The 144,179-nt window shown below is 35.4% G+C and overlaps 2 protein-coding genes across 5 annotated transcripts in view; one reads left to right on the forward strand and one right to left on the reverse strand.

Annotated features, from left to right (window-relative positions):
- The first annotated feature begins 18,213 nt into the window (after positions 1–18,213).
- Positions 18,214–72,689, forward strand: LOC136032212 (protein phosphatase 1D-like). The gene is made up of 5 exons (XM_065712421.1): positions 18,214–18,593; positions 32,303–32,437; positions 39,271–39,486; positions 46,258–46,478; positions 71,815–72,689. The coding sequence occupies exons 1-5, from the start codon at positions 18,284–18,286 to the stop codon at positions 72,520–72,522; spliced, it is 1,590 nt and encodes a 529-aa protein (XP_065568493.1). The 5' UTR covers positions 18,214–18,283; the 3' UTR covers positions 72,523–72,689.
- Positions 72,690–136,956: 64,267 nt separating this feature from the next.
- Positions 136,957–144,179, reverse strand: part of LOC136032213 (rhodopsin, GQ-coupled-like) — a 146,946-nt gene continuing 139,723 nt past the window's right edge. For all 4 annotated transcript variants that reach the window (XM_065712423.1, XM_065712425.1, XM_065712422.1 and 1 more), the window contains one exon: positions 136,957–137,407. In XM_065712423.1, the coding sequence (XP_065568495.1) occupies positions 137,177–137,407 (231 nt within the window). In that variant the 3' untranslated portion in view covers positions 136,957–137,176. The remainder of the gene's footprint in view (positions 137,408–144,179) is intronic.

Raw genomic sequence — 144,179 nt, forward strand, 5'->3', positions numbered from 1 at the left:
GTGGAAAAAGAATAAAAATTTATTATTTCCTTGAAATACTTATGATAACAACCTGAAAGAATATATATTATTACACCGAAAAAAGAATTTACATTAAGCGGAAAGCAAATATTCTATTAATCTGAGGACTGACAACAGCAACATCGGACAACTCCCTTATTAAACTAAGAATAATACGTTACTTTAGCTATTTTATTAGGGGAGAACAGAAGCAATATTGAACTAGGGGTTGTGTTTAATAGTCTGTAAACTTAAATTTTATTTCTTTTGAAGATAGGGAATCCTCAAAGCCCCTCAAATTTATTGGAGAGGGTCCCTGCTATTTTCTCCATCATTAAGCTGAAATAGTGTTATTTTAGCTGTTTCTTTTAGGAACAGGGGCCTCAATGGATTAACCATACCAAAGAAATATTTTTACCGCTAATAAACAATAATAAATACCAAAGAGTACAAATAATTTTACTCACGATAGGGCTGACAGTCTCGTCATGCTTGAAGGTATAGAGGGTCCAGGAACTACATCTTGCACGGTGTCCAAAGGGTTGGCAATTTCGCCATGTATGGAGGTTACAGTTCTCAAAGGGCTCACCGCCTGACTTCAAAGGGTAGAGGTATCCTCATTTACCCTCGACTTCTTTGCCAGAGGAGGGTCTTCGTCTTAATGTTCTTGTAATAGAAATTCAATTTTAGTTCTCCAAATAGCTCGAGTCTAGTTTTATCATGGTATCCCACTAAAATTTAACTCGAATACCTGCTCTAAATTCCCTTCAAAAATCTTAGTTTCCAAAATTTAAGTTTATAAGCATTCTTTGGATGGACGAACAAGGAAATTATGAGAAAATTTTCGAAGTAAAGTAAAGTAAAGTCACAAGTGCTGTTTAAAAAATGCGTCATCATTACCCTGCCAGAAAATTTTAGTAAGACCAAATGTATCTCAATTCCGAGCCAAGAATTCGAAATCTGTGTCACAATGCTGCAATCAATTGAGAATACACAATTTTGTTTAGACGTAAGTACACAAGATTTTACTTATTTTCTAAAAGGGTGATAAAATAGGCCTAGCTTGGTACATGCATAAGGATACCTTCCTAAGACATGGTGTAGTCTGTAGACCTATCTCTGAAAGTCTCATTATCTCAACCTACCTTCTTTTCAAGGTAGTAAAAAAGCCTTTAAACTAGGTTTTTATCAATTTCTGCTGATTTTTGGGGAATTTAGGTTACTTTGTTTGGCATTGCTATATGGGAGCTAACTTTTCATGAGAGATAAGCATAATAAATATGCTGGACTAGCCTAGAGACAAATCCACACAATCAGCAGACTTTTAGTCTATAGCCTAGGGTTATTCTAACCTTATTAAGGGGAGGAGGGTTCTCACACAATAATTCTTTGTTGCAGTTAAAATGTACCTTGTCTACCTATTTTATTTACTATAAGGAAAAAGTATTATCTGCGCCGTCATTTAATGCGTAAATAAACATTTATGCAGCCATTTTACTCTAGAATTCACCTGGCTAAAGCCATCAATTTTTTGGAAAAATAGCCATATCAGTCAATGCATAATGAATCATTTCTGCTCAATTGCAGAGGGGGGGGGGCAATGCCCTTTCTGCAATTATTTGACAGTATGTATGTTTGATACCTGTTCACGATAATCAAGGTCTAACCTGTATAGGTGACATATGGTTATCTTGTAGCGAGCTATCAGAATAAGCAACGAGTAGCGTAAAAGTGCTTTAAAGAGGACATGTATTTTTACAGTAAAGTATATCTTTTGACGTGATAAAATGAGATTAATTTATTAGCACTGTTCGCTTTTTTATGAGGGAGGGTCAAGGTGTTACTTGCTTGTCCATGTAGAAAATCATACTAGCTCTTATTTGAGCATATAATATCACCCCTTTTTTTGGGTTGGCAAGGTGGTATCCTTAATAACACCTTTGAGACTTGCCTTTATATATGCAGGGGTCCATTCCACTTTAAAAAATTTCTGCACTTACCATCTCTAATGTAAGACTGATAACGTTTCCTCTCTGGTACCTGGTTTTACACTCCACGAGGATAAGTAAAATAACCCAATCCTGCTATGTGAGTAAACAAATTCTTGTTTAACGATCCGTTTGTTCTTGAAAAATCAAAACAGGACCACGTAACGCTTTGCACTTGGAAATAACGGGAAATTCCATTGTCTGCTATCAACAATACAAACTAAAAGGCATGTGTATAAAGCAGATAAAACCTATGAGAGTATAAGGCTATGACCATTTTGGACTATGTCCTTACTTGGGGGGCCCTGAAGGTTTTTATTACGTACTTAGGTTTTTAAGTAATTCAGAGAAAAGCCATGCCGTAGCACCTAGGTTTGCATCTTGATTGGCAGGCCTTGAGGGTATTTTCCTGGCCCTCGTAGGTTTCCAAACAATTAACATAACAACCAAAGACATCTCGAGGAAAACATTTGCATAAGTAAACAAACAATTCCTACTATATAAGAAACAGATGTATTATAGCAATACTTAACAATCAGATATACTTTAGTTTTGCGCAAGACCCAAGTGTGCGTAATAACGTCTTTGAGGGCTAATAGATCCTATAGTTTACCCCCTATGATTGTACTCGGATCTATTATGGCGTCACTACTGACTGACTGCTTGGCATAATATGTTGATATTCATTCCCGGGAGTTTCAGTAATTTTTCTATTTATTAACTTTATAAAATAAAAAAAAAATAAACATGACTTGTTTTCAGGAAAGCATAGATGACGATAATTAACAATTCGAATAGGGATAAATCCTTTTTTAGACAGTGAAAAAACAAATCGAAAAATATACTGCATATTTTGATGTCATGTACAGTAATCGTCGTCCTTAAAACATCGAAATAATCGGTATATTTTTTTAACAGTCTAACAAAAGGATTAATCCCCATTCAAACATTCATTTATCGTCATGGAAAGCCAGTGTGGTCTACGAAATTGCCTAAGCATAGATGACGCTCATGCTTTATAAGGCTAGCCTTTAGAGTTTAACCTCACTCTTGATTGTGGTAATTTCAGTTCGTTTTTATTTTAAATCATCATTTTACTTAATTTCTACTCGTGTTTGGTCTAATGAAGCTTTTATTTTTCTTTGAAACGCTTCTTTTGCGGAAAAATTTACTAGTTTAATTTTTACTCGTTTTTGATTAGAATAATTTTTTATTTGTTAATAAAGGAGTATTATTTAAGTTTTTTCTAGGTTTCTCTAAATAATAATAAAAATTTGGGCTTGCTAACTATATTTCGGACAATATTTTACAAGTAACCTTTAGTAATAGTTGTACTATAGTTTTTTGGAATGATTGGTAGGGGGAATGTTACTAAAATAAATTGATTTGAAATCTGTAGTGATTTTGGTGTTTTTTAAAGCTGAAGGCAAAGTGACCTGCTTCTTATTGTATTATAGTTTTTTTCAACTGCTTGTTTTTTAAATAAATGTAATTTGAAATCAAACATTAAAAATGATTTTTGACTTTTTTCAAAAAATTAAACTAGGACGTTAAGAATCAATGCAACCAGATTTGTTTCTAGTTGAGGAAACAAATATCCAGTTTCAACTGGATACCTTTAGTCACTAGTTCGATATTGTAAACACGTTTAGGCAACCTGGATGCACATTATCCCTTCTGATTTAGTTCAACATATCCCTCAACATTTGTCATTTTCAACTCGATACCCTCAGCTGTTATTGAAATATATCAAACAGGTCTTTTCACTGCCTGAATCTGCAGGGTGTCTCTTGATTTAATTTAATATTAGTTGACTAATAATTTAATATTTCTTGATTAAATTTATTTTAATATTGATTTAATATTTCTTGACTGTTTCAACTTGATACGCTCAGAAATTCCTGAGACATTGCAAACAGGTAATTTTGACAGCCGGGATAGTCATTATTTAGTCCAACATCCCTTCTAACATTCGCTATAAGTCTGAACTTAATATCCCCAGACGTTCTTGGGACATTGTAGATACGGCATTCTAACAACGTGATGCACATAGTGCCTTTTGTTTAGCTCAACATTTTTGTCTCAATATTCTGTAGAAATTTCAATTTAGTACCCTTGACCATTCCTGAGATATCACCGATTTTGACAACCTGTATGTACACATTGTCTTTTGATTAAGCTAAACATCTACCTGAAAATTCCTTAGAAGTTTCAACTTAATATCCTTAGTTATTCCTGAATATTGTAGATACGCCATTTGCGAACATTGATATACGAAGTATCTTTAAAGCTGATTTAAAATCCCCCTCAGTATACCTTGAAATTTTCAACGTAGTATCCTTAGACATTCTTTAGGTATTGCTTATGCATCCTTTTAAAAACCTGTATGCAGAAGATCTCTTTTGATTTAGTTCAACATTCCCCTCAATACAGGCTGAAAGCTTTAACTTCATACCCTCTGGCATTCCTGAGGTATCACAGATACGTTCTTTTTACAACTATGACACAAATAGCCTCTTTTCACTAAACCCAAAATCCCCTTCAACCTTCTCCGACAGTTCCAGCTTGATACCTGGGCCGTTATCGAGACAATTCAAGGACGCCCCTTTGACAACCTGGATACATTTACCTTTTGATTTATTTCAACCTCCCCCTCAACATTCCCTGAAACTTTTAGCTTAATACGCTTATCTGTTACTTACATATTGCAGATACATCCGTTTGAAAACAGGGTGTACATAGTTTTTTGAGTTAATTCAACATCCCCCTAAGGATACCCTGTAAGTTTAAACTTAATACCCTTATCCATTCCTGCGGCATTACAGATACGCCATTTCAACAACCTGGATGCAACCAGTATAATCAGAATTAATTCGGCGTCTCCTGGATTTTTCACCTTGATACCCTTAGCCGTTCCTGATATTATTGCAGTTATGCCATTTTGCCAATCTGGATGCACAAAGTGCCTTTGATTTAGTTCAACATCCTCCTTGATATTAATTGACAGTTTCACCTTAATACCCTTAGCCCTTATTGGAGTCCTAGGACCGAAGATGCCCCCCTTTCCCATTGCTAAGACATATTTATATAAACACTTGGAAACTTGAATAATTTACAACCCTTGCCTCAAGGGATTTCAGGGTTTATGTCGTCGTTTTACGTTCAGTTATTTGATCTTTCGACTATTTTAAATGGGATGACTGTCTCGAATTTTGATCGAATCCCATTTGCGATTGATTGGAGGAGGAATCCTAAGACGGGTGTGGGAGCGGATTTGGGAGTCCTTTAATCTCTTTTGGCTTTTAGAAAGGGTACTAGAGTTTCCAATTTTCACTTGAATGAATCTCTTCTGGTTTTTGTACTCTTTCAATTTGAAGGGAACTGGGGGGCGGAAATAACTAAGACATGGAAGCGATTTCGCTCTTGACTTAGGCAGTGTTGCTATGCTGCCTATTATTCAGGTAGCTATATCTTAGAATCGGTCTTAGATAATTAATTTGTATTTTCTTCGTTTTAAAAATGGCATTCTCTGTTACGCGCTTCGACGCTCAAATTCTTGCTCTATAGTCTTCTGAAATCATTTTTTTCATTTTTTTTATTTTAAATTTGAAAATTTACTTTGAAAAATTGAAAATTGTGATAATCTTCCATCAGTACCATATAGTAGTGCATTCGGAGAACAAGAAATTGTCTACTTTTGAGTTCTTAGTTTTCACTATTCATTGGCGAAAGGTTGCAACATCATAGTCTAGTTTCTTCGGCTAACTATCTTCTGAGTTAACTTTTACCCCTCCCCCTTAACTGTGAAAAAATGGAATGTTTGGCTATAAAAAGACCAATTCTATAGATCAGTCCCTCACCATCCTGAATGAGTTATACAACCTTCAAATGGGGTCTTATTTTCATGAGGCTATTATAGCTATTAATCTTAGTGGACAATATCTGACTGCACCCCTCCCATATTAACTGCAAACACATTTAATATTTTTCTAGATTGCTATATGGTTATAAAGACCAGTTATTTAAATAAACCCCTCGCCCTCACAAAAGAGACTAACCACCCACAATTATGGTCTTGTTTTTATTCTTATCCTCCGGTACCACTTGTATAAGCTTGGTAAATTAACATTTTGCCCACTAGCAAAAATTGTGCGTTTTTGATTGCACAAATCGTATACCAGGCATCTTTAAGACTGGTGTTAACTCCCACTCACCGACCTTGACTCTAGAAACCTATTTTTTTTTATTGTGGTAATGGAGAAATACTATACTGTTTTGCTCCTCGATGCATAAATTTTGCTAAAAGGGAAGTGAAAACAGGTTTCTTTTCTTTTTTATGGACTTGTGAGTTATTATTTTTCTTTGTTTCGGATAACTATACGCATGAGACCATGTCACACCTGGCCCCACGACTTTGAAATAGCACAGTGCAGAGAAATTTATGAGATAAAATACTGCTTTGCCAGTAAATTAAAAGAAAAACAACTAAATCTACTATATCAAATGGTTCACCATTTCAAAGCTAGGAAGTATGAGAATAAACAGGAATTCATGCTTACAGACCCTTCATATCTCTGTATAGGGGTTTATTAAGGGTTATAGGGGTTTATAGGGGTAAAACAACTAAATCTACTATATCAAATGATTCACCATTTCAAAGCTAGGAAGTATGAGAGTAAACAGGAATTCATGTTTACAGACCCTTCTTATCTCTGTATAGAGGTTTATTAGGGAAAGTATATATTTTTGAAATAGGTCTAGATTCGTTAAAGTAGAAAAAATGTTTTTACAAAATTTGTATGAAAATATGAGAATATTGTACAAATCATGATATTTAGGGGGTACGGGATCTTAGGCAATGTTTCAACTTGTTCTTCTAAGAAAATCTAAGAGAAGACTGAAGAAAAATGTGAATTTGTGTTTAGTTGAGATTTTAATTAACTTACAGGTGGCTAATAATAAAAGCTGTTTGCGTAGAACTGCAAAATCTTCACCTATGTAAAATATCAGAAAAGTGTACACCTTCAGAAAAATCATAGAATGTGAAACACTACTCTAGCCCTCCTCCCTTTAAAAGCGTCAGAAGAAGGCATTTTCTTCTGAATAGATTTGTTTCATATAAGCCATAGCATAAAGACACAGGCTTAATACGTCATAGCTTTCATCAATTTTTTCCTTCGAAAGAAAAGTTTCAACAGAACTGACAGTTCTGTTGTTGTCCTGGTCAATTCCTTCTTTAAAAAATCATTAGTTAATTAATTAAAGAAATTAACACAACAAAACAAAAAAATTCGAATCAAATATTTTCCAAATTCGAAGTAAAGAATTATTAACAATTGTTTAAACGAATAAATAGATTAATTAATTAATTTCTAAATTTAAATAAAAATTCATTAAATCAAAAGTATACCCTCATCCCTTAGACAATGGGTGTATTTTACCTTCTTTGTGAGTTCAAATGCTATTTATTTTTCTTTTTTTCTTTCTTTTATGAATTGTTGTTTATACAAACAGGTATTATGTTGTATACTTTATTATGAAAATCGTAACCAAACCTAACCTTTCAATTTCAAACATGGCCTATTGTTACACTTCCAAAAATGTTCCTTCTCATAAGAGTATAAAGTCATGTTGTGTCCATTGACGCACTGTTTTGTTGTGGGCAACAACCCCTTATCCTGAAAAATATATTTGCCTCTTTTTCAGTCTTTGGCAAATAGCAAATCTTCATTTCCAAATCCCTGTTCAGACACTATCTTCTATCACTAGGCCTAGCAAACTAAATTCAGTTTTGTCTTTTTGGCTAGGAAACCAGATTTCCTCATAAAATGTGCCTGCATCGTAGTTTGTTTCACGAAAGAGCCTTACTTAACTTATTGAGTGTGTTCTGAATAATACGAAAGTACCTTCAAACATCTAAAAGAAAAATACTCTCTTCAAATTACTGTATTTTTGAATATCGTGGCTTTACTTTGGCATATAGTGTCATGCATAGTCTTTGCTGAAACGTGTTGAAACATCCTCTGTAGCAACTATAGCCTGACTTTGTGCCTTCAATAAAGCAAACATGCCCCTGTTAATGTGAATTTGTGTTAGTGAGCTAATTGCTCAGTAAGGAATTTCTGTTAGTGAGCTAATACTCAGTAAGGAATTTCTGTTAGTGAGCTAATGCTCAGTAAGGAATTTCTGTTAGTGAGCTAATGCTCAGTAAGGAATTTCTGTTAGTGAGCTAATGCTCAGTAAGGAATTTCTGTTAGTGAGCGAATGCTCAGTAAGGAATTTCTGTTAGTGAGCTAATGCTCAGTAAGGAATTTCTGTTAGTTAGCTAATGCTCAGTAAGGAATTTCTGTTAGTGAGCTAATGCTCAGTAAGGAATTTCTGTTAGTGAACTAATGCTCAGTAAGGAAATCCTTTAGAGTTTCTAGATCTTGTTAAAGATTTAATCCCATTCCAACCTAATCTGAACTTCCCTACTGCAAACAATCACAAACAATCTCCTGCTTCAAAGAATCACTGAGAAAATTCTGGAACCCTATAATGTTGGAAATTGTAATTATTTTTAATTTTATTGATCAAATTTTCGCCCAGCGATTCCTTAAAAATTCTTGCACGGATATTTTTCAGTGAGGTAGAATATTAATTTAAGTTTTTTTAAAAGCTTTTACCGTTAGAAAAATATTTGTTGAAGCTATCTGGAGTTTGAGATTATGCAGATTTTCGTTATGTTGACATCATATTATCCTATTACTGAATTTAGGTGCCCAAGGAGAGATAAATTCATCCAAAAGCTTAATAGCATCGTTATTTTATACTCGCCAAAAGTATTGAATGTGGTATTTATATTATTTTACAGTGATAAGTTTCAAAATACCTTCAATGTTAGTGAGTTTTCAATCTTTTGAGCCGCTTTCAAGGTCAGTTGATCAAGTATATGATGGTATTTTATATTGTAGAATCGAGAATCCAAAGTTTAATGAAATAGACCTCCATATATGTAATTTTGGTAGTTGCAGGCACCAAGTTAGAAAAAGAAACATGTCTAAAAATAAGTAAAAATAATCTTAAATTGATAAATTAAAAAAAAATCAAAAATTATAAAAAAACTAAATTAAAAGATTGATTAAAAAGATTAAACAGATTAAAAATAAATGAAAAAATAAGATTAAAAAATAGATGAAAAAATAATTAAAAAAATCAATAGATTAAAGAAACAAGTTTCAATAAATATGGGACCAAACAGCGTAAGGAATACCATAAAGTCGATAAAGATTCAGAATTCGTCGCCCAGTTTACCCAATTTATGGAGAAGTTACGCTTCGAACACTTATTGAAAACAAACACCATGAACGTATTTCCTAGTTTCTATGTAGCAGTTGCTATGGAGGATTTCTCAACACCCTAAGTAATAGCAATTTGAATTTAGGACTATTTTGAACAAAATACTTATTTCAAAATTTTTATAAGATGCATTTGGGGAAAAGGGCACAGGGGAGGGGGATTGTTACTTGTTGATCATTTTCGATTCTTAAAAAGGGTATATTCAATTTCGATTTCCGATCGAATGAATTTCCTCCAAAGTTTATACGACCGCGTTTCATAAAAGCTTTATATGTTAATGATGGGCTGCTAGTATAACTTACAGCCCTTTCTAACAGGGCTGTGGGAGGGGGTCAGACCCATAACCATGGATTTTTGAAATTTTAAGGATTTTGGACAAAAATGGCTAACTCCAAATTATGATCGAAAACATTTAGAAAAAAAGGCCTGTGGGGGAAGGGGGTTGCCTATCGTCTGATTGCTCTTGACTCTTCAAAATGGAGCTAGAACTTTCAATGAAAGTTGAATGAGGCTTTTCAGAAATCTATAAGATTATCCCTTCGATAGGAACCTTATATATGAACAATGAACACCTTGCATAACTTACATCCCTTGCGCTGGGGACAGTGGGAGGTTTTGTCAACCCCCAAGGAATAATCATTTGAATTACTGCGCCTCTTGACAATTTCGAACATAATGGCCATCTCAAAGTTTTGATTGGATACATTTGGGGGAAAGAGGGTGTGGAAAGGGGAGCTAGATACCCTCCAATTATGTTTGACTCTTAAAAAGGCCACTAGAAATTATTATTTGTAATTGAATGAGCCCCTTCCGAAGTTCATAACACCAGAATTTGCATATGAAGTGTCTGTGGAGAAAAATAAACCTTGAGGTTGGTGAGGGGAGGCTAGTTGCCATCAAACGGATCACTTTTGACTCATAAAGAGGGAACTAGAATTTACAATTTTTATCATTTGAGTCCCCTTCCAATTTTATACGATCACCTTTTTGGTAAAAACTTTATATATCCCCGGGGCATAAGTTACAACCCTTCCCAAGGCTTTTTTTAGAGGGTGGGGATAGGTGGACCCCAAAGTCTTTTCATCTGATCGTTGGTATATTTCAAACAAAATGGCTATCTCAAAATTTTTATCGGTTGCATTTGGAGGAAAGAGGGTGGGGGAGGGGGCGGTATATGCCCGCCAATCACTTTTGAGGACTCTTAAAAAGGCAAATAGAAATTTTAGTTTCCAACCAAATGAGTCACTTCTGATGTTTATATGACCACCCCTTACAAAATACCTTAAATGCCCCCGGGGCATAACTTATAACACTTCCTCCTGGCTCTTGATGGCTGTGTTGACCCCAGAGTTTTTGTTATTTGATCTTTAAACTATTTTGAACCAAATGGCTGTCTCACAATTTTTTGCAGATGCATTTTGGGAAAAAGGGGCCTTGGGGGATGGGCTATTTGCCCTCCGGTCACATTTGACGCTTAAAAAGGGCACTAGAAAATCCAATTTACAATCGGATGAGCCCCCCTGAAGTTTATACTACCATCCCTTCCATTAAAATGTTATGTGCCCCCGGGGCACAATTTACAGCACTCGCTCTCAGGATTTTGGTGGGCTGTGTTATCCCTGGAGTCTTTGTTATATGATATTTGGTCTATTTTAAACAAAATTGCTATATAAAAAATTCAATTGGACGCATTTGGGGAAGACGGTTGGCAAGGGGGGGGGGGATAGTTGCAATCGGATCACTTTTGACTCTTCAGAAAAAGTTCTAAAGGGAATTAAAACTCTCATTTTCAAATCATTTGAGTCCCCTCCGGGGTTTATACGACAGCTTCTTACATAAAAATTTTACATGCCCCAGGGCATAAGTTACAACCCTTCCATGGGCTCTAGGGGGGTATGTTGATCGAAAGTTTTTCTGTCTGATCATTGGACTATTTCCAACAAACTAGCAATCTCGAAATATTGATCGGATTCAGTTGCGGAAAAGAGAGTCTGTGTGTGTGAGGGAGGAGGGGAGGCGTAGACAACCTCAGATCCCTTTTGACTCATAGAAAGGTAATTAAAACTTTCAATTTCCAATCAAATGAGCAACCTCTAAAGTTTATACGACCTCCCCTTACATAAAAACCTTATATGTCCTTGGGGTATAAATTAAAACACTTGTCCCCGGGCAGTGGGTATAAAATTTTTATCAAACGGATTTGGGGAAAAAGGGCATGGGTGCCTAGTTGCCCTTTGGTATCTTTTGACTCTTTAAAGGTGTACTAGAAATTTCAATTTCCAATCAAATAAGCCCTCTCTAATGTTTTTACAAGCGTACCTTCTATCAGAACCATATACCCCAAGGGCATAACTTAAAACACCTGCCCCTGGGTCCTGAGGGGTTTTGTCGACCCCAATGTTTTATTATCTTATGTTTAAATTATTTGTAACAAAATTGCTATCTAAAAACTTCTACCTGCCTCTGATCTCTTTTGACTCTTAAAAAGAGAACTAGAACTTTCAATTTCCAATCAAATGAGCCCTCTCTGAGGCTAATACGAGCATCTCGTCTATAAAATCCCTTATACCCCCAGGACATAACTTACAGTGCCTACCTCTGGTCCTGGGGGATTTTTCGATCCTGGAGTTTTTACCATCTGATGTTTGAACTATTTTTAACAGAATGGCCATGTCAAAATTTTATCGGATGGGTTTGGTGAAAAAAGGGCATGGAAGGGGCTAGTTGTCCTCTGATCTCTTTTGACTCTTAAAAAGTGATCTAGAACTTCTAATCTCCAACAAATGAGCCATCTCTGAAGTTTATACAAGCATCCTTTCTATAAGAACCATATTTGCCCCCAGGACATAACTTAAAAAGCCTTCCCACAGGCCCATAGAGGTCTTTGTTGACCCAGGAATTTTTATTTTCTAATGTTTGAACTATTTTTAACAAAATGGCTATCTCAAATTTTCATCGAATGAGTATTGGGGAAAAATGCCCTCTGATCTCTTTTGACACTTGATAATGAACTAGAACTTTCTATTTCCAATCAAATGAGCCCTCTCTGAAGTTTATACGAGCATCCCTTCTTAAAGAACCATATATGCCCCCAGGGCATAACTTAAAAAGCCGGCCCCCGAGTCTTTGGGGTTTTGTTGACCGCGGAGTTTCGTCTTATGAACTATGAAATTTTTTTTAACAAAATTGCTATCTCAAAATTTTTATCGAATGTATTTGGGGAAAAAGGGCGCTGAAGCTAGTTGCCCTCTGATTTCTATTGACTCTTGAAAAGTCAACTAGAACTTTCAATTCCCCATCAAATAATCCCTGTCAGAAGTTTATACCAGCATCCCTTCAATAGAACCCCTTATATCCCCAGGGTATAACTTACAACACCTGTCCCGGGCACTGGGGGATTTTGTCGACCCTGGAGTTTTTACTATCTGATGTTTGAACTATTTTTATCAAAATTGGCTATTTCAAAATTTTATCGGATGGGTTTGGGGGGAAAAGGTCAAGGGGGGCTAGTTGCCCTCTGATCTCGTTTGACTCCTAAAAAGTGAACTAGAACTTTCAATTTCCAGTCAAGTGAGCCCTCCCTGATGTTTATAGGAGCATCCTGTCTATAAATACAATATATGCCCTAAGGACATAGCTTACAACACCTGCCCCGGGGCCTGGGGATTTTGTTGACCCTCGAATTTTTACTATCTGATAAATAAACTGTTCTTAACAAAATGGTTATCTTAAAATTTTATTGGACGGGTTTTGGGAGCCTGGGGATGCTTGTTGCCCTCTGATTTCTTCTAATTCTTAAAAAGTGAACTAGAACTTTCAATTTCCAATGGAATGAGCCCTATCTGAAGTTTATACGAGCATCCCTTCTATAAGAACCATACATGCCCCCAGGGCATAACTTACAATGACTGTCCTGGGCCTTGGGGGATTTTTTTACCCTTGAATGTTTAATATCTGATAATTGAACTGTTTTTAACAAAATGGCTATCTCAAAATTTTTATCGGATGCATTTGGGGAAAGGGGCTTGGGACTAATTTCCTTCTAATCTCTTTTGACTCTTCAAAAGTGAACTGAAACTTTCAATTTTCAATCAAATGAGCCGTCTCTAACGTTTATTAGAGCTTTCTTTCTATAAGCACCATATATACGCCCAGGGCATAACTTAAAACGCCTGCCCCCAGGCCCTGGGGAGTTCTGTTGACCCCAGAGTTTGTGTTATATGATCTTTGAAGTATACTATTTTTAACAAAATTACTATCTCAAAATTTTTATCCGGTGTATTTGGAGAAAAAATGGCGTGAATAGGGGGGGGGGGTAACTGCCCTTCCAAATCTTTTGACTCTTATAAAGAGCACTAGAACTTCCAATTTCCGATCGAATGAGCCCCCTCTGAAGTTTATGCGATGATCCCTTCCATATAAAGTGCCTCTGGGAAAATAAAATAAATGAAACATTGGAGCCGTATGGCCTTTACGAGTTGAGTAGTTGAGAGTTGAGTTGAGAGAGAGAGTTGAGAGTTGAGTAGCGTTGCCTATCACTAGCCCTATTCTAGGTAATGGTGTGCATTAAGTCCCTTGTTTTGGTGATTGTTTCTATATTGGAATGGCCCACCAACAATTAGTCGAGAAGCAATCGGAACACAAATCATCAATCGACAACGCCATGAAGCTACACTAAAGGCCTAAAATTTTAATTTCGCCTTGGCTCAGCACTTTTATGGTAACCCTCACTGTTTCATTACTCATGCAAGCTTTTAGGAAAGAGGTTGATACCAAGAAGCATCTGCACCAAATAGCCCTTAAAGCAGATCAAACCAATACATATATCCCTTCTTGTTCAAGCAAGGGGACGGTAAGTTTTCTATATAGGGGGTTTGGCCATGGCGGTTCTAATAGTGTACTTTGTTTTTTATCTGATTCTGTTTTTAGGAGTTATAGACTATTTTATTTTTTACTATGGGGCGGGATCGTCTCTTACTAGGATGCTAGCTACCGCTGCAAATACCGTTGACATTTATCTAATTTCTTCAGTATTTTGTTCCAGTATTAGTTCATTATGAATGAAGAACAAGTTTATTTATTGTGGACTTATTCTTCGTATATTTTTTAAACCTACATTTCACAACTAATATGTAATAATACCTTACTTGGTAAGACATTACTGTTTCAATTAGCCTTACATAAAATAATTTCCTGGGGTTAATAGGCATTAAATGTCTGACGTTTTACTTAGCTGCCCTTTCACCATTGCCTATAGAGGGATCTTTATGTAGTATTTGTTTTGGTTTTATTTTGTCATGAAGGTTTCTATCTGTTTTTTACTCATTATTTCTATTTTTTCCACTGAGAACCGGTCGAGCGGAGCTTTCAACCGAAATATTTATATTCAATTATTTACTGACTGGGATTATTCGATCCTTAGTCGCATTTTTTTATCTATTCATGCTTAGCCAATTTAGTTTCAGATTTTTTTTTTGCCCAAAAGAAGAAACTTACCTATTATTTCAACCAGTTAGTCACATGTTTGCTTAGCACTTTGGGTGGCTTACCCTACTTTCAAATACTTAGTGTCTTGTTTTTTTTTCCTTTTTTACATTTATCTCAAGATCAAGCTTTGCAAATGAATTTTAAGGATCATTGGTATGGTTGTAGGCTACTTCTCAACATTGCTGGCAAGTAATTTTGTCTTTGTGTATTTTTCTCAAAACTTTTCAGAAAATTTTAAATAGAACATGCTGTGTAAGCTCCCACTTTTTTTTGTAATGAAATATTTTTGAAATATATTCTAATAAAAAAAATATAGGTTAAAATATTCCAAATAAGCAAAATAATAGCAAAAGTCTCATGTTTATTATGCATTACACCAGAGATTGCTTCGATTTAATATATTTTAGGTTCTTCTTTTTCGTTTAGCCTCAGCACAAGGGCTTATACTACTTTGACCTTTAACGAAATCTCTCAGCAGCAGTGCTTCAGATCTATCAGAAAATTCGATTCGAGCACAAATTCTCAGCTAGAAGCTCACGCACAAAAAACAATAGTGCAATGCTTTCTTTTTTATTCCTCATAAATTCACTTTAAAAATGTAAATGAAAAACGGATGTAAAAAACTCATGGCTGTTTGTATTATCTCAGTCAAATGCCATATTAAATTTATAATTTCAGTTTCAGAGCAATGAACGTCTTGAACATTCACGAATTGGAAGAGCTGCAACTTTCAATCATCATAATTTTGAGATAACCATTTTGTTCAAAATAGTTGAAGAATCCAATAATTATGCCTCCAGGAATAAAGTGACCCCCAGCCAAAGCCCTTGGGGTCAAGTCTTTAAGGTGTGCAAGTCGACCATTATTTGCTTACAGGTTTCATTACTTGGAAAGGGGACAGGTTTGATCCTGGGTCTCCCAAAAGGCTGAGGGTGTTCAGGTGAAACTTTCAGAAGATGTTCAACTAAATCAAAACACACTAACTTCCAACTATGACAATTTGAAACTTCAACTGCAACTATTTGCGAGCGTGACTGCAACTACTTCTGACTTTGACTGTGACTAATTGGGAATGCGATGGTGAAGACTGCAATGACTTGCCAATGTGACTGTTTGTAAACGCAACTTTTCGACTGCAACTGCTTGCAACTGCGATTATATACGACTGCAACTATCATTTTAATTAGACTACCTGCGATTGATATTGCGACTAATTTTAACTTTAACTGTGACTAGTTGCGACTGCAACCTCAACTGCGTGCGACAACAACTACTTGAAACTGTGATTACAAGTTGTCGGAATAGTATAGAATTATTAATGTAGGAACACGAGCATTTGCATGCAAACACGATTGTTTTGCCGGATATGCAAATATCGCAGATGTTTGTGAATTTTGGTTAAAATCTATCCGATTTTCCAAAATATTGTACAAGTTCATGAACCTCAACTCATCCAATAATCTTGAAGAATAAATCGAATCAAATTAATAGGCTGGGCAAGATCAAAATAGACACTGAAAAATTGTTTTTGTCAGTTAGATGAAAGTAAGATTAGTAGACTAGCTTAGATGGCTAAGCCTAATTTGAAAAAATACAGGCCATTTTGTTTCGTTTTGTGCAGCATAGCCTGGGTTCTCTACAAAAAACTCTTTATTGGGCATAGCAGTTAAATACCTAGACCAGTTGTGGGTAGGTTGATTCTAGCAATTGTACTTTTTAGTAGCTAGCTTGTTTCTAAGTTAGAAAAAAGGCCAAAAGAAGTATAAATGGAATATGCTATTTGTTTTCTCACTAATGGCTATTTTTAAATGTCATCATTAGTGACATGTTTGATGCGTCCCAAGCCCTAACCATAACAAGACAGCCCTAGGCTATTTAAAACAATTGAATTGATATGCTATTTTTTTAAATTGTCTTAATTGATGTTATAATAATCTAATTATTGATAATAAATCAGCCTAAAAAGATAATGTTAAACCCATAAAATCAGTCAATTTTTGTATGATGCCTAGACTATGTCCAGCTAAGTAGGGGGTTGATTGTAATGTGTATTACATAGGATATAAGGAAAATTCAGGCTGTTTGTACAAATAATTCATATTATTTCTAATAATATGACTGATTCACTAATTCATATTAGTGATTCATAAATTCATATTAACTAAATTCATATTAACGTTTAATTCATATTAACGTTTATTTTTGCCACTTAAAATCGCACACAAATAGATTGTTAATGTGACCACTTATCATAGTTATCGTGTTAAAATGCGAATTTTGTGTCTAATTTATTGATATTATATTTTGTCCCTCAAAAAATCTACGTGTGGGAAACCAGGGCATGATAAATAAAGCTCGCAGCTCAAAATAAAATTGTTTTTAGAAAAGTATAAATAACGTTCTGGTCTTTTAGACGCTTACTCATATTTTTGCTTCGTTTTAAGTGTAACTTTCACGATTTAGTGTGTTTTCTCTTCGTTGGGGTTTCATTTACTTATTAATAGTAATTTAAGTTTATTTAAAGCTTTAATTACTCTTTTTTTATTGCTGCTTGTCTTAGGTTTAATGTGGCTTATTACTTTTCTTTAAACTTCGTTTTTGGAAAACTTTAAGAATCAATCACTTATGAGGCAATACGCTCACTCTGATCACACTGAGGCAATACGCCTCAGAACGGTTATACGAGCCCTCCTGTTGCTTTATAGGATCATTCCAGCTTTTAGGTAAGACATAACAAAACATTCTAATGATCCTTAGTAAAAACTTTAATCTTTACATATTTTTAACATCGTTGCGCTAATTAAGAAAGTTAAAAAATAGTCAAATATTCATATTACTAGGATTTATAAAAAGGAAATAGATTTCATTTGCTTTAAGAGGTTGAAGCATCAAAGATACTTGAAGAGTTTTTTTTTATTTTTTAAGAAACCAAGGAAATGTTTAAAGAAAAAGAGATTTTACCAGAATAAAATTTACCTTTCCTTTCATTTTTGCAGGAAAAATCCTTGCTACTCCTTTGGCTAGTTTCTCTGAAAGTTGGTCTTAATTTAGCTATAAAATTTGATCATAAATTTGTTCATAGACCCATATTAGAATAATTTAAATAGAGTGAAATCTTAAAATACTAATTTATTAGAAAAAAATGAAGTGAAATTTTATTTCTTTATGTTTGGTATTTTCAAAACCCCAAGTATAATCTTATGCTTCGCCTCGTACATGCGTCGCTATCGTAATCAGCACCATAGGGTAAATTTGATAAAAAGTGACATAAACCTATTAATCAAGAAGAGTGAAGAATAAAAGTTTCGACTACGAGATTTCTATTTCTTTCTTTCCATGTTTCGACGAATTCCAAGAATGCATACTATGGCTCTAATTCCTTCTTCCCAAAATTGATGTTTCATTATGATCGTCACTAAATCTTAAAAATTCAAAATAGCATAATACTTGTGTGGGAAATTTAGTGAACTATGAGTTCAAAACCCAATATTGGGGTTAATTTAAGGGTTACAGGTCACTGTAACCAGGGATCAAGGAAGTATATGGAAGATACTTTTTCTGTTGCCTATCAGCAGACTAAAGATGGGAAAGACTTAGAATATGCCTACTTTGGTATATTTGATGGTCATGGTGGCAAAGAGGCTGCTCAGTATGTGAAAGAAAACTTGATGGATGTTATTGTGGCACAAACTGAATTTTGGTCAGACAATGATGAGGATGTTATTAAATCTATAAGGGAAGGTTTTATTCAGACCCACAGAATGATGTTTAAAGAACATTGTAAGTATATCATTGGCCCATGCAAGCAATAGACTAGGCTATATCAAGCATATATTGCGCTTTTGATGTGCTTGGCTTCAAGTACTTTATTTTCTATTTATTTAGCCTATTTAGGTCTAAACAACACTATGGTAGGATAATGCCCTTAATAGCCAACTCAGACAATGCTTAAGGCAGGATAGGCTAATTAGATTGATGAGATAATAAACCTAGCATATCCCTGTTTGGTAAAATTCTAGTTAATTGACTTCTTGCTAACTTGGAAAGGGTTTAGGTTAGGTAAATGAAACTTTCAGGGATGGGTCTACAGGCTACAGTATGTCCTGGGAAGGTATTTTGAAGTACCCACCTCCACTCCTCCCTTTAGAGGGCCCTGAAATTTGCCAACATGACAGATCTATACCTATTGAAATTTTGACAAAACAACATTTTACCTTAATTTTCAGTTACTAGTTGCCTTTTCTCTGCCTTTAGTTCTGAAAATGCAATTCATGTTATTTGAGTAGAATTTTGAGCCATATCAATGGTTTTTTTTTCAAAATTTAGGAAATGTATTTGCATATCTTTAAAATGTCATAAAATGGAATAAATAAAGTTATGAAGCTGAAAACAATTTCGTTGTACTTCAATTAAGCAGAAAATCTATTTTGCAAAGTTTCATTTATTTTATTATTTAAGAATTAACGACGCTTCTTGACTACTAAGGTCCCTGCGTCGGCCCTGCAGCATGATTCGATCTCTGGGTCCCGTATTACCAAGCTAAGGTCAAATCCACTGCACCACCACAGGACAAAAAAAAAATAAAAATTCAGGCTGGAATCGAACACATGATGATCAAATTTGAAGTCCAGCGCTAACTGCAAAGTTTCACTTTTATAACACACATATTTTTAAAGGTCATCAAAAGTCAGGGCCCTCTAGAGGGGAGAAGGAGTAGAGGTAGTTGCTTCAATATACCTTCCCAGGACATACTTTAGTCTGTAGATTCATCCCTGAAAGTTTCATTTTCCTAACCTAAACTCTTTCTGAGATAGCAAGAAGTCAATTAACTAGAATTTTACCCCCTTTTCTTTTTTGGAAGAAAAGATTCAGGCTGGCCTACAGAAAATTTAGTAGAAATTAGCCTATCCAATCAACTCACTAATGAATTACATAGTTAAGGTTTAGGCTAAGCTAGGTATATTTTTAGAATCATAATTTCATCACAGATAAAAATGTAACAGTTATTTCTCTCAGAAATGAATTGTCAACAACAGTTCACCCTTGTATTGTTGTTCACCCCCTTGCTTGTATTGTTCACCCCATGCTTTTTTTCCTGAGCCATTAAATACCACTGTTACTTTTCAATGACTGTTTTGAAATGTTACATCTGCCCTCATCCTGCTGTCATGATATGGGTTGCCACCTTTAGTACTATAAAAATTATTTGAATACACCCCAAAAACCCAGGTCAACTAGAATAGAAAAGTGACTTAGAATATTACATCCTTCCTCTTTTCTAAACTAGATACCTGGTACAAAGCTTTCATAGAATTTGACTATTTACATTAAACTAACTAAGCAAAGGTTTTTCTGTCTGAGTTTCAATTTTTGCAGTAAAATAACTAAACAAAGGTTCTTCCATATGGCACTACACTTCTAAGTTCACAACATATTTGTCACTTAATACACATAGTTTAGAGAATATCTTACATGTCAAGTCTCTGTATTGGCTTCACAGGCCAGCCACTACAGGTTATTTATATGGAGTTTTGGGGTTCTTCTTGGGTTGAGTGAATGGTGCTTTGGTGCTGGAAGGAGTTTGTAAAGCACTGAGCTACACTCAAGATTTTTAGCTTGGGGAAGGGTCTCTATTGGTGTTACAGGTGAGAAGGGGGCTGTTGATGATAGACTTATAGGTGCTGATGAAGTTTTGGCTTTGGGGCTGTCCTCCTCATGGTCAGTGAGGTCTGGTGATTGAAAATGCTGGTTTAGTGCTTTTATGTGTTGCCTGTTGTGTTGGTAAGTTCCTCCCTCAGTTGTTTCAATTGTGTATAATCTTGGGTTTGCATCTACTCTTTTAATGATTCCAGCTTGCCAAAGTTTCCTATGTATTTGAGCTTGGACTGGTTGACCAATTTGCAGAAGTTTTAGTTCCTTTGACTGTCTATCATGATATTTGCTTTGGCATGACTGTTGTTTCATCTGGTTCTGTTGAAATTCTTAATGGCAAATGGTTTTTGGTGTGAGAAGCTCTTTAGTTCAGGGAACAACTGACCTCAGGTTTCTGCTTGTCAACAGTTGTGATGGGGATGCTAGACCATCAACCAGGGTGTTCCTGTACTCCAGCAACACTAAGTTGAAGTCATGTCCTGCAATATCTGTTTTGATAAGAATATCTTTGGCTGTTTACACTGATCTTTCTGCTAGTCCATTTGACTAATGGAAGTTTGGGGACAATGTGGTTTGAGAGATATTCCAATTATCAATGAACTTCTGGAATAGTGTTGATGTGAACTGGGGGCTGTGGGTGATTATGAGGGTTATGAAATGCTTCTTAAGAGAGAATATTATGTGATGTGCATTTTCTCCCAATTTATCAACTTCAAAGAAGCAACTGTAAAAGTCAACAGTAATGAGGTAGTATTTTCTGTTTTGTTGAATAAATTGCACCCAAACCTTCTCCATGGTAGATTAGGTATGCTGTGTGGCATTAAGGGCTCTTATTGGTTGGAATTTTAGATAATGGAGCATGCATGGCAGTGTTTGATGTATTCTTCAATATCTTTTGTCATTCTAGACTAAAAAATATGGCTTGTTGCTTGGCTTTTTTGATACTCAAATGTGACAAATAGATACAACTAAGAGTGTCTTTCTGCAAACTTCTTGGAATGACTAAGCAGTCTCCTTTCATTATGATCTTGTCTACAACTGTTAGTTCATGTCTGATATTCCAGAATGGGGTGAGTATTGCAGAGAGGTTTCTTCTAGCTCAGCTAATTGGGGGTCAGATTTTGTCTCCTGTTTCAGTCTCTTGAGTCTGGCATTACTGATTGGTAGAAGAGACATGATAGAGCAAACATAATATTCTGTTTCTTTTTCTATTTTCTTATCTTCTTTGGAGAGGTTTAGCTGTGGCAGGGCATCAGCAATGAGAATTTCCTTGCTAAGGCAAAATGCTATTATGAGATTGTACAGTTGAATCCTTAGAAGCATCCTCTGCAGTCTTGGTGATGACTTTGATATTGAATGATTTAGGACTAATTGCAGAGGTTTGTGGTCAGAGATGACCATGAATTTCTGACAGTAGAGATACTGATGGAAATGTATACAGCCAAAACAGATAGCATAAAGTTCTTTCTCTATTTGCAAGTAGTTCTGCTCAGTGGAGTTTAGTGAATGTGATGCAAAGGAGATTGGCTGAGGGTGGCACCAAGACCAAATTTTGAAGCATCAACTTGTAGCTCTACATTGCCTGCTGTTAGATCAAAGAATGCTAATGAGCTGCAAATGGACTCTTTGTTACTAGTGAATGATATATTGTACTGTTGTTCCTGCTCAAATAGTCACTGTTTTGCTAGGTCACAGAGTGGCTGATTTAGTGATGATAGATTGGGGATATACCTTGCAAGGTAGTTCATCATTCCTAATAATGCCTGGAGTTCATCTTTTGTAGAAGGGGTTTGCATATCATGTAGTGCTTGGACCTTTTGTTGGTCTGAGTAGATTCTGTTTTTTATATCACAAGCCCAAAATACAGCATGCTATTGCACTTGAATACACATTTTTGAGGTTTAGTTTGACTCCTTTTTCACAGGCTCTTATGAGAGCAGTGTGACCATTCATATCATGTTCCTTGATGGTTTTTCCTGAGATGATAATGTTGTCAATAATAAAAGAGAAGCCTTGGATGCCTTTGAATGCTTCTTCTATGCGGTGTTGGAATTTGTCCTGAGCTCAAATCAATCCAAATGGCATTCTTTTGAACTTATAAGGGCCATATGGTGTGTTGAAGGTCATCAGCAGAAATGATTCTTGACGAATAACCATGATGAGTGTCTAGTTTTGTGAAAAACTTTGCCCCAGCATGTCTAAGTATTGCTTCATTTAATGTTGGCATGGGGCAGTGTGGCCTTTTGATAGCCTTGTTTAGGTCACATGGATCAATGCACACTCAGAGGCTTTTTAATTACAACCATGGCATTTATCCAATCTGGGTCTGGACTACCTTTTCAATTACTCCAAGCTCTACCATCCTATTCATTTCTTTTTTGAATTTATTTTGTGAGGGAAATGGGGATTCATCTAGCTGGTACACCTTTGGGTTCAGCTTCTTCTTTAAGTGTGATGTGGCATTCTCCTTTGAGCTGTCTGATACCATGAAATATGTCTTGGAATTTTTCTGTGAATAGATCTGGTTTCAGGACTTTTAGGTTTTCTACTATCAGGATCAGCTTGATGAGTTTAAGCTTTGCGACTGGATTCAAAGCCTAGGATTGATATGGGGGCATCTCTTACTATGAAGAAGTGCTGTGTTTTGTTGCATCTGTTTGTGTATGTGCATTTAAGGTTACATATTCCAAGTATGGGGATTTTCTGACCTCCAAAGCTGGTAAGTATCTGTAGTGTCTTATTAATTCTAAGGTGATGTTGCTTTGTTTGTTGATCAATAGCTCATTGCTAGTCATTTTGCTGTTGTTGGTTTATGAAGTTTACAGATTTTTTTGTGCTTTTGCAAACCTTTGCTAAATGATTTGGCACAGTTGCTGCATATCTTCCCTTTAGGTGGGCATTTGTGGGAGGCTGAATAATCTCCACCACAGTAATAGCATTGTCTGCTTGACTTGGAATAATTTATTTTCTTTGTGAGTTAGAAGGTTACAGTACAAAAGTGCTGTTTTAGCACTATTTCATTGTGTGTAGCACTATATCATCTGCTCAGAGTTACCATCTGCTGTACTGGAGTGGTATTTTAGCACTGTTGCAGTCAGTCTTTTTACTTTAGCACCAAAAAATGCTGTTTTAACTCACAAATTTGGGTAATTGTAGCACTTCAGCAACTGACTATTATGGCAACACCAGTCATGATCTCTGACTAGAGTTCAGTCTAAAACTAGGCATCAGCTTGTCAGTTTATCTTTTTGTTGTTGTGAATCAATAATTAAACAATAAGAAAAAAAATACAACAAGTTTTAGATTTTTGTTGTGAAAATCTGGAAGAAAAATGAAGCAACTTCAGTTCAAGATGCTGATAATAATGTCAGTGCTCAAAGTGTTTGGTACTAGAGATGATATCCCCTACCTGTAACAATCTTTCAGAAACAAGCAGAACAATAAGTAACCCAGGTAATCATGAAAGAGTGGTCTGCATTCCTGAATTTGTTGAGGTTCCATTTGAAGTCAAGAATCTCTTTCAGGTTTTCAAAAGTTGAAAGGATAATGTGTCATTATAGAGGGATTCTTGATGTTGATGATTTTGCCCTAGAATCCCAGCTTTCTTTTGCAAAGTTGCATCTTTCAAAATGTGATACTTTTAAAATGGAACTAGTTCAAGCTATCAAAGTTTTATCCAACCTCCCAATTGCCTATTTTGCAGTGCCAAAACTGGTGAAGCTAGTTGCTACTTTACCTGTGTGTGTGGGGGGGGGGTCACAAAATGATCTTTTTTGGGTTGGGCGGGGGGTTACCGAAAAAACGCATAAAAAATATGTTTTTATTGATTTTTGCGAGTTGGACTGACATTTCATGGGGAGGGAGCTTCACCCCCCCTGTCTCCTGATGGATAAGGCATAACCCTTTTAATGAAAATTTGGAATTATTCAGGGGGAAAATGGGAGGATTTTCTATGGTTGATGGGCAATTCTCTGCAGGGACTATTTCCAGGGGGATGGGACTAGGTTTCTCTGAGATAATGAAGTTGAAAATAAAATGAGGACATTGACTTTTACTTTAGCCCTGACATAATTGGAAATCCAGATTATTTAGTTCTTTTTGCAGAGGCAACTGAAGCAGATCTGTGGCTTCCCACATCTGAAGCAAATGACTTCCCTAATTCTTTTAGGAAGGTAATGGAAATTAAAAAAAATCCATAAATAAAGACCTTGCTTTAAATAGAGATAATAGAGATATTCCTATAAACTCAATTTACAATAATTGAAAATTAAAGGATTCAAACAACAATTTCCTCCAGTCTAAATTACAGTCATCTGACTACATTTTTATTGAAAATTAGGTCAGTAGACTAGCTAAGTCAATCACTAAGCAGAGAATTTTTGCCCAAACTAATTGGTGAATGGTCTTTCATTTATTCTGGCTTGGTTTGTTTGATTCAGTCTTTCTTCTGCTCTGTTATGAGTTATTTCAAAAGATTAATTTTCCTTTTTTTTAGCACTGGAGACAACTGGGTGGTTTCTGACAAAATATCTGCTCCTGCAATTTTGCTTATTTTCTGTTCACTGGCTGATATTACCCTCATTTTTGATTTTATAATTTTTTTATTGTTGTTATGTGTCAATCCTGCTTGTAGCCATTTCTGCTTTTAACAGCTATCAGAAAATAATATAATTTTATTTCAGCTAATGTTTCTCTATTTTAAAATTATAATTACCTGTACTATAATACACTTTATAGCTCTGATAACAAGAGATTGAAGTGAGACAGACAGCATTTTGAACCAGGTAATACAGTTATACACAAAATAAACTCATCCAAACCTGTTACTGCCAGCCTCTTTCTGCTTTTGTGCTGTGAAAATTGCAAGGCAGTGTAAAATATGTTGGCAAAATTTGTAAGATACCAGTAAAATACCAATAATTGGTAAATTATGTAAAATAGGCAACATATCAATTTCATGAGGGTCTTTAAAATTATGCTAAAATACCCAATTTTACCAGTTACAAGACTAGTTACCACACCAAGTTCTTGCTTGCAACTAATAGCAAATTGTGTAAATTAAATAACACATACCAGCATTATAGATAGAAATAAACATCCTATACCAGTAATATAGGCAGAAATAATGGAGAGTCTGCTGCTTAGGAACTCACTGGCTTAGCATTGTTTTGTGAATAGTTTCCACGAATTGGAGTTTGTCCTACCTATCTTTTCCTTCCTAGGCCATATTTTGCTTTTAGAAACATTTGTATATTTTCTTATTTATATTTCTCATTGTTTGATAATAAGTCTGCATTCCCTCAAAATAGAATATATTTGCTATTCTGAGCCAATTATGCCAGAATCCAATTAAGGAAAAGGCTATGAGCTTTCCATTAGGTCTGAAGCTTCAGAAAAGGGCAAATGGAGAGCCAAATGTTCATACACTTACAATATTTTTCAGAATATTTCCATCTGGAGACAGGATCCTTTGGCATAACCTTATCAGGAGTGTCCTGTTTTCAGCTCCTGTCTGAGGTGTAATTATATTGTTTTATTCTTTATTGTGTAATCTTTAACTATAATTCATTTTTACTTATGCAAAGGAATGAAAATTCCTTTTATGAGAATCCATGTTTTTTTTCAAAATCATTTTGATATGGCTGTCTGAACTGAACAGCTCTTTTCATGAGAATTTTATAAGCAATGAAAGCCCTTTAAACAGAATAATAGTAGAGGGTATGCTCACCTTGCACACAAGCTGAACCTCCCCTCCCTCTCCTCAATATTGGGTTGAAGGACAATTAAGAAAATTGTAGCCTTTAAACATAACTGGTCAGTGTCCATCCCCCCTTATTTCAGAAAAACTTTGTGAGCCCTCCCTCCAAGTACTGGACCTCTTTAATTATGCTCCTGTGAAAGCAAACTGCATCAGAATACTACATCTGGGAAAACTGGTAATTAAATCTTATCCATCAATTTATTTTTGGATCCATCACAGCTCTTTTTTGTGACTTGGGCCAAAATACAGTTTGATGTTCAAATGTGTGGCTTTAGTTGAGGAATTACTGCATTAAAAAGCAACACATACAGAAACTACTGAGTTCAATATACCAGTGTCATTGGTGGACAGTGGAGCCTTATACTAGCTAGCTGTTAGCAAATGCTAATCTTTAAACCTTCCTTGAAATTTAAAAAATCATTACTTTTTAATCTGGAAGTGAAATTGATGAAGATATAATTATGAGACAAACAAGGAGATTTTGTGGCAATTAATTACATGGTATAGATTTTGTAATTTTAAAAAGTCCAAGATATGTTGTCTCATATTGCAAGAATCACTCTTTGGATCCTCTTAAAAGTGTATTTTCTATTTGCAGTACAAGGAAAAATATTTGGTGAGTGTGCATTTAAAGTATGTTTTAATTTCTTTTTTTTTTGTTAAACGGTGTTTCTGGTGTGGCTAAAGATGTTTTTACCAAGACACTTTTTATCTGTCTGATGCTTACATTTTTGTTAAATTGTATATTCTTTAGCATGGATCCTGTATATTTAGTTTAATCTTTGCACTTCATAACTGGGGCCTGCTGTGCTCTTGGCTATTCTGTGGATAATGTGTTGATTTTTGACTGTTTCTCATTGAGTGGCAGATAATCATTCACAGGTCTATTAAGATCTTCTGACTTTGTGTAAAAATACTTTATAATATTATCTGTCGTATTGAGTATGAAACAATTGAACATAATTATGCAAAAAGCATTTCATCTTCAACTTTTTCTTTATTAAAATTAAAAAAAAATATAAAAACAATATTATAGACAAATCTATTCCTGCTGAAACAATTGAATGACTAACACCAGCAAGATAATCACTAAACATATTAGCAGCATCTTGCAGTCCTCTAACTTCTATACCATTTGTATTAAATAGTACCTCATGATGTGATAACTTTTTATTTTTTTCCAATTTTATCCTTAATTAAATTCCAAGTTTTTCGGGGAGAATCAGAATTTTTAAATGAATTTTCATTATACACTCTTTTATTTTCTCTAAGAATCCTTACTAACAGATTCTTATAGTTTTTAAAACGTATTATATTTATTTCGGCGGGATACTTCATTTTAATTTTCTATAAACGATTTTTTCATTAATAGATCTCAAAAGCAATGCATTTACCCATGGTTTTCTTGGTGTATGCTTCTTTTCTTTTAGATTTCTGTACGGGCAAAATTGATCAAGCTTTTCAATAAAAATATTATAAAAGTTATCTAAAGATTAATTTGGATCCATTTCATCCATTATTGAAGTCCACTTTACGTCACTGAGTTCTTCTTTTAATTTTAACAATTTTTTCTCCCCAAAGTCTCTTCGCTTTGTTGACTTTTTTTCATTATACGGGAAATATAGCGAAAAATCAGCCTTAATTATGTAGTGATCAGATGAATCATCAGGAATTACATATGTACTAACAGCACTTTCAGATGAAAAAAATATTATCAACTAGTGAATATGACGTATCAATTACCCTGGATGGTATAAGACATACAGGATTTAATCCATGAGATAGCGGACATTCTAAAAACTTCAACGTGTTACTATCCAGTCTATTCTGATTATCAGAAACAAGGTTCATTAAGTCAATATTAAAATCTCCCATTACTAGATAAGAAGTATTAAGACTTGCTAATTTATCAAGAATTTTTCAAAACAATTCCTAAATTCTACCTGACTAGCTAACAGACTACGGCAAATAACTGCGATTAGAATCTTCTCATTATTTGGAAAAAGATTCAACAACACAAGATTCAAATAGCATTTCAATATTCATTGGCTAAAAATATAGCCTTGCACGGGCTGGTATGCAACTTTTAATTAAAACACCAAGACCACCTTTCTTTTGCATACTCCTCCCGACATGGAACAATTGATAACCATCAACATGAATACTTTCAATTGAAAATTGATCTAAAAAAGTGTCACATAAACCGAATATAACCGTATCAGATGTCGGTGGAAAAGTGTCAATCGTATCCCTTGCAGTCCTCCAACCCTGGCAATTCCAGATCGATATTGTTCTTGTTCTAGAGTTTTTCTTTGCCAATCCATTCAAAAATGAATATTGATTTTTTGGTATATATAATTTGCTGCTATTATCTTCACTATCACTAGCTACAATATTTTGGAAAAGTGAATGAAATAAAAGGGATCTCGCTCAAATTATTTTAACCTTGGTGATGGAATTCCATTATTATCTCTATCCATTATCAGATATTACCACCATGTCAAGAATAACCATACCACGACCCATTACCAAACAAAACAAAAGTTAACTAAACAAAAATAAAAGGTAACACACACAGAAACAACCAAGAAAAGAAAAGAGAAATGTTTTCATTCTAAGCCAAATTCTTTTAATATTCTACTGATGTTCATAAAGACCTCAATGTGCTTCAAAACAAGCAGTAAAAAAATAGATAAATAAGGAGAAAGAATAGTAATAAATATATAGAGTAGCAAAAATTAGGGAGAAGATAAATAAAAAAAACAAATAAATACGAGGCAGAACAAGATTAAACGGTTCCTACTTGTATAGTTTAAAACATACTAACAGGGCGCTTTACTATTAGGCGATATGATTTTATTCCACTGAAACATTACTTGGATAACTATGATGTACATGTCCTCGGACGTCCGGAAAGTCGTCAACCTCTGGTATGCTGTCACTAAATGAATATTTTGTAATTGAGCCGTCAGGTCTTTTCACAAACAAGTTTGTCTGAATCCCCTTTGACATCCATGCCTCATATCTAGGAATTTTCCGCAATTTATCCCATTTCATAAAAATCAGCTAACGTATTTTGCGAATTTCGGCTGACACATAATCACTAATAAACAAGTTCCTATTGTTTCAATGAAATGTCTTGTCCTTAAGCTTGCTGGTATTTTTTATAATAGAAAACTCGTCGTCTTTTTGATTTTGTGTCACCTTTAAGAATTTACGATTTCTATCATATTGCGAGATTGTAAAATTTACTTCAAGCAATTTTAATCCATGGCAAACAACTTCTTTGAATCTGCGTTCCATATAATGACATTATTTTCTAATTTGGCGGCTTCCACTTTCACAATCCAACACATTGAATCTTCATTTTTTCTTCTTAACTTTATTAATTCATTGGTACAAGTTTTTAATTGCAAATTGAGGCAGGACGTATCATTTTCAATTTTTGCAATTTTCAATTCACTATTAACCATCTTATTTTTATGAAGCGAATGTTTATCCAGATTATCGACCCTTGTTATTTGAGTACCTAATTGATTGCAGTACCTAATTGTCTAATTGATTACCATTTCCTTTTATGACTTCAAGATTTGCTTAAAATCTACAGCTAGTATTGATATTTCTGGTTTCGAGCTAGAGCTATCATCTGAGGTATCTAATGAAATATTCATACCTTCTTGGTTCGGATTTTTCCTTTTATGTCACATTGTACATTAATAGTGTACTAATATCCAAATATCAATACGTATTACTAAATATCCAACAGTTCTTGAAATAATATTTTCAGCACTGAATGAATATCCAATAAGTTCTCGAAATAATATTTTCACATAAATCCACACAGAGGTCTTAAATGCGTCTTACTCTGACGAGAGCATTAAATGAACACAGACATTCCAAACTTCCACGATTAAAAACATTTAAAAAAACTGCTTGGATTTGTTTGAGGATATTCTGAAGAATCAGCTATTTTATTTTTGCCAATTACCTTGGTGGTCTGTGCAGTTAGCATTTGTTCATACAGCTTAAATCTCTGTTAGAATTATAATTTGTTCATTCTCTTACCAAAGTCTAGATTTTGAAGGATAAACTAGGAATAGGATTCTTCTCTATGACTGAGTTCTTGAGCTTACCCCATTGTTGTTTCAACTGCCAATCCTCATGTCCTTTTAAGGCTGATTGTGTCCAGGCCAGTGCCTAAAATGTGCCTTGTTCTAGGGAGCTTATGTGCAAAATGATGAGATATAGCTCCTAAATGTGCCAGTTAATCTGACTCATTTTATTGTTGCTTTGACTGTCCTTTTTTGAGACGTTTTCTTGCTACTAAGAACAACATAAGTTATGGACATGTAAAAGATCTATTTTTTTTCTTCCATCAAATGTCTTCTCAAATTCGTGCACAGCATCTGAAATGCTTGTGCTAAGCATTACTAATAAGCTATTTGAATTTTACTTGTTGGTAACTTCAGTACAGATATTTTATGTTTTTCACTACAACTACAGACGCTCTTTAATTTCTTGCTTCCTTATCTTATTGCAAAAAGATCTGTTACCTGCTAATAAGTGCATAATTCTAGCAGGTCGTCCAGCTTAGATCATTTCATTCATTGTAGCACACCCAAACCTTCTCTTGTGTCAGTTCATGAAGATCACAATTGGTTGCCTGTATCACTTTGTATTTCAATGGAACTCCAGCATTGCACAAATGGGTCCATCCCAAAAAATGAATGATGGGAAGAAAGTAAATATGGTGCTATGTATTTTCGACTATGCTTTCACTCTTTATCTCCACTAGCATTATTGGTTCTTTCAGCTCCTAATCAACTTGTGCTGTGTTCAGTATCTCTCAATGAAACATAAAAACGGATGGAATCAGTCTTATAGTCAGATTTTTTTTCTTTTTTTTTTGTATGGAGTTTTGGTTTGCTGTGTCAGAATTAGGAGAGGTATTTTTCTTTGAAATGAGCAAAGATCTAACTATTTTCCAAAACATCATTGTGCAGTGCATCACTAGGTTCTTTGTCAATTTTCGCAAAAACGATGGTCAAAAGCTATTGTTTGTCGTAAGGATGTTTTAGATTCGCCTTCCCTCACTGCATCCAATAGCTTTCTACATAGGTATAGTCCTTTTTTGGCTAGCAGTTGGCTTACGTATTTTTTTTTCAATTTATCTTGTTTATAAGTAATCTTGATTTTTCTTTTGCCTGGTGGTTATCTGTGTGGCATGAGTTTACAATCTTTGTAAAGTATTAATATATACTTCCCATCTCACCTCTAAAACTGAGCTTGAAGAGAACCAGATTTTGTTTTTGCCTGGCTGGCATAGGATGTAGCTAGAAATCCTTGATAGGATTTCTAAGGCTTTCAATTCCATAAACTATTTTTAGTTTCTATGTTCCATGTTTGCCAGGTGTGCTAACATTGGACATTATCCCTGTTGTTTAAAATTCAAGTTAGTTGTGTAATTTTTAATTGGTGTATTCTTTTTCAAAATGTTGGCCTCTATTACAATGCTGGCATCTGCAAGTATATTCGTTTCTGTTCATTCCCCCTCTTTTATACCCACCTCCATTCAGAAAACGGTTCTGTTTCTTCCGTCATGCCATTTTAGTACTTACTTGCTTGTACTTGAAGCAGGATACAAGTATTAGCTCTCCCCTGCGTCCAACAGCATCATCATGGTGGCAGACCAAGATTTTCTGTTTTTGTTTGTAGTTTGATCAGTGCAGGTAAAAAAATTTGTCTTTCTAATGGCTGGGTATTAACATTTGTGTTTGTCTTTTGTGGTCATTCTGTTTTGATCACTTGACCATCTTGAATGTGTGTTTAATCATGATCTAGTTTTATTCATTTTTTTTACCATTGTGTACTTTGTTGACCATGATTTATAATGTATAATAAATTACCTGTTTTCTTTTACTATTACCTATTACTATTACCAGTTACCAGTAATTTTTACTATTACTATTACCAGTAATTACCTATTACTGAACTCCAAGGCTAATTAATACCTTTTCTAGTTAGAGTTAGGATCTCCTAATGGCATTGCTGATTTTTTTTTTTACTCTTCTTCTAGATTCATGGCCAAAGACTGCAACTGGACTACCAAGTACTTCAGGAACAACAGCAAGCATTGCATTCATTCGAAATAGCAAGATTTATGTTGGTCATGTTGGGGATTCTGGTATCATTCTTGGATACCAGGAGCCTGGTAATCATTATTATTATTTTTTTTAAGTCTTAAATATAGATAGGACTGCCAACATCCATGACTGGTTCTAGGGCGAAATACTCCCCCGGCCCTGCTGTATGGTATCCTCAAATTGAAAAGCTATTGTAAAATAAAAAAAGTTATAATATAAAAAGGGGCTCACTAATATTCATTATTTGTTGCTTCTTGAAAGAAAGTCCTTTTCTTCCTATTTTCGATATTAAGCATTATAATAACAAAATTAATACTTATTACATTCAGAAAATTCATATCTGTTCAATTTTCAGAACTAGGTCCAGTCAAACTGCATCCAATCTCCCCCCCCCCTCTCACCCTTCTCCTAATGCCTGGATATAGCCCTATGCTATATAAAAAGGTTTGCTTATTTTTTTATTCTATTTTCAAATTGATATTATTTGCCATCATAAATCATCTGTTGATGTGAAACAAGTTTACACAAATAATGTAAGTCAATAATTTCAGTGCTTGCATGTGTAGCCTAGGGCATTAGGAATGAGGCTTGGATTTAATTAAACTGGGAGCAGTTTCTAGCATTGAATAAGTACAAACTTTCTAAATTTAATGAACTAGTAATATAGTTATTATTGTGTTTCGTTTAGAAGAGGAAATAAACTGCAATGCTGCCAAAATATGTGCATAATAGGGCTTTGTTCAGAATTTTGTTATTGTATCATTTAGTTCAGAAAAGAGGATAAAATACTCTGTTCCCAAATAGAGTAATGTTGTGAATTCGAGAACTTGTAATCACAATCAGAAGAAATTTATGGGAATTACAAGTCCTGTGGTGGCGCAGTGGGTTTGGCCTTAGCTTGGTAATACGGGACCCAGAGATCGAATCATGCTGCAGCAATACACTGCAGGGCCGACGCAGGGATCTTAGTAGTCAAGAAGCGTCGTTAATCTGATACAATATGGGAATTACAAAGAAACATAGCACATAGGTTGAAAAGCAACACTATGTAATGCCAGTTTAGCTTCTTCAATTTGGAATCACTGGATTATGTAATGAGAAACAGTTAAAAGAAATAATATCAGTGAAGCAAATGCTGTATCAGCTACTTCATTTATAGGCTTGTATGTAAGAAGTGGTTTCGAGGGTGGGGTGGTTTAAAAAAAATGTGTGAATTATGTTGAAAAAAATCGAATAGAGATTTTGGGAGGGTGACTAGCCCTCTGGGTGCAAAAGTCCTCATTTTCATGAGAAAGACGTCATTCCTAGTTCAAAAGTGCCTTGTAGTAATTGATTATGTGTAGTTTTATTTGACGAACTAATTAGAATATTAATGAACAGAAAATTGTCAGAACCTAGAGGCTCTTCAATCTCAAATTATAAAAAATGTGAAAATACTTTGTATTTTATCCCTTTTAGATCATATTTGGGGCATCAAGACGTCTTGTTGCATCAAGCTGTTAAGTGATGCTGTTATTAAAGGTGTTTTCAGTTGCTAACGTATTGGCTATGTATGTATGAATCTACTAAAGAGGTCTCATGTTTAGAAGGGGGGGGGGAGGCTCGGTAAAATGAAAAAAAGAAGAACAAATATTAATTGTATGAAAAATAAATTAAATCATGGGGAATCGTAGATTTTTTCTACGCTTGATTAGGCCTGGGCAAAGGAAGCTTTTTTGCATGGAGTTGACATTTTAGGGCTATCACGACGTTTTTTGATAACAAAACGAAATAATTTTTTTTTGGAAATATGAAATATATTTGGGCAAAGACCCTAAAAATCGAAAGTCTTTTTTGTTTACATGCTAGAACCCCATGCCGTGTCAATTGTCAAATTTTATTTTTAATATTAGCGCAATTTCTAGTGCAAAACTAATAATGTAATTTTACAACTTTTGCAACTTCTGGAGATAGTATTTAATTCCAATTGCAATTGCACTAATGTGTCAAGCAAAAAAACCCACGAATCTGTTAAGCATAAAAAAACTTTTAACAGGCTTAAACACCTGATTTTTAACCCCCACTTCGTCCTCCCTCTCGGTGGCCCTGAATGTAGACTTAAGGAGGCGCTAGACAGTCAACCATTTTGATCAAAAGTTTCCGTCAATCGATTGACTTATGCTTCAATCAACCTTAAATATTGACCAAAGCTAATGTAATACACTATTTTGATCAAAATGATTGAGTCACTCACACTTCCTGATAATCATTGTCAAAGCTTGAGTCAAACGTCAAGTATGTTCCTCGACTGTCAATCATGCTTGAGTTAGTCGATTGACGGAAGCTTTTGATCAAAATGATCGATCGCTTAGAGCCTCCTTTAGAAAAATATTGTAGTTGTAAATGTGGTCCCGTGTTCGCATCAAAATTCGTCTCTGCATTTTTTTTAATCCCGCTCTTTATGCTAAAGTTTTTTTATTGTTTTAAAAAGTAGATTTGCGAGAAAGAATCAAACTTTAGCGCAAGGAGCGGGGTGTCGAGGAGGAAAAGCCCCTTTCATATACGGAGTAATTTTGTTCGTTTTAAGTTTTAATGTCGCTCCTTACTTTCATTTCAAAAAACTTGTTTTTTTTTTTATTTAATTTCTGAAAGTTTTTGAATTAATGCATGTCTGATTTTGGCTCTCTGTACATAAATTATTAAAATGAAATTTGCATATTAATTCCTTTTTTTGGCTAAATGGCTTTCTCTTAGTTTTGATCAGACGATTTTGAGAAATAAGGGGTGGGGAAGGAGGCCTAGTTGCCCTCCAATTTTTCGGTTACTTAAAAAGGCAACTGGAACTTTTAATTTTTAACGAACGTTTTTATTATTAAAAAATATACGTAACTTAAGAATTAACTTACGTAACAAACTTTTATATTATTGTATTTTTGATTATATATATGAGGGGGTTTGTCCCCTCGTTAATAGCTCGCTCTTCACACTAAATCTTAAGTTTTGTCCCAATTCTTTAAGAATGACCCCTGAATCAGAAAGGCCGTAGAATAAATAGTTGAAATTACTAACAATAATTTAGCATAAAGAGCGAAGTATTTATCTCCTTCTAAATACCTCGCTCTTTATGCTAAAGTATTTTTAGAACCCCTAATATGCGTAATAATCTCTGTTCGTTTTAAGTTTTAATGCTTCTCCTTATTTTTAATTGAAAAAACTTTTTCATGTTTATATTTTCATTGTTTTTTTTTTTAATAGTAATGCTAGAAAATCCTGCGCCCTTTTCATTGAATTTCTCTTCCCCCATGAAATATTCCTCCAAGGAAAGATCCTCCCATACAGCCCCCTCCCCTGAACCCCACACCCAAACAAAAAAATCCCCCTGAAAACGTCGGTACACTTCCCAATAACCATTACTGTATGTAAACATTGGTCAAAGTTAGTAACTTGCAGCCCCTCCCCCAGGGACTGTGGGGGGTAATTCATCCCCAAAGACATATTTATTATGGTTTTCGACTATGTGGAACAAAATGGCTATCTCAAAATTTTGATCCGTTGACCCTGGGAAAAAATGAGCGTGGGAGGGGGACTAGGTGCCCTCCAATTTTTTTGGTCACTTAAAAAGGGCACTAGAACTTTTCATTTCAGTTAGAATGAGCCCTCTTGCAACACTCTAGGACCACTTGGTCGATACGATGACCCCTGGGAAAAAAAAACAACAAACAAACAAATAAACACGCACCCGTGATTTGTCTTTTGGCAAAAAATACGAAATCCCACATTTTTGTAGATTGAACCTTGAAATTTTTTCTACAGCGTTCTCTGATACGCTGAATGCGATGGTGTGATTTTCGTTACGATCCTATAACTTTTAGGGGTGTTCCCCCTATTTTACAAAATAAGGCAAATTTTCTCAGGCTCGTAACTTTTGATGACAAAGACTAAATTTGATGAAACTTATATATTTGAAATCAGCATAACAATCCGATTCTTTTGATATATCTTTAGCATCGAAATTCCGTTTTTTAGAGTTTCGTTTACTATTGAGCCGGGTCGCTCCTTACTACTGTTCGTTACCACGAACTGTTTGATATTTGCTCATTCAAAGTTAAATGAATATTAAAAAAACTAACAAATTTGGTTCACAAGGTTCATTCTAGATTTAATTAGATTAATTAGAAAATATTTGTAGTCTTCAAGCCAGAAAATTTCAGGACATCTGTGGCTAGCTTTGTATCCTTTCAGATTCATTTAAAGACATTTCTATATAATAAAAGGTACCATATCCTGTTGATTATTATTGTTATTTTATTTACGTTTGCGTGTGTCAGGTCTGTATTCAGATTTTTGTTCGGGGGAGGGGGAGACAAAAATCTAAAAAAAAAACATTTTGAAAATTTGTTTATATACATTTTCGTTATGTTCTAACAAGACGAACAAACATTTCAGCAGGCTTAGGGGGTTCAAACCCCCCATAAACCGCTGAATACAGCCTTGGTGTGTATTCCTTTTTCTCTCTTTTTCAAACAGTTCGTGGTAACGAACTGGAGCGACCCGGCTCAATAGTAACCAAAACTCTAAAAAATGGAATTTTGATACCAATAGCTACATAAAAAAAATTGCATTTTAATGCTAATTTCAAATATATAACTTTCATCAAGATTAGTCTGACTTATCAAAAGTTACGAGCCTGAGAAAATTTGCCTCATTTTAGAAAATAGGGGAAAACACCCCCTAAAAGTCATACAATCTTAACGAAAATCACACCATCAGATTCAGCGTATCAGAGAACCTTATTGTAGAAGTTTCAAGCTCCTATCTACAAAAATATGGAATTTCGCATTTTTTGCGAGAAGAAAAATCACGGATGCGTGTTTATTTGTTTTTTTGTTGTTTTTTTCCCAGGGATGATCGTATCGACCCAGTCGTCCTAGAATGTCTCGGGAGGGCTCATTCTAACGGAAATTAAAAGTTCTAGTGCTCTTTTTAAGTGACCAAAAAATTGGAGGGCACGTAGGCCCCCTCCCACTCTCATTTTTTACCAAAAATCACCGGATCAAAATTCTGAGATAGCCATTTTATTCACCATAGTAAAAAAATCTAATAACTATGTCTTTGGGGACGACTTACTACCCGTAGTCTCCCTGGGAGGGGTTGCAAGTTACAAACTTTGACCTGTGTTTACATATAGTAATGGTTACAGGGAAGTGTACGGACGTTTTCAGGGGGATTTTTTTGGTTTGGGAGGGAGAGTTGAGGTGGGGGGTACGCGGGAGGATCTTTCTATGGAAAAACTTCTCATTGGGGAAGAGACTTTCAATGAAGGGGGCGCAGGATTTTTTTTTTGCATTATTTAAAAAAACAAGAAAAAAATAAATATGAGAAGTTTTTTCTACTGAAAGTGAGGAGCAGCATTAAAACTTAAAACGAGGAGAAATTATTGCGCATATGAGGGGTTTACCTCCTCGTAATACCTCGCTCTTTACGCGAAAGTATTTTTAGTAATTTGAACTATTTATTCTACGGCCTTTATGATTCAAAGGTCATTCTTAAGGAATTGGGACAGATTTTAAGTTTTAGTGTAAAGAGCGAGGTATCGACGAGGGGTGAACTCCCTCAAATACGCAATAAAAATGTACGAATATAGAAGTTCGTTACGTAAGTTAATTTGTAAATTACGTATATTTTTTACTAATGAAAATGTTCGTAAAACAATTAAAAGTTCTAGTTGCCTTTTTAAGTAATCAAAAAATTAGAGAGCAGCTAGGCTTCCTCCCTCTCTCCTTTTTTCTCAAAATCTTCCGATTAAAACTATGAGAAAGCCATTTAGCCAAAAAGGAAATTAATATGCAAATTTCGTTTTAATTATTTATGTGCGGGGAGCCAAGATCAAAACATGCATGAATTAAAAAACGTCCAGAAATTAAATAAAAAAACAAGCAAGTTTTTTTAAATGAAAGTAAGGAGCGACATTAAAACTTAAAACGAACAGAAATTACTCCGTATATGAAAGGGGCTTTTCTTCCTCAACGCCCCGCTCTTTACGCTAAAGTTTTTTCCTTTTTTAAAAAGTAGAGCTAAGAGAAAGAGTCAAACTTTAGCGTTCAGAGGGAGGCGTTCAGAGGGAGGCGTTGAGGAAGAAAAGCCCCTTTCATATACGGAGTAATTTCTGTTCGTTTTAAGTTTTAATGTCGCTCCTTACTTTCATTTAAAAAAACTTGTTTTTTTAATTTAATTATTATCAAGGATTTGCAAATACTGTTATTTGGGCTCAACAGATGAATATATAAAAGTAAAGTCGTGCTGTTTTTTTCCTTTTAAACCTTATTGCAACTTATTTATTGGAAGGAACTCAGTACGAGTTTAACCTAGAAGATTTGGTTCAGAAGATCTTTTATTAATACCGTGTGCTATGAGAGGTTAAATTGCAAATTTTGTCAGCATAAACTTTTTAATTAGTTATAGCAAATTAATGGTTACAACAAGACGGAAATTTCGATTTTGCTATGTGTTCAATGTGGTTCTTTATAATAATCTAAGATTATGGGACAATAAGGAAGAGTGCGAAATATATAAAATTGGTAATGACACATAGAGAGAGATTTTTGTTGGGGGGAGGGGGATGAGTGCTGAAAATTATGTTGTATGTGTGTAAGTTTTTTTCACTTGTTATTTTTTTTTGTACACATGGCCCTTGTGGCTTTAGAGTATTAAATATCTATTAGCTGTCCTATTATGTTCTTTTTGTAATTTTTGTGCTATTTAATTGTTATTGCTATGCTCTATGTGTTTTTATCGATATTTGTGTTATTATTATGTGTTATAATTTTGTGTGCAAGCGTTTGTTTTTTCTTTTTTGCCATGGCTCAATGGGCCTTTCATTTTTGCAATAAATATCAATCTACATATATATATTTTGTTGTAGATAAGAGACGATGGAGAGGATATTCGTTGACTCGTGATCATAAACCTGAATCAGCTCCTGAAAACGAGCGAATACATCAGAGTGGTGGGAAGGTTATCTATAAAGCAGGCGTACCCCGTGTTGTCTGGAACCGTCCAAGGATTGGTCACAAAGGTCCTGTTCGAAGGTCCACTCAAATTGATGAGATTCCCTTCTTGGCAGTCGCTCGGGCACTTGGTAGAATATTTTCCTTGTTCTTCTTTTTCTTTGCTGCATTTTTATCTAAGACTTCTTTGTTTTGTTGACTACATGATCAGAGAAGAAAAAATAGGCAAATATATAGCACATATCCATGTCACAACCCTTTTTCAAAGCCAACAACCTCATCATAGGTGTACCCTGGTCCAATTTCTAGGCTGGAGCGTTCTTTATGTGGGGTGTAAACGCAAGGGGTAGATTTTCTGGCATTGATAATTGGTCCTCTAGAACTATATGTAGTAGATTATTCTACTCTCCCTGGACCTCTTCCCTTTGCATTTTCGCATGGCTATAGGTATGCACACATGTACTTTTATTTACTGAAAACTACATGTGTCTTGAACAGTCTTGGAAAGTACAAATAAAGTCAAGTTGAATACTTGATATATAGTGACATTAATTGTTGAAAAATCATCAATTCAAGATTTTATTTCACTGTAGTTTTTATTCTCATTTTCAATGCTGTAATGATTGGAAATGAAAATATAAGTAATATAATTCATTTTTAGTGAAGCGCCAGTGACGCAGTAGACTTTAGGTTTTTACAGTTAAGGAAGGGGGTAGTATCTAAGCTCTTGTTTGTAGTGAAAATATATTTGTCTTGAACAGTCTTGGAAAGAACTAAGAAAATTAAAGTGAATATTTGACGTAAAATGTAAAGTGATGTAAATGTAAAATGATGGGGCTGCAGGTATGCACACATGTATTTTAATTTACGCATGAAGGGACATCCGCACTAAAGGGACAAATAACAGTTTTAGTTAATTCGTTTTCTATCATGTGATTTCATGGAACTTTAAATTGTTGCTCACATATTGAATCAAACAGTTCGTGGTAACGAACTGTAGTAAGGAGCGACCCGGCTCAATAGTAACCAAAACTCTAAAAAATGGAATTTTGATGCCAATACCTACATCAAAAGAATCGCATTTTAATGCTGATTTTAAATATATAAGTTTCATCAAGTTTAGTCTTACCCATCAAAAGTTACGAGCCTGAGAAAATTTGCGTTATTTTAGAAAATAGGGGGAAACGCCCCCTAGAAGTCTTAGAATCTTAACGAAAATCACACCATCAGATTCAGCGCATCAGAGAACCCTACTGTAGAAGTTTCAAGCTCCTATCTACAAAAATGTGGAATTTTGTATTTTTTGCCAGAAGGCAGATCACGGATGCGTGTTTATTTGTTTTTTTGTTGTTTTTTTCCCAGGGGTGATCGTATCGACCCAGTTGTCCTAGAATGTTGCAAGAGGGCTCATTCTAACGGAAATGAAAAGTTCTAGTGCCCTTTTTAAGTGACCAAAAAAATTGGAGGGCACCTAGGCCCCCTCCCACGCTAATTATTTTACCAAAGTCAACGGATCAAAATTCTGAGATAGCCATTTTATTCAGCGTAGTCGAAAAACCTTATAACTATGTCTTTGGGGACGACTTACTCCCCCACAGTCCCCATGGGAGGGGCAACAAGTTACAAACTTTGACCAATGCTTACATATAGTAATGGTTATTGGGAAGTGTACAGGCGTTTTCAGAAGGATTTTTTGGTTGGGGGAGGGGTTGAGAAGAGGGGGATATGCTGGGGGAACTTTCCATCGATAATTTGTCATGGGGGAAGAAAATCTCCATGAAGGGAGCGCAGGATTTACTAGCATTATTTAAAAACACAATGAAAAAATAAATATGAAAAAGTTCTTTCAGCTGGAAGTAAGGAACAGCATTAAAACTTAAAACAAACAGAAAATATTACCCATTTGAGGGGCTCACCTCCTCCTAATACCTCGCTCTTTACGTTAATGTATTTTTAGTAATTTCAACTATTTATTCTACGGCTTTTGTGATTCTGGGGTCATTCTTAATGAATTGGGACAAAATTTAAGCTTTAGTGTAAAGAGCGAGGATCTGACAAGGGGGCGAACCCCCTCATATATGTAATAAAAATATGAGAATACAAAAGTTCTTTACGTAAGCTAATTTATAAGTTACGTAAATCTTTTACTAATAAAAATATTCGTAAAAGATTAAAAGTTCTAGTTGCCCTTTTAATTGACCAAAAAATCGGAGGGCAACTAGGCTTCCTCCCCCGCTCTTTTTTTCTCAAAATCATTCGATCAAAATTATGAGAAAGCCATTTAGCCAAAAAAAAAAAAAATTCTAATTTCGTTTTAATTATTCCTCTGCGGAGAGCCAAAATCAAAACATGCATTGATTCAAAAACGTTCAGAAATTAAATAAAAAAAACAAGTTTTTTTAACTGAAAGTAAGGAGCGACATTAAAACTTAAAACGAACAGAAATTACTTCGTATATGAAAGAGGCTGCTTCCTCATCAACGCCCCGCTCTTTACGCTAAAGTTTTTTACTGTTTTAAAAAGAAGAATTGAGAGATAGAGTCAAACTTTAGCGTAAAGAGCGGGGCGTTGATGAGGAAGCAGCCTCTTTCATATACGAAGTAATTTCTGTTCGTTTTAAGTTTTAATGTCGCTCCTTACTTTCAGTTAAAAAAACTTGTTTTTTTTATTTAATTTACAGACAAAAGCGAGTAGGTCTGTTAACAAAATAGTGAAGTCATAATATCTTTATATGTTATAACATTCGTTTTTTATATAACATCACATTATATCACATTTTTATAACAGTCTTTGGTCGTCTCACTAGTTAGAAGACTTTTTTCCTGCTTTTTTATTTCTAATATTAAACGTCCATGTCGTAAACAAGAAACTTATTCAATGCTTATTTTATATTTTTTTTCGAAATCGCCTTTTGTTTTAGTTGTGATATGAAAGTTCTTTTGTTGAAGAGCCTTTGAGTAACGACCTTTGTTTTTATTATGACCCATTGCTGAATATTTTATGATCCTTGGTTTTTGTTTTGAGTGTAACGTATCTGAAAAACTTTCTACTTAATTATTGATATTTTCTTCTTTTAAACTTTGTAGTAATTTCACTAAAGGTACTTTTTCTAGCAAAATGTCCTTAGTTCGTTTCAAGTGATACTTATAAAGATTGGTTAAAGCAAAGGAAAAAAAGGGGAGAAATTCGGGGCAAATACGCCAAAATATATAACAAGGTCTCTTTCCTCTTAAATAATCATAATAATAAATTGTAAATAGTAGTTGTCAGGGATGGGCTATTTTAAGAAGATTTTTTTTTTTTTTTTCTTGTGGATTCCTTATAATGTTTCAAAGAGTGGCAAGTTTTCGTAACCAAAATTGTGGCCCTAAGCTACCCGAAATCTAAAACACTGCCAACTGGTTCAATACCCGGACAGGCTTCCAGAAAGGGAACCAAAGGAGGAATAAAAGGCAGGCTATGTTGGGTTTTAATGCTTACCGGACTTATTCTTGTAAAACCTGATTTGGTTCGATTCATTTTAAACATCCATCTGTGCTAAATCGGTCATAGGACAGGAAAGCAGTATTTGCTCCTGGATGTATTTTTGAGTCAATTTTTTTCTCTATATGATGTAGGAGCTGCAGAAACCTCAGAAGCGGTTACTTTCCGCTCTATGATCTGGCTGACAATGGCTAAAAAAATTGTTAAATTTTTAAGTAAAAATTTGCATTCTTTTTGTAGTAAAAAGTCTATTTTTTTATCAGTTAAAAATTAGTCAATTCGTTGGTCAAAATAAAAAGTTAGTTTTTTAGCGAGAATTTCTTTCCAAAAAGCTTACGAAGACAACTGTCACCACTCACTATAAACAACAAAAAGCAATCTTATAAGTTAGTCTTTTTTTAGTATGTCAATTATCACTAAGCCATTTTATGATCTTGGGGAGGAAGGCGAGATTTCAGAACTACTATCAAAGTAACAATATCAAAGTTAAAAAATAGAAAAGAAAAGAAAACATCAAAGTAAGCAAGGTATCAAAGTCACAATAAGCAACTTGCACCACAAACTGAAGTTGCCACATAAATTGCTAAAACCAAGTATCAAAGTAGTAAAAGTAACAATAAGCGAGGAGGATATTCGGATGTCGAATTGATGCTAGGGGATACCGGGGTGGCTGTACACAACCTTCCATCGGTGGCCCTGTTTTCACTAATCTTAGTGCACAGCTAGCAGTGCATCCAGGAGATCCAGAATCAAGCATGCCATCTCTTATTAATAAATAACCTAAAAAAAGGAAACTAGAACTTTCAATTACTAATCAAGCCCTCAGAAGTGTATACGACTACGTCTTCCATAAACACATCTTCCCCTTTGGGCATAAGTTAAAACCTTCCCCCGGGCTGGAGGGGGGGGGGGAATGTTGAACCCGAGTGGTTTGTCATCTGATTGTTGGACTATTTAAAACTCAATGGCTATGTCAAAATTTTGATCAGGATACGTTTTGGAAAAGAGGGTGTGTTGGGGGTGGGGGAGATGTCATTTTTGATGAATCTTTAAAGGTAACTAGAACTTTCAATTTCCAATCAAACGAGCCATCTTTGAAGTTTATACGACCACCCCTTACAATAAACCTTATATGCTCCCGGGAAATAACTTACAAGTAATTGCCCCCGGACTCCAGGGAGTCGTGTTGACCCCGTGGTTTTCGTTATTTGATGTTTAAAGTATCTTGAACCGAATAGGTATATCGAAATTTTGATTGGGTGCATTCGGGAAAAATGGCTTTGGGAGGGGCCTCTGATCACTTTTGACTCCTATTAAGGGCACTAGAATTCCGATTTACAATCGAATGAGCCCCCTACGAAGTTTATACGACCGTCCCTTCTATAAGAATTTTATATGCCCCTGGGTCATAATTATTTACAACGCTTCCTCCAGGTTCTGGGAGGGATGTTGTTCGATCTTTGGTTTATTTTGAACAAAATGTCTATATAAGACATTCAATCAGACGTATTTGGGGAAAATAGGGTTTGGTAGGGGGGGGTGTCTAGTTACCATCGGATCACTTTTGACTCTTAAAAATGAAATCATAACTTTCAATGTCCAATCAGTTGAGTCCCCTCCGAAATCTATACAACCACCTCTTCCATAAAAACAATATACCCCCAGGGCATAAGTTACAACCCTTCCCCCGGAGTCGGGGGGGTATGTTGACCCCGAAGTTTTGTTATCTGATTGAAAAGAAATCTGGCTGTCTCAAAATTTTGATCAGATGCATTTGGAGAGAAGAGGGTGTGTGTGTGAGGGATAGATGCCCTCTTATCACTTTCTACTCATAATTCCGACCGCTTTTAACTCATACTTATAAGATAACTAGAGCTATCAATATCAAATCAAATGAGCCACTTCTGAAGTTTATACACACATCCCTTTAACACACTTGCCCCAGGGCTCTGGGGGGGGGGGGTTGTGTCTACCCTAGAGTTTTTGTTAACTGACTTTTGAGCTATTTTCAACAAAATGACCATCCCAAATTTTTATAGGATGGATTTGGGGGAAAAGGGGCTTGTGGAGTGGGGCTAGTTTCCCTCCGATCTTTTTTTCTTTTAAAAAGTGAACTAGAATTTTTTATCTCCTTTCAAACGAGTCCTCTCCGAAGTTTATACGGGTATCCCCTCCATGAGAACCATATATGCCCCCAGGGCATAACTTACTACGCCTGCCCCCAGGCCCTAGGGGGTTGTGTCGACTCTGGAGTTTTTGTCGTCTGATTTTTAACCTTTTTTTAAGAAAATGGCTGTTTCAAATTTTTATCGGATGCATTTGGAGAAAAAAGGCGCGTGCGGGTGGGGCTAGTTGTCCCCGATCATTTTTTACTCTTAAAAAGGGCACTAGAACTTCCGATTTCCAATTGAATGAGCCCCATCTAAAGTTTATACGATCACCCATTCTATATTAAGTGGCTCTAAAAAAAATAATAAAAACATTGAAGCTTATGGCGTGGGGGGGGGGGGGGCTAGTTGCCCTCGGATCTGTTTTGACTCATAAAAAGTGAATTAGAACTTTCAATTTCCAGCCAAATTTGCCCTCTCTGAAGTTTATACGAGTATTCTTTCCATAAGAACCATATATGCCCCCAGGGCATAACATACAATGCCTGCCCCAGGGCCCTGGGGGGCTATGTCGACACCGGAGTTTTTGCTATCTGACTTTTGAATTATTTTTATGATGCACTAGGGAAAAAAGGGCATGGGGTGGGCAACTCGTGGTGGAGAGGGGGCAGTTGCCCTCCGATCATTTTTAACTCTGAATAAGGCACTAGAACTTCTGATTTCCAATCAAATGAGCTCCTTCCAAAGTTTATACGACCCCCCTTCCATATGAAGTGCTCCTGGGAAAAAATAAATAATAATAAAACATTGGAGCCGTATGACCTTTACTATAGGCAATGATATAGTGTTGCCTCCGATTAATTATATCCCTAACTATTTGACCTTGCTCACCTTTTTTTGCTAAACCTGATTGCAAAATTTATATTTATCAGTAGATTGTTAGTTCTCAAAATCTTCCCAATATGAGAGTTAGCACGGTCGGGCTAGTCGTCTTTATTTTAAGAGATTATAACCCTAATTCTTGACTTTACCTTTTGGCTCAAGACAAACAAAAAGTTTCTCCAAGTTAAACATTGGTAGGCTTTCAAGTTTTTGATAACTTATGTGGATTATACTACAAATTGTCTGCCTTTTCGCACTGAATTTACTAAACTTAAATTTTGACACACTTGGGCAATGCACCTAGTTTCAGGAAAGGCACAAATATATAACCACCTTATTTTGTTGAGATTTTTCAAGAAAAAATTAATGTTTAGTTTAAGGCGTTGTTCCTATTTTCTTATAGTTAAAATTACTGGTCGAATATTATAGGTGATTTTTGGAGCTATAATTCAGCTCTCGACGAATTTGTTGTTTCTCCTTTTCCTGATGTCCATGTCTATCCAATTGACATAGGCAAACACAAATGTTTGATCCTCGGTACAGACGGTCTTTGGAACATGTTATCTCCAGATGATGCAGTCACAATTGTATGGTATGCTGATACTGTTAATGAAGAGAATAGTAGGACGCAAGCACCTGATAGGATGGTGGTATGTCTTTTCTTTCCTTTCTTTTTAATATTGTTGTTTTCACAGTGTTAAATCCGTACAAATAACAAAGTGTCACTGTGTTAAATCCGTGTTTTACGAAAAGAAAACGAATTCAAAAATGATTATTTCTAGGGAATTTTTGAGAATTATTATTTCTAAAAGATGAAAACCAGCAAACTACTCAATATTTGACACTTGCTGGATTATTGCTTTTGAAGCCTTGCTATAATAACTTGGGAGTACTCATAATAGCAACTCATATAAATAAAGAGGAATGGTGATTTTTATTTCAATGGTCAAGTAAAAGGTATAGGGGTATATTTTGGACCATCTGTTGCTGGTTTTGAGTCATCAAAACATTAAAAATTCCTGTGTAGATATAACTTGACGAGGAGCATCAAACGTCCATTAGGCTGGTGAAACAGAGACTAAAAGTAGTAAGAAAATACCCTGACAATGGCTCTATTCTCTTTACTGGCTAGGGTACTGCCATACCCTAGACAAACATGAGTATAGGAAGCTTACGGTTAAATAAAATCCTACGTACCAGGCAGAAAACCATCCTGACAACAGTGCTCTATTCTCTTTACTGACTAGGGTACTGTCATACTCTAGATAAAGCCATGAGTGTGGAGAGCTTACGGTTTAAATAAGTTTTGTAGCACCCCCGTGAGTTTTGTAGCGCAAAGGCTGAGAAACTGACTGAGAACAGCTTTAAAGTGCACCAAAAAATTGTTACATACAAGTAGTGAACACAGGGATCGTATTCCAGTTTAATTTTACCATGCTGACTAATTCCTATTACTGCCATTCCCTTAACATCCTTACTGGTGGCATAGGTTTAATGATATATTTCATTCGTTAACTAAGACAAGTTTTATGTTTAATACATGGTAAATCGGTCATGTGTTTAAAGGGAATTTATTATTTCTAGAGATCTCTATTGTGTAAAGTGTTCGTTAGACCTACAAACACTTGGACCACTTTGTTAGCCAACCTTGCTGAAGCTCTTCATTGTCATGCAAATTACTTGCTATTAATGCCACTTTTCCTCAATATCCTTATCAATTAGAAATCTTTCACGACAAAATTTTTTCGTTTCACATCAAATAATCTAGGCTAAAGGTTTTTTATTTTAAATATTTTGTATTTTAGACTTATTTCACAAATTCATCTTAGGTAATGTGAATTATGTAAGCTACGTAATCATTAATTATGTAAACTAAGGAGGAGGGTACAATTTATTTGTAGTGTGGGACAAAATCGTCAGATGCAGTAGATACGACATGAGCGACGACAAAACGATATTTGATAGATGGCGTTGATGTCTTGATGAATGAAAATTCTCTGCGTGATCTTTACGTGGATAAACACAGTGAACAAAGTTTTACACGATTGTAGTTTCATTTTTAGAAATAGGTTTATGAAAGAAAAAGGTTGACTTAGTGTCTAGGAACAACTTTAAGCAAGTGACTTGTTCAAGTGACCTGCATCAGGGAAAAACAAATTAACACAAAATGTTGAAAACTAACGAAGTTTATAGCGATATCTCTATTTTTAGAAACGTGAAAATTCTAACTTTTGCCAATCTTGTTTGGCCTCGTCTCCATTTACAAAGAGATTTTACTATACCAAAATTTAGCTAGCGCTAATTTGAGCCAATCAGGGCCTGTCATCGAGCTTTTCAGCGAATCAGAAAATTTCATGAAAATTCGATTGACTCAAATTTGCATTAGCCAAATCTCAGTATTAGTAAAATCTAATTTTCTAGAATGTATTACAGAACAGAGTCAAAATATTCTTCGAAAGGGGGAACTCGATTGGTTGGGCAGTTTGCGCCGATAGTTAACCTAGGATTTTGCCAGCATTCAATAATTTTAGCCTATTAAAACTGACTGGTCATTTTTTGCCTCTGCTATTTACTACTGTTAGTACTTTACCGTACTACTACTATTATACTGTTATTGTTTTTAATATTTATATTACTCTTATTTAACAGTTTTTTCTCTTTTACTCGTGTATGTTAATTTTTTTTTTGTACCTGTTGTATGTACAGATGATAGATAGACTTGTCTATCAACAAATGAAATAAAATTATTTTCATACAATCCTAAAAAGGGCTTATGCCATACTCGCCTCTCACTCACTCGGACTATCTGTATTGGCTTTTTCTAAAATTAGCCATGGCTTGATGCCCACAACTACTTGATTTTAATTCGAGTCCTTCGGCCTCGACCATGTCCGTTAATTTTGAATAAAAAACAAGTAGTTGTGGGCATGAAGCCATGGCTAATTGTAGAAAAAAAAGCCAAGGCAGATAGTCCGACTGAGTGAAAGTTAGGCTCATAAGCTCTTGTTAGGATTAAGTAAATAACCATAAGAAGAACACAGTATCAATTACTGCATTTTTTTTTAATGCGGAAACAAAATTGTGTAAATTATTATATGAAATGATTTAAAACATTGGAGTACATTGTAACATAACCTCTATTCAAGCAGTTGGCGATGCTTTCACTTAAGTATTTACTAAAGATAAACGCTGAAATGGTAGAATCCTAGATTAGGGGCATTTGTTGACCCTGGATTGTAGTTGAGTTAGGTGAATGGAACTGAGGAATGGACCCAGAGGCTTAATGATCCCCTGGAAGTTATTTTGAAGTACCTTTTTGATTGTTACCATCCGTTTTAGGTGACAGCTCTAAAAAGGTTTAACTTCGGTCAAATAGACAAGCAGTATTGAAATTTCAAATTGTTCTTGTTGGGAATAAAAAAGAAAGGAAGAATGATTGGAAAATATGTCATGAGCTTTGCACGTGTCAACATGATAAAATCAAGGTTGCTTAATTGTTTATTTTTAATTTAAGATTTCAACATATTTAATACTCCATCAGTAAATATAGCCACATGGTAAATAGGTAAGAACCATGAAAATATTTCGAAGCAAGGTTGATAGTCTTTAGAAGGATTTAAAGCTTAAAAGCTCGAGAATGTTGAAAGTTACAGTCTGCGAGGCAGGGTATGGAGTAATTCTTGTCAAGTTTGCAGAGTGGGAATACGAACCACCCTCTTTTTATTCTTAATAGTAAATAATTCCCATGCTTCCCTTAATGCTACGCAGTTTACGTGCAATTATATCCACCTATGATATAAAACTGTGGTTGGAATATTAAAATTATGGTTCTCTGTATACCTTTTTTTAAAGCTGATGTTTTGTGTGCTTTGTTCATTCAATGAAAAAGCTCATTTTTTTTCTGACCTAAAACTAGCTTCGATCTGCCAACAATAATGTAAATTCTACAGGGTCCTTGTTTTCAAATTACCTTTTACCTTGTTTTGCCATTTGCAACTTTGAATTTCTTAATGTCTAATCATGAATTTAATTTGAAAAATTGAAACCCTAAGGGCCTGTCCCCTAATTTAAATCAGTGAAAAAATGTTCTCTCTGAGTTACCACGGCCTACCTTTTTTTACTATTGTATTTTTTTTACTTACTTTTATATTACTATTGGTATCTGAATTACTATATAAGCGATTTTTCTACTCTCTCTTTTGACGTTTAAGTTAAAAGAACACAATGTTGAAAAGAGTAAAAAAAACTAAACAATTGAGCATATTCAAACATAGTGTAACCCGAAGACATACCATTGGTCATTTTTCTAATGACCCAATTTTACGTACTCCATGCAAGAATATACTAGTACGAATTGTGATATTCACTGTTAAAGGACTTGCGTAAAAATGAGAGAAATCAACAAATGTATTTTTTTAATCCTCGCGCCTAGTCCTACTCTTGGAATGCTCCTTAATTCTCATGCACCCTCAGCTGTCTTTACAATTTACTCTTTGGATCTACCTCGATGCAAAGAATCTGATTTCGTTGGGGAAAGAGCACTGGTGTTATTAATAAGCTTGTTCCTAAATTTCACATTTTAACGAGATATCCCGTCCTCCGAATCATCTTCACAGAACTGGTTTTTAATGGGAGGACTTCTCTAGACCGTTGTAAGAAAAGAATAAAGAAAACTTATTCATCAAGATAATTGAACTAATTTTAGGTTTAATAACTTTTCTAAGACGATCATATCCTAGAGAATCGTGTCCTTTGTCGTTTGTTGGCATTTTTCCTTATGAAAAAAAAAAAAACACTTTTGTTAACTATATTGGTTTTTGGCCAATAGAGGTAAGTTGGTTCGCAAATATGGAGAAGTTGCGTTGTATTTTGTCAGCCACGCATACAATTATTATTCCGTAAGGAAATCGTAGATTCATAAAAATAGGCGAATAATGGGAAAATTACAGCAACTAAGGGGTAAAAATTGCAAAAAATACTGAGGATTTTTAGGGGACTTGGATGTAAGACGTACACAATAATTTGTTCGGGATGGAAGGCGACGAAACTTAGAAAAAAAAAACTAGATGAATTATCTGGAATAGTTAAATAATCAAAGGGACATATTGGTATTTCCAGGGTAGCAGAGGTCGAAATTACCCTCTCCCCCTTTGAAAAGAATTAGAAGATAAAACATTATCTACCTTCCAGGGTAGCAGAGGTCGAAATTACGCCTCCCCTTTTGTCGCTGCGTGCCTGTCGGACCTGAGCCACCCTACCTGTGTATAAATCAGACATACAAAAGTTGTTTTGTTTGGGAGAATAATCTTGGCTTTATTCTTCATAAAGGTCTTGGGTGCAGCAGTGGGTGGCTAGTAGGTGGGCCAGTACCTAAATTCGAAAACATTATTTTCGAGGGAAGGTGGAAGGGACTAACAATTCAGATTAGTCTCCGGTTTATCCTTTGTAGATGTTTAAAACTCTATTGTCCTTCCTTATACCAAAAAATATGATCATAATTGTCAGCTTTTTCAAGAATTTCGCATATTTTTAGGAATATAGCTTAAAAATTGCAAACTTATATGTCACTTGCACAGAATAAGCTTGCAGTTTGGCAGCTTGTAAATTTACGCATAAGTTATATTTGGTTGTTCCTTCTCTTCAAACAGTTTTAGAACAAAACATGTAAAAACAATGAGAGAGAAAAATCCGACTTAAGGTCAAATAAAAGACAAATAGTCCTAAAGAAAGCAAAGGAATGAAAGGAAAAGATAAAACGTAAAATGCAAAATAATGAGGATAACGGAATCTAAATATAAGATAAGGGCTTACTTTTGTAAACTTAGAACGTAACTACTGCCAAGTCATCTAAAATAGAATAAAAGAATGATTGTAGCAAAACAAACGACACTTAGTTGGACACAAAACTAATTCAAATTAAATACTGCTGTAGTTTAAATTTCTATTGCTTACTATATTGCTTAGATATTGCTGTATGCTTAGAATTGCAACTTGTTAATAAGTAATTGAATTTGTGCCATTTCCCTAAAGGATGTGCCTAAAATTATCCTTAGACATTTTCCCTGCAAATTGTATGCCATATACTTATTAACAAATATATGGCACAAATCTTCTTTGGTTTTACCGATCTTAAGCTATACTTCCCAAAATCATCTTGGTTACCTCAAGTTCTACCTTAAACGAGTTCTTTGCTCTCAAATACATTACCAAATGGAAATTGTGAATTTAGATTGACGTCGTTAATTCAATTTTAGCTCGGTGTACATTTTCAGATTAATATGCTGTCTTTAAAGCTTAAGCAAAATCATTCGAAGCTTAAGTGATTTAACTGAATGTGTCAGCTCTTCTCAGAATCTTCCTAGCTCTATGCTCGTCTTTGTAGAACTGCTGAAATAAGATCTAACCAAATAGTTGGTGAGCTAAATGTTAAAATATTACGGGAATTCTAATTCAACACTTAAAAAGCCTTACGAGTTAGTAATCGTTGGTTTACTGCTAAGTCGTGGCAGTATGAGAATTGTACTAGAGATTTAATCTAAACTTGTAAACCAAAAAATAAATTATACATACATTCAGACGGAGCAAAAGTTTTAATTTCGAAGTTTTGGATTCTATTGACTTTAATGGACGTTGCAATTCAGGAAACAATTGGGTACATATTCTGTCATTTTGTTAAAAAAATTCCTTACCGAGATACATTCTAGGCAATTAAATTTCGGTGAAAATTAAACTCCTACCATTTGCCCCCTCCCCTCTCCACCTTTTGTGCTGATAAGGATGGGAATATAATATTTTCTTTCTCAGAAACAATTGCAATAAAATGAGATGTATTCCCATGTAGCACCCATATTAAAGGAATAGGCCAAACGACTTCCCTCGAATGAAAGAAATTTAGAGATTAATTCTCCCCCATGGTAAAAAGAAGCGAATAAACTCGCATTAGTGATACTCTCGGAAAATATGCTAAATTTCGTATTTAGTTAGATAAGAGCTCAAAACTTCTGGATGAAGGTTCTCTGATATGCTGAATTTGATGGTGTAACCATTCAAGATCACTCGTTTCCTGTGGGATATTTGTCCCTTTTTGGAAAATCAGGAATATTTTCTCAGATCCGTAACTTTTTTGGATAACTTTAAACTTAACGAATTTTATATATTCAGAAGCACCATAAAATGTCGATTCTTTTGATGTAGGCTATGTGTTGTTTTCAAGATTCTTTTTGTAAAATTTCGGTTATTCTTAGCACGACTCGCTTCGTACTTATAGTTTGTTGCCACGAACCTTTGGAGAATTCGGTTTTTAATTTTGTATGTATCTGCTTAAAACCTAAGTTTGCAGGCGTTTTTATGGTACAAAATAGCATTGTGTAACTTCAACATAATTTAACTTTGTTTTTAAAATATAAATGGGTAATTATGTAAGTAAGGAGTGACCCAACTCAGTAGTAACCGAAGCTCTGAAAACCAGGATTTTGATACCAATAGATATATCAAAAGAATTGAATTTTTATGCTGATTACGAATATATAAGTTTCATTAAGTTTGGTTTAACCAATCAAAGGTTACGAGCCTAAGAAAATTTGCCTTATTTTCAAAATAGGGGAAAATACACCTTTAAAGTCACAGAATCTTAATGAAAAACATACCATCAAATTCAGCATATCAGATAACCCTACCATAGAGGTTTCAAGCTTCTATCCGAAAAAAATGTGGAACTTCGTATTTTTTGCCAGAAGAAAGATCACGTAAGCGTTTTTATTCTTTTGTTTCCCAGAGGTGATCTTATCGATCCAGCAGTCCAGCAGTCATTTGAACGGAATTAAAAGTTATAGTGCCTCTTTTAAGTGTCCATAAAGATTGGAGGGTAACTGGATCCCCTCCCACGCCCATTTTCCCCCAAAATGATCTAATCAAAATTTTGAGATAACCATTTTGTTTAATATATTTGAAAGATCAAATAATTGTGTCTTTTGGTGTAAAATGATCCCTCACAGTCCGTGGGCAGAGGCTTGTAAGTTACAAAATCCGCCCATTGTTTACGTATAGCATTTATTATTGGGAAGTTTACAGCCAATTTCTGGGGGGAGGGGGGTTTTGCTTGGGGTGGATCTCAATGGGGAAAAGTCTTCCCAAGGGAAATTTCTAGGAAGTGAATATTCCCATGTAAATGTCATACTGGGGGGTTGACAGAATTACTATGCGAAATTCTTTTTAATTGTCTTAAAATCTCTTTGCCAAATATTTTATGTGGAGATGTTCCAGGGGAATTATCCAGGGGCTTTTTTCCGCGTGTTTTGTTTTCTGGAAAATAATTTCCACGGAAAGGGGCATTTCTGGAGGGATAAAAAAAACTGATTAGAAATTAAAGTGTTATTCTGATGAAAGAATGCCACGAAGGATTTTCCAGGGAGCATCGTCAGCAAGCAATTTTACAGGGAGGGGGATTCTCAGTGAGTATGGAACTATCTTGAGGGCTTTTGACCGGGGGGGGGTGTACTTTGCGTTGGATGAAATTTCCACGGAAGAGTTTTCCATGAGGGGGAGGGGTATATTTTATAGAAGGTGAGCCAGATTTACCGGTATTATTTGAAAAACGAACATAAATTATTCTATATATGAAGGATTGTCCCTTCTCAATACCTTACTCTTTACGCTAAAGTTTTACTGTTTACTAAAATTGAAACACGGGGGATGTTTAATTAGAATAGGAAGCTTTTTTAAAATTGCTAACATCTTGAGCATAAAGAGCAAGGTGTTGAGGAAGGGGCAACCCCTTAATATCGGAATAGATCTTTTAAAATTAATGTGCAATTTCGTTTATTTTTTCATTTATGGTGATCCAAATTTGAGCCTGTATAAGTTGAAAAACGTTTCGGAAATTAATTAAAAAAAGGGTTTTCTTTAACTGAAAGTAAGGAGCGACATTAAAACTTAAAACGGACAGAAATCATTCCGTAGATGAAAATGGCTGTCTCCTCCTCAGCACTTCGCTCTTTACGCTAAAGAGTTTTATTGTTTTAAAAAGTAGAGTTGTGACAAAGAGTTAAAATTTAGCGTAAAGAGCGAGGCGTTGAGGATGGAACAGCACTTTTAATATACGGAATAATTTCTGTTCGCTTTAAGATTCAATGTTGGTCCTTCTTTAAAGTAAAAAAAAATTGCTTTTTTAATGTAATTCCCGTTTTAACATTTTTGGTTTCTTTCTACAATGTTTTGTCGTTACTAACCGTTTAGTATCATGATTAGTTAGATATTCTGCACTATTTCTTTAAAGAATTTATATTTGTGAACTTTTCTTTCTCCTCCAGTCATTCTTCTTCCCATTTTTAAAGCATGACAATAAGGTACACTTTCAGCTAAATGATAGATGAAAAGGCTTCTCATAGTTTTACCCCCCCTCCCAGTTCCTGAAGCAAGATCCACTGTTAAGCCCTGAATCATTTTTAATTATGGTTTTAAGTAAGAAACTGAGCCCTGAGAAATGAATTTTCCTCTGAAACGATTTCCCGGGAAAGGATTATTAGTGCTTTTAAGTTTGGTTTTCGACATTCCCGCTGGTTCTCTGTAAATGACACTTGTTTGATCTTCCCCAATCCGGACTGGGATTTAATCCGACATTAACATGAGCGCCTTCATTTACGTTAGAAGGGATTTTACAAAGTCTAAAGAACGGAAAATCAAATTAATTTGCCATTTTGCTTGAAATTCCCCGGAATTCATCTTGTAAATCCCTTTGTTAGTTGAAGGGATTTAATTCAGCATGTGAGATGTTTTTTTTTCCTTTGAATGTCTTGAATCCGATTCAATCTTTGCTATTGAATTTCTATAGCAAACAAAGGTATCAATGATATTGTTTTGTAAATCCCTAATCAAATTATTGATTAAAAGATGATTGTCAGTGTCTGACTATTGAACAAAATGAATGAGGTAAAGGTGAAAGAACAGATGGTTCGAAATTCCCCGTAGTTTAATAATCGTATAATTGTTAGTGGAATTGATTCTTTAGATAGTAATTCGGGTTGGTGCTCCCGTGCAACCCGGGTCAGCTGTGTTTGTACGACGATCGTAACCGCTGTCACTTTAACGCTCAATATCATCGTCATCATCATCATAGCCGTCATCTTAAACAGTCTTAACGTCAGTACAATCTCCACGCCCTCCAAATGCATCATATTCATCATCAACACCACTGCATCCACGACGATCTAGATAGTCGCTGCCATCATTCATGTGCACATTTAATTGACATGCTCTAGATGGCCAAATAGGCTAAGATTTCCTCTTTTTTTAACACCTAAAAATCTTGATGATCTGTTGTAATTGTCTGATTCAATCATCAAGAATCTTCTGGCGTCAGGCTAGATCAAGTTCTAGCAGTTACTGATAAGCACTATTATTTTCACGAGGATCATTATTATTGAATGAATGAATGTATTTTATAACCCATCAAATAACACAAAGGCATGGCGATGGAGTATCAAAAAAAGAAAACAAAGAAGAAGAAAGACACATTCAAAAATAGGAACAAATATATACAAAATAAAAACACGAACAAACTAGGCTTTTCAAAAAAGTAAACCACTCCAAGGGTGGCAAACCTCTTTTGACGACAATTTTACACATAAATTATCAAGCTGTACGATCGGGTCGAGAACTCCGTAATTTTGTTTCAGTACGGTGTTACGGGACCATATCAAAACACTCAGAAGAAACTTCGCATAACGAAAAAATAGCTTTCTAATCTGCTTCTTATCACTTTCATTCAGAATAACTGTCAACATAATTATTGCCACCGCCACCATCATTGTAACTATCCTGGCTTGTTAATAATAGATGTTTATTCTATTTTCTTCGAGAAACGTTTTTCAAAACAAAAGTTTTCAAAAAATAATAATAATAATAATAAGCCATAAAAAACCTCTGACGAGCAGAAGAAAAAGTTTAAAACAATTTGAATTTACAACAAATAGAAAATTACTGTCAATGAGTGAATGAAACCTAAAACAAGCAATGATCAAAATGAATAGTCACATCAAACATAAAAATAGCAGACACTGACGTGATGACATGCATCCTAAAACAAACAGAAATCAAAATAAATAATCAAATCAAACTTAAAATACCAGAAATGACTGCAAACAGGAGTAAGCCTACTGCTGCCTAAACCCTCTAGAAGCCAGAGCGCCTCTCCTCCTTCCTTCTCCGACACTACCTTAGATTTTCAACCCTATCCACCTGGCTCTATTTCTAACATATTGCAAATATGGACTTTTAATAACTTCAATGCGCATAGTGCCTTTTTATTTAGCTCTATCCTTTCCTCCAAGACATAATTGAACTTTTGTGTAACACCCCCACCCCCACCTTAACACCCGCTGAAACTTTTAACTTTATACACCGAATCGTTCTCGTGATATTATAGGTACTTGATTTTGATAACCTGGTAAAATGCAGAGTGTCTTGATTTATCTTGCTACTTACCTATGCATTGGTTTTAAGTCATCTAAGACCTCATTGTGCAAAACATTTTAGTGGACAAGTGGCAAAATCGTTGTAGTCCCCTCCCCCTAAAAAGAAATTTTATGTCTCCTTGCTCCACCGTCCTCTTCACTTCCTTTCCACGACAATAACTGAAAATCTCAGCCTCCCCCTCCTTTCCATTCCTTAGATATTATTGTATGATGTTTTGCTGACCTGCGTGAACATACTTTCTTTTGATTTACCTCCAGATCTTTTTTCCAAAACTAAAATTAGAATCCATTTGATCCCCTTCTCTGACATCTCCTGAAAGTTTTAGCTACGTGGCCCAAGCCAATACCGAGATATTTCGAATAATTTAAAAACTCAAGTGGACGTCTCGTAAGTCTTGTGAATTGCTCAGTTCCGCGTGTCGTCTCTAAAGTGTATCTTTGGGAAACAGGGAAATCTTGGCCTAGCAGACGATCACCAAGAGCTCCAAACTGATCGAACTAAGCCAGACCATGGTCGCCTTTTGAAATGAAACTTATCCGTGAGCAATGGACAATTTACTTAATTTAGGAGCGCTTCCCCTGGGGCTGTAGGTGTAATGTTGACCCCGAATGTGTACTTGTTGAATCCGTCGACATTTTCGGAAAAAAACTCATATATCTCAATATTAATATTTCAAAACTTAGATTCGTTATCATGGGGGCTACGTGAAGTCGGGTAGCCAAGGCTCGAAATTAGTCCCTAAAAGTCTCTAGTACCTTTTTCGTCCCAAGTCCCTTTTTATGCTGAAAGTCCCTTAGCTCCCCTAAAAGTCACTAAAATTCTCTATTTGGGAGCATAGTATTTTGAAACATGAAATATGATATATTTGAGACCCTATTCAGATAATATAGCCTCTCCACAAAGCTGGTTGTACTTAGCTCTTGGTTACGCCATCGCAGTTCAGCAAAAAGCAACAAAATAGTGGGAACTTCGTCAGCACAAAATTGGCCTATATGGTGGATGGAATAGATGGTTTATATTTTGGTGTTGTTCAAGGATAGAAAGTAACATTGGCCTATAGGGTATTTGGAATGGATTGGTCATATCGTGGTAAAGTTCAAGGATAAATAATTTCCTATAGCTTCATAAAATGAATCACACCAGTATGAATTTGTTCGCATTGACTTGTATCTCAGTGATACAAATTATATATTCTTTCCCTATAAAGGTTAGTTATTAAACTAATAGCAGGTTAAGTGAGAAGATGAGAGTATCCTGGGTGTGATATTCAGATTGGGAAAATATCTTGTACTCAGTGTTTTTCCTCCTGTTTTTAAACCTACTTGTCTTTAATATCTTCCAAGTGTATTTGGAAAGACAATGAGCAACTGCAAATTTTGTTGTTCCCGGTTAACTAAAGGAGGCATAAGTGGCCGAAAGACAAACGAAGGGTGTAGGATTGGTGATTGAATTTTCTTTTTACTGCAAAATATGCAGGGAAAACCTTAGCTGTCGCAAAGGTTTGTACACTTTGAAACAGTGTGCTTAGTTGGACGAGCATAAGAAACAGGTATTATCCGTTTCAATCCAGTATAGTCACGATTGTGTGGATCTGCTAGGGATCAGTCCCAATGACAAGAGCCATCAGCTAGTAATGGAAGTGAAACTCTTGAGATATTTCGTGACAAAGATGCTGCGTACAAAGCACAAATCATCTGGGTACTCAAGTCCTTGCAAGCTTCTATGTCTGCAGATTCGTGTGACGCAGTCATTGATTGATTTGAAGCGACGTTCCCTGGTAAGTTGTCACTCGGGATGTCCATGAGTGCGGAGAAAGCTATGTACTTGATAACTGATGCACGTCACCCACACTGTAAGCAGAGTCTTTTGCAGGATATAGGTGAAGTTCACTCTGTTCTTGAATACGATATAACTACAAACGGTTAAGGAAAAAAAAGAGCTGCAGATTAGAATAACTTTTGATCCACTTTAAGAGATCAAGTTGTGTGACGCCATCTGTTGTCGTATTTCATGGGACGTGCAAGTGGTAAGGATATTACAAAAAAGCTGATATCGTGCATTGGGAGCAAGAATTTACCTCTTGAAAGACTAATAATGATAAGTAGCAATGTGCCTAATATGAATAAAAAAGTATGGTTGCAAATGATTGATAAAGAAAAAGTGTTTGAAAGAGTTTCTGAACATTGGAATGTGTAACATCCATGTTGTGCGTAACGCATTCATGAAAGAGCCCCAGGAATTTGGCGAGAAGTCATTCAACTTAGTTGTCATCTTGAGGCATTTTTTCCTTGTTTGGCCTGTATGATGGAAGCATTCTGAGAATGCGAGAAAAGAAATGCGTCACATAAAATAGTTATATTCAGCAGGTCCCAACAAGGTGGCAAACACTGAGTTCTGCTGTTTTCTGAGCGATGGCTCCTTAGCCGGCACTCATGGTGTCGTCAGCAAAGTACCTCAAGATTGCAAGCTATCTAAAAACAAAGACATCTTTGCAGAGCTCGAATTCTTGCATTTATCGTCTGAGCTTTTTACGTAATTCACAGCAGCGTTTCAGAAGAACGAAGCCCTTGTGCACGCTCTTCATGCCGAGCTGAAAAACATCCTTCTCACTTGTTTGGCGAGACTCCTGAAACCCGACAAGGGTCGTATCTAGGATATTTTTCGGGGGGGAGGGGGACAATTTTTTTTTTGTAAAAACGTATCACAAATTTTTTATATTCATATTTGTTACGTTTTTGCGATTTGGTCAAACTTTTTTGGGGGGGAGGGGGCTTCCAACCCCGTAACCTGCTGATGAAATTTCTAACAGTTTGCGTGAGAACTTGGACAACTATTGTAGGTGAGTAGGTTGATCTTGTGTTAGATGCTCAGAAACTCACCTTGGTAGAAAGAAAAGGGTCCTGTCGGCGCGAAGGCATTTCAAGGATGCTGCCAAACACTTGATCAAGAAGCGCTCCATCTCTTTTAATAGCCTTCTCGAAGTGCTTAGGTGCCTGGATACCATGGAAAGGAAAAGAGCTAGAAGTCTTATCAGATACTAGCTGTTAGGGTGGCGCGAAGCGCCACCCCAACACCTAGTTGGTTGGGGCGCTTCGTGCCCCCCCAAGCCCTCCGCGCGCGTAAGTCGTTACGCGCCATTGTAGTTGTGTCCCTGTGTCCCCTATATATATATATATATATATATATATATATATATATATATATATATATATATATATATATATATATATATATGTCTATAACTACGTAAAACTTGCGAATATACAACATTCTTCGCTGTCCCATTGTCTGTGCACATAAATACACAGGTTTACCGACTCTTGAACATGCAACATATAATTGTCCATGGGAAAAACAATCCGTATTCAGATCTATACCTCATTATTCTAATGATTGCCCTTGAGCTTTGTTGATGGTGATTGCCAATCGAACGTTTCCTGTGTCCCCGTCGTCATTTATATATCCCCCCTGTGCCCCCGGCATCCCCGTTGTAGTTGTGTCCCTGTGTCCCGGTCGTCATTTATATTCCCTGTGTCCCGGTCGTCATTTGTGTCCCGGTGTCCCAGTCTGTAATTTCTGTTTGAGTGTCCCGGTCGTCATTTATATTTCCAGTGTCCCGGTCGTCATTTTTGTCCCGGTGTCCCAGTCTGTAATTTCTCTTTGAGTGTCCCGGTCGTCATTTATATTCCCTGTATCCTGGTCGTCATTTGTGTCCCGGTTGTCCATGGGAAAAACAATCCATATTCAGATATATACCTCATTATTCTAATGATTGCCCTTGAGCTTTGTTAATGGTGATTGCTAATCGAACATTCCCTGTGTCTTGGTCGTCATTTATATATCCCGCCTGTGCCCCCGGCGTCCACGTTGTAGTTGTGTCCCTGTGTCCCGGTCGTCATTTATATTCCCTGTGTCCCGGTCGTTATTTGTGTTCCGGTGTCCCAGTCTGTAATTTCTCTTTGAGTGTCCCGGTCGTCATTTATATTCCCGGTGTCCCGGTCGTCATTTGTGTCCCGGTGTCCCGGTCTGTAATTTCGTCAGTCGACAAACATGACGTGAGTCGACAAACAACTTCATGACGGCATAATGCTCAATCCTTATAGTGACGTCAGTCGACAAACATGCATGACGTCAGTCAACACACAACACACAAACAACTTATTTTTATATATGTAGATAGTTGTGCTTGCTCGATACGTCTCGATAGGAGTAAGTTTTGACAATGTTGAATGTAAGTCGATCTTGCTGCAAGTCGAGAACTCAGTAGAACCAACGCCTTCATACATCTACCATTACTGGCATCATATATTCTCTATGACGGATACTTTTGGTGGGTAGAAGTGTATATTTTATTGAAGCTTGTAAAAGCTGTTATGACATGATTGCACGGCTGCGCTGACGTAGAGAGTGGTTTTTCGCTCACACTTCTTCCGTCGGACAGAGTCTTTATGCCAGAAAGAGTCCTGAATGTGCAGCTGTGCGTGATTGAAGAATTGAACACATATGGAGGCAAACCTGAGTGGTTTTCTATTATCATAGAGTTGTTGACTTTGGCTAGGTTGGCATGGTCAAAATACCAAGAATATTTTGAGAGCAAGGTAAAAGAACAAACTACTGAACAAAGCGTCCAAGAGAAAGAAATGGAGCTGAACCATGTTCATATCTCTAGCAATACAAAAAAAGCGAGATAGACTTGAGGAATTATTGTAAGAAAATTGGGGCTCCGAAAAACAAAAACGAGCAATTGTTGATGTCCTCTTGAAAGAGGCCACCGATTGCTTGTGAAGAACGGTGGCCTGAAAGGATTCCGTAGACATCGCCAAAATCCCTACTAGATGATATCGCGAAAACACAAGAAGACGAAAAAACTAAGCAGATGAAAAAGAGTGGGCCGAAAGGGCATACAAAAGAAGAATTCAGACCTCATAAGAAAGTTCACTAATCTCTCAAAAAAGTTGAAATAGTGAAATGGGTCAGCTTGCAAGCTGAAGTCTTATGGATTTATTTTACTTGTTTCTTGTTTTGAAGTTGCTTTCCTTTTTTTTAACTAAACTCAACTGAAAATTTAAAAGGGGGGAAAAAATGGAGAAACAAAGACGACCGACCCGTCTCATGGGAAAATGAGTTCCTTCCGAGGCTCGTGAATATGATGATTCTTAGGGTGACTGTCACCGTTTCTGATTCATAAACAAAAGAATATTTTAATCATGAATGGTAATCAAAATCTCTTTTCACTTTGGTCCCTATTGGTTCCTTTTTTAACCCTAAAAGTCCCTTGACATGTCGTCAAGTCCCTTTTCTAATGAGAAGGAATCATTCCGAGCCCGATCGGGTAGCACAAAAGGGCAGAAAGGGGAGGCTGGCTGCCTACCATTCACTTTTTGCCCTTAAAAAGGACACAAAGAAATTCAATTTCCGATTTAAAAAAAGCCTCCTCACAAGTATCTATGACCACCACGTCTATACATAGTGGCTGAGGGAGAATTTGTTTGCCCTTTTCTGGGTTCCGTTTTAGGAAAACTATTTTTATTTTTATTTTCCATTTTGCATTGAGATTCCATAACCCCAAGTGCTTCGGATACAAGTTGTGATTCGAACCGAAATTTTCAAGCCCTTTTTAGTCCCCCTTTTTTGTGGGAGGGGGGGACCGTACCTGAAAACTTTTTTTGCACATCAGGTTCCTCTTGGCCCAAAAATTTGGGACCGTAAGTTTCAAGCCGATCAGAGAAAAAGATATTCGGCCTTTTCTCAAGGTCTTTGCCCTCTCCCCCAACTTAAAACAACACAACGTTTGATATTTTTTCGTTATGCGAATTTGCTTTAATTACGGCCTATGACCCAATGACTGTGGGTTAGGGGTGACTCTCTTGGAGTTATTTTTATGGGGCATTCACTGTTCTGATCAGAGGTTGTGGGATTACGGGGAGTAGCAAAAAAGGGCAGGGTAAGGGTGGATGATTGTCCTATAGTCCCTTTCCACTTCTATTACGGACACTAGAATTCTCAGTTTCCAGAGAAATGAGCCCCCTCACAAGTCTACGATCACATCTTCTGTACGAAGTGCCCGGGAAAAAACAAATAAATAAATCAAGCAGTTCGTGGCAACGAACTGTAGTAAGGAGCGACCCGGCTCAATAGTAACCAAAACTAAAAAAAAAGGAATTTATGGATACTCGAGCATATTTTTATAAATATGCATAAGTTTCATCAAATTTAGTCATACCTATCAAAAGCTACGAGCCTGAGAAAATTTGCCTTATTTTGGAAAATAGGGGGAAACACCCCCTAAACATCATAGTATCTTAACGAAAATCACACCATCACCTTCAGCATATCAGAGAACCATACTGTACAAGTTTCAAGCTCCTATCTACAACAAATGTGGAATTTCGTATTTTTTGCCAGAAGACCGATCACGGGTGCGTGTTTATTTTTTTTCTTTTCCCCAAGGGTGATTGTGTCGACCCAGTGCTTCTAGAATGTTGAGAAATGGCTCATTCTAACGGAAATTAAAAGTGAGCGTGGGGCCCCCTCCCACGCTCATTTTATCACCGGATAAAAGTTTTGAGATAGCCATTTTGTTCAGCATAGTCGAAATACCTAATAACTATGTCTTTTGGGGTAACTTAATCCCTCATAGTCCCCGGGGGAGGGGCTGCAAGTTACAAACTTGGACCATCGTTTACATATAGTAATGGTAATTGGGAAGTGTACAGACGATTTCAGGGGGATTTTTTTCTGGTTGTGGGGAGGGGGTTAAGTGGGATGATCTTACCATGGAGAATTTGGGGGAACAGAATTTCCATGAAGGGGGCGCAGGATTTTCTAGCATTCTTTAAGGAAAAAACAATGAAAAATTAAATATGGAAAAGTTTTTCGACTGGATGTAAGGAGAAGCATTAAATCTTAAAACAAACAGAACTTATTACGCATATGAGGAGGGTCATCTCCTCCTAAATACCTCAATCTTTACGTTGAAGCCTTTTTTGTAATTTCAACTATTTATTCTACGACACTTGTGATTCAGTGGTCTTTCTAAAGAATTGCGATAAAATTTAAGCTTTAATGTAAAGAGCAAGGTATTGACGAGGGGGCGAACCATCTCATATACATCATACAAATATACGAATATAGAAGCTCGTTACGTAAGTTAACTAGTAAGTTGCGTATATTTATTACTAACAAAAACGTTGGTAAAACGTTCAGGCAGTATGCCTGAACAGTTTGTTGGCAGTATGCATTATATGTTTATAACTATGCATGCAAGGAAAGTGGTTCTACTTGGATACTTTTATGCTAAACTTAACTGCACTTTTTGTGTCTCAAATCCTAAGACAACTTATTTTTAAGATGGAGAAGCAAGGATTTAATCTACCATATCTGAAAATATGGATAGTTTAGTGCAGATTCATTAGGGAAAAAGTAATTCCCAAAGTAGGGCAAAGAATAATATTTTGCATTTCATAAGATGTCATTTCTTATATTACCTTAATTTACTAATTGAAATCAAATCTTTGCTCCAAATTCTCTTAAAATTTTCTCCCATAATGATTTTTTTCACTAAAAAAATTTGTTAGTAATATTAGCCATCAACTTTATTAGCTCACGGAAACACAATTGCAAGATTGTTAGCAAATAATTTTCTTAGAACACTCGAAAAACAGGCATCAGACAGTTGGTGGTTAGGAGGTGTAAAGGAGCGTGTCGGGCGAATAGTAACTGAAACAAAAAAAGGGAATTTTGATAATAAATAAACTCATCAAAAGAATTGACTTTTTATGTTGATATCAAATACATAAAACTAATTATGTTTAGAGTTACCCATTGAAAGGTACGTGCCTGAGAAAATTGGCCTGCTTTTATGTAAAGAGGGAAACACCCCCAAAAAGTCAAGCAATCTTAATGGAAATCACACCGTCAGATTCAACGTATCAGTGAACCCTATTGTAGACGCTCTATATCGATAAAATATGGAGTTTGTATTTTTTGGCCAGAAGAAAGATCACAGATGCGTCTTTATTTTTTTTTTCCAGGGGGTGTAGAATCGAACGAATGATCCTAGAATATTGGTGAATATTGGTGCATTAGTGCGGAAATCAGAAGTACTAGTGCCCTTTTTAAGTAACCAAAAGGATTGGAGGGCAACTAGCCACCCTCATACGCCCCTCTTTTCACAAAAAATTCGATCAAAATTTTGAGTTAGCAATTTGATTCAGCATAAATGAAAGGTTGAATAAGTATGCCTTCCGGGAACGGGATTTATGTTAGGAATTTGCCTGTTGTTCTTTTGTGGTATTTGTTATTGAGAAATGTATGGATTTTTTTTTTGGGGGGGGGGGTGATTTTCGCGGGGAGAATTTTTCGTGGGGTTGAAAGTTCCTGGGAGATTATACATGGTAAATCTTTAAACGGGGGGGGGGGGGAATGGGATTTCCTGGCATTACTTGAAAAACAGCCACAAACTAAATAAAAGAAAGTTTTTTTTCGATTGAAAGATGGAGCAACATTAAAACTTAAAACAAACAGAAATTATTCCGTATATGAGGGGCTGCCCTTTCATCCACCCTCTTTCTCTTTACGCTAAAGTTGGACTTGTCACACTTCTTTTAGTAATATTTCACAAACACAAGGGTCGTTGAATTTGAATGACATGTATTCTTAAATGAATTTCAGATTTTAGCATAAAAAGATAAAAAGCCAGTTTTGAGGAAGGGGAGCCTTTTCATATGCGGAACAATTTATGTCCGATCAAGTTTCAATGTTGCTCTTTACTTTCAGTTGTAAAAACTTGTGTTTTTGATTTATTTACCAAATATATCAGTCTTAGCATTCGGGTAAATTTAAGATTTTACTCTCTCTTCACAGTTTATAGAGTTGTGTCTTGTGACCTTTGTCTTATGTGTGTATATGCCAACAGGTTTTTATTCATATTTTGCGAATTCCTGTTTTTTAGATTTTCTCTCCTAGATTAGTCGCTTTGTCTAGTCAAATTAGGGCCAGAAATTGGGCTTTAGCATCAGAGCCAATTTTTTTACTTAACCGGGGAAGGGGGTCATTAAAAAGCTATAAAATTCGTGAAAAATGTCCTTCCTTTTCTGGGAAGGGGAAAAGACGTCGTGTTAAGTTCTGACTGAAAACGGTAAATTCTTATTGATGAGAGAAAATTTATTTGCAAGTCGTTCAATATTTCTCATTTTCGCCTATAAGCGTTACGTTATTTAGAGTCGAGATTTGTGTAATTTGGACTACTTTAGGTCAGTTCATCACAACACAAAGGTTCGTAGGCTAATACAGCACAAAGCAATACCAATGGCCTTTCTTGGCCCTTTTAACTCGAAGGTCCCTACTTCCCTAAAGACGGATGTCTTGTAACAGGCAAATTCGAAGTCCCAGAGTTTCCAGGTGCATCCTCGAAATTAATTGTTTTATCTATAAACTCTCCAATCAAAAGAAGTCTAGCACTAAGGCTGCTTTCTTTTTTCCTCAGTAGAATGCTCTTCATATAGAAACATCTTTATCTTGTCTTTGTTCTCCAGCTTTCATTTTTGTGTCTATCAACGCCACGTCAGCCTCTTAAAAATATGGGTGCATGCTCAAGGAGTCGAGGATGGTAGATCAAAGGGCTTTTTAAAAAGATGTCTAATAATTTTAAGACCACTCAGGCAGAGGTCGAAGCTGGAGGGCTGTTGAAAAATATTGAAATATCTCAGTTTCTTGAGGCGTACTTCTGAAACAAAAAAGCTTGATTTAGGTTAAGCTAAAATTATTAAAAATTCATTGGCTTCTTAGAAATTATTTTATCTATTTTTATATGTGTATATGCGTGTATGTATGCATATATATATTTCCTTATTATTTCATTGGAGTGTATTTTATCTACAGATCTACATAATTAATTTAGTCTATTCAATCTATTAGTCTATTTAGTTTTGTTTTCTTTAGTTTTTTATTTTATTTATATTTTCCTTTCTTCTCCTTTTTGCTCTTCTCTCTGTGAGTAAGTGATTATTGTTTTTTTTTTGTTTTTTCTTCTGAGTAAGTGGCTCGTTCATTTTCCCCTTTTTTACAGGCCAAAGAGCCTTTGGGGAAATAGTAAAATGTAATATTGTATGTGTGTTTCGTGATGAATAAATCTTATCTGATCTTATCTCTTTTAAAAGTTTCTGAGCAGTTCCATTTGCTCGTTGTTTGCAGGTAATTGTTAATAATTATGGCGAGAAGAACAGTCTTTGGTATCTTAATGGTTTGTTGTGCTTGTGGGAATTGTTGATGTTATTCATGAATTACCCTCTATATTAGTATTACAACAGACTCACGCGTTTAGCTTTTTTTTTCAACCTGTTCTCCATGACAAGAAACATTTGTTTGACTGTTCTTTTATTATGCTTATTCCAAAAATTATTATTCAATTTAGGTATTTATTAACGTTATAAAATGTGTCATTTTTCAGTGGACTTGAGTCGAAACCAAGACATGAATATCTATGACTTTATAATATATATATATTTATTTATATATATATATATATATATATATATATATATATATATATATATATATATATATATATATATATATATATATATATATATATATATATATATATATATATATATATATATATATATATATATATATATATATATATATATCGCTGTAGAAGATAAGTGGTAATCGAGAAATCAATCTACTTTATTCCTTAGTATAAAGCTATACACTTTTTAGGAATGGTTTGAACTTGGCCTAACATTAAAAAGAAATGTATTAGGCGCAATGAATTGTTTCATCAAAATACTTGTTACCTGAAAGCTGTATTTATTGCCTTGATTCATTTTCGCCGATCATGTCAGAATGATTATTTCAGAAGTTTTCTTACGGATATTTAAGATCCTCAATGTGCAAATGTCTAAGAAGCTTGGAGGCCAGAGCTGCCCCAGGAACGATATTTGAGTGACTAAATTTCTATATAACAAGCTTGAAAGGGCCTTCTAGGATCCATAAGTATTTACTCGTAGTATGATGAAATCAGATTCAATAGGCTAATTGCCCATTTGCAGTGATATTTTACTAATATTGGGAGTTGAATAGTGATCTTTAATTTTTGCCAGTCTGATTTTTCATCGGACCTTTTGATTGACTGAAAAATTCGTTGAAAAATTCTGTTTGGCTCAAATTTGCGCTAGCTATATATCGGAGTCTCATTGAGAATGGGCCATAAACTATAGCCTTCGTCAAATAAATCAAGACTTTGAACCCAATTGCTATCCAATATTGAAAATGTATCCCTTCAAATCTTTGGTTCTCTTTTCATTTTCTTGTTCCTTTTTTGGATTTTTTTTTGTAATGATATATAGGGCATAAAAATGTAACTTTGTGTAAATAGAATCTGTTTTAATCAATCAAAATTAGAATATCATTCTTGTCCATGACTAGATCAAAACGAAACTCTATAAAATCCTCCAAACTACTTTAAAACATTCTAAAATACTTACTTGCCTCTCTCCGAAAGATTGTTGCTTTACTTCTGTTTACAAACATATTCCTCTCCATCTTGTGGAGTAATATATAGCTAAGTTTATATATAAATTTTTACTCTTTGACAAAATCGCGTAAAATATTAATGAAAGATTAACGTTATTTTAAAACAGAATGGCAATATTTGAACTTAGCTAATATATTGCTTCACTGGGGGCGAGGGGGAGTGATGGTAAAGCGAAGCAAAGCGTCGTTAGGAGTGAGATAAACAAGTATATTAGACTGTTTTAAAGCTGTTTTCACAAGTGTGCAGGGTTACCTTTAGATGTAGCCATCTACATCTTGCAGTTTAAAGTGTTTTCCTGTCTGCTAGACGATAGTGCAGTATTTATTTGCTAAAATGAACTTTTATATCTTACTTTTATTTTGATAATCTTATTTTGCATTGTTTAATACCATATATTGCTATACTTTTTCCAACGGATTTGTTTGACAGCAGTAACCTTACAAGAAGCAATACTTGTTTATGTAAATACAGTTTATTACTGATAGGTTCTAAGCATGAAGTGATTCACCACTAATAAAAGGCTTAGATCTAGTTTTATTCACTTTATATTTAAGAGTTCATTTTTTCTGATTGCTGGAGATTTTTTTTAAAAGTAAGATATGGTAAGATTTACTCATAATATATTAAACATATAAAAAATGCTACTACTACTACTAACACCTCACCACAGCACCTAGTCGCCTGAGGTCAACATAGCTATACCCGCTCCTCTTCATCCCAATATATTCAAAGTCTCCCTCTTTACACCCTCCGAGAAAGCTCCCATTTCCCGTAAATTATTTCCTTACGACTTCCTCCCACCCCAATTGCGGACGACCTGCTTTCTGCTTAGTCCTAGACAGTTGTCTGAAAAGGTCAATTTTTGGCAATCTGTCATTCTTCATCCGCAGAACATGCCCTAGCCATCTCAACCTTTCTCTCATTATAGCCCTAAAGCCAGCTTTAACCAAGAGTTTCGTACATACTACTATTTGAAATACGGTCAGTCAGTCGGGTGCCCAAAACAATCTGTAGACAATTTCTCTGAAAAATATTTAGCAAGTCTTTCCTCTATTTTTCGGAGGTACGTTTTTTGGAAGGAAGGAGTACCTTCGAGCTTCGAACAGGCATCATGATCATACCATACGACTTGTCGTTACCTTACCTTTGAACTTTACCTTTTTTTGACCTTATGGATAGAGTACATGGTATTATAATATGAAAGCATAGCTTATTTTGTAAAAAAAAAAATGAATTCTTACAATCCTAATGTGAGTGAAAGCTTATACATGTAACAATGCTATGTTATGAAATATGCAAAATATTTCTTCGGCAAAGATAAGTCATATTGCAAAATACGGGTTTTGGCTTCAGACTTTTGAAGCTGAATTTTGATGTTCAACCAGTTCTTTCGTTACCCTGTTTCGTTTCTTTCTTAGTTTTGAGGTTTCTTTTTCTTAGTATTGGAAATTTATTGTTGATTTATTATCGATATTAGGGGAAAATAACTTCAAAAAATTCTTCAAAGATTAAGCACTGAAAAAATCCGATTGTATCTGCCCATAAGTGTAACCATAACTATGAATGTTTGATTCGATTTTTGAAAAAATAAAAAATTACTGAAAAATAACCTTCAAAAGATTATTTGCGAAAACCATGGATAGTTAAATATTCTTACAGATTTTTTAGTTTTGACGTATTCAAAACGTTTATAGGCGTTACGATTGCCGAGTCTTCACTTCCGTCAGAAGCGCTCTGATCTTTTCAGTGTCCATGGTATTGTAAACGGCATTGTAAACTTGGATTCAGAAAATTTCTGTCATAGAAGCCATTATACATCAACCAGTCAAAACGAATTGAAATTTTACCCCCCCCCCCCCCGCCCCCTGCACCAAAATCCAAAATAGGTGAGGTGTCTTTTGTAAATAGATGAATAAAACTTTGGAACTTATTATCTGATAGTTGTGTCACTGCTTGTACCGTTTCTAGTTTTAAGACTGAGTTAGTAAATAAATCCTTTTACAGTGATGTATATTGTCAACCATCATTAATTTCTGTTGAATATTTTAGAAGTCAGTTTTTGATTTTCATTTTGTATATTATGCTCACAAGCTTTTTAGCTTGCAAGCTATTGGATGAATAAATAAATAATTAAATAACCAACTGCATATTGTAGTTCATATATAGAGCTGTTAATTTGGAGGTTAGGTCATCTACGGGAAAAGAATTTTTTATCTAAGGCCCTGCATTGCCTAATTTCTGGACCCAAAGGCATTTAAAGTCAGGATAGTAACTTCCTAATTCGAGAACCGAAATGTTTCAGTTCTGGCATTCTTTTTTAATCTGTTTTCGATCAGCGGCACCAATTCACGAGAATATGGAGGGAGGGAAGAATTTTTTCGATTCTATTTAATGAAGACAAGAAAGTTATTTTCAAAATTTAAAATAGGGACTTTTTCAACTTTTTTCTACTGATTAAAGGCACAAAAAACATGTCTTTCAAATTTGGGGAGATAATCAAATTTGGCGAGCCCCTCCTCTTTATCAGAACACCGAGACCTATGCTCCCCCTTCTTAGTGCCATTAGTTAGGTCACCTTAGTTAGGTGGCACCTTAGTGCCACCTTCTTAGTGCCTTTGATTCGAGTATAATTCCATAAAGGTCGATCGTCTTTTCAAGATTTCTAGCTTTTTATTTCTTATATTTTTGAAAAATGGAAAAACCAGAAATATTTTGAGTTTCAGTGTAGAAAGTTCTATAAAAACCACCGCGTTTATATTCTATAAAAATGTCATTATTGTTGCTTGTCAACATTCGGCAGTGTGGTCTAAGAAATAATTGATTTTTTTTTCAGTTGTATAAGCTAGGCCTTCTTTGTCAAAATAAAATGCCTCCTTTATCTATGGTCAGTTTCTTGCAGTTGTATTGAAAATAATAGGTTTCAAAAGGTCTAAATCTAAGAAATTGATATTAATGTATTATTTTTCTTCCAGTGGATAAATCCGTCGAAGAATCTGGTTGACTATGCGTTAGAAAAATGGTACGAAAATGGCTTCCGTGCTGACAATTGTTCCGTTGTCACCGTTCTTCTTGATCCCCCTGGTCCCCCTAAACATCAAAGCGGAACTACCGTTGAGTCGGAAATTAAATCTGACATTACCACTTTAGTAAGAGTCAATAGTGCTGACACTGTAGACAGCCCAATTCAATCAAAAGACTCAATTATAAGTCGCTTGGTAAGCGTTGGATCAAAAACACCAAGTGAAAAAGTCAAGCCGGGGAAAGTCGTTCCTCCACAGGGAGCCACTTGTCGAACAACTAATGAGAAAGATAGTCCTTTGAAAGCTCCATATGATAGGTCTGAATTAGAAAGGCAAAAATACAGTTTCTTAAAGCGTCGTCGAAAATCAGAGGATGCTAAATTAGATAGAAAAGAGGAGAGGAAAATTAGTGACTCGGATAATGAGAACCTGAGTCGATTTTCGAAAGACCTCCAACAGGTTCGAGAACATAAACCGGAAGAGAAACGGAGGAGGACAATGAGCTCAAATAGTACTGGTCAGACCCGTCGTAATCTAGAGATTAGGGAGTTGAGATCCACTTTTAAAAGGACTTTAAGGCAGCGAAACGAAACTCTGGAATACCGTAAAAACCGAATTCGATCAGTGACATGGTCGGATAGTGTGAAAATGAAAAACTAGTGGTCGTTTCATAAATGTAAATATGTATATTTTTGTGTATAATTCTCTCTTTGTCTTTACATCTTCCGTTTATTTTCTTCTTTTTAAGAAAACGCATCCAACTCATTGATTATAGCAGGTACTTCTCTTTTGTAAATGTTTTCCTGAGAATAAAACGTGAGCTTTGATGTTTATTGTTTTACATTTCAGATTACATATTTGTGTGCCTAAATGCAGAAGCTGCACTTTATTTATTTTTTTTTATTTTAATAGGAGCTAGATATTGATACAGATAATTGTCGTGATTTATTTTTACTAATCGTGTTTGTAGATGTACTTCAAAGGAGGAAGAGGGATGATAGGGGGACTGGTATAAAATTACATTAGATAAATGAATTTCTGCTCTCCCTCAGATATTTTTTTCTCAGCGTAAAAATGTCAGAGCTTAGCTTAATCCTCATGCCGGGGTGACGTTGAGAGCATCACTAGGCTTCTCCAGGAGGGGTGCTCAGCAGCAAGGTTTTCTGCATCAGACAGCAAAATTCCAGCCTCGTCTCCCAAATACGGGCGACGATTTTTAAGGCGCAATCATAAAACACCTTTATCTTTAGAAGGAGGGGTTTATTCAAAGGTAGGAAATTTTTTCATCATGCTACTATCTATAAATATAATGAAGTAACTTATCTTATAAATAACAATGTCAAAAGAATGAAATAAGTAATAATGCAGCATAGTCACCTTGTTTTGGAACTTGACCTTGTTTTGGAAGTGACTTCTGTGTCATCGCTGGTAAATCAGAAAGTTAAGTTATTCAGATTCATCAGATGCATCAAAAATGTTTGTCAGATGGTAAATTTATGTTTGAGGCGTAGAAACTTAGTCTGAACTTCAGCATGTTGCATTTTTAGAAATAACATATGTTGGATTGGGTCTCTAGATAATACTTTAGAAACTGATGACACAATCTCTCGTTATTGTTTTTTATATGCTAGATTATAGTTTCATTCGTTGGCCTGTACTTAATCCTATAAAATAATATATAATATAAAGGCACAGCTTTTTGAAGGAGGGGATTTTTCATCTTCGCTTATATGTCAATCTAAAGTGGCGGGACTCTGGCCTTTTTGTTGCCGAAGGCATCGGAAGTTCTTTGTCTGGTAAATATGATTGCGGTCAAAGTAACAGGAAGGATGCTACTTTCTTCAGTTTTCTGGATCTAGTACCCAGCTTACAATACAGCATTGAATCTATCGACAATTATTTAGATGTTTTTAGTCAGAGAGCAACTGCTTGTCTTTCCTTTCAGCAAGTCACTTCATCTAAGTTTTTTTTTTTTTTTCGATTTCTCCCGTTAGTATAGAAAGTATCCTGGGGTGTATGTGTATCAGGATTTGTCTTCAAACCTCATATTTACAAGCTGTGACTAAATGCAACAAATTAGCTAGTTTAGATAGACTGTTAAATCATTTTTTTTGCTGTGATTGCTTTACAAAGTATTGAATTTGCATTGATGTCCTCAAGTATTTCTTAATCATTAACATATTTACATACTCACTCTTTTGCTTACTAATCAACAGATAAAAGTCAACTTGAACCAATCCAGTTCTTTCAAAATAAATCGAGAACTATTTCAAAATCTTCTACTCTTTCCCCAACTGCTTTATCAGAAAAATCAACTGGTAAATATGTATTTATTTATCAAATTATTTTGCTTCTTTCTTAGTAGCTATGTTCTAAATGAATTATTTAAAACATAAGTCCGAAGTATAGCAATACACCTAGACGATACAACCGTATCAAATATTTGGGGGAGGGGACAGATCCCCTCTCTACATGCCGAAAACACAATTTTATGGTAGTTTTATTGAAATTATTATTTATTGAAATTTCATTGACGTGTGAACTAGCTATTTCTATTTACTTTAGGATAACTCCAAAGTTGGATCAGTTGAAAATCCATCCATTTTTTGTACCAATACGTACGCTGAGAGTTCGGCCTTCGGGTACAGCCATCCACCATTTTAAACCATTATTGGATTATAAATTAACCAGAAATGGAATGGAGCTTTTTTGCGGAAAGAAAATGGTCAATTCAATCATCAGCACAGGACCTGCAAATGTTAACACTAACAGGTAAAAAAAAACACATGCGAAGTTGAATTACACCAACATTAGAAAAAAAGCTAATTGTTGTAACCTAGCTGCTAATTTGAATTCTAATCTCTAATGCTGAGATATATCATAGTTTTAAATGATAGAATAATTTACTCTTAAAACGCCTTTATTCCCCATACATATCCTTTGAGCGCTCAGTAATTTATTTCAGCACAAAGTACACATCATTGTTGTGCCCTTGGTAAACGATAACCAAGACTCACTAAATGAAAGAAATACACTGTAAAAAAATTGATTTGGGGTTTTGCTGTGTCGTGTTTAACAGGTCTTTGACGCAGGAGCTACTAAGTCAATGTCAAAATAACACGATAAAAGCAAAAAGGGACTAAATTTCATGACCAATTTCAATTTGCTGGAACTTGTTTCTGCCGTGACTGCAGCTTTTGGGCCAGTGAGTTGGGAAAATCGACCTGACTACACATTTATTGAATAGAGCCTAAAAATAGTAAGATATATATCAGTTTCATCACTTAAAAGTTCAGTCTTAGCCAGAAAACATCTCTAAGTCGTTCTGTCTACCATGATTTGTGCAGGATGTCAGCGTTTTCCTTGAAACAGATTGGTTACTCTGAAATTGTCTTTATAGCTATCATCCTTTGTATATATATCCGAAATATTCAGTAAAAATTTTATATTTGTTTCACTGTCCATTAAAAGGTTTCATCCCTATTTTGAACTGTTATATTTTCGTAGAAGAGAGGAACTTCTATTGACTGCATCTTAAAGTTCATCCACTACTTTGATTCAGAGGACACCGTAGAGTTCGTTAACATGGAACGATTGCAGAATAAGGCTTCAGTCTCTAGAAAAAGGAATCGCCTTAGAATGACGCCTTTTAAAATGGTTGTTCAATTTACCATGGTTTTTAGTCCATTTTTTCTCAGAGTCTACTCTTTACCTACGTCTCTTCTGCCTTTTTAGTTTTTCGTCCAGAAAGAAACTACATGCTGTCCACTTTTGGATTCGGGGGGGGGGGGGTCTCTAGTTCCCATCCTAGGCCCACTCCTCATCGACCATTACATTCACAGATTAGATATTGTTGCACTATTTCCTGTATGAAGTGATATAATTTTATTACCAGGTTTAGCTGAAGACAACGTAAGCATGGATTTATTTCGAGGACGGGATCTTTCAGGTAAATAGAAATCCGGAAAACACAAAAATAGCTATTGAATATATATATGTTTAAAAATACTGGAAAAATTTCGAGATTCGAAATTACTTTGTTAGCCAGAGTGGAATCGTACAGGCTATTTAGACAGCCTACGCACTTGTCGACAGTGGGGATAAATCTTAGTATAATTCTACATTTCTTTTACCTGTTATAGACTGCCAGTTAATGTTGATTACAACTGACGCAGCAAAGAGTTTGAACGGCACGTGTCTGACCTCTGAAATTCAGCTTTAGTTTGTTTTGACGGTAAATGCCGTTGTAACGCTAATAATCGCTACCTTCTTATCGAATATGCTCGTGCATGCCAAACACTTTAATTTTACTAGGTTAGTCCAACTTACGTACTCTGTAGCTACTTTGTTCTTTTGCACCTAAAATATTCAAAACGACGCTAGTATTGAAGGAATTGTTGAAATAATTTATTAATTACCCATTGAATTAAGAAAAATAATGACGGAGTAAAGAAAACAATAAAAAGATAAAACTGAAAAAAAGTCACAAAACACAGGAGTCAGCAAATAAACCGAATAATACAACTAATAAAACAAGTCACCCGGTTGCCGTAGAAGCAAATTGTGTCACTGGTGTTTATGAACCTTTGAATTATGATTTCGAATATGCTTCTCAACTGCTACACATGGTTCTTTGAGCTTTTAGTGTTTAATCAGTTTTGTATTTTGTGAGTCCATGGGGGAAGGCAAAGTAGGTGCTTGGCAGATTTGAAAAGATGAGATCTAATTTTTTTTTTACTATTTTAGTGAAATTTTTCTAAAGAGATGCGCAATAAAGAATATAGGGCATTGCAATTGTGTTGTATAGAGTTACAAGGGTTACTCTATTAAGGCAAAGCTTTGCTTTTAAAAATGATGCACGTGTAATGCAAATGTGGTGCTGAACATGAGATACTAGAAGCTGACTAGTATGCTTAAGAGGTGAGCCCATTGGGAGTCCCAGGTATGTTATCTGCTTAATAGGTTTGACTTCATAGCTTCCCAGATGGAATAATGAGGGTTGAGCTGAGTTTTTCCAGTTGAATAGCAGTATTTCTGACTTTTCAGGGTTAAAATCAAAATCTATATCAGCGTACCCATCGCTCAATATTTCAAAGATATTGAAAAACCCCTCTAAGGACCGGCTGATATTCACAATGTCATCAGCATAAGAAACAAGAGAAAGGTTAAAACCGAGCTGGACCAAAGATGAGGGAGAAAATATGCTTAAAGGATCTAGAACGTAATTATTGGAGAGTATTGGGGAACAGATAGCTTCCTGTCTGGCAACATTGGAAACATCGACAAGTTTGTCACACGGTATGGAAGGGCTAAATTTGTTGGGTGGCAGCTTAAGGCAAATTTTCCACCTTGAGTACTTGTCTCGCGAAGTATTAATGACGGACGAATTCACTCTTCGTTTTGCTGCTAACAAAAGCATGGTGGTATACACCAGTGATTCGAACGCTTTACGGATACCTTGTCCAGCCAAAGCAAGCGTTTAACCGCTATCAACCGGCATCGACTAAGAAATTTGCCACCGCTGCAAGAGCATCAGAAGACCCAAAGCCTTGCGAAAAATCGAACTGATACGAAGGGGCAAAACATTTTTGCTTAAACTCATCGATAAACAACAGCTCGAAAAGATTGCAGAGGGTTGTTGGTACAGTTATCTGGTGCAACGAAGAACAGTGAGTAGTCGACTTTCTTTTCTTGGGAACACGTGTCGAGTCACCAATGCAGAAACATGATGGAACAATTTCCTATGTGAAAATCACTTGTATTAAAAGAGGAGGATGGTATCTAAACTGGATTCCTCTATTCTTCAAATGCACAGCGCTAACCTTATCTATCCCGCAAGAAGCTTTCCGCTTTCGGCGCTTAACACTTCGCTCAGTGGCAGAGAGGGAAACGATAAAATCAGTAGGCAATCTCCGCGTCAAAAAATTTTCGAGCTGCTCGTCATATTTCTCTTCCAAATCGTCAACTGGGACAGAGAACTCAGCTGTATAAGGGGTGAACCATCCAGACAGTGGATTATCCCCTGCTAAGTTAGTGTTATTAGAAGGAGCTGCTGAACGGGGAATTACTTTCCGCAGTAGATTCGGATTGTTTTTAATTTTATCAGACGACTAATTGGTTATGATTTCCTATGCTCATATCATTGATTTTTTGTGTTGAGAAAGATTGTCTTTTAATTTTCGTTAAGTGCAGATTCCAATCTGTTTCAATAGACCGCATCTTGGTCGTCCGCAGTCTTCCCAAATGTAAAACCACAGCAGCTTCGCTGTATTACACACTTCTAATAGGAGCCAAGTTTCGTGACCATTTTGGGACAATACCGGGACGAAGACGGGCTATTGGAACAGCCATTTTTTCTGTTGTTAATACACTGTGACAAATTTCTGCACGATAAATATCCAATAACAAATGCACAGCATCATTTTGTTGTGGTTCCAAATTTTGCGAAAAATGCTGAAGGCAAGGCCCGATTTTATGCAGAATTTGGTCTGAATTTTCAACAAAAAATGTACGGCTAGTTTTATTCCAAACCCAATGAGAACATCGCTTGTGATTATTATTAATTGATCCTAGACTATCATATGTGATACAAAGTGGTAAGAGTAAGCTACCTGAGATAGGCAAGTTATTTGAAACTTTGTATTCAGACAAAACTGATACTGATGTTGTTTCAACATCTTTAAATGCAAACATATGATCAAGGTCTGAGGAAGAAAAGGATGCATGAATATAAGTGAAGTTATAATCTTTTGCAAGTATATAAACCCAATCATCAAATAGACTATGCAGAAGAAAAACACGTGGTGATGAATCATCCACGCTAAGATTGCAATTAAACTCCCCTACAATAATGCATAATATTTTCAGACGCGTAAATTTATCAAGACACGAAGCAAGTCGGTCACAAGTCAGAGAAAACAGACGTTTTGACTGGTCATTGTAATAATCTGCTGGTATATAAACATTAACTACCACACAACCCTCAATGCGCAGAGCAAGGAAATTATCACTCTCATCAAAACTATTAGATTTCAAATCATGCTCTATATAGGTGGTTGTCCTCGAGCATTAATAAACTTAACAAATACAGAACAGCACGTAACATGCGGATTTATTTCAAGCAAAGATGAGCTCCTGGAGATCAAAAAGTGTTCCTGAATACGCAAGATATCAATTGTACTAGTAATATTACATAATATTAGATTTTATGAATAAAACCACCATATATGTTCCAAAAATACAGAGTCAGCGTTTTACATTGGTCTGAGCTGGGGTTCATGCTGTGCGTTATGGTCTTTTCCTGCAGTTCTCGGGACACTTTATGCTATTGCAAGTATGGCCCACAGTTCGACATGATACGCAGAATATGCCTTGCAGTGAATGGTGTACTTTGATTTGACTGGTAATTGGAGGATCCACGTCTCGAACCGCATGATGTATCACGACAATCAGCTGCTATGTGACCAATTCTATGACAATAATAACAACATTTCGGAATGACCACGAATTCTTGAGTAAAAAACGTTTATAACCGATTTTTTTTATTTCCTTAGGAATTCGTCAAGGTCTTCACAAGAATTAAAATTCAATTTCAAAGTGCGAACTGAACCGCACTTTGACGTTTTGCAGATATTGAAAGGGGATCTTTCAAGCTGTCTTAGTTCTATATTCAGGGACTCCCTTCGCGACATCAATGTAGAGGGGCAGCTTCACACTTGCTTCAGTCGAGGATTTAAGTTTGTGCATGTTTTCAGCAATCCAATCAGCTGCAACTTTTGATTATTACCATAATGTGCCATTCAGAAGTTTTAAATTAAAGATTAAAGATTAATAAACTTTAATTTAAAGATTTTGCCTGACTCCTTTGGACATAAGATGTCCACTGAATCGAAAGAGAATGACGCCAAGAAACCAATAACTGTACCTGAACTCCGTCCAAAGCCAGGTGGAACGTCCTTAAAAATTCATCTGCTGATGGCCGTCACCTGTCAAAAAGGCCGCTCAAAGCAGTCACATATTAAATGGACAAAAAAAAAATGTGACTGCTCAAAGTAGTCACATAAGATACAAATTATCCCATATTTTTGGGATAATTTTAAGAAAAATGACATATGTCGTAGCTGTGGCAAGTTTTTGAGGCTGCTACCGAAACGAATCATTTATGGTTGTGCTGCTCTGGCTCATGCATTCCTATAAACAATCAACTTTCCTAGTAATTTCGTTAAATTTGGAGATCAATGTCGCGGACACTGCATCGCCTATAGTGGGAGCATTGACATGGCAAAAGAATAACATATTTTGGGTTAGGCTCACCCTTTTTTGCAGGAGCGACAAATATTTGCAAATATTCGCTACATTGTCCTCTTTTTTTTAATACCACATCATTCTTGTAGAAAGTTCTAGTTTTTCATGCAGAATTCCCTATATTTTATTATGTAATCTTGGTCATAAAAACGGGTCACTCTGCATGTTATCACGTCCAGCTCAACACCATCCCATGTGTGCCCACAAGGGTGAGGGCAGGGGGTGTCAGCCCCCCCCTGCCTGAATGATGCTGCCTTATATTTTTATATATTGTTTTAAGATTTCTGTTACACAGAATTTGAAGTGCCGATTGGACCAGGTTAGCTCCCCACCCCTAAAATTCAGCTTGTGGCTGTCTATACACCATCCGTAAGTGTTCGAGTAAGAAAGTTCAGCAACGGGTTAAGTACTAACTTCTCTGACACTGTTTGTTTTCAAAACTTATTATTCTCAAACGAAAATTCACTCCGTATTCCGAGTGGAAATCATCCAAGGTTAGTCTGATCAGACATATGTCTCAAAGTAGCCGTGCAGGTAGCCTGGAGCAAGGTAAACTTCGAAACCTGCTCACCTGTTCCCTGCAGTTTAAGACTGATTGAAACCGGCATGCATCTATACGGCGCTTCCGGTAGGTTCTTTCCCATCTTCTACATGCTCCCAAGCAATCCACATGGCACCATCAACTCGCCTTCAACAAAGAGAAAAGGGTTGAATTTCTCTCAATTTGGCTGAATTTATTAACATTCACCTGAAACAGTAGTAAATCTTCTGTGGGCAACCACTGATCGGCATTAATTAGCTAAAACAAATGTTCCCAAGGGAATTTCTAGCCGTCAAGATAACCAAAGAAAAGGTAATCGGAATAAAAAAATATCAATCCTTAAATAAGTGTCCATAGGAATATCACTCACAAGGTTCAAAGTCTTTGTCCAAAGTATAAAAAACAAGGTTTTATCCAAAAATGAGGTGTTTACACCACACACTCTAAATCAAGACTACCTTAGCTACCTATTATTGTTACCTAATTCTGAAGTGTTCGTGAAATTACCTATTGTTTCCAGCTAGCTAAACTTCTGTAATAACTGGATTATTATCAGAATTGTACAAGTAATTATGTCAGCATTGTCTGGTATTATCGGTAATCATATTGCTTAAAAATTCCTGCATATACCGACTCTTTTACCGAGTCACCAAAAATATTGAGAGTTGGGTCTTTCCCCAAACGCGACCCCTCATGCACAGGGTTACTCTTTTTTAGTTTTTCACCGATTTCTCATGTGAAAAAGTCCAATTTGACTCAATTGCTTATGCTCTTAATTTGTCAATGCAAATGGCACAAATAAAATGATGGAAAAACACATAATTCGCCTTTTACTGTTGCTAGGTTTACCTTTAAATAAGATTTTCTCAACGCTATTCTTCCAGTTTAAATGTTATTGTCCGGAGACTGTAGCCTAGCTTACTAATTCCATAAATACCCTTCACCAGGAAATGATAAAAGATTCTTTTTATATAGGATTTACTAGTGCATCTTCGGACGAACTTGAGGCTCGCTAACACATTCTGAATAGAATATCCTTGTTTCAATTTCTGTTTTCTTAAAGAGACTTACCTAAGTAGAAGCGAAAATCACTTCTTAAGAAGGACTACAGGCACGAAAACTTAAAATGAATTTACTGCACTAATCTTGGCCGTCTTTCTAAAGAAAAATGTGCTTTCTAATGCTACAAAATACTGTGGATTTGATTACTATATCGAATTTTCATTCAAATAGCCTCTTTTCATGAGCTTTATCCAAGCTGTTGAACTTTGATTTTAAAAGCATGTGATATATATCTGCATAGATTAAACCGTCAAAGTACATTTTGGGAACCATTTTTTTTTTTTATTATTTGCAATTGATCCAGTAACAAGAAATTTTTTTTTAATGTTAAAAGAGAATGCAAGAAAGATTTATGGTGTAGTTTTACAACCAAATACTGAAATAATAAAAATGTGTTGCTTTTAATTTCTTTCTCGGTTTAGAACGTTATTTTGACATTATGTTAGCAGCTTCTGCGTCACAGTATTACGTAAGATATAGTTAATAGCTGAATCAATGTTGTTTATGGTGCATTTATTTCATTAAGCATGTCTAATTTATTTCATTGAGCATGTCTAACTCTTAACAGGTGTCCAACCCTTATTGCACTAGAAGCCGAATGCAAGAATATCAGTAACGCGTTTAAATTTCGTGTTGAGCCCATTTGACCTTGAAAGAGAAAACCACAGTAAACGATAACAGAACGTTTTTTGAAATGAACCTAGGGAATCAATAGGCGACGAGAATGTCGCCTATTGTGTTAAAATTATTAAATATTTTAGCGCTAGAAAGATTAGGAATCAGATTAGTAGCTATATACAATAAAAGTTTTTTTTTTAATTGTGAATGCATATGAATGCTGTTATTTTCTGTTTCCTGCTAACTCTTAACAGGCGTCCAATCTTTATTGCACTAGAAGTCGAATGCAAGAATATCACTAACGCGTTTCGAATTTCGTGTTGAGCCCCGTTTGACCTTGAAACAGAATACCACGCTAAACGATAAAACAGAACGTTTTTTGAAATGAACCTAGGGAATCAATAGGCGACGAGAATGTGCTCAAAATAGAAAAAAAAAATCCCCTGCAACATACACTTCACAACGATTCTGAACTATTTTCATCATAAGTGTCGTTTTCCCACTAATTGATGACTAACGGAGAAAAGCTTTGAAAGGCGTTATAAACTTGTACAAAATCTATGAATCTCAGTTTGTGTGCATGTGACCCTATTCAATAAACATCATTAACTGACTTAAAATCAAATAGTTCGCTGTATTAAATATATTTACATACATAAACTTGTTTTAAAACAACAACACTAAAAACAACGCACATTATCTCCTGTATATATATATATATATATATATATATATATATATATATATATATATATATATATATATATATATATATATATATACTGAAAATAAACTCTTTAATAAAATATACTGCACAATAATAACTTGTACATTTAAAAAACCACACATAATACAAAATAAAGAAAAGAACTTGTCCTGAATGACATTATAAAGCCTTTAGAAAAATATAGCTTGGTGTTGAGGTATGCATAAAGTAGAAAATCAATTTGGAAGTAAAATATAAGTGTACTTCAACTTGAAAAAAGGGGTTAGGTGAGCTGTTGCGTAGCAACTTCCTTACTATTACTAGTTGCGCAACTGTAATTGCTTCTAATTGGATGTAGTCTTGTTTTTGATTGCCATGTTAATTGTGCTATCGATTGCTCTGGTTGTGAGTGTAAAATGAATATCGAAACAAAACAAAACGTTAATTTGGATTTTTTTTTTTACCAAATAAGGTTCAGAAAAAGTGAGAGAAATGGGAATCAAGAAATCTGAGTAGACTTGCATACTAGTTGAGTATGTTTTTCTTTGTGGCCTTCCCCGTGGAACTCTGCAGTTGATTATCGGTTGTAGTTAAATTATTGTAGGTTTCCAATGAATATTAAATTAGCACTGGAAGGATAAACACTTACATCTTATTTTAAAAAGTAAAGACGAAATATTTTAAGAAAGTATGTGCACATATTAGAGTTATATCAGGATTGAATGTTGACAAAGACAAATATTTGAACTATGAAACAAGTACTAGTGGGGACACTGTTGGAAATGTGTGCGTGCATTGTCATGACAGTGTAAGATTAAATGTTTTTGGAGCACCGAAAAAATTCAACTCTTATGTTTGTGGATATGCAGGAGTGACATTTCCAGATATGATAACACGCAAACAGAGCGCAAGAATAAACTAAGAGTTGATGACGATGAACACATTCTTGCTTATATTTCTGGTAATACATTACTTGTTAATAAGTCCTGTCTACATCCTTGTTGTATTATCATTCAAATGAAAACAAAGGGAAAAAGAAAGGCCTACTGCTCTACCAATATTATAAACCATACTACCTGCCAGAACTGTTACCAGTGTAAAAATAATTTAGTAATAGACAGTGAAATCACAGGGAAAATAAAAAGGGCATTGACAGAAAATATTCCCAAGGAATATAAAGACAAATCGATGAAAAAGAAAGCGCCAGCAAACGTCACTAGTACCATCGACAGTTTACCAACATATACTGTCAATTAAACCAATAACATCAATGACAAACATATATTTAACGGGTAACTGAAACTATGTAAAAAGTCGTGTATGACCCCGAAAAGGAATAAGTGCAATATCAAGAGAAAACATGATGAAACGTTGTATGAAACGAATTAAAAACATTCAATTTTATATGATGATATCAATAAACATGTTATATTTCACAAGATATGTTGCGTGTCAATTTCAACGCTTCATTTGCTGCAGTAGATACTGAGAGTCTTATGACTCCTCCCCGCAATGAATTTTACGGGTTTTATGCGTTCTCCCCGAAATAAAATTCAGGTGGTTTTACAAATCCTCACCCTAGCCATAGGAAAAAACCCATTTGAGTAGCTATTGGAGTCAATGAACTCTTGCACAATCGATTTCTCCTACTTTTGAATGTTAATTGTGCAATGATTTAACCCTATGGTACTTGAATTCTGTTCGGATCAATGAACTACTACTTTTACTATTAGGAAACAAGTCTTTTTAACCTTGTGCAAAGACAAAAAAGTTTGATGAAGCACTTCTCTACTTAAATACTAAGTCAATAGCTTCCATGATGATTGGACTCTATAACACTGAATTTATTGGGCTTGAAAAAACATCTTGTGGTGTTATATTTGAATGTGCATTTTTGTTATTGTCAGTGGAACATGAGGAAATTGACTGTTATTATTGGAAAGTGAACTTTTATATAGAACAAACTGAACAGACTGAGATTCTATGACCGAGAGATTACACCATGAAATAAAAGAAGTAAAGAACTCAATAGTGTTCCGGAAGAAGTCCAAAAAATCTGCAAGTTTTAAGATAGGAAGCATGGTTCATACAGGGCTATTTGCCTCAGATAAGGTTTTAATTCAAAACTGTGACCCCAAAATTCCACTTTTCAATTTAGAAGAATTTAAATATCCTAATTTTGAAGAGGCTTATTACCGTCCTAAAGACCACCTTATCGTGATAATGCATACGACACGGTAAAAAAAACATGCTACATCGTAGGAAACGCATTTGTAGATGTTGAATAGTGAACTTTAAGCAATAAACATCTTAAAGCTTAACCTGTCTATTCTTAGACCTATTATCAGAAGTAATCGCACTGCTGGATTACAACAAAGCTATGATGAATAAAAATATTGAAATACAAATATCTTTTTACTGCGATTGTGTCATCTGTAAAGGTCGTTATCATGCTTTCACCAATTATTATGAGTCTAATGCAACCAATTTAGAACATGTGGACATTCGAATAGATAAAGTGAATCTGGAAGAGATGAGGAAAAAGTCAGTTTTAGATTTGTTTAGCAAGAAACTAGAGGAAGAAAGAGTGCCCTTACCGTCCCATGAAAGCTCAAAAGCACAACGAAAATCTTGGAAAAGGAGGTTTAGTATACTAGAAAGGTATAACGAAGAGAAAATAAGATCTAGGTAAGCAGGGTCCTCCAACAGAAGTTCTTCACATTCCCTGAGGAATGACAGAGAAGATTCGTATAAAAGAAATATGATATACAAGAATTCATCATCGTTCTAGAAGAGCTCCAATTTGTCAATTTATGCCGAATCTTGTTGATGATCTCACTTACAAGAATGTTTCTGCTTTTGTATTTACAATAAATATTTTTTCCATGTTAATATGGTCTTAGATTTTCATTAGAGCTGGGTTAAGGAGTAAAAAATTGAAACAGACTTTTTTTTAATGTTCACGGATGTATGAACAGGATATTTCATCAAATTTTCAATAAAAGCCCTTTTGTGTACAACAAATTCAGCTAGTTGGTACATTCCGAGTGTTTTAGTTAAGGACTTGGTATAGAAAATATTAATAAACGCCCTTTTGAGAACATGTTTTATTCCGAACGTTTTACTCTTACTGAACATCAGAAATTTAATAAAAGCACTCTTGAGTACAACAAATTGAGCTAGTTGATAAGTGCCGAGTGTTTTAGTTATCGACTGCAGATAAAATTTCAATAAAAGCACTCTTGAGTACAGCAAACTCCGTTAATTGGTAAATTCCAAGTCCTTTAGCTGCTGACTGTGTATAAAAATTTAATAAAAGTGCTTTTGAGTACAGCAAACTCAGCTAGCTCGTAAGTTCTGAATGTTTCAGTTACCAACTCCGCATCAAAATATTAAAAAAAAACTTTAGTATTACAAACTCAGCTAGTTGGTAAATTCCAAGTCTTTTAGCTGCTGACCACGCATCAAAAATTTTAATAAAAGCATTTTTGAGTTCAACAACTCTTAGGTCTTGACTGTGTGACAAAAAAAATCAATGAAAGCACTTCTGAGTACAACAAATTCTGTTAGTTTGTTAATTCCAAGTCGATTCGATGCTGAATTCGTATCATAAACTTAATAAAAGCACTTTCGAGTACAACAAACTCAGCTAACTGATAAATTCCGAATGTTTTAGTGGCTGGTTGAGTACCAAAAATCTATAAAAGCACTTTTTGGTACATCAAATTGAGCTAGTTTTTAAATTCCCAGTCTTTTAGTTGGTGACTGAGTATTTTAAGCTAGGTTGGTTTGGGTTCAGTAAGCGCGCTCGCACGCTTATCGAACCTAAACAAACCTAGCTTAAAGTCAGGTAACATGATGTAACCTAAGCGAAAATTCGGCTGTGCTACCTTCTTCGACTATAGTGCTGTAAACGGCAGCACTTAAGGTAGTCAAAAATTTTACCATCTATGACCGTAAATGAATAGTTGGCAGTAGTAGACATGTGACCAAAAGAAAAATTTTTTGATGTTAACAAAATGTAATTGATATTATCAGATATTAATCATTTTTCCTTTATCAAAAATATGTGAAAGGGTTTGATTTTTCATAGCAAAATCCAAAGGTAATGTTTTTTGTATATCGATTATTCTTTTGATCTTTACCGATTAAACAAAATGATTGCGCAATTATCAGATATTTTGATTGATATTCAATCAGCAAGTATAATATTTGGAATTTACAAACTATCTGAGTTTGTTGTACTCAAAAGTGCTTTTATTAAGTTTCTTTGATATTCACTCACCAGCGGATATCACCAAATAGCTGAGCTGGTTATACATAAATGTGCTTTTATTAATTTTTTTTATAGGCGGTTGGTAAATAGAACTCTCGGAACCTACCAAATAGCTGAGTTTGTTGTACTCTAGGTTTATATTAAGTTATTAATACGCTGTCAGCAACTAAAAGATTCGGAATTCACAAACTAGCTGAGTTTGTTGTACTCAAAGCTGTTTTTATAATGTTTTGATACGCAGTTAGTAACTAAAACATTCAGAACTTACGAAGTTTTTTGCACTCAGAAGTGCTTTTATTAATTTTTTTATATTTAGTCAGCAACTAAAACACTTTAAATGATTCTGAATTCACCGACTAGCTGAATATGTTTTATGCAAAAGTGCTTTTGTTTGATGTTTTGATGCTCAGTCAGTACCTAAAACACTCGGAATTTACCGGCTAGCTGAGCTTTTGTGCCTTTATTATTTTTTATATATTTTGTCGGTAACTAAAACACTCGAAATTCACCAACTAGTTAAGTTTCTTTTACTCAAAAAGGTTTTAATAAATTGTTGATATTCAGTCAGCAGCTAAAACACTCGGTATTTGAAAGCTAACTCAGTTTGTTATACTTAAAAGCACCTTTACTGAAATTCTTTATACACAATCATTAACTAAAACACTCGAAATTTACCGACTAGTTGATTTTGTTGTACTCAAAAGTGCTTTTATTAAATTTTTGATATGCAGTTAGTAGCTATAAGACTTGGAATTTACCAACTAGCTGAGTTTGTTGAACTCAAAAGTTCCTTTATTATTTTTTATATGCAGTCGGTAACTAAAAAACTTTAAATTCACCAACTTGTTCAAATTGTTGTACTCAAAAGTGCTTTTATTAAATTTTGATATTCAGTCAGCAAGTAAAACATTTAGAATTTACCACCCAACTCTGTTTGTTGTACTCAAAAGGGCCTTTATTGATTTTTGTTTGTACTCAGTAATTAACTAAATCACTCGGAATTCACTAACTGAATTTGTTTGTTGTACTTAAAAGTGCTTTTATTAAATTTTTGATGAAAAAATACTTTTACATAATCTCTGCCCTTTAAAAAAATTCTGTTTCAAATTTTTCACTCCTTAATCCAGCTCTAATAAAAATTTAAGACCAAATAAATAGGGAATTTTTTTTTGCAAATATAACAGCAAAAACATTCTATAAGTGCCGTCAGTAACGAGATTTGGCATAAAGTGATAAATGGGAGATCTTCCAGATCGATGATAAATCCGTGTATGCCATATTTCCCTTATGTAAATCTTTCCTGTCATTTTCAAGGAATGGGAGGAATTCCGCTAGGTGGACCCTGCTTTTATTAATCTTTTGTTTTAATGTTCGTGACCCCTTTCTAGTGTACTATACCTTCTTTTCCAAGACCATCGTTGTGCTTTTGAGCTTTCATGGGGCCGTAAAACTGCCCTTTCTTCCCTTAGTTTTTTACTTGACCAATCAAGTTTTTCCATTCTAGTCAATTCATTCAATATTTTTCTCCTCTTCTCTTCCAGATTCACCTCATCTATTAGAATCTCCAAAGGTTCTAAATTGGTTGCATTTGATTCAGAATTGATGATTTTATTATAACGACCTTTATATGCGATTCCATCGCAGTGAAATGATATTTGTATTTCAATGTTTTCATCCGTCATAGATCAGTTTGAAACTAGCAGTGCGATTGAATCTGATAACAGGTCTAAAAATAAAGAAAGGCTAACGTTAAAGATGCTTATTGCTTGAAATTCAATATTAAGTTTCTACAAACGGGTTTCCCATGATATAGCATACTTTTTTTTACCGTGTTGTATGCACTTATGCCGATCAAGTGTCCTCCCTTGGTATCCACAGCGAAAAGAACCTTACCTAGTCTTCGGAATGGTGATAAGCCCCTTTCAAATATAGGATATTTAAACTCTTGTAATTTGAACAGTTGAACTTTGGGTTACCATTTTGAATGAAATTATCTGTAGGCACATTGCCCTTTACGCACAGTGTTTTAACTCAGAAAAAAAGTTTATTTCTTGCACTTCTTCCTGAACTGTAATCAGTTGTTTATAATTTTAATTATAAGGTATAATCACTCAGTTATAGAATCCAAACTGTTCGTATTGTGTAATGAATTACTCCATAAGCTTTTATCATGCCCAAACATATTATAGTTCACGTTCCAAGGATTTTTTAACAAAAATGCAAATTCAGGTATAACTCCACAAGAAGATTTTTTCTAACCAATGAGTTTAGTGTCATAGACTCTAATCATCATGGAAGCTATCGTTGTAGAATTAAAGTAAAAAAGTGCTCCATTCAACTTTTGTACCTTTGCTCAAGGTTAAAAAGACGTGTTTTGCAATAGCGAAAGTAGTAATTCTTTGATCCAAATAGAATCCATGTGCCCTAGGGTTAAATCATTGTGCAAGTAACATTCAAGGCCAGAGAAATCGATTTTGCAAGAGTTCATTGACTCCAATAGTTACGAAACTCGGTTTTTACTTAGGGCTAAGGGGAAGAGTCGTAAAACCATCTGAATTAATTGCTGGCAGGAGTTATAAAACCCTTAGATGTTATTGCAAGGAGGTGTCATAAGACTCTCAGCATCTATTGCATGAAATGGGACCTCGGAAATTGTTACGCAACTTAGCTTATAAAATATTACATGTTTATTAGTATCATCATAAAAATTGAGTGTTTTTAATTCGTTTCGATACAATGTTTCATCATTTTTTCTCTTGACATGGCACTTACTCCATTTCAGGATCATACACGAGTTTTAACCTGGATTCAGTTACAGGTTCAATATGCGTTTTGTCATTAGTTTTATTGGGTTTATTGACTGTATCTGTTTTAAATTGTCGATGGTATTAGTAACGTCTTTTAGCACTTTATTTTTGATTGACTCGTCTTTACATTCCTTGGAGATATTTTTTGCCAGTGCCAATTTATTTTGTCTGGGATTTACACAGGTAACAGTTCTGGCATGTTGACAAGATATGGTTTTATATTGATATAGGATTGTATTTGGTAGAACAGTAGGCCTTTCTTTTCCCCTTTGCTTTTACTTGATTGCTCGTACCAGAAGGATGTAGATAGGATTTATCAACAGGTAACATGTTACCGGAGATACAAGTATGAATGCGTCCCTTGCCCTTAACTATTAGTTTTATACTTGTATTCTATTTGCATGTTATTATCGCTGAAAATATTACTCTCGCATATCCAGGATCATAAGAGTGAATTTTTTCGGTACTCCCCTTCAAAAAAAACTCTCACACTGTCATGACAATACAGGCACACCTTTTCATTAGTGTCCCTACTAGTACTTGTTTCATAGTTCGAATATTTGTCTTTTTCAATATTCCATGCTAATGTAACTCTGTCATGTGCACACACTTTCTTGTAATATTTTATCTTCACTTCTTTAAATAAGATGTAATTGTTTATCCTTTTAGTGCACAATTAATATTGATAAAAAACGTACAATAATTTAACTACCGCCTATGATCAACTACAGAATACCATGGGGAAATCCACAAAGAAAACAAATACTAAACCAGTATGCAAGTTAACTCAGAGTTCGTTGATACCGATTTCTATCACTTCTTCCTGAACCTAATTTGGTAAAAAAAACGAAATCCACAATAAAATTTTCTTTTGTTTTGATATTTATTTTACACTGAAGACCAGAGAAATCGAATGCGCAATTAACATGGTAAGCAAAACGAAAGACCAGACCCAATTGAAAGAAATTTCAGTTGTGCAACTAGTTAATTAACATTAAGTTGTTACGCAACAGCTCACCTAACCCTTTTTTTCAAGTTGGAGTACACATATTTTTCACTCCCAAGTTGATTTTCGACTTTATGCATATCCCGACACTTAGCTATTCTTTTCAAAAGGCTTTATAATATAATTTCAGAACAATTTCTTTTCATTTTTTATTACTTGTACTTTTCTTTGCTAACATACAAGTTGTTATTGTGTAATATATTTTATTAAAGAGTTTATTTTGAATATATACACAAGTTGTTTGTTTTTACTGTTGTTATTAAAAAAAATGTGTATTTCAATATATTTAATGTATTAAACTATTCTAGTTTAACTCAGTTGTTGATGTTCCTTAAATAAGGTCGCATACAAACAAACAGAGATTTATAGATTATGTAAAGTTTATAACACCTTTCAGAGCTTTACTCTGTGGGCCATCAATGAGTTGGAAACCAACACTTAATGAAAATAATTCAGAATCGTTGTGAAATGTTGGTGGCAGAGGATTTTTTTTTCTGATTTTGAGCTTACTCGTGTCACCTATTGGTTTCCTAGTGAAAAGAGTAAACGACCAACTAAAATATCTAACCAGAAAAAAATCACCATAAAACATTTTGATTGTCAAAAATGTAATAACAAACAACTTATTCATTTTCACTCTATTTTCACAAGGTGCCCAATCCATTGTTCTCAGTGGGCTTTATAATTATATTATGTCCATGTTGTAGTCTAGATATATGCATTATATTCACTTTTGCCATAGAACATAATTATTCTTCCAACTTAAATCTACTAAAGCATATAAAATATCTAACAAACATCTTATCCCACTCAAATATTGGTCGATAATCCTTTGCAATTTCCACTGCTACATCGGGGACTCTTACCTTCATATAATCACTGTCAACTCCTTCAAGTTGCTACAGCATAAAACCACTCATTTTTAATAATAGAACTTTTTCAAACTTGAATTAATGTAAACTAATCAAATGACTATGTGAAATTGTAATAAAACTAATAAAAATATAAAAAAAACAAACCTAAAAAAAACACAAGACTAAAATGTGATGACCTTTTCTTAGTAACGGTGAAAGGGTAATTGAATAAAAAACACAAGTCTAAATGACATTTCACAATTTCATCTTTCGTACACCACTCTTAAAGGCTGATCGCTTTCCAGGTTGATTATTATAAGAAGTAGTATTTGATTGCACAACATAAATATGTGGAAAGCGATTAGTCTTTTCTTCTCTTGTAAAACAGGAGATTTTTTTATCCTTATAGATAATACGGTTTCTGTTAGGGGTTCTTATGCATGATACCCTTACGACAGCGAACTGAATAAAGACAGCGAAAATGTGCAATCTACGGTTCAAACTCGCCTGCCGTATGGTGCTCGACGGGTAGTGACCCTTGAGGTAAACAATGCTGCGAGGTGAAAAAAGAAACTGAGATTACTTTTATGCTACTCAGTTGGCCTTAAGCGGCTTTGTGCTTGTATGAGTTTTTATGGCACTTGGTATTAACCAAGTTAATACCAAGTTAATTCGGAAAAAAATAGAAAAATTGAAGTATTTTTAACTTAAGAACGGTTGATCAGATCTTAATGAAATTTGATGTTTGGAAGGATATTGTGTCTCAGAGATGTTATTTTAAATCCCGGCTGGATCTGGTGACATTGGGAGGGGGAAACCTAAAATCTTAGAAAACACTTAGAGTGGAGGGATCGGGATGAAACTTGGCGGGAAAAATAAGCACAAGTCCTAGATACATGATTAACATAACCGGAACGGTCCGCTCTCTTTGGGGTAGTTGGGGAGGGGTGATTAATTCTGAAAAATTAGAAAAAATGAGGCAATTTTAACTTACGAACGGTGATCGGATTTCAATGAAATTTGATGTTTAGAAGAATATCGTGTCTCAGAGCTCTTATTTTAAATCCCGACCGGATCTGGTGACATTTGGCGGGGGGGGGGGGGGAGTTGGGAGGGGAAGCCTAAAATATTGGAAAACACTTAGAGTGGAGGGATCGGGATGAAACTTGGTGGGAAAAATAATCACCAGTCCTAGATACATGATTGACATAACCGTAACGGATCCGCTCTCTTTGGGGTAGTTGGGGGGGGGTTAATTCTGAAAAATTAGAAAAAATGAGGTATTTTTAACTTACGAACGGGTGATCGGATCTCAATGAAGTTTAATATTTAGAAGAATACCGTGTCTCAGAGCTCTTATTTTAAATCCCGACCGGATCTGGTGACATTGGGGGAGTTGGGAGGGGGAAACCTAAAATCTTGGAAAACTCTTAGAGTGGAGGGATCGGGATATATCTTGGTGGGAAAAATAAACACAAGTCCTAGATAAATCATTGACATAACGGGAACGGATCCGCTCTCTCCGGGGTAGTTGGGGGGGGGGGGTTATTTCTGAAAAATTAGTAAAAAGACTTCTAAGAGGTACTTTTAACTTACGAACGGGTGATCGGATCTCCATGAAATTTGATATTTAGAAGGATATCGTGTCACCAGATCAGTCTCCTGACCGGATCTGGTGACATTGGGGGGAGTTTGGGGTGGGAGAACCTAAAATCATGGAAAACGCTTAGATTGGAGGTATCGGGATGAAACTTGATGGGGAAAATATGCAGAAGTCTTAGATACGTGATTTACATAATTGGAACGGATTTGCTCTATTGTTTAGTTATGAAAAACAGAAAAAATGACGTATTTTTAACTTACGAAGGAGTGATCGGATCTTCATGAAACTTCACATTTAGAAGGACTTCGTAACTCCGATCTTTTATTTTAAATCTCAACCGGATCCAGCGTCATTGGGGGGGGGGCAGTTGGGGGGACCAGAAATCTTAGAAAATACTTAAAGCAGAGAGATCAGGATGAAACTGGATGAGAAGAATAAAAACCTGTCTAAGATACGTGACTGACATAACCGGACCGGATCTGCTCTCTTTGGTGGAGTGGGGGGGGGAATTTGGAAAAATGAGGTATTTGTAGCTTACGAAATTGTGACATGATCTTAATGAAATTTGATATTTAGAAGAATCTTGTGCTTTGAAGCTTTAATTTTAAATTCCGACCAGATCCTGTGACATTGGGGGGAGTTGGAGGGGGAAACCGGAATTCTTGAAAAACGTGTAAATTGGGGTATTTTTATCTTACGAATAGGTGATCGGATCTAAATGAAATTCGATATTTAGAAAGAATCCATGTCTCAGAGCTCTTATTTCAAATTCCGACCAGATCTTCTGACATCGGGGGGAGTTGGAGGGGGAAATCTTGGAAAACACTTGGAGTGGAGGAATTGGTATGAAGCTTGGTGGATAGAATAAGCAAATGTCCTTGATACGTGATTGATGTAACCGCACTGGATTCTCTCTTTCTGGGGGAGTTGGGGGGAGGAGTTCAGTGATTTGACGAGTTGGTGCTTCTGGACGTGCTAGGACGATGAAAATTCGTGGCGTGTCAGGGAGCTGCACAAATTGACTTGATAAAGTCGTTTTCCCAGATTTGACCATCTGGGGGGATAAAGGGAGAGGAAAAATTAGAAAAAAATGAGGTATTTATAACTTACGAGTGGGTGATCGGATCTTAATGAATTTTGATATTTAGAAGGATATCGTGACTCAAAGCTCTTATTTTAAATCCTCACCGGCATTAAGCCTCTGATTTTCCTTTTAAATCAATCTATTGATTCTTTGTTAGAGCTCATACCATATGAGCTCTTGGCTCTTAGCTCTTCTCGCCTCGTCACAAGTGCCACATGAGCTCTTAGCTCTTGTTTCATGTTGGGTTTGGTTGTACGTATAATTTTTATCCGGGCCATACCCTTTTTTGGAGGAGGAGGGAGACTAGCCTATTTTTCTAAAATTGTGCAAGAGTTTATATACTATTATCTTTGGGTGAGTATATTCAAAATTAACAAAGTTCACACATTTTGAAGAAGCATAAGTAGAAACTGTTGATGCATGTATTTGGAAGCATATGAAATCATTTATATCAAACACTTCATCGTAACGAATTGTAAAAAAGGAGCATATTTTCTAAAAGCAGCCAGAATTGTAAGGAAAGGAATTTTGATAAAAATATAGAGGCCTATATCAAAATAATTGTTTTTTTAACGCATCAATTGACCAACGCAATTTGTTTGATTCTTATACTACGTTCAATAGTGTATTATTGAATTAACGACTCTGCTAAAGGCACAATGGATCTTTATGTAGGATGGGGATACAAGGTTGGTAGAAGTCTTAAAAGTGTCTTTTTTGGGGTCCAAATTTTCTAGCTCTTAACGAGCTTCCAGAAGGAGTTCTGGGGAGGGGAGAGGATTTGTTCCCAGAAATATTTTCGGTTTAAGCCGGTGGCATGGGTGCTGCAAGGTGATAGCTTCTCTCTTATTAAACATGTATGTTCCCTGTGGAATTTAAAAGATTTCACCCACCTGCTTGCCAGCACAGAAGGTGGAGAGATATGAGGCTGGTTAATTGCTACCAGGAGCTCTCTTTAGCCAAGATTTAAATGAAAATATGTCTCTTTTTTCTTTTGTACATATTTTCGTCCATGAGAAACATCCCCAAAAATGAAGGCGAATTCGAAGAACTCAAGGTTCAAGATTCAAGGTTCTTTATTACAATAGCAAAAAAATACACAATTTTACACATTTTATTCCGTTGGCGGGGAGCAGAGCTTGTATATCAACGAGAAAAAACAAAAACAATACATCATACTAGTGAAATAACACAACTATTCTTAATTTTTTCCTTAAAAAAAAATAACATTGACATGCTACTCCAACCTACTGCCAAACATACGTTAACTCGAGACATTAGTAACTTTATAATACCAAATATCATACTTACAGTGGGCAGGGAGTGCACAAAGATCATATCCAAACAACCATAAAATAATAAAAATAATAAATACAAGACAGAATCCTACACCAAAATAAGTTTTTAATTTTTAAAGCATTGAATTCGAAGCCGAGATCTAATGGCAGTAAGTGACATCTATAGATGCAAAACTTAGACCAAATTAAAGGAACCACATACCGCACTGTAAAATTTTCTTTACTTCTCACATTTTGGCAAAGAGACTAGTGAACGAGGCCCGGATCGATTGGAAATGGGCATTTTAGAACATAGAGAACACATACTCATTTGATAAAACAACGGTCGTTGTATCTCAACGGTCGAATTTATCTTTAAATACCAATATAGAAGACAAGACACTAAGACTCACCGGGAGAATATCCAGAATATTAAATAATGATTTTGCAACTGATATATTTTGTAAAAGAAATGGAGACGGTAGAAATGACTTAAGGACACGAGCAGCCTTATTCTGTGTCTTTTGAAGTAGAAAAAGATTCGACTAAACGTATTTAGGTAAACCAATCTCACATAATCAAAATGAGTTTTTACTAAAGTAAAATAAAGTGACCTAATTCCTGAGTAAGGAATTAAATGCTTTGCATTATTCATTATACCAACCCCCCCAGAAGCTTTTGCACGAACAACATATAAGTAATCCTTCCATGCAAGATAATCGTCAGTAACCACCCCTAAATAACAAATACTTCTCACTCTTTCAATAGACGATAAACCATCTTCAAGCATAATGCAAATGTTAGATAATTTTGGAAACCTGCACCCAACTCTACAATAAATAATAACTTTAGTTTTTTTTAATCACAAGTTTATTGTCATTAATCCATTTCGAAATACGACTGTATACATGAGAAATATTTATTTGAAGCTCATTTAAAGACTTACCACCTAACAAAGCAGCTATATCATCAGCGAACTGTGTTTCTAGAAAAGCTGAGGCTGTAACAAAACACAGATCGTTAAAATAAAGAAGAAAGAAAGCATGGCCCATAATGATGATATTGGAAGGAAAGAAGAAGCATAATTATTAACTACAGTAACTTGTGTTCTCTCAGAAAGATAAGATTTTACTAAATCTAATGCTTTCCCACCAGCCCCCAATTGTTAGGCTTTGAAAATAAAATCAAATGAGAAATTGAGTCTAACACTTTTTGAATGTCCAAGAATAGGCTTGCAGGAATTTCTCCTTCGTCAAGACAATCACTCACAAACTGGTTAATAATTATCATAAGTTGCTAAGTCTCATGTCTCTTTCGAAAATCAAATTAAAGCTTCGAAAACAATTCTGATTTTTCAAAAAATTATACATCCGATTATATAGCGATCTTTCTACAATATTAGAAAATGCAGACAGTATTAAAATTGGGCGGTAATTAGATGGAGTATTACGGTTATCCCCTTTATGAAGAGCAATACTTTTGAAACCTTAAAAGAAGAGGGAAAAACTCCGGTCTGAAACATCAAGTTTATTATATGTGTGAATACAGTTGTAATATCAGGCATAACTACTTTCATAAGGTTAGAAAAAGAACCATCTATTGCTTCAGAATTACCACGTTTCATAAGCGTAACAATGTTCATCACCTCAGATTTAGTGACTGGAGAAAGGAACATTGATTTGTCTAAAGGTGGTAGTAGGTATTTTGGTGGGAATCGTAATCTGACAATGGTGATGATAAATTTGCCGGTTTTTTCAGCTATACTTACAAAACAATGATTTAAGACGTCGGAAATCTCACTTTTATTATATACCATAATCCCGTCTTGGCCAATCATTTCACTCGGCTTTGAAGACTTCTTATATTTCCCAACTAAAGATTTAATTAACCCGAATGTCTTTTTTTGGCTACCTTGTGATTGGAAAAACTGGGCCTCAAAATATAGCTTTTTTGAACTACGAATTAATTTTGATAATGTGTTTTTATAATTTGATTTGGTTCTTAAACTTATTTTTAAATAGCGAATTCTTTACCTGTATTGATCTCAAAATACCTGGCGAAATCCATGGCTTAGTAAGCGTATTATATTTTTTGCACTTACGAGACACAAACGGACATTCTTCGTAATCACTTTGAAAAAGTGGAATTGAAGACCCTATAATTTGTTTTTGATATTTCATATCCCGCCTCTGGATATGTATACGAAAGGCTGCAATTTTCGGGGATGATTATCGTTCTCCAATCATTGCTGTACGAATATTAAATTTGAATTTGTAAAAATGGGTTAATATGGAAGGCGTGGTATCCCCTCTTACACAATAGAGGGTTTTTGATCAATCAATATTTTGCAACAAGCTGTAAGTAATGAAGCACCTCTGTCAATAGAAACCAAAGGTCCAAAAACCGAAGTTACGATTACAAGATGCGCAACAGTAAAATTTTCAATTTCGTTTGATTCAGAATATTTTAAAACTTGCAAATTTCGAATTTGCTTATAAAAAGTAAATTTATGACAAAGGCAAATTGCTATGTTGTGGCTCTCAATAGTCCTCCATCAGACATGATGTCAATAGTTTTTTGTTATAAAAAGTTCGTGGTAACAAAATGTAAGTAAGGAGCAATACGGCTGAATAGTAACCAAAATTATTTCTACAGGGTCTTGATAATAATAGATACATCAAAACAATGGAATTTTAATGCTTATTCAAAATGTGTAAAATTTATCAAATTTAATGTTACCCATCAAGAGTTTCAAGCCGGAGAAAATTTGACCGTTTTTTGAAAAAGGTAGAAAACACCCCCAAAACATCAACTGATCTTAACGAAAATGACACCGTCAGATTCAGCATACCAGAGAACCCTACACAAGAGGTTTCAAGCACCTCTGTACAAAAACATGGAATGTTGCATTTTTTGGCGGAAGAAAGACCCCGGATGCGTGTTTTTTTTTCTGTTTCGCTTGTTTTCCCTAGGGATGATCGTATCGAAACAGAAGTCGTAGAAGGTCGGGAAAGGGCTCGTTGGATCGGAAATCAAAAGTTCTAGTGTCTTTTTTAAGTGACCAAAATTATTAGAGGGCAGCTTGCCCCCTCCCACGCTCATTTTTCCTCCAAAGTCACCCGATCCCAATTTTGAGCTAGCCATCTTGTTCAGCACAATAAAAAAAATTTAAAATAAATCTAATAACCATGTCTTTGAGGATGTCTTGACCCCGCACGATCACAGGCCTAGTATTGGTTATTCGGAAGTTTACAGACATTTTCAGGGGGAATTTTTCTGGCGGAGATGGGTACTTGGGAGGATCTTTTCATGCAGGAATTTTTCGTGGGGGAGGGAATTATCCATGGAGGGTGAGCCAGATTTTTCACCATTATTAGAAAACGATCAGAAATTAAATAAAAAACAAGTTTTTCAACTGAAATTAAGGAGCGGAGCAACATTAAAACTTAAAACGAACAGAAATTATTACGTATATAAGAGGGTTTCCCTCTCTTCAATACCTTGCTATTTACTCTAATGTTTTTTGTAGAACTTTAAAAGAGCTTATTATTACAATTGGCCTTTGTGATTCAGGAGTTATTCTTAAATAGCTGCCACAAAATATCGAATTTTAGCGCAAAGAGCGAGGTATTGAGGAGAAGGCGACCCACTCATATACGTAATAATTTTAAATGTTTGAAGTGCTAATTTTGGTCCTTACTTTCATTTGAATTTTTTTTTTTTCATTTGATAAAATTGTTATTCGGGACAAGCAAAAGCTTTCATGTGGTGGTAATAATTATTAAATAATTTTCAAAACCCGGTATATAAGAAATTCTAAGAAACAGTTATTGGGAAACATCACGAGTTAGTTAGTTCGACCCAGTTTCGTAGATATGTCTTGCGTAATCTGCGAAGCAATAATTTTCGTTCTTTTTAAGTTCCCTTTTGTCTTCACTTCCGCAAGGAAAACTTTGTTTTTTAAATTATTTTGCTCTAGTTTTTATTTTTTTTATATATATATGCACGATAAACCTCATAAAAATGTATGAAACTAAAGAAATCAACATGGTTTCTTTAATTTAAGTAGGGCATTAAAGATTGGTTTAACTTCCAACCTTGCTTAAATTTTCCGCGATATATGTTCCTTATTTATATGCGATATAAATTTCGCAGTTTATGCAACATATCTTTCCATTTCCCTATATTTGTAGAGTGTTGAAAAACCAGGTTTATTAATCTCTTAGAGGTAAAAATTTTTGTTAGCAGCCTGTAGTAAATGAAAGACCAATTTATGAGGATTTCAAAAGTTTTTCGCCGGCCATGATATCGATAACTTTTAGCATATAATTACAATTCTATAAGAACAATAAGCTACGTTTTCAACAAAATGTTGATTTAAAGAATCCTCCAAGTATTGTGAAATATTAAGAGTCGGTTTGTTTTACCTAATTTTGTAGACATATCTTGTGTAATCTAGAAAACAATATTTTTTATTCGTTTAAATTTGCAACTTTATTGTTTTTCTACATTTGTTTTTGCTCATTTTTAATTTTCATAAATATACACACTAAACCTTACAAAAGCGATGAGGCTTCAATTTTTCATTTTTTTTTTTTCATAGGCACTTCATATGGAAGGGTGGTCGTATAGACATCGTAGCAGGGCTCATTCAATTGGTTATTTGAAGTTCTAGTGTCCTTTTTAAGAATAAGGAGTGATTGAAAATCACCTAGCCCCACACGCCCTCTTTTTCTGAAATGTATCAGATCAAAATTTTTAGATAGGCCTTTTCTTCAAAATATTTCAAAGTCTAAATAACAAAAGCCCCTGGCCTGACAAATCCTACCAGCACCCGAGGACAAGTGTTGCAACTTATGCCCCTGGGGTGTGTAAACTTTTTATAAAAGGGGTGGTTGTATAAACCTAGTAGGGGAATCATTAGATTTGGAATATGAAGTTCTAACTCCCTTTTTAAGAATCAAAATTGATCGGAAGGCAACTAAACTCCCCACGCCCTCTTTTTCCCAAACACATCCAATTGAAATTTTTGAAAGGAGGAAATTCCGTAGGGTCTCATTTGATTAAAAATCGTAAGTTCCGATGCCCTTTTTAAGAATCAAAAGTGATTGAAGGGCAACTAACCCCACCCACACCATCGTTTCTCAAAATTCGCTTAATCAAAATTTGGAGATGATATAAAATGCCTCTGGGGTTGACAAACCCTCCAGAGGCCTGAGGCAAGGAGTGTAAGTTATCATCCGGGGGAATATAAGGTTCTTATGGAAGGGATGGTCGTATAAGATTTGTAGGAGGCTCATTTCACTAGAAATTAAAAGTTCTAGTTCCTCTTTCTAGAGTCACAAGTGATTGGTGGGCATATAAGATTTTTATGGAAGTGGTGGTGTATAAACTAAGGAGGGGACTCGTTCGATTGGAAATCGAAAGTTCTAATTTACTCTTTAAGAGTCAACAGCGATCCGAGGGTTATTATCCTCTCCACGCTTTCTTTTCCCCAAATGCAAATTTTGAGATAGCTGATTTTATTAAAAATTGTGTAAAAATAATCGGAGAGCAACTAAACCCCCCTCCACGCCCTCTTATTCTCAAATGCATCTAATCAAAACTTTGAGATGGCTATCTTTTTCAGAATAGTCCAAAGATTATCTAACAATGCCTCCAGGGTTAAACAAATTTTTGTGACAGAAATTTCGTTCAAAATAGTAAAGAAACAATCATAAAAAAAACGTAAACAGGTATTAATATAAATGAATAAATTAGTTTTAGAACGAGTAAAACTTAAATTGAATACACTAATCAAGCTTAAAACGAAAAAATCACTACAAACAAGAGTTTGGGTATTGCCTTCTTCCCCAACTGTGAAAGTCCAAATCTGCTACGCCATGTCTTTGAAAAACTTCTCTTTCGGAAAGTTTTCTTAATAATTGTTTGAAATAGAGTATTGAATAAAGGTTTTACTTCCTACCTCCCTTATACTTATAGGAGGTATGTGCAACCTTTTCACGTAGATAAAGAATCCAGGGGGTATAATGTCACCGGGGATTTTGAGAAGTTGTATATACAAAATTAACTGGTTCTTTTGAAAATGAAATTAATAGATTATTTTTTTTCTATAGGAAGTTTCTTTAACGGATTCTTTAGTTTTCAGTTGCAAACAGGACTTGGAGGGTGTGCACAAAAGGCGAGATTTTAAGCCTCCATCTATGGGTTTTCGATCACGGAGATTACAGTAATATTCTTGTTCTTCTTTCCATCATTTTTGCTCCAGAAATGCACCAAAAATACAGGTGTTTTGGCATAGGGCACTGTGCGATCGAATTAATGTATAAATAGCATGTGGGTATGAACAGTATGTTGGAAACAGTTAATAATCACCTTTCTTTTTTGTTGTTGCGGTAGCCTGCTAGCCCGAGTGATAAAAAATTTAAGTAGACACAGTGCTAACCACGCAAAATGGCTAGTTTCACTGTTTTTAAATATAAGGGGCTCAAAACCTCTGTTTTAGGGTCCTAGACTATAAAATATTGATTGACAATCTTAGATTTTTCATTTCCAAGCATTTTGGCCTTCTTTGAACAAAAATACTTTCTTCCCAAAATGGTTGAATAACCCATTTGAAGGCGTAAATCACTCTTGATACTTAAAGAAGGAAACTAAATTGTGCGATTTCAATTTAAATTAGCCGTCTTGCAATTTTCTACGATTACTGGTTCGAAACAATAGCCCATGGAGAAAAAAAGGATAAAAGGTGGCTCATCAATGCTGTCCATGTAAATAAGTGATTGACCTTGTTGTTCAAGGTGGGGCATATCTCCAGAATAGGGTTTTCGACAATGGTTGTTCCAGGAACATAATTTATTTCATTTCCGCTATCTCTTTTGATGTGTTTCAAGCTTTTTTTCCAAATCCAGACAATTTTTTTCGCCGCAGACTTTTACTTTTAACCTATTTAAATATCTATATTAACCTATATAAAATATTTATGTTAAACCTATATAAAAATTATAATTCGTGGATCACCTTTAAATTTTTTTCTAACTGGACAATTTTAAAAAAATGAATTTTTAAACTTTTACTTATTATGTGGGGTTGTGGTTCACTCTTTATCAAGCTGCAGCTATTGGTGCAATCATGATTTCTCCGAAGCTTTAATTAAATCCTTAGATATTTCCAGAAGCTTTGATTTGGAAAGTTCTATTATCAATTTTCAATGTTTTCTAAGAAATAAGAGCTTAAAACTATCATTGCAGAGGCGGGTAACAAGACTTCAAATTCCCACTTGGCGATATGCCCATAAACGTGTGCAACCCCGGTTAAGATCCCTATTGGGCAGATTTTGCACATTTTGATGTACCTTAAAAGCCTGCAGTAAGTATTTCGCTGTTCATATTATTGACTTATGAATAAAGTGAACATGCCACTCATGCCTCTTTTTATGCTCTCTCAAAATATATTAATCACTTTTTCCGCAAAGGAATTTTACCCTCACCCCTATACCAAGTCAGGGTATATATTCGCACATTAGGGGAATGGGATAAAGTTTATTTCTGGTACAAACAAGAGACAAGTTTAAAATTTACCCCCATATCCCCACCGCATAATGTGCAAATATATACCCGGGATAAAAAAGGCTGGAAAGAGCATAAGAAAGCATCGAGTCGTGTGTTCGTTTTTTTTTTCATACATCAGTGATATGAATAGCAAAATATATACCAAGCCTGCACCACGCGGGAATTGGGGTCAAATGTTCAACCGGCTGTGCTGTCTTATTTATAACTGTGCCAGAGAGAGCTAGAATGTTTTTTGTTAGAAATGAAACTTAAAAAAAATTTCTTCAAGTACGACTCTGAGTTTTTACTGTTACATTCTTGATATTCTTTGGTTTTGATCCATGTATGCACAAATCTTAGCCACAATTCAGCATGCAAAATTTTCGACTTGAAGTTTCTTCAAGTATGACTGTGATTTTTTCGCTTTTACCATCTTGATGTTCTTTGGTCTTGATGTGTCTCTGCATAAACTGTGGTGATGTGGAACTGTGGGATGTGTCTCTGCGAGCTAAAACATTTGGAACTAAATAATTAAGGTGATGAAAAAACTTGCCTAGAAATTGAACACCGACCTTTGTCTCCTGAATAATCTTAAAATCCTTTGACTAAAGAAAAAGACCGATAAAAATGAAGCATTAAATTTGCAACTAAATTGAAAAAATTTAAAATACGTCTCATTACTGAAACATGATTTCTAAGCTAAAACACTACAAACCAAAACATTGCGAAACCACTAACTTCAATGGCAGCGTTGAATTTTTAAATGAAAAACTTTGCACTTTGAGTAAACAAAAACCTTTATCAAACTCTTTCAAAGTTACGAAACACAGGCTTTTTTTCAAAAACACTTTATGAACTTTTCTCAAACGTTTCTACCGAATTGTGTTCTTCAATTAAAATTTCAGAACGTGTCTTTCCAAACATAAATGGAAAAAGACCTTGGAAAACAGTTGAAGTATATAACATTTTTAAATGAATGGTAGTAATTGAATGAATAATTGAAATTGAAAAATAATTATTTGAGGAGAACTGAAAATCTGACGATGCCAATTATGATTAAGGATTAAAATAACTTATGAATAACTACTGTAAGACTGATGCACAACATTTAGCTGGTTTCTATATCCACCAATAGGGGCATAGTTAGCTAAGACAAGTGGAGCCAGACAAAGCTCAATTGATAGCATGAGCTACTTTATAGGTGGTATTACTGACATCGAATTGATTGCAGTCACTTTTTATCGGTGGCAGTCAAGCCAGAGGTGGCAGTCAAGGAAAGGCAGAGCACTGCTGTATTTGTTCATTTCATATACAAATTATTGATGAAGATTCGACTAAGATGAATGAATTACGAATCCCTAGTAATAAAAATTACTAACATATACTCGACACGGAAAGCAGGTCGTCCTTGTCTGGGTTGGGAGGATGTCATAAATAAAGATATAAAGGAAATGGGAACTTCCTGGGAGGGTGTAAAGAGGGAGGCTTTAAATAGATTAGGTTGGAGGAGGAGCGTGCGTAGCTGTGTTGGCCTCAGGCGGTTTGGTGCTGCAGTGAGTTATTAGTAGTAGTAGTAGTAAAAATAAACATCCCCAAGGAATTTGTTCGGTGGCTTTTCTCTAACTAACTGGAGGAATTCTTAGGCGAATTTGTTCTTATCCCAAGAATTATTTGGAAAATTTTATTTATGTTTTAGATTCTTGCATAATATAATTAATATATAAAACATTTTGCTTGACTGGGTACCTCCTCTGCCCACTGAAATGAATCACATCCTTTTCAAAATCAAAACTAAATATGGCTTTGTCAATACAATGGTTGTGAGTCAGTTTGCAAAATTAATAAATCGAAAAGAAAGTTCGCAAGAATTAGCTTGAACTTTAATCTTTGAAGTCAACTATAAACTGCAAGTTGGTTCACTTCTAATTAGCATTGTTCAATAAGAGCTCCTTGCTAAGGAGTTGGTCCATTGTTTTTCAATGAATTATAAGTTTATCTGGAAAACTTATTATTATTTATTATCTAAGAAACCGATGGCAACTCTTCCGTTATATTGTTAAGAATCTTCAGCTTTATGTTTTAACAGTTCGCAAAACTTTTATCTTTTGATGATTTTGACTAAATGCGTTCACGCTCTAAGACGGAATATAAACAATTTTTCAGAAAGATCTGTTTTATGCGGGTTATTTACTAATGAATAGCAAGTTTTTCATTCATACCTTTCAATTAAAAATTCGTAAAGTCATCCGGACCTATTTTGTCAAAAAGGTATCCCAGGTAGTACACCTGAAAATCTGCTACTTAAACACTTAGGACCACGGCTTAGCCCCGGATAATGTTTTCACTTACCCCCCCCCAACCTTATCCAGGATTCTTCCTGATTTATTTTGTGTTTTGCATCACTAGTGCCGATTAGAAATGGATAGAAACGATTGATCTCCCTTTAAATGACTAAATGACTATACTTGTTTGTAACCTACCGTCTCATAGCTCTCACTCTTGGTTGGGCCTGAGACTTGGGGTTGAAATGAACCAGACCTTAATTCACTAGACATTTTTTTGTGAGCAAGGCAGTAAAACCAGTCTGAAGTTGAGGTTAGTTATCCAGTGAAAGTAAATGGTGCAAGTAAACCAGAGGTAAATAGTGTCTAACGATTAGAAAAATAAAAAACATAAAGAATTGATCATTAATTAGTTTCTTTATTAGATTATTAATATTAATTATTGCTTATTAATAGTAATTATTTTATTAGATCATTAGTGTTATATGTTTTGTTAGACCATTAGATAATTTGTTATTTTATTTGAAGGACCTATGAAAATTGTTACTGCTTTTCTGTATTAATATCTAATCTTGGTTTGGTTTAGGCTAATTTATTTAGAACCAGATGTGCATCATTCGTTGAATATTTACCGCTCAAACATTGATGGGTGTATGTGCAAAGGTAAGTTATCATGTTCTATGCGTGGAAAAATGGAGAAATGAAGGTACATTTTACCAAAAGGCGGAGGTTGGTTTTTAATATAATACATTTGACAATTTATTTTGCTGCTTTAGTCCTAAAAGCCTCCATTCCCTATGTACAGCCTATCTGACTATTTGCCTTGTTTTAATAGAATAAACAAGAGTTGGTGCTATAGTGCTGTCAAAGCCAGCCCCTCTCCCAGCTTTTTTCTACAACCCCGCCCCTCCAGAACCAAACCAGGATGTCTTTCAGAATTGTGAGAACTTCTTATTTCAAAATAGTTGAAAGGTTGAATAAATATTCCTCCAGGAATGGCATGACCCCCACTGCCTCTGGGGCAAAGATCCATTAATAACACAAATTGCTGATAGTTCTCATTCAGGTTCACCAGGGAAAAAGGGGGCTTGTTTGGTGTTTGTCTGCGAATGGATCTAAACTTTCAGGGATTGTTCTCTTTTCCAAAACTACTACTACTACGACTAAAAACTCACCGCAGCAACAAGCCACCTAAGGTCGACACAGCTACGCACGCTCCTCCTTCATCCCAGTCTATTCATAGCCTCCCTCTTGAACCCTCCAAAAAAGCTCCCATTCCCCTTAAATCTTTCTTTATGAAATCCTACCACCCCAGCCACAGACGACCTGCTTTCCGTTTAGCCCTAGACGTTTGCCAGAAGAGGACAATCGTTGGTAATCTGCCTTCATCCAAAAAACGTGCCATAGCTGTCTCAGCCTTTCTCTCAAAATAAGATTGAACCAAACTTTTCTACAGCCTTCTACTTGAAATACGGTCAGTTAGTCCAGTATTCGAAACAAACCGTAGGTAATTTCACTGGAATACATGTAGCAAATCTTTCTTCAACTTTCGGAGTGCCTATGCTTCAAAACTATATTTGACCACTCTTTCTGACCTCTCGAAAAGTGCAGTCTGATGGCCCTCTTGGCCTTTGTGTTAAAAAGAACTTAAAATACCAATATTATATTGTAACACTATCCCCTCTCCCAATTGAGGCTATAAAAGGGCTTAAAAATGTATTTCCTGATAGGCACGAATCTGCTATATTTTTAACTCGTCGGACTAAGAGAGCCAAAATGCAGAAAAAAGTATAAAATAGGATTTTGCCCCCTTCCAAAGGGGACACAACAAAGGGCCAGAAAAAGACAGATAAAAATTTTTCCAGCCACTTTGCATGGAAGGTGATTTCTTAGTTAATTAGGATCGGTTCCTCCCGTCAGAAATCGAAAGTTCTAGTTCTCTTTTTAAGGGCCAAAAGTGACAACCAGCTTCCCTCTCTGTTTGTTTGTCCCAAAGGACAACCAGACTCCCTCTTATGCACTTTTCTTTTTTTTCGCTATACACCCACCCGCCGCTATCCGTATCACATCGAATTACGTTTTTAAAAAGCAATTTTGCTTAAAAGCATTTATAAGTCAAATAAATATGCCTCTAGGGTTGAAATACATCCTGAAAGGCCATGGCAGTGGCCATGTTGTGTAGGGTACTCATTGTTCACCGATAGGATTTTGGAGAAAAAGGGGTCATGTTCTTGATTTTCCGATCAGCAAAGAAATCTTGCAGTTCATTTGATAGGCCATGGTTCCAAGAGTTCATCTAAGGTACACCCTGGAAACGACAAGCGTTCTTAAGCAAATCAAGAGACGCCTTGTGCATTTGAGTTTTTTGAATTATCTGCAATGTCTCGAGAATGGCTTTATGGCCTTGGGAATTCAATCGAAGCTTTTTGGGAGTCATAGGAGGGATAAAGGGTCAAGTAGACCGCAAATTTTGATTTAGTTGAGGAGGAGGCGTATATTGAAAGACCACCTTTTTATCTTGGTCACTGAAATAGCATATCTGCAAAATCTAGAGAATAGTTTAGAGGTGGAAACCAAACTTACAGCTGCAATTTCCACTTAATGAGAACCACCCTAGTTTTGGTTTTTTAATTACTTTTAGGCTTTTAATCTTTATGTTTATTGTTTTATTGTCGAACGCCACGCATAGCCGGTGCGGTCTTAGAAAATATTTGCGGAAAAAAAGGAGGAGGGCGGAGCAAGATGATTTCAAGTTTTTGTGTAGAAGAAATGGAAATTAACAGGGAGCGGTGAAGGGGAAGAAGGTGAACATTGGTCTATTTGAGGAGAGAGTAGAGCTGAATTAATGACATTATGTGTATTCAGATTATCGGAATAAAATATCTACAATATCCCCGGAATAGTTAGGGCTATGGAGTTCATATTTTCAGATAGTGTAGGAAAGGAAATGGTAGAGGAGCAGAATGACCATGTTTTAGAAGAATCTTGTGTTGAGGGGGCAGTGGCCAAAAATGCTATGTATTCGATCCACATGAACGTAGATCGTTCAAATTAGCATGAGCAGGATAGACAACCCCTATACCTCCTCAAGACTAGAACATAATTTGCAATTTACTGAAAAAAAATATAAATAGAAAATGTTTTCACATTACTGACTTTAGTAAATATAAAATTTTGAAATTTTAACAAATAAATATCAGTGTATGTAGGCTACATTAAAGTGATAGTCCTCGGTCGTTTGTTTTTATTTCAGTAAAGTACAAATTATGTTCTGGTTTTGAGAAGACATGGGGGGCTGTCAACCCTGCTCTAATGAATTTTGACTCGTTTTGAGTTTGACTCCGTTTTTTATTGTAATTTCTGTTTGCTCTGGGTTTCATGTATTTATTGATGTTTTTTGCGGTACTTTTACGTTTTTAAGATTATTTGTCTTTATTTCTGTTCATTTTTGTTTTAAGGGGCATTTTAATTTTCTTTGAAAACCTTTTTGTGGAAAAAGGTTTTTAAATTCATTTCTGTTCATTTTTTATTGACATAGTATTTTTCATGGAAACAAGATTTATATCTTTTCATTTTTTTCTATTAAAGTCCATAGTTTGCTTGCTATTTGTGTGTTGGAGAAACTTTTTCGACAATTTTTAATCCTGACACAAATAGCATTGTTTAATTCAGTTTTATACATCCTCAAGTGGACCTGAAAAATAAAACTTAATACCATTACCAAAAAGTCTATCTATGCTGTTTGACATACCGGATACACTTAATTTCTTTTGATTTATTTAAATTTTCAGAGCAGAAGTACTAACAGTAGTAGCCATGAAAGTTCCAACTTCATATCACCAGTCGTTCCCAAGATGTGACCGAGGTCTTTTACTGGCAACCATGCATATAGTGTGTTTTGATTTAGTTTTAAATCAAACCGCATTCAGCTTTACAACATAATGGAAATATTGCATATCTGTTGGGGTTTGATATAACGTAGTAGGGATTAGCTATTATAGAGCGACACTGCCTATGATAGTGCTTAGATGCCCTTTTGAAAACCTGCACACGTACAGTTTTTCGTTTAATTGAAACTCCCTTTAAATATTCCCTAAAAGTTTCACCTTCATATTTCGTTCATAGTGCCCTCTGGCTAGTCCAAAATCTGCCACAACTTATTCTCAAAGGTCTAACGTAACAATATAAGCCCTTCTTTGTCACCTTTTTGAAAATCTATATACTCATACTTCGTTTTTATTTAGTTAACCATTCACCTAAATATTCCTTGAAAGCTTCAGCTTAATACCCTTAGCTTACGTAGTAGTAATATTTATAGCAGCAGTATTAGTATTAGCAGTATGGGCATAGCACCTTTGGTTTCTTCAACGTCTCCTTCAACAAACTCTGAAAATTTCAAGTTAATACCATAAACCGCTCCTGAAGCATTGCTGATAAGTCTTCTCGACAATCTATGTAAGCATAGTGTGTTCCAATTTAGTTTAATGCAATTTCAATATTGCCCAAATTTTTTGCCTTATTACCCTTAGCTTTATTAACAGTAGTAGTACCAGCAGTATTAGTAGTAGCAGTAGAACTAATAACAATAGTCTTAGCTTTAGTGGTAGTAGTACTAGCAGAAGTAGTAATCATAAAATCAGTAGTAGTAGCAGTAGTAGTAGGATGCGTAGAAGCAATCGCAATAAGAGGAGTGAGGGGTCCATCTATTTAAACACAGATATGAGGCATACTATTTGAGCTACTAGTCCCTCAAGACCTTAATATGCCCACCTGGGCCTTGTGCAATACTATAGTACACCTGTAGATACAGTTGATGCAGGTGTAGATGCAGGTAATTGGTACGTAATAGGGATTGTTTGTTTATTTATGCAAATGTTTTCTTCAAGATGCAGGTGCTTGTTGCGTAATCTTGCGTGACTTGTTAGAGTTCAGGGTCCGCTAGTCAAGGCAGGGAGCCCCAGTTGTAAAAAAAATGATCTTGGTCCTATAGTTACATGTGAAGATGACCTAATCTGAGGGACTTCTTTTAGTTCCGGAGGACCTTTTTAATCCAGCAAAAATAGGTTTTGTAAGTTCGACGACACGTGAGCTACTAGATCTTAGGGTTCACTCACCTCAGTATTGAAAAAGAACTTAGTGTGTCAACGTCAAGGATATTATTATTAGCATATTCTTAGTTATGGATGCTTTTACTCTACTGGAATTTGAAGGCGTTAGCAATGGTGAAATGAAACCTAGAGTGCCTAACGTAGCAGTATAAGTTACAAGAGACTGTCGACTAACCTTAGACTGGGACGAAATGTTCTCGTCCCTATCTGTTCCTAAAAATCTGTTCCTAATCTGTTCCTAAGAATCTTATTGTTAAGATAACGAAAAAACCGTTTAATGAAGGAGTGGTCGTATAAACTTGTGAGAGGTTCATTTGACTGGTAATAGGAAGTTCTAGTACCCTTTTAAGAGTCAAAAGGGATGTTGGCAAGTCCAAGGGATGTCAAAAGGGATGTCCCACCCCCAATACCTTTTTTACAAATTTATATGATCAAAATTTTAAAGTTTGGAATTTTTTCTAAGCAGTCCAAAGGTCAAGAACTATGTCTCCAGGCTGAAAAACTCTAGACCCAGGTCAAGGGTAGTAAGTTATACTTTTCAATAAAAACTGAATTAACATGCATATGATGATGCAACTCACGTTTCTCCTGGAAAGAAAATATAACACAAGTATCTTTGAAAAGCTGTTCTTCACTATTCTAATTAAAAAATCTTCTCCCTATGTGCCACATGTATTGCAATTGAACGGCTGGTGATGAAATGATATAGTATTTTCCAGCATATCTATAAAAACGAAATTCTTGAAAAATAAAAAATAAAAATAGGAGACTGGCAATGAGAAGACCAATCAGGATGACAAATTGTCACCCTGATTGGTCAGTTTCCATCGAGGTTTTAAGTTTAAAGTTTGGAACCAGTTTGTAGTCTTTAAAATATGAATTCTTTATTACTGCAGAGCAGATAAGCCATTGCGCATCGAATATATGAAAAATCTCGAGCAATTAGCACGTGAAGTTTGAAAAATTACCCAAAAGCAAATTTTGGGTGTTAGGATAAGAACCCGGTCTCCTATGAAGAAATTAGTATTTCGAACCGGCAAACAAGCATTTAGGGCTGGGCATTGCTGTCCTTCAATATGATATAGATTTTGTAAAAGGTGGGGAAAGAAAGAATAAAAAAAGCGTTTGTATTCAGTTACGTTGCCAATAAAAACAGTGTTTTTTTTTGCCTAAAACAGTGTAACTTTCTAAAGTTTTTTTTCTCAGTATGTAGTGCTGATTTTCATTGATATTTTTTAATATTCAATACTACTCGACAAAACTGGATTTGAAAGAAAGAAAAATTCAGGGGTAAAAGAGGATAAAAGATAACACACTATTAATCAATTGAAATATACATAAATTATGGAGGAGATGTTAAATTGGAAGAAGACATTATTAGTAAAGCCTTTTGTTCGTATTATTGAAGCACGCAACATTGTTTTTTTTTACTTTGGGGGGTCATCACTGAAACCCTTTATGTGGCTCCGCGTGTGTTTTTTATATTACCGATCTACGGTAAATAAAACTTTTTTTGAACCAGTTCAATCATGGTATGTTTCATTAATTCTTAGATAGGGTCGAACAGTTGATATTTTATCTAACCAAATTTAGAATCCTAAGAAACTTGTCAAGATCTGAAGGGGATCCCAGACCAATTTATAACACCTGACATCTGATTTATTCCATTTGTCAGGCGGCTTAAAAAATAGACATAGGGAATTTTTCAGTATCTGTTAGTATATTACCTTCCCTAATTGAACTGGTGTGATCGTACTAGCGCCTTTCTACTTTATAGCATATGCTATAAATTTACCTTATCCTATAGTATGCAATGCACGTAGAATTGGCATTGTGGAGGCGGTGGGCATGCCCTCCCTTATGCTATAGATAGGTTCCATGAGAATATAATTTACTTAGCAACATGATCCGGTCATGACCCTTCCTAGAAACCAGATCTTCTATGGATACAAGCGGCAAAGTTCGTGTGAATATTCATGTGAGGATATAATTTACAAACTCGCAATAAGAGAGCGGACGACTTGTCTCTATTACGCATAAAAACTTGAATTACACATTTTATTGTAATATTCTGTATCTGGATCTTAAATATATTTTGACAGGATTAAAACGCATTTTATAAGAGGAAAAGAATTTTAATTAATCAAAAACTGACAAGTGTGCAACCCTTTTCTTTTGCTTTGTAAGAACTATTTTTTGTATTACCCTGAAAAGTATTTTGTATTTTATAAAAACCATTTATTTTTTAGGAAGCATTATTCATTCCGTAATTATTTATTTTGGATGTTCTTAGAGCTTATTTGAATTTTGTAACAAGAATTTTGTATATTGCAACAACCAGTAATTTGGATTATGCAACAAAAACAGACAAGACAGATTGAATTAAAATCGAATAGTTGCGGGAATCAAGTCATGACTAATTGTAGAAAAAGCCAAGACAGATAGTCCAATTGAGCGAGAGGCAATTTTGGCATTAACCACTCCCCCCTTATTAGGATTGTATAAAAATGATGTTAGTTCATTTGTTGATAGATATCTCCATCTATTATCCGTCCATGCATCACTCCTAGGGCAGTAAAATTAAGGTAGATAATCATAGAACCTATAGTTTTCCTAATGCTTGGTTAAATGGCATGGGTAAACGGCGGGAATAAGTGTGCCTCTCTTATTGAACCAATACTTGTTTGTTATCTCTTAGTAAGTCACGCCTGCCTAGAGTCGCAGGCAGGTTAACCAAGAATTTAAAATTGACAAAGAACCATTAGATTTTCTGAAATGAGAGGTAAACAAGGCACACCTACCTATGGTCCTAGACAGGTTGAGCTCAGAATTTAGAATTGACACAGGACCGTTAATTTGCTTGGAATGACAAACAAACAAGCGTCTAAAGTCAAATTGGGCCACTTTCCAATGGGTGTCAAGCACGGCGATTGATTCAATTGATACACTTAGACAATTGTACTAAATAAAAGTTAATTTATTGTTGCATCATCTAAATTGAGCTATTTTGGATGATATTAAAACTTTTAGTGCTTTCAATAGCTTTCTTATATTTTTCGTAAGAAACATTTTGTATTTTGTAAGAATATTTTTTTTTGTACGAAGTATTCTGTAACAAAGAAAAAGAAAATGTCACTACAAACATTATTTCTTAAAAGAAAAAATCATGACTAGCATATGTACATCACCTTCATCCCGTATTTCAAAAGTATCAGAAGTGAAACATTTTTGCTAATGCAAGACAAAAAAATTCAAAGTACTCGTCTATTCAATTAGATGTTTGGTCCCTATTAAATGCACAAAACTAAGCATAAAAACACATAAGGTTGACAAAGACGTCACCATATAGTAAAATGTCTAATTATCTATCCAATGAATTTCCAAACTTATTGAATAAGGGGGTTCTATTTCAATTGCTATTTTCTTTTCGCTCGTAATCTTTAAAATACAGTCATGTTTTATCTGCCACTAGCTTTTCCGAAAGTATTTTTCTCTTCTTTCTGTCAATTGCTATGAAAATGCAACGTTTCTCGAAAATTAGGATAGGATTCAAATCACGAACAGAACAAAGAAAGATATAGCAATATAAGTAGTTGGATCTGCTGACTATTTTATCCAAAATCCTATACTGATTATACGAATTATATTTATATTGATATCTTTGAACCAAGGTCAAAATACGGTTCTGTAGGGCGGGTGCTCCGAAAACGGAAGATGATTTGCTAGATGATTTCCAGAGAAATCGCCTACAAATTCTTTTAAGAGCCCGACTTACTGACCGTATCTAAAACAGTAAACCTTGCGAAAAATGTGGTTTAATATTGCTTTCTAGGGCTATTAAATAAAAAAAGACAAGTTTTTCTTAACTGCAAGTAAGGAGCGACACTAAAACTTAAAACGAACAGTAATTATTCCGTATATGAAAGGGGTTGTCCCCTCCGCAACGCCTCGCTCTTTACGCTAAACTTTGACTCTTTCTCACAACTCTACTTTTTAAAACAATAAAATACTTTTGCGTAAAGAGGGAGGCGTGGCTAAGGAGACAACCCCTTTCATATACGAAATAATTTCTGTTCGTTTTAAGTTTTAGTGTCGCTCCTTACTTGCAGTTAAAAAACTTGTCTTATTGTATTTAATTTCTGAACGTTTTTGAATTCATGCATGTTTTCATTTTGGCTTACCGCAAATAAGTAATTAAAAAGAAATTTGCATATTAATTTTTTTTCGGCTAAATGGCTTTCTCATAGTTTTGATCAGAAGATTTTGATACAAAAAAGGGGGCGAGGGAGGAGGCCTAGTTGCCCTCCAGTTTTTGATTACTTAAAAAGGCAACGGGAACTTTTTATTTTTTTACGAACGTTTTTACTAGTAATAAATATACGTAACTCAAGAATTAACTTACGTAACATAACGTATTTGTATATTTATATTACGTATATGAGGGGGTTTACCCCCTAGTCAATACCTAGCTCTTTACACTGAAGCTTGAATTTTGTCCCAATTCTTTAAGAATGACCCTTGAATCCCAAAGGCCGTAGAATAAATAGTTGAAATTACTAAAAATACTTTAACGTGAAGAGCGAAGTATTGTGGAGGAGATGAGCCCCCTTATTTACGTAGTAATTTCTGTTCTTTTTAGGTTTTAATGCTGCTCCTTACTTCCAGCTGAAATTTTTTTCAATTTATTTTATCACTGTTTTTCTTAAATAGTGCAAGAAAATCCTGCAGTCCCTTCATGAAAATTCTCTTTCCTCATGTTAAACTCATACATGGAAAGATCCTCTCACGTAACCCCCCTCCCCCGAAAACGCCTGTACACTTCCCAATAACCATTATTATATGTAAACAATTGTCAAAGTTTGTAACTTGCAGCCCCTTCCCTAGGGACTGTGGGGGATTATGTCGTTCCAAAAGACATAATTATTAGGTTTTTCGACTATATTGAACAAAGTGGCTATTTCAGAATTTTGACCTGGTGACTTTGGAAAAAAATGAGCGTGGGAGGGGGCCTAGGGGCCCTCCGATTTTTTGGTCACTTAAAAAAGGTGCTAGAACATTTCATTTCCGTTAGATTGAGCCCTCTTGCGACATTGTAGAACAACTTGGTCGATACGACCAACCCTGGAAAAAAAAAAAAAAAAAAAAAAAATCAACACACATCTGTGATCAGTCTTCTAGCAAAAATTACAAAATTCCACATTTTTTTACATAGGAGCTTGAAACTCCTACAGTAAGGTTTTCTAACACGCTGAATTTGATGGTGTAATTTTTGTTAAGATTCAATGACTTTTAGGGAGTGTTACCTCCTATTTTCTAAAATAAGGCAAATTTTCTCGTAACTTTCGATCGGTAAGACTAAACTTGATGAATCTTATACATTTAAAATCAGCATAAAAATTCGATTCTTTTGATGTAACTATTGGTATTAAAATTCCGTTTATTAGAGTTTCGGTTACTATTGAGCCGGGTCACTCCTTACTACAGTTCATTACCACGAACTGTTTGATAATGACAGACAGGTTAAGATGGCTAGTGCCTGTTTTGCGGATGATGGATGACAGATTGCCAAAGACTGTCTTTGTCTGCCAACCGTCTTGGGTCAAACAAAAAGCAGGTCGTTTCCAAATGGAGTGAGAGGATTTCTTAAGGAAACATTTAAAGGAAGTTAGAGCTGCTTGGATGGGTCTAAACAGGGAGGATTTGAATAGTTTGGGATTTAGAAGGAGCGAGAGCATCTGTGCTTGCCTCATATGAGTTTTTGCTGCAGCAAGTTGTTCGTTGCTGTTGTGAATCTTGTAATGTGAACACTAAAAATAGTTAATATTTCCAAGCCTGATGAGAGAGAACAAAAACTATAGGGGTTAAATCCGCTGAAATCCCTAAATCCCTTGAATCTTTGAAAAAAGCTACAGTAGTTTGACTGTAATTACGTATCACCCAAAAAGTAATGTTTAAACTCTGGAGGAGAGATTAGGAGAAAACCAATCTAAGGTGAAATTACCATACAAGCATCTCCTGTTGTTTTTTGCTAATATCGAAGAGCTATGTATAAGGTTTATATTTTTGTTTCTCTTGTTTTTTTATATTTTGTTTCATTGCTTTTTCTTTCTTCGTTGTTTTGCCGTTCTTTTTATACGGTCGTTTTAGAATGTGTATGCACATTTTGACTTAAGATTTAGTTCCAATTTCCTTCAATATCTTTGAGTACTGTGGTTGTAGTAATATTTGTGGAAGCAGTAGCAGTAGTGGTAGTTATAGTAGTAGTAATAGCATACGTATATTATCTTTTTGTGCAATTGATCATCTCCCTTTTCATGTCCTGAAAGTTCCGAATTGATATACTACGTCATTCCTGAGGTATAACTTTTTGATAGCCGGTATATACATATTGTGTTTTGATTTAGTTCAATACTCCTCTCTACCTTCTCTGAAAGGCTCACCTGAATGCCCTATGTCCTTGGGAAAGTAAAAGCCAAACATATATACCTTTCACAATAACATATACTGCATATAAAAAAAGAACGAATAGCCTAACTTACAGCATTTGTTCTGGGGTTTTTGAGGCGGTTGGCGTCCCCAAAGGATATAGCAGTACTTACTGGATCGTTCAACAATGCTGAAGTAAGTAGACGTCTCAAAATTTTAATCTGATGTTTGTCTTGGAAAATGATGGTCGTAGGAGATTTGGTCATATTTTAGCTTGGTGTTTTGGTTGTGTGTGATTTCTCCCTACTTGCTAAGTCTTCACGCAGTTTTTCTTAACATCTGAAGCACTCAATAGCGTTGCAGGCTAAAATTCATGGGATTTTGTAAACAACTCCACAATGCCCTAAAAGTTTCAACTTCATAACTTAAGCCATTCCTAAGATTCTGGTGGTACGTTCTCTTGACAATCTGTATACACATTGTGTGTTTTGGTTCAGTTCAGCATCTCCCTCAAAATCTCAGACTCATCATCTTAGAGACCAAGCACTAGAATACGGAGGCTCTATTCCATGAAGAAAAAAACGAAGAATAATTATTTTATGAAATCACGCGTGAACCAAGACAAACTGACCCTTCAGATGCTAGGAAAAATGAAGGGAGTTGCCGGTCGGAGATAATATACATACTGGACGATAAGTTCGGCAATATACCCCAAATTCCCTAGATAAGGAACTTGAGAAGTGAAATCAAATTCAGGAATACTATGAAGTCATCTGTTTTAACTGTAATAAACAGGGAAAGTATGCCACAGATTACCAGGACACGTATAGACATTCCAAAAATAACCACAAAACACGGTACGATGGGCCCAAAGGAAAGCCTGATAGTCAAAGAAATAATTGCTATTATAACAATCGATCCCAAGATAATGGGGAAAAGAGTCAGATAAGTGAAAGAACTGCAAGGATTAAGAAAATTAAATGAAAAATTTATTTATTTAGCTACTGACTCATGCAGTATCCAAATGATTTAATAGAAGAAAGAAAAAGATTTAATAGAGAGAGTTGATGTAAGCATGTAAACCAAGTTACGGCGCAATATCCTTATGGAATAAGCTGTAAATGTCCAACGGCTCAGGTCAATATAGAAATTGCCAATAAAGATGGAAGAATTAAAGTACGTCTTTTACCTACTCTTTCAGTAGATGATCTCCTACGAAGGATTTCGGAAGGCTTCTTTCGCCAGAGGCAACCTCTCAACTAAAAATGTAACTACTGTGACTGGGACAAAGCAAAAACGAAAGGGGAGGCCATGCCAACAACTTTTGAAAACGAGAATTAAGATCTATAGTACCAATTTCCACCTAGTTACGATATCTTTATTCAGAATAGCTCACAACTAAAACGGGCAGTAAAGAAGTAAAACAACCAGAAACGACCGCATAAGAAGGACCAGAACAACAAAAAATTAACCAATGGAATACTGGAGATAACCCGCGAAACATTTACAGAATTACAACGAAATTGTAGAGACTGCATAAAAATAAAACAAGCCTTGTCGGAGCATAAGGGTTCGCAGGCTAGACAACTTTGTCTTAATGGGAAGCTACTTTACAAAATAGTGGGTATTAAGGATAAACCAAGAAAATGACACTTTTTGGTGCCGCTGGAACTTAAAAAAAGTGGTAATAAGATTGGAAAAACTCAAAAAATTAGAAACACAGCAGTCCCAAAAACAAAGAGAGAACCTCGGTCATTTTTGGGACTGGCGGGGTATTATCGAAACCTATACCAAATTTTGCAACTGTAGATATACCTTTAACAGATCTAACAAAAAGGGTGTCTTAGGTACTGTGATATGAACTGTGAACAAAATGCTTTTGATATACTTAAAAACGCACTTTTTAGCAAGAATACTAAGAAACTCATATTTTTAATTGCCATTTTTGCTGACAGCTCATTTTTGCAAACAGACAGCTCAGATTATGGACTGCGGGTGGTCATATCCCAAGAATTTGATGATGGCGAGGAATCAACCATATTTATTTTAAGAAAATTGTCAAAAGCAGAACTAAATTATAGTACAATTGAAAAAGATGTCTTGCAATCAGAGATTTAAAATCATAACCTATCACAACCCATAAAGATGGCTAAATATAATGAAATCAAGTAACCAACGACTGGAATGATGGGTCCTGTGCCTAGAAGAATGCGAATTAAAAAAAAAACATGACAGGGAACGGGAGTACTGATGGCATGTCCCGATTGTGAAAAAAAAAAGCTTAGAAGGAACGAAGAGGTCTTGGACCCTTTGGGAATAACCAGAAATGATCAAAAGGCAGAATGGAATGGACTACAATAGGTCATGGAAAAATTGGGAGGTATTGAATTTCGGATCCAATTGGAAATACACGGAAAGAAATCTGGGATAGATCCTATCAACTCTAAGAAGGGTTTAGTCTCTTTTTTTGGCGTGGGACCTCTTTGGGGAGCTATGAATAATCTTTAGTTCCCTCAATGCACAACTAGTGGGCCAGTTGTAATACCGTCACCGAGACTTTACCTTTCCAATCTTGGGGCTCAGGGAGATACTCCTTCACATTATCAGTCATTTCATGCCTTGACCAAGCTTTTACCCAGTAGTCATGTTCGCTGTTCCTCTTTTTCATGGGAATCGAGAATTATTTCCTCCAAACTATATTTCTTGAGCCACGAATCTAAGTTTCATCTTTAGCTAGCATCAACGTGCATTCTTCATTCGATTGTTCAAGGGGATGGGACCAAGAAAACACTGATTCATGGTTTGTCCAGATTTTTATTTGATTTACCTGTACCCCAATTATTTTCGTGGACCCTTGTAAGTTCTGCACGAATGAATTTACGTTTTATCAAGGGGCAATTCACGATTCAATTAAGATATTCATTTGTTTTTATCGCTGGAGGTTAAAAGGCTAGTTTAGCCAGTCCTTCATATGCCTGAGTTCAGATTCTTTGGTTCTCTTAAATCTGAATTTTGTGAGAACAAGAAAATTTTTGTTTATCATGCTACAAACCACTGACTAAGGTTATCCTGAACCTATAAGATTTATTATCCCTTTTGAATGTTTCCAATATGTATTGAATTGGGGAACATGAATTCATTCTGTATAGGCCATAAAATTGCTTGATTAGATTCACATGTTTAATTTCTGATAGTCTTTTGTACTTCAATTTTTCAAAATATCAAACCTCATGCTTAGTATTTTTTGTTTTTAAAAGATGACCAGTATGGTGTGTTGGTTGTTACTTATCTTAAAGAGAAAGAGTTGGAGCCCGTCCTCCTTTTATTTAATTGCATAAATATCCTTTTTCTTATACACAGATTTGCCTACAAATAACTTTACTTATAAGTTAAACTCTCATAGAGGCTAGCCTGTTGTCAAGGTAACAATTTTGCAAGAGATAATAAGTTTGCTTTTCTCATGCAAAATTTTAGACCTATCAGACGGGCGAGCTTAATCCTGGGCCAATTATTCTTAATTTACAGACATTGCAAATTCAACTTGTGACTTTCATACATTTGATTGGTCCCATGTTCGAACTGGGCCACGCCCAAGGTAATCTTACTCTTAATGAGTGCAGATATTTCTTAGCTGCTTTGTATATATAATATGAAAAAAACTTCGTTTTCTTAAAGAGTTAAAGAGGCTGCGTCCCAAAGTCGAACCTTAAAACGTACAGGAATTAGGAGAGGCAGTTGGGGGGCTACCGCCCCCCCCCCAAACCCCCCGTTTTCAAAGACTCTTTTGTACAGGTTTTTTGTCGTGGGGGGACTTCATTGTTACTAATTACTAGTTTCGGCGCAATGGTTCTCCTGTCCTCTTGTGTTTAACATTTTTCGAAGTTATTCCATTATTCATTCATTTCAATTTTTTGTTAATTAAAAGAGGGCCTTTCCGAAGCCAAGAGCGGGGGGTTAGGGGGCGGCAGCCCCCCTCAACAAAAATCACGTACAAAGGAGTCTTTAAAAGCGGGGGGGTTTGGGGGCGGCAGCCCCCCAACTGCCTCTCCTAATTCCTGAACGTTTTAAGGTTCGACTTTGGGACGCAGCCTCTTTAACTCTTTAAGAAAACGAAGTTTTTTTCATATTATTTCTGTACGTTTTTCTTTTGTGAAATAAAACCGCCCGATTAGGGTCTTGAACCCTTGACCTGAGGATTAAAAGTCCCACGGTCCACCGACTGAGCTAACCAGCTGCATATGTGTAAATATAACTTTTAAATAAATTTAAAAAATTTCAAATTAACATGGGCTCTTATGGAGAAATGGGTTAATTAAGTGGCTAATGCGTGGTTTCTGGAAAACAGGGAAGGAGTTATCGGCTCAAGCTGAAATTTCGCGGATAAGCTCCTGGGCCGTAGGGGACCTTAACTTGTGAATTTCAGCCCGATCGGACACCGTTAAAGGGGGGGGTGGGGGGTCGAAACTTTCGGGGAGTTAAGATTTTCCTACGAAACTTTCAAGGGCACTTACTCGAAGAATTCCGCATCGAATGAGTCTTCGTACACCCAGATCTGATGTCGGCTGTGTCCTGTAGGCGTGGCAGAAAAAAAGAATATGAAAAGTAAGTGGTTATGTGTGGTTTCTGGAAAACAGGGAAGGAGCTATCGGATGGAGCTGAAATTTCGCGGATAAGCTCCTGGGCCCTAGGGAACCTTAACTTGTGAATTTCAGCCCGATTGGACAACGTTAAAGGGGGGCTGGGGTTGGTGGGTCGAAACTTTTGGCCAGATTTTTCCCATGAAGGAAAAGTCGGAGGGGGATGAAATTTGGCAGGTTTCTTAGTTGGAGCTCGGGCTACGAAATGCATCCCTCCCCATCCCTCTGCGACTACTGGAACCGAAGATCGCTTAACATTGTCGTGGTTCGCCTCTTTATAGAGGCACGAGTGTGCCTCCTTGAAAATTCCGACACACAGTGATGTTAGAGTTGAATTTGGTAAACAAAAATTGAATTAATTCTACGACGGTATTATATCATTTTCCCCCCAGCCCTGGTAGAGTTAGGACAAGAGAATTTAAAATTATCCTCACTGTGGCATAGACTGGATAAACCTGCCACCTCCAAGTATATATTTATTGGCAGGGATACAGGCTGTGACTTATTGGGCCAAATAATGTGGCCATTACTCCCCTAACAGGTAGTACACTTGTAATACCATAGCTGGTTGTAAGATCAGTGAGGAAGAGCTTGTAGAGCCCTTGGGACCACTCAATTACGTTACAATACTCTAGAGGAGGGTCAGTATTCGTGGTGATGACACTGAGCCACTCGCACTGGCACCACCAGAAGTTACACTGGTGGCGCTATGAGCGAACACTATATAAGGTAATGGGTTGCTTGAATAACTTAGAGACTTGCCCTGGGGACTGTGGAGGGCTTGTCACATTCGCAGGTATTGTAGTTGGGCCTTTCAACTGTTTTTAACGAAAAGACTATCTCACAATCTTAGTAAGAACACTTTAGAGGATGGGTAGCTAAAAAGGGCATGAGATGGGTGCTCTCAAAGAGGACACTAAAACTACAATTAGCAGTCAAATGAGTCACTTTGAAATTCCTACGACAACTCTTTCCATGCGAATCATCCCGAAAAAATGTTACATTGAAGTCTTTGTGCTTTTTTGCTTAGGCTGTGCAATTGTACTCAGTGCTAAAAGAAAATACTTCGTATATGAAAGGGGCTGCTTCCTCATCAACGCCCCGCTCTTTACGCTAAAGTTTTTTACTGTTTTAAAAAGAAGAGTTGAGAGAAAGAGTCAAACTTTAGCGTAAAGAGCGGGGCGTTGATGAGGAAGCAGCCCCTTTCATATACGAAGTAATTTCTGTTCGTTTTAAGTTTTAATGTCGCTCCTTACTTTCAGTCGAAAAAACTTGTTTTTTTTTTAATTTCTGAACGTTTTTGAATCAATGCATGTTTTGATTTTGGCTCTCCGCAGAGGAATAATTAAAACGAAATTTGTATTTTTTTTGGGCTAAATGGCTTTCTCATAATTTTGATCGAATTATTTTGAGAAAAAAAGAGCGGGGGAGGAAGCCTAGTTGCCCTCCAATTTTTTGGTTAATTAAAAAGGCAACTAGAACTTTTAATTTATAACGATTCTTTTTATTAGTAAAAGATATGTGTAACTTATAAATTAGCTTACGCAAAGAATTTTTTATTCTCATGTTTTTATTACACATATGAGAGGGTTCGCCCGCTCGTCAGTACCTCTCTCTTTACACTAGATCTTAAATTTTGTCCCAATTCATTAAGAATGACCCCTGAATCACAAAAGCCGTAGAATAAATAGCTGACATTACTAAAAAATTATTTTACGTAAAGAGCGAGGTATTAGGAGGAGGTGAGCCCCTCATATGGGTAATAATTTCTGTTCATTTTAAGTTTTAATGCTGCTCCTTACTTCCAGCTGTAAAAAAACTTTTTCATTGTTTTTTTTTTTTTAAATAATGCTAGTAAATCCTGCGCTCCCTTCATGGAAATTTTCTTCCCCCATGACAAATTCCACGATGGAAAGTTCCCCCAGCATATTCCCCTCTTCTCAACCTCTCCCCCAACCAAAAATTCCTCATGAAAACGCCTTTACACTTCCCAATAACCATTACTATATGTAAGCACTGGTCAAATTTTGTAACTTTTAGCCCCTCCCACTGGGACTGTGGAGGAGTAAGTCGTCTCCAAAGACATAGTTATAAGGTTTTTTGACTACGCTGAAGAAAATGGCTATCTTAGAGTTTTGATCCGTAGACTTTGGGAAAATAATTAGCGTGGGAGGGGGCCTAGGTGCTCTCCAATTTTTTTGGTCACTTGAAAAGGGCACTAAAAATTTTCATTTCCGTTAGAAAGAGCCCTCCGGCAACATTCTAGGACAACCGGGTCGATACGATCACCCCTGGGGGAAAAAAATAAACAAATAAACACGCATCCGTGATCTGCCTTCTGGCAAAAAATACAAAATTCCACATTTTTGTAGATAGGAGCTTGAAACTTCTACAGTAGGGTTTTCTGATACACTGAATCTGATGGTGTAATTTTCGTTAAGATTCTATGACTCTTAGGGGGTGTTTCTCCCTATTTTCTAAAATAACGCAAATTTTCTCAGGCTCGTAACTTTTGATGCGTATAACTAAACTTGATAAAACTTATATATTTAAAATCAGCATTGCAATTTTATATCAAAATTCCATTTTTTAGAGTTTTGGTTTCTATTGAGCCGGGTCGCTTCTTACTACAGTTCGTTACCACGAACTGTTTGATATTTAGGTGAATGTTTGTAATGGCTAGTCCTGGCAGTCTAAAGTCATATCGGTTTAGAGCTCTTCATTGTGTTGCGAGAGCAACACTTTGGTTTTGTCCCGTTTTTTTCCTATGCCGCCAATCTCAGCTTATTCCAGGAAACTGGTAAGGGTCTAACCTGTGCGGTTTTTACGGAAAGTGTGGACTCCCGGCCGGATTGATGAATATGACATTACATTTTGGAAAGCTCAGCAGAACTCTTGCCTGGGACCAAAAAGGATGGGTTTTGCTTGTCCACGAGCTAGAGCCTATGGTGTGCGATGTGAAGTGGAGTTATGTAGCCTATGTCAGAGGGGAGCATCTAAACTTGTGCAGCCAAGCTTTCATTTCATCAAACCATGCTTCTTCTTTCGAGTGGATAGCTCCGTTCTAGCAGGCAAGCAGGCAGGCACCACTTTCAAATTGAAGATGGACTAAAATCTATAAGTGTTAAATAGATGTGGTAGCTACCCGGCCCCACAGCCAATATGTCTTCTTTGAGTGATAAATAAAAAAATTTGCAGAAGCAAAAATGTGTTATTTTCCCACGGGTCCGAAAGTGCTGCCATATTAATTTCTACCCATTTATGTTCGTGATTTCAGCTGAGTTTATCATTCGGTTTTTTGGACCTGGGATTGCGGTAGAGAAATGGTATCAGATGTGCCTAATAAAATTTAAAAGTTATCTCATTGCTAAAGAAATTGGAGCTTATCCTTTGCTCCTTTCTAAGTGGTGACGTTAGAAAGTTGGCCTACGGCAAAAAAAAAATCAACTTTTGAACTAAGACAGATAGAATTTTTTTTCGACGGCAATCGTTAGCTCTTGATGAGCTGATCAAAGTATATGACATCCATTTTTTGGTACAAAATTTCTTCATGAGGTATACCAGTTTGAAAGTTTCAAGGGGTTGACAACTTCAGTAGTAAGGTACACACTGAAACGAAATTTAGGCCGATACAAATTGTGAGACATATAGAGGAATTGTGAGCAACAGTGGGCTGTTAGGTGATAATGAACTTCGGCAATGAGGGGTTATCAACTTTTGCTAGTTGGTGTATCTATTATTTGTTTCCAGTGTATTTGATGGTAAAGCCAATTTAGTTCCAGTGGTAAGACATGGAGGGAACTTGTAAGTAATAATCTGCCGTTAGGCAACAGTCAACTTCAGTGATGAGGGGTTTGCAACTATGCTAGCTGATGTACCCATTTATTTGTTTCCGGTGAACTTGATGCCTATCACAGGAGAGGGACTTATAAGTAAGAATCGGTTCATTTTGGGCGAGAAACGGGTGTTAGCTCATAATCATCTTCGGCAATGAGGGGTTTGCTAATTTCGGTAGTTGGTGTACCTATTATTTGTTTCCGGTGTATTTGATGGTTAAACCAATTTGTTTCCAGGGGTAAGACATGTAGGGGACTTGTAAATAATAATCGGCTATTGGGCTACGATCATCTTCAGTGATGAGGGGTTTGCAACTTTTGCTAGTTGGTGTACCCATTTATTTGTTTCCGGTGAACTTGATATCTATCACGGGAGAGGGACTTGTAAGTAAGAATCTGTTCACTTTGGGCTAGAAATTTGTGCAAATTGGTGCACATTGTATTCGATCTCTTTAAATCTGACAGAATAAAGTGTTTACGCAACGGGTACAAACGATAACGTAAAACAGTGAGGTAGTTTTGTAATAATTAGTGTCACCGATGGTATTTTAATTCTGAAAAGTTACAGATAGCTTTATAATACCAACTAGATTATATAAGATATTGTTCCAAGTTTTCATCCGTCACAATATCCACGATTGAAAAGGATAAAGGTCAACTGGCTGCAAAGTCAATTTAGTCCCTTTTTATACTATTTTGTTGTTGTTTTTTTCAACGCTGAGGAATAGCCTTTGATCATATGATTACTGATCGATGGCGAAGAAACAAAACCAAAGTCTTACTCTCGCAATACTTTAGTCGGCGAAGTTGACTTTTCCTCTTCTATTCCTCCAAAAATATTTGAATAAAGACCAAAATCGTCTGAAAAATATGAACTCTAATGAAGATAATTAAAGGTATTTGCTTCAAACTAAGTATATGAGTCGAAATACTCCTTAAAAAAACAAATTATTAAGCGTTGGTTATTTTTGTTTTTGATAGGTATAGATTGGTGATTTAAATTGTCAGGGTTTCAAGCTGTGGTAGATTTCTAATTATTATTATTTAATCTTGATATTTTCTGATATTCATTTCAAACGTTTGATCTCAATACGTCTGTTAATCACAAATATAAAAATTTGAAATTTGACTCAGATATAGCATTAAGTAAAAAAAATGTCCTGTAAAATTTTTGATTTATAAAATAACTAATCGTGGAAATATGATTGGATGGAATGTATCACAGTAAGTATAAAAATCCTCAGTGGTATATATAGCAGTTTAGACAATTTTATGGAAAAGTATATGCAACCACTAAATAAGAGCAATACAAAAACATAACTATATTTTGTGATTCGTTGATATTGAGAAGGTGAGAAATTCTGAAGTAAAATTGTAGTTACATTCCATTTCCGTGGTTAACTCAAGCTGTATGAATTTCTACTTTTTATTAACATTTTATTAGAAAATGTTTGAAAAAAATCAATGCCATTCTTCTGATTCAAAATGAGAATTCAGAGACCCATCTATACAAGCTATATAAAAAAGATAAACACACAATTATTTGCCTTCTTTTATAAACAGTTTTTCAAAAACGTATTTTTCTTAAATGATTACTCCAACCATGGAAGGAATATTTCGACTCAAATACTTGGTTTTAAGTATATATTTATAAGAACTTTTATTAAATTCCTGAAGAGTTTGGCCTAGATTTTAATATTTTAAGATGAACAGAGGAGGTGATATGTCATATATTGCAGAGCTTTAATTTGATGAAAATAGGCAGTAAAGTGGTCACCATTTCCTCACCAAAATCCAAAACTGGAATTAACAAATTGCTGGACCAGACAACATCCATCCGAGGTTACTGAAAGAAGTTGCATGCATCATCACTGCACCCCTAACAAACATCTTTCAATTTTCGCTTAATTCCGGCACTATTCCATCTGATTGGAAAGAGGCACATGTGGCCCCCATTTTCAAGAAAGGGGATAAATCGAGAGCGGAGAATCACAGACTAATCAGCCTAGCGTCCTTCGTTGCTAAGCTTCTTGAGAGAATCGTGAATGTTGCGATCCATGACCGTCTTACAACCCACATGATAATTTCCAATAACCAACATGGATTCTGTCGCGATAAGTCGGTGGAAACGAATCTACTTGAAACTTATAATATCATTACCAAGCTCCTCGACGCTGGTATACCTGTCGACCTGATTCTCCTTGATTTAGCTAAAGCGTTTGACAAGGTCCCCCACAGAAGGCTTTGCATAAAGATTCTCTCAGCAGGCCTGAACCAGTTGACGGTCGTATGGCTCATATGTTGTCTCACTAAACGCACACAGAGGGTCAGACTGTTTGGATCAGGTGGTCAGAGGATGTACTCCAAACCTTGTAATATCATCAGTGGTGTTCCACAAGGTACAGTCCTTGGCCCAACCCTCTTCTTGATTTACATCAATGATTTAGTCACCAGGGTCAGCAATAATATTACACTATTTGCCGATGATTCTAAACTTTTCGGTCCGCAAGCCTCCAAGCCGATCTTGACCACATCAACGAGTGGGCTGAAGAGTGGCTACTTCATTCAACATCAGCAAATACTGCATCTTGCACTTTGGACCAAAGAATAAAATGTCAATCTGTGGATACTCAATGTGGGATCCTGAGAAGCGAACAAGGATTGATCTTCAAACCCACAATGAAGAAAGGGACTTAGGTGTTCTCGTTGATAATCAGCTCAAGTTCCACTCCCACATAAGGAGTGTGGTTTCTAAATCTAATGCAGGACTTGGCCTACTCAAGAGATCAATTACAAGCAGATCACCCAAAGTCTTTCTTAAACTTTATAAGGTCATCATAAGACCGAACCTTGACTTTGGAAACTGCATAGCCACTCCCCAATATAAAGGCGACACAAGACTTCTTGAGGGCGTGCAGAGGCGTGCCACCAAGGTTATAAAAGGGCTGAAAGACCTCCCCTACGATGGAAGACTAAAAAAACTCAAATTACCCACTCTGATGTACCGCCGCAGACGAGGTGACATGCTGCTTACCCATAAACTCTCTAATGACACATCTAGTCTCCTCAACCTGAATATGTCCTACCAATCCCAAACAAGAGGTCATTCAAAGAAACTTCCTAAATGCCATGTGAACACTAGAATGTTTCAAAACTTCTTCTCCGAAAGAGTTGTCAACGACTGGAATTCCCTCTCCGAGTCTATAGTGTCAGCAACCTCACCTATAACTTTCAACTGGATTTTCACTGGATAGCGAGTGGTCATGCAGGAACTGGAAATACTGCTAGCAAGATCCATATCAGTAACAGATGTCTGTCATCATCACTCACAGAGCAAAACAGATCCATTGGACCTTATCCCTCTGAAGTGCGAATTAAGGTAATTAAGGTAATAATTTTTGTACTTTTCATACATTTACTTTCTATTATTCAAATCCCTAAAAACAATATTGTTGAAAAAATCACCCTGCTTTGCAAAAAAGCAAACCTAAAAACCGAAACAAACAGCCAAATAAAAATAATGATATCAATTTCTTCACCTCAGTGTCTTAGCAAAATTTGAAAACAAATTTTTGACAGTAAAAAAACTGACTATTTTGCTTTTCAGCCCCGTTGTGACAGCATAATACTGAAATATCATTTCGACAGCCTAACGAAGTTAGGATTTTAAATTTCCCCTCCTTACTATTACGAAATGAAGATTTTCGCCTCCCAGTTGGCTTTTGGTTAATACAGACAGATTCCCTTGATAAACCTAAATTTAATTAAATACTTTTTGGCAGTATACAATAGTAGTAAAATCGAAAAAACAGCACAAAGTGACTAAAACCTTGTTTCATACTTATTTGCAAAAAGAAACAGTCGTAATAATTAAAAACTTATTAAAAACCAAGTACAAAAAAAAAATAACTTTCGTCCCAGCCCAAATCAGAGCAAATGTTCCCAAACACGAATCCACCACCTCACGTGGGGGTTGCGCGCCCCCCGCTCCTCCTCCCATGGATCTGCCGCTGCTATTGAGCCACGTTCTCCTTAGTTACAGTCTGTACCCATGAACTATCTGATGACTGCCATATTTACATAGAACCTTAAATGCTGAATAGAGATAAAATCATCAGATATTTGGTCTATTATCATGTAAAATAAAGCAATAAAAATCACTTCAAAGTATTTTGTTTTGGTGCTCCAAAATCAAAATAGAATGAGCGATTTAAAAACGATAAACAGCTAGAAAAATTGGAAGAATGTGATAAAATTAGCTTACTATTAAATGTAAAGTCTAGAGATAATCGTAGCTTCTTCTTTGGTAGTTGCATCAGCTTAACATATGACAACATTTTTGCCATTCCTATTCACAATAAAAGAGGAGGAGTCCGCATCCAATTGTTTCATTCCCATTTTGGTTTGCAAAATGGAGTTTTCAATATCATATGTTCGCCAGCGTACCATAGTATAAAGTTGCAAAACTGTATTAAAATTGTGGAACGAACAGTGACCCTTCCAATAACTCTATTTTCGGGTAGATCAAGGGAAAAGAAAGAAATTCGGGGAATTTTCGGAGATTCGGGGAACGTCTTTTTTTTCGGAGATTTTTCCAGATTTTCGGGGAAATCCCCGAAAATTCGGGGATAGTGGAAACACTGATGGCACTGCCTATGATTGGGAACTAGCTTGGAAACGGTAGAGAAACGCCTTCAGCCCATTGCCTTCAGCCTGAAGGCATCTAATAATGATGAAAGGAGTTTGGATTATTCGTCATGGTCTGAAATATTTTTTCCAAATGAAATTTTACTCTTCTTATCTTCTTTTACTTCTTCTTTCTATTTGTATTTTTGTTCCTAATGTTTTATATGGCTATGTTTTATGGGTTAGTAGTTTTCACTCTATTTCTAAATGTAGCCTAATTAAAAATAAAAAAAAAGTGGTGAGAATAATTGGAGAATATGTTATTGGGGAGGAATGTTTGACAGGTTAGGGATTATCAGGATGCAACTTTTATAAGTCAGCGTTGGAATGATGTCAGCACTTGCATGATGAGAACATTGGAAATGCGGATAATCTTTTGTTTTAGCATAGTTAGAACGCTCAAACAGGATTGGCTCTTCACCCTTTAAGACTGAGTGTTCAAAAGGGGCTTCTGAGGAGTACTAGGGTGGCTGAGCATCCACAGCAACTTGTGGATACATTCAATAAAAATTTTTGAAAAATAGAGAATAAGGAATCATAGCTTGTGTGGTTTTTCTTTTTGAATAACAGAGATATATTTTTAATTTTTTTATTCGAATTATTAAGCTGAATTTACGAACATTGATTGTTGTAGTTGTCCGTCTTTGAGGATTTGTTTCTTCTTGAACAACTCCTATTTAAATTATCAAATGGTGTATTACTTTTGAAACAGAATTTTGGAGTAGGCTATAATATATTTATTTTTAATACATCTTCAATTGCTAAGGATGGGTCAACTAATTGTTGTTTTAGCTTTCGAAACCGTTTATTGAATTTTCCTCTTTATTTTTGCCTTTAGGAAAAAGAGTTTTCATATTAAAATAAGCGGGACAAAGTAAAACTGTAAAACAAAACTTAAAAATCATAGAACTATAACAAAAAAAACAACAGCAGAAAATACAAGTATTATTAAAGAGCCAAGCAAAGAAATGTTTCTTTCTAATATAAAACTTGCTATGTTCAATGGGCAGTTGGCTAAATATACGAACCATTCTCTTAGGGCTAATTGGATCATTTAACTCTGGGAGGTATATTTTGACCATTCGATTGTCCTAAGGAAAATAGTTGTCTTACAATTTGACAACAATTTTTTTACAGCAAGGAAACCTTCCAATCAGTCACTTATCATAGCTACCATGTCACAACTTTGCCTATCAGTTTTGTGAACGAAAAGCACTTAACATCTTTGGGAAACCACTAAACATAGTTTTAGTACTATGATACAGGCAATGATGGCCAAGAAAATGAAATAATTTCGACCCCCTAAATATGACACAACGGATCTAGGATTTAATTTTTGTTCCTGTTATAGCATGTGCTGCTATGTAACGTGGTTTGCCGATATCACTTTTCTAAGGACGGTAGAGGTAAGCTTGATTTAGACTTTGATGAATGCTTAGATATTGTTGAAAGCTTGCATATTGTCAAAAGCAGATCATGTATATTGATATTACAAATACCATACCCACATTAAGCCAAAACAATACGTTTGTACAGGAAAATACCAACAATCGGTTTTATGTAAATGAAATATAAGGCCTCTCTTTAAACGAAAGTAAACAGGGACGTCAAAGCTAAACATGAGTATAATTTACCGTAATATAAAGGAGGGTGAAGCCCTCCTCAGCGTTTTATTCTTCGTAATAACAATACTTATATTTATGTCAATGCTTCGAGAATGAAAGTGCTCATTTTAGGTGTAAATGTTTTAATGACAAACTTTCAGTTGAAATATTTTTTTTCCAGCAGAGCTCCTTTTGCATTAGTTGCATTCTCAGTTGCAGTCTCATTAAATTTTAGCGTAAAGAGTTAGGGCTGAGGAGAGAGGAAAATGCTTTGTATTAGAATACTTTGTGTTCGTATTAAGTTTCAACGCTGCCAATTTTTTCTCTTTGAAGAAAAATTTAATTTTGACTTTTGACATCAGTCTTTCTTAAATTACTTTTTAGTATGTCAATCATATACTTAAAAATAATTACGCAAGAAAAAATAATCTACCACCTCCAGAAAGAATGGCTATTGAAACAGGTAGATTTTATTGTGGTTTTTCAAAACCTTAAACAAAATTTGTGTCCCAAAATTTTATGTCTTATATATAGATATTTTAAAACATTTAAATATATTGACCATGTGTGACATTTTGTGTAATTATGTGAGTTTTATGGTATTATGTGCCTTTTTGTTTTTGTCTTCTTTTTGCAATTGGTATGCTTTTCATAGTTATTATTAAATACCCTGTTATATGAGTTTGTATCATGTGGTATTATTTTGTATTATTTGTTGTTTATTGCCATGGCCCCTTAGTGGCTTTTGTTGCAATAAATATCTATCTATATATCTATTTATCTATCATTTTGACTCAATTTGGAGCAATCAATTTGTTGAGGTTTGATGCTTATTAGGGGACTATAAATAAAAAAAAAGATCCTTCGATCGTTTGCCTACGATCATTGATTGAATGTTATCATCCCTGATGACTTGAACATCCACCAAGAACATTTATGGTGAGGAGGTCTTATGCATCAAAATGTTAATTTTAAGCTCATATTCCTCTAATTTTAGACAAACTTTGGACAAACCTTGATTTTGAAGGCGTGAACCCTACCACCTACCTTCTTCTTCTGCATGACATTATTTTGTATTTAATGTTCTCATTCAGCCTAAAGAGATAGGGATGGAGGGCCATCCCCTCCATCCCTATGATGGATAGTTGCAACAAATCATAGGGATGCAACAAATGGATAGTTGCTCCTCCTTATGGGCACTGGCAAGGGGCATGACCCCCCTGGATATTTGGGACTATAAAGTAATTGTAAGGAAACAAAAAGAAAGAGAGCAGAATTCGGAAAAGCCATGGAAAAATAAACACTGAGTCTAAAGGCATTAACTATTAATTATTTTAGTGTTTGATAACCAAGTTCAAAACTGTCGATATTGTTATAGAATATCTGTCCAAACACTTGTTCATTGCTCAACAGAACTGATTGCTGGTCTATATCTTATAGACCAGCTATATCTTAGAGTCTATATCATAATTCTTGTATGTAGGCTATTCTTTTGTTTATTTTTTTGTAATTACTTACTTTTTCCGTTTTTATATACTTTTACTTTAATTGACATACTTTTCATATTGCCTTTAGAAAAATTTATGTCTCTAAGCTTCATTAAATAAAAAGGAAGGTTTTTTCAACTAGATTTAAGGATCAATATTAAAGCTCAAAACGAATAGAAATTATTGTGTATATGAGGATGGCTGTCCCCCACCTCAACACCGCACTCTTCCCACTACAATTATTCTGCACGTTAAAAAAATATTTATTGTTCTAATTAAACGAGCCTTATGTTTCAGGAGTTGTTTTTAAAGAATTGGGACAAAATTTAAACTTTAGCACAAAGAGCAAGGTGTTGAGGAGGGTTCAACCCTTCATATACGTAATAATTTCTGTTTGTTTTAAGCTTGAGCTGCTCCTTACTTTCAGTTAACCAAACTTTTTTTATTTAATTTCTGATCGTCTTTTTATATAACACCATGATCCCTGGCTCCACCTTCACGGAAAATCCCTTCCCATAGAAATGTCCTCTGGACAATCCAGTCCTGGCATAAATTTACTTTGGACAATTACCCTTGACATCTCCACGCGTAAAACTGAATCGGTAAAGAGAAAGCAACACACATAAAGAAATTTCGTATAGGAATTCTCGTAAATTCAACCATTGTAAAATATCCACTAAAAAGTTCACCCCCTGGAAATTTCCCACTTCATGGAAAACTCTTCCCGCACAAAATCCTCCCAGCAGAAAATTTCTCCTCCCCTCACCACCCAAAAAATGTATTCATACCTCCCAATAACAAGTAAAAAATAGAAAAAATTTATTACTTAAGAAACTTTTCCCATGGGTTGTAGTGGGTCTTTTTTATCTCCAAAGACATAGTTATTGGGCCTTTCAATTATGCTGAACAAAAACACTATCTCAAAATTTTGATCAGACGATCTTAGGAAAAAAAAAAGTGGCGTTGGAGGAGGTCTGGCTGCTCTCCAGCTTTTTTAATCTTTAAAAAGGCAATAAAAATTTCCACTTCCCTTTGAATGAACCTCCTCCCGACATTCTAGGCCCATTGGGTCGATACGATCACCCCTGGAAAAAAATAAACAAACACATATCCATCATTTTTCTTCTGGCAAAATTACAAAACTCTACATTTTTGCAGATATGAGCTTGAAACCTCTACAGCAGGGTTCTTTGATACGCTGAATCCAATGGTGCGATTTTCATTAAAATTATATGACTTAGAGGGGTCTTTTCCCCCTTTTTTCAAAAATCAGACAAACTTTCTCAGGCTTGTAGCTTTTGACGGGTAATATTAAGGCAGGACGCACTCTCAAGGAATCTTCCTATACCTCCCATGTTAAACATTTGGAGTTTGCCTGACGTTCCTGAATTAGTGATTTCTGCGGTTTTTATGTCAGTAGAAATAAAAAAAAATGGTGAATATTTTGATCTAATCAAATCTTAAAGCCGACTATTATTTTCTTATAACTCTAAAATAATTATATAGCCTGTTTCGGGTTTGCATTCTAGATTCCTATACTTGACACTGTTGTTGTGGGGTTTTTATCAAAAAATAAAGCCAAAAATTTTCTATTCAACAATCAGAAACCTATGTCTATAATATATACTTCCTGGCTACAGACCCTTCAAATACTTTACATATTTGTGTTCCGAAGTAAAAATTTCCCCTCAAAAGACTAGATCTAGCTGTAATCGGAGCGAGTGAGAATGCATAAATTACACCAAGGGACTAACCACTCGGATTGTTCAGGAGCGATTCAGTCAAGTATTAGATCGCTGTAACCTGTTTAAACAGAGTCTAGAGAATAAGTAGCGTGCAGACATCAAACTGCCGGTTAATAAATACATATAAAAAACTATATCGGATAAATAATTACAAGACGAATTGCTAAGGATAGCCTGCGCCTAATCATAATTTTGAGTGAGAAACCCTTTAAGTTCAGCCTAATTGTGTTTGTTTAACTGAAGCGACGAAGAAAACTGATTCCTTTGTATTTGACCGAGTTGCCGCCTAAGAAAAAGAATCTACTTGGGAGTAAAATTCCGGAATAAAAGAATTTACTTAGGCCTTAAACCTAATGAAACTTATATATTTGGAATTAGCATATTACTGTCCCTTAAAATAAAAAGCTTTAAATTTACGTTTGAATGAGCTCTTTCCCAATTATCTTGGACCTTTGGTTTGATACAATCACCCCTGGAAAAAACAAAACAAATAAACATGCATCAACGATGTTCCTTATGAAAAAAGCGAAATTCCACATTTTGAAGATTGAAGCTTGAAACCTCTATGGTAGGGTTCTGTGATATGATGTATCTAATTAAGGGATTTTCAATAAGATTGATTGCTTTTTTGGGGTGCTTCCCCTTTTTTCAAAAATCAGGTGAATTTTATTAGATTTTTAGTTTTGGGTGGGTAGCAATGAACTGAAGGAACTTAATATAGTTAAAATAAGCATAAAAAGAGAATACTGCCGGTGCAGCAATTTTCACGAGGATTCCGTTTTTGGTTTGGTGAATATTGGTCAAAGTCACTTTTTATTTCCAGTTTTTATCATAAACTATTTGATAAGATTCTTTTGTAATGCAATTTTTTTTTTAACATGTTTAATTTATTTAGTTGAATAGGACAACAAAAAGAAAGAGGGTCAATTTGACAGCTAGATAGTTAGTTAAATTTTGTTTTTCTGTCGCTATTCTATTTTTTTTTTTTAATGTCCGAATATATAATGGATTTTTGTTCGAGAGAGAGAATTGTCCTGGTGTGAAAGAGGTACATTTTACACGGCTGTTATAAATTCAAATGTCGTATCTATGCAGGCAGTTTGATTTTTGAGTATTTCTACTCTGTAACCTATTGTGTAAACTATTCAATGGCGTAGGAAATTGCATAAAGACAAGCCTACATCTGTTATAATCTATGGAAGTAATAAGTGTTTCTGTAATTTTCGTTTGAGTTTGATTCTATTTTAAGATTAAATTCATAGTAATTAAATATGTTTTTGATTAGATAAATTGATCCCTTTGCCAGGAATCCTTGTTGTTCAAAATTTATTTTGTTTTGTTCCATTTCGCATGCAATTTAATTGCTGTTTTTATTTGGGAGTTTTTTTCTCAAAGTATTTGAAAATAAACTCATTCCCGTGAAAAAAATTATCCTGAAATATATTCCCTGTCACCCAACCACCACTGCTATTTTGGCGCTTGGAAATTTTTCTGTCGGCGCCCTTGCTCCTCCTAGTTTCTCAAAATTGTGGTCTCTTAAACTAAAATAAGGAAACAATCAAAATGTATTGCTTGTTTCACCACTTCAAGTAACAAACAATGTAGTAGTTTATTCTTGGAGAATTGAAAAGTGACAAACAAGACAAACTTGACAAATAAAGATATGATTTAGCATTAAATATATACGGAAAATCACAATATTTCAAACAAACAAGTTCAACAAATGCGCCGATTTACATCCCTTTCTGCGTTTTCAGTATAACCATGCCACTCTAATTTCTATTCCCATTTTGATACCCATTGGAGTTTCTACCATTAAAGATAACCTGACTCAGATATGCCTGACGGTGTGTCAAGACAAACCTCTATGCGTGATCCACCAATTCCATCAGGCACTTTAGCTATAGTGACACACTGTGATAATTGGATTTGAGCACATTCACAGCAGTTAATGTGGCTGGAAGTCTTTTTGACTTTTGGAAAATACCTGGATCGCCGTCTTTCAGAAGACCAGCGGCGATATGTGTTTCGACGCTCCATTTGTTTCTGAAAGAGAAGACTATTTTAAGATAAGGTTTTTAATTCAGTACTTGGACTAGTTTTTCATTACTGGAACTTGAGATAAATTTTCGATTTTTCGAAAACAAAAACCAGCCAGCTCCTTGACAATGGTATTAGAATAAATGTTGCTGAAAATTGCTTCTGTATCTATGCATCTCCAAAGCTAGCAAACAGACTAGAAGGCTTGGCAATTCATTTGGCGTAAAGGGACTTGTCCAAATACTGGACTTTGGATTGCGAAAAGTGCATATATATTAGATTGATTTTTATAAACAGTTTCCGAAAAAGATATTTTCGACAAAAAGTAAAGAGACGTAAAACCTGAGAAGAGCAGAATTAAGGTCATATAATCAATCAAATTTAAGACAAACTAAAACTACTATAATTGTATAAGTAAAACCCGAAACAAACGTAATAAAAAAACACATCAGTCATAAAATAATAGTTAGGTGAAGATGGAAAGATGAATATACTAACGAAATCAAAAATGAACAAAACTAAAATCCTCTCAAACTTAAACAGATAAAAATCCCCACGAACAGGAGAAGGAGTCCTGCTTCCTAAGCCTTCTAAATGCAAAAACGTGATTTCATCTTTACTTAAAAATAATTTGTATTTCCAGCCCTTTATTGTTTCCTTTTTTGAACATCTAGAACAACGTAAAAAAAATACTATCACAAATATAGCCTAAGTTTACAGACGAGGTTAGTGCTACCCCCTCCCCCTCCCAAGTCTCTCTTAAACCCTTTAAGTGGTTTAAGTGTCATTTGCATTACAATTAAGTATTTGTTTCAACAGTTATGTTTTTTTTTCTAAACACCGACGTAAAATGGAGAAGATCAATGAGAATTTCTGGAAATAACTAATGAAAGTTGACAGATTATTTGATATGTAGTTACATTAATTTCTGGATATTTTTCAATTTTGATTTTCCTATATTACAACTATATAAGAGAAAATGCTTAAAAAAAATTTGTTTTCTGTAAAGTATTCTTGGGGTTTCATTCTTTAATATAGTTTTTGTTCGTTTCAGCTTTTAATTATCATAAAAGTTTATTTTTGCCTGTCTTAGGATACAATAAGGCTCTCTACTCATCTTGGAAAAACTCACTGTTTGGAAAATGTTTTTAAGACGAATAAATGTTCTCTTTTTAATTGACATAGTTTAGTTATTGGTCAATATTAGAAATACTAGCAATTTTTTTCAGCTTTTCAAACAGTTCGTGGTAACGAACTGTAGTAAGGAGCGACCCGGCTCAATAATAACCGAAATTTCTAAAAAATGGAATTTTGATACCGATAGTTACATAAAAGGAATCGCATTTAAATGCTGATTTTAAATATATAAATTTCATCAAGATCATTTATACCCATCAAAAGTTACGAGTCTGAGAAAATTTGCCTCATTTTAGAAAACAGGGGGAAACCAGAGGCGCCATTTGAGCCAAATCTTGGGGTGGGCATGAACTCAATCTGCCCCCCCCCCCAATTCACTTTGTGTCGCGTAAGAAAAATCCGGGATTGGCAGCACATTGATCGAATATTCTAAGTAAAAATGCATTTTCAGCACCCGTGTGTTGCTTGGAAATGTACTGTAGCCGAATTTGGAACTGACCTCTAAGTTTAATTATAACAACGAAGAATACAATCAACGAGGTTAAGTGATTAAACTGAAAATGGAAAATTCAACCAGACTACAGGCTGGTATTCCTCAGCGAGAAACTTTCTTATTTAAGTAAACAATACGTCGGTGAAAGTCACCTTCATTGTTATGCTGAAGGTTGTAACAAAAATCTCAGTGTCCCTTCAGCAGAAATCTTCCAGATCAAATATATTTATAAAAAGGAAAAACATAACAAGAAAAAAAATATAACAACATTCAAGGTAACAAGGGAAACCGCCGAGCTTTCATCTTTGCAAAGCCGTCAACAAGCTGGTTGTAGTCTAAATTTTTACTAAATCCTTCTCTGCAAATATCAAAAGGAGGTGACTGAGACGATCATCTCCTGTTGTAGACCGCAGGTAGTTTTTCACTATTTCTAGGCTAGAAAACAAACGCTCATTGCTCGCTGTTGTCTCAGGAAGTGTGGTAGCAATACGAAGTACTTTAATTACTTCTGAGTAAGCCACTGGTAATGCCTGAAGATGGTCGACAATGTCTAGGAAGTTTTCCGGCTTTTTCTCCTCATTGGGCAAGAAACGCTTGGCAATACCAGCTTGAGATTCGAGAAGAATGCTGTCGATATCCAGCTCGCCGTAAAGAGAAGAGAAAAGCTTGAGCTGCTCTGTGTCCATAAACTTGGTTGAGCTTGGATCCAAGGCTTCGAGCGTACTCAGCACTGGCAAGTTATCTGTGAACCCGGCTCAATAGTAACCAAAACTCTAAAAAATGGAATTTTGATACCAATAGCTACATCAAAAGAATCGCATTTTAATGCTGGTTTTAAATATATAAGTTTCATCAAGTTTAGTCTTACCCATCAAAAGTTACGAGCCTGAGAAAATTTGCGTTATTTTAGAAAATAGGGGGAAACGCCCCCTAAAAGTCATAGAATCTTAACGAAAATCACACCATCAGATTCAGCGTATTAGAGAATCCTACTGTAGAAGTTTCGAGCTCCTATCTACAAAAAAGTGGAATTTTGCATTTTTTGCCAGAAGGCAGATCACGGATGCGTGTTTATTTGTTTTTTTGTTGTTTTTTTTTGTTTTTTTTCCCAGGGGTGATCGTATCGACCCAGTTGTCCTAGAATGTTGCAAGAGGGCTCATTCTAACGGAAATGAAAAGTTCTAGTGCCCTTTTTAAGTGACCAAAAAAATTGGAGGGCACCTAGGCCCCCTCCCACGCTAATTATTTTCCCAAAGTCAACGGATCAAAATTCTGAGATAGCCATTTTATTCAGCGTAGTCGAAAAACCTTATAACTATGTCTTTGGGGACGACTTACTCCCCCACAGTCCCCGTGGGAGGGGCAACAAGTTACAAACTTTGACCTGTGCTTACATATAGTAATGGTTATTGGGAAGTATACAGGCGTTTTCAGGAGGATTTTTTTGGTTTGGAGGGGGAGGGGTTGAGAAGAGGGGGATATGCTGGGGGAACTTTCCTTCGAGAATTTGTAATGGGAGAAGAAAATTTCCATGAAGGGAGAGCAGGATTTACTAGCATTATTTAAAAAAAAAACAATTAAAAAATAAAAGTGAAAAAGCTTTTTCAGCTGGAAGTAAGGAACAGCAATAAAACTTAAAACAAACAGAAATTATTACCCATATGAGGGGCTCACCTCCTTCTAATACCTCGCTCTTTACGCTAAAGTATTTTCGGTAATTTCAACTACTTATTCTACGGCTTTTGTGATTCAGGGGGTCATTCTTAATGAATTGGGATAAAATATAAGCTTTAGTGTAAAGAGCGAGGTACTAACGATGGGGCGAATCCCCTCATATATGTAATAAAAACATGAGAATACAAAAGTTCTTTACGTAAGCTAATTTATAAGTTACGTAAATCTTTTACCAATAAAAAGATTCGTAAAAAATTAAAAGTTCTAGTTGCCTTTTTAATTAACCAAAAAATCGGGGGGGCAACTAGGCTTCGTCCCCCGCTCTTTTTTCTCAAAATCATTCGATCAAAATTATGAGAAAGCCATTGAGCCAAAAAAAAAAAAAAAATATGCAAATTTCGTTTTTATTATTCCTCTGCGGAGAGCCAAAATCAAAACATGCATTGATTCAAAAACGTTCAGAAATTAAAAAAAAAAACAAGTTTTTTCAACTGAAAGTAAGGAGTGACATCAAAACTTAAAACGCACAGAAATTACTTCGTATATGAAAGAGGCTGCTTCCTCATCAACGCCCCGCTCTTTTCGCTAAAGTTTTCTACTGTTTTAGAAAGAAGAATTGAGAGAAAGAGTCAAACTTTAGCGTAAAGAGCGGGGCGTTGATGAGGAAGCAGCCTCTTTCATATACAAAGTAATTTCTGTGCGTTTTAAGTTTTGATGTCACTCCTTACTTTCAGTTGAAAAAACTTGTTTTTTTTTATTTAATTCTTTCCTAGCGTCAAAGTTGTCACAAATTGTTTCCGATTCTTGGTGATCTTTTGAGTTCTTCAAGGTCGTCCTTTCTGAACAACAGAGGAGGGTCTAGTTGCGGGTCCATTCACAGCAGGTACTTCAATTTCGACTTCTGTTGCAAACTCTTTAGCCTTCAATATGCAAATGAAGCATCTGAACGCAGGTCGGTGAGTTTGCTTCTTGTGGCCTGAGTCAGGGTGTGCGATAAAGAAATAACCAAGTCGACGGCGACGGCATGGAGTTGCTGAGACAGCGATTTCGTCGCTCGCGTAATTGCTTCTATGTAGTGCAGTTGGAAGATAACAAGGAACGATTCCATCAATAAATGATAGGCCAGGAACTGACCCATTTTAGTCTATCAACTTAGAGGAATTACTGCAAATATTCAGAATTTATAATATTAATATAATCATCTAGGAAACGGGCATGTGACAGAACTTGAAAATTAGATTATGTATCTAACTTGCTTTCAAATCTTTGCGAATGGCGCCTCTGGGAGAACACCCCCTAAAAGTCATAGAATCTTAACGAAAATCACACCGTCAGATTCAGCGTATCAGAGAACACTATTGTAGAAGTTTCAAGCTCCTATTTACAAAAACGTAGAATTTTGTATTTTTTGCCAGAAGGCAGATCACGGATGCGCGTCAATTTGTTTGTTTTTTTTTTGTTTTTTCCAGAGGGGTGATCGTATCGACCCAGTGGTCCTAAAATTTTGCGAGAGGGCTCAATCTAACGGAAATGAAAAGTTCTAGTGCCCTATTTAAGTGACCAAAAAAACTGGGGGGTACCTAGGCCCCCTTCCTACGCTAATTATTTTCCCAAAGTCAACGCATCAAAATTCTGAGATAGCCATTTTATTCAGCGTAGTCGAAAAACCTTATGACTATGTCTTTGGGGACGACTTACTCCCTCACAGTCCCCGTGGGAGGGGTTACAAGTTACAAACTTTGACCAGTGCTTACATATAGTAATGGTGATTCGGAAGCGTACAGATGTTTTCGGGGGGATTTTGTGGTTGGGAGGAGGGGTTGAGAAGAGGAGGATATGTCGATGGAACTTTCCATCGAGGAATTTGTCATGGGGGAAGAAAATTTCCATGAAGGGAGCGCAAGATTTTCTAGCATTATTTAAAAAAAAATAATGAAAAATAAATATGAAAAAGTTTTTTCAACTGGAAGTAAGGAGCAGCATTAAAACTTAACAGGAACAGAAATTATTACGTATATGAGGGGCTCACCTCCTCCTAATACCTCGCTCTTTACGCTAAAATATTTTTAGTAATTTCAATTATTTATTTTACGGCTTTTGTGGGACAAAATTAAAGCTTTAGTGTAAAGAGCGTGGTACTGACGAGGGGGTGAACCCCTGATATATGTAATAAAAACATGAGAATACAAAAGTTCGTAACGTAAGCTAATTTATAAGTTAATTATATCTTTTGCTAATAAAAACATTCGTAAAAAATTAAAAGTTCTAGTTGCCTTTTTAAGCAACCAAAAAATCGGAGGGCAACTAGGCTTCGTCCTTCGCTCCTTTTTTTCTCAAAATCATTGGATCAAAACTATGAGAAAGCCATTTAGCCAAAAAAATTAATATGCAAATTTCGTTTGAATTATTCCTCTGCGGAGAGCCAAAGTCAAAACATGCCTTGATTCAAAAACGTTCAGAAATTAAATAAAAAAACAAGTTTTTTAGCTGAAAGTAAGGAGTAACATTAAAACTTAAAACGAAGAGAAATTACTTCGTATATGAAAGGGGGTGCTTCCTCATCAACGCCCCGCTCTTTACGCTAAAGTTTTTTACTTTTTTAAAAAGAAGAGTTGAGAGAAAGAGTCAAACTTTAGCATAAAGAGCGGGGCGTTGATGAGGAAGCAGCCCCTTTCATATACGAAGTAATTTCTGTTCGTTTTAAGTTTTAACGTGGCTCCTTACTTTCAGCTAAAAAACATGTTTCTTTTTATTTAATTCTGCTAAAGAGCTAAAATCTTATGTTGCGATTTAAATTTCGGCGAGAATTTGATTATTCAGTCAGAATTTTGATAACCATTATTTTATGGCTGTAAGTTTTAAATAATAATTTTAATACGTAAATTCAGGTTGATAGGGAGGGAGTTATTTTTCATGTGAATTTGAAATTGCCTAATTATTGGTTTTCTACTGGGCTGAAGGCAATTTGACCTCCACTGTGTAAACATCCTTCCTGTATATGTATTCCTGTAAATCTTTTTATGTTATATTTTTTTGTATTTCTTTGTTTGTGGCCTAAAAAAGCAAAAATAAGACATCGCAAATCAATACCGCCAAATTTATTTTCTTAATTATTTTTCCCTTAATTAAGGTTCACTTTTATCTTGAAGTTTTGAATAAGGTATCTTCATAGCCTACAATTTTAAGGTAGATAGGCGTAAAAGAAATAAAAAATTAAAATTTCCACTCTAAGAATCAGTATAACTATATTTTTGTTCTAAGACCTAATGTCTTTGATAACATTTCTTAGCTCGGTTTATTCACCCTGTAAGCTCCACCCCGATTAGAAAAAAAATATATTTGAGCCATTTTCTTGTTAAAACTGCTGTTCTACATGGAAGAATGAAAACCATATGGTACCTGAAACACCTTTTACAGAGAACATAGCCTTAAGCTGCAATGTCTATTTTAGACTAAAATGAATCAATTAGTATG

Source organism: Artemia franciscana, chromosome 10, assembly GCF_032884065.1.
Source record: "Artemia franciscana chromosome 10, ASM3288406v1, whole genome shotgun sequence".
In the NCBI taxonomy this organism is placed as follows: Eukaryota; Metazoa; Arthropoda; class Branchiopoda; order Anostraca; family Artemiidae; genus Artemia; species Artemia franciscana.

Excerpts from the sequence above, each read along its gene's own strand:
- LOC136032212 (XM_065712421.1), top strand. The coding sequence starts at position 18,284 with ATGAGTTCAAAACCCAATATTGGGGTTAATTTAAGGGTTACAGGTCAC. Across the intron at positions 18,594-32,302 it reads AATGATGTTTAAAGAACATT|ATTCATGGCCAAAGACTGCA; the intron begins GTAAGTATATCA and ends CTCTTCTTCTAG. Across the intron at positions 39,487-46,257 it reads GGCAGTCGCTCGGGCACTTG|GTGATTTTTGGAGCTATAAT; the intron begins GTAGAATATTTT and ends CGAATATTATAG.